Raw genomic sequence first — 141706 nt, 5'->3', positions numbered from 1 at the left:
TAAAAAAAGCACACTCACGAGTCTGCCTCTGTCTTTGACTGGTTTGGGCAGGACAATACCCAGAAGTGAAGAGGGGGTGGAAGAAACTGGGGGGAAGGTGAGGGAAAGAAAGGCACTTGGCTTTCCCTGCCACTACTTTTATTCCAGAAGTTGCTGCTCCTCCTTCATTATTTATTCTCTCCTCCGTGTTCCCAGTCAAGGTTTCCCTCTAGGTTTTTTTAGAAAAGGACATCCCTTCCACAGCTATACACCCTCCTCCCATACCCACCCCATCTTTCTTTATGTAGTAAAAAAAAGCACAGCTGAGGAGAGAGGCTTTCAGCCAGGAGAACTAAAACATAAAGAATGTACTCACACACACACAAGCGTGTGCAAGGAACAAAGAGGGGGAAGTGCACCACTTTGCCCAACTTTCTGAATGCTTTCTTGTTTTGCACTTATGGAGGAAGCTGTTGCAAGTTTTGAGAGAACTGAAAGGGAATATGGTGATATCTTTGATGCTGTTTTTTCTGGTGCCACAAGAAGCAAAAGATGCTCGTAGTGTGCAGGACAAGTCTGCAAAGGTAGCAACTGTGGGAACTAGCAGGAAGCCCAGTACCAACCTCGATTTTGGGGGAATTCTTGCCCATCTGTAGGTCAGAGCTGTGTGACACCCTGGGAACACTAAATTAAGTGCTTTTAACTGGGGAAAAACCCAAAATGTTGTATCTGTGGCCAGCTCTGAAGTCATTTCTTCTTGCACAAACTCCTGCATCTGCAGTTGGTTGCTCTTGTGGGAAGTCAGTCTTGGGAAAGAGCTTCCTTACAATGATTGACGTGCTCTGGCAGTGACTCCATTCCATCAAATTTGCATATTCTGCCACACATAGCCATTCCCCAGCATGTGAGTGATGTTGTGGGAAATTCTGCCATGCAGATGCTCTTCATGACACCCCCCACAGCCACACCTCTTCTAACACTATACACACCAAATGAATGTTATACCAATGGAAACACTGTGATTTCAGTACCAGACCAGTTATGTGCCCCCCTCCACGTAACATCCAACATGATGGAAGAGCTTGGTGGACTCAAAATTAATTGGACATAATTCAAGGACTGGGATTTTTCAAAATAAAAGTGGCAGTTTAACAATTAACCATGTATGCTGACCAACTCCTTCATTTTTATTTATTTTATTTATTTATTAGATTTATTAGTCGCCCATCTGGCTGGTTGTCCAACCACTCTGGCTGACATACAGAATAAAAACATACAAATACATTAAAACATTAAGATCTCAACAGTAGTAATAAACCTAACCCACCCCAAAAGCCTGTCTGAAGAACCAGGTCTTCAAGGCCCAGCGGAAGCTCATCATACATCAACCCAGCGGTTTAAGATGGATTAAGAATTTCTCCTGGCTGCGTGTTTTTCCCAGAGTCCTACACACGTCCTCCTCAGCCAAATGCTAACTAGCCCACAATTATTTTGCCATTGAATCCATCTTTCCCCAATCTGTGGGTATTTCGATAAGGGGGAGGGAGTCTGCACAAATTCACACTTTGCTCAACAGACAACTCCATAATGCGTACTATGACTTCAAATACTCACGGGTGGCTCATGATGTGTGTGATGCTTTGCTGAGTCCCCTCTGCTGACACACGCCTTGTTCATTGCCAGTGTGCTCCCAGATACCACTTGCTGGAAACCACAAGAGGGGAGAGTACTGTTTACACACATGTCCTGCTTGCCAATTTTCCATGGGCAACTGGTTGGCCGCTGTGAGAACAGTTTGTTGGACTAGATGGGCCATTAGCCTGATCCAGCAGGCTCTTCTTATGGTCTTATTTCAGTTAATTTCTTGGGACCGGGAGCTGTGACAAGCAGTCCTTTGGGGTTTCATTACCATCCAGCCTGGAGCAGCATTTTTCAACTATTATTATTATAGTGGGGGATGTGGTGCTGGAAGGCAATAAGTCAAAGTAGGTGTGGGGAACTGTTTTCAGCCTGTGGGCCACACTCCCTTCGGAACTGTTTTCAGCCTGTGGGCCACACTCCCTTTGGAACTGTTTTCAGCCTGCGGGCCACACTCCCTTCGGAACTGTTTTCAGCCTGCGGGCCACACTCCCTTCAGAGCAACCTTCTGGGGCCACATGCAAGTGGTGGGAAGGGCCACAACAAAAAGGAGACAGAGCAACGAAGGTGAATTTTACCTTTGTACAGTAGGATAGTTTCTTTACACGCACACACCCAATAGAGATGACTTAGTAGACCTACGGGAACTCTGGGGAAACGTGACCGTGATACACCTGAGTTCTTGACTTTATAGGAAGCAAAAGCTGAGAGTAGCCATACGGATACCCTAGACTTCAGGAAAGCTGATTTGAATAAACTCAGAACAATAAGTAAGGTTCCATGCAAAGTGATCCCAATGAGAAGTGGAGTCCAAGATGGGGGGGAGTTTCTAAAAAAGGAAATTCTGAAGGCACAATTCCATCAAGGAAAAAAAATGCAAGATAGCAGAAGAAGCCAATGTGGCTTCACAAAAAGCTTAGAGATTACCTGAAAAACAAAAAGGGCACATATAGGAAATGGAAGCAAGGCCAGACCACAAAGGAAGAGTACAGATGGGCAACAAAAAAGCTTTCTTCAGGTACATCCAAGGCCGGTTCTAAAGGGCGGCCAGGTGGGGCACTGGCCTGATGGCCCCTGGAGCTATGGGGGCCCTCAGTCGCCCCTCCGCTCCCTTTCCACGATCTGCAGCCCCCCATGCCCCCACCTACCTGTCTGCTGTCTTTTACCATTGCCCTTAACAAAGATGGCGGCCGCAGTTTCCCGAAGGTACTGAAGCCCCTGCCGCCATCTTAGATGATGCCAGAGATGCGTGTGCATAGCACGCACACGTGCCATCAACAAAGATGGTGGCAGAGGCGTCATCCCCTTAGGGAAACTGCAGCTGCCGTCTTCATTAAGGGCAATATTAAAGAATAGCAGACAGGTAGGTGGGGGGCATGGGGTGTGTGCATGCGTGCGTGTGTGCACACACGTGCACACGCACGCACACATGCCGGGGCCCAGGGCAAGCTGATGCCCAAGGGCCCCGGCATTCCTGAAGCCGGCCCTGGGTACATCCATAGTAAAAGGGCAAAGAAATGGCAGTACAGTGATTCACTGAGGATGGCAATGATAACAGATGACAAAGAAAAGGCAGAATTGCTCAGTTCCTACTTTGGCTCAATCTTTTCCCAAAATAGGGTCTATGACCCTCCAAGCAAATGTGAAGTACAAGCTGAAGAGGCAGGATTGCAGCTTGAGATTGACAGACAAATGGTCAAGGAATTCCTAATCACTTTGAATGAATTCAAATCTCCAGGGCCTGACAAACTGCATCCTAAAGTATTAAAGGAACTGGCAGAAGAACTCTCAGAACCACTGTCTATTATCTTTGTAAAATCGTGGAGGATGGGTGAAGTGCCGGATGACTGGAGGAGAGCTAATGTCCCTATCTTCAAAAAGAGCAAAAAGGAGGAACCTGCGAACTACAGACCAGTCAGCCTGACATAGATCCCTGGGAAAATTCTTCAGCAGGTTATAAAGCAGTCAGTCAGTAAGCACCTTGTAAACAATGCAATGATTATTAAAAGGCAATATGGATTTATCAAGAACAATGCCTTCCAGCCTAATTTTATCTCATTTTTTGATTGGGTAACCTCCCTGGTATACAATATTGTATACAATATTGCATATTGGTTATACAATAGTTATTGTATAGAAATAGATGAGGACAACAGAAAGGGTAGAACAAGAGCCCTATTCCAAAAGACTGGAGAAATCAAAGGGACATTCAAACCAAGAGTAGGGATGCTGAATAATCAACAGGGGAACACACTGACTGACCGAGATGAAATAAAAGAAAGATGGAGGCAATACACTGAAGAACTCTGTAAAAGAGATGTCAGGATGACAGATTCATTCATGGAGGAACTGTATGATGAAGAGCCAGAAATTTTAGAATGTGATGTGAAAGCTGCTCTTAAAACACTTGGAAGAAACAAATCACCAGGAACAGATGGCATACCAATAGAGTTGCTACAATCTACTGAGATTGAATCATTCCAAATTTTGACAAAAATTTGTCAACAAATATGGAAAACTAAACAATGGCCCACAGACTGTAAGCGTTCCATATACATCCCAATTCCAAAGAAAGGGGATCCCAGGGAATGCAGTAATTATCGAACTGTAGCCTTAATATCCCATGCAAGTAAAGTAATGCTCAAGATTCTACAACAAAAGCTCTTACCATATATGGAGCCAGAAATGCTAGACATCCAAGCTGGATTTAGAAAGGGAAGAGGCACCAGAAATTATATCACAAACACGTTGGATAATGGTCCTGATGCACAACCTATACTCTGGACAAGAGGCTACTTTAAGGACAGAATATGGAGAAACCAATTGGTTCCCCATTGGAAAGGGTGTGAGACAAGGGTGTATTTTATCACCCTATTTGTTTAATCTGTATGCAGAATATATCATACAGAAAGCACAATTGGACCAAGATGAAGGAGGTGTGAAAATTGGAGGGAGAAATAACAATAATTTAAGATATGCAGACCACACTACTAGCCGAAACCAGTAATGATTTGAACGAATGCTTTTGAAAGTTAAAGAGGAAAGCACAAAAGCAGGACTACAGCTGAATGTCAAAAAGACTAAAGGAATGACAACAGAAGACTTATGTAACTTTAAAACTGACAATGAGGATATTGAACTTGTCAGGATTATCAATACCTTGGCACAATCATTAACCAAAATGGAGACAATAGTCAAGAAATCAGAAGAAGGCTAGGACTGGGGAGGGCTGCTATGAGAGAACTATAAGTGGTACTCAAATGCAAAGATGTATCACTGAACAGTAAAGTCAGGATCATTCAGATCATGGTATTATCGATCTCTATGTATGGATATGAAAGTTGCACAGTGAAACAAGTGGATAATAGAAAAATCAACTCATTCGAAATGTGGTGTTGGAGGACTGCAAAAAAGACAAATAATTGTGTGTTAGAATAAATTAAATCAGAACTATAACTAGAAGCTAAAATGATGAAACTGAGGTTATCATAATGAGAAGACATGATTCACTAGAAAAGACAATAATGCTGGGAGAAACAGAAGAGAGTAGAAAAAGACCAAACAAGAGATGGATTGATTCCATAAAGGAAGCGACAGACCTGAACTTACAAGATCTGAACAGGGAGGTTCACAACAGACGCTATTGGAGGTTGCTGATTCATAGGGTCGCCATAAGTCGTAATCAACTTGAAGGCACATAACAACAACAACCTCCCTGGTAGATGGTGGGGATGCTGTGGACATAATATATCTCAACTTCAGCAAAGCTTTTGACAAAGTGCCCCGTTGTCAGGCCCAGGATGTGACTCAGGAACCAGACCAACGGCTGTAGTTAATTCGTGTTTTATTAGGGTAATGTCCAAACAAAGACTGCGTTTTCTCATGAAGCAATACAGGGATACAGGTCCTGCGGCATTGGGAGAAAGTTGACAGAGCAAGGGACTTCTTCCCGCCTGTTCTTTAAGAAGGGGCCAAATGGGTGCGCAATCTTTCGCTCCTCCTTAACTGCCCCTCAGGTACTGCCCGCCTTCCCCCCTTCTCTCCTGTCTTTTCAGCTGTCTGCGTGTGCGCGGTGAGGGGGGAAGCATCACCCCCTCCTCTTCTGAAGTTTCCGATTCCAGGATGGGGGATAGGGGAGGGGCTGATGGTAAACTGCCTCCCCGCTTTTCGGCTGTGAGCAGCCCTCCCTCTTTCCCCTCTTGCTCTGAGCCTGAAAGAGGGGGAGGCGTGAGAATGTCCAGGGAGGGCTCAGGCTCCCCGTCGCTAAGCGACCTTATCACTGGCAGTTCCTCTGTTTCGTCTTCGCTCCAAAGGGGGGAAGTTCCTCCCCCTTCCCTCTGGCATCCATCCGAATACTCTTCTCCCAACTCTCCGGGATCCAGCTCCCCGGGATTGGGACCCCAGCTCTGCCTTCCGACACCATCCCCCCTCCCAGGCTGTACCCCCCTCCCCTTGTCTGGCTTGGGACGGTGGGGAAAACGTAGATGGAAAAGTTTTACCAATTCTGGAGCATGCACATCAGCTGCATCTTCCCATGATCTGTCAGCCACCCCATAGCCTTTCCAGTGAATTAAGTACTGCAGCTTGTGGCGTCTGATCCTGGAATCTAAGATCTCCTCAACTTCAAACTCAAGCTGCTCATTTACCAGGAGTGGAGCTCCGGGAGGTTCCTCCGGCCGTAACTCACTGGGAGGGGCAGCTTTCGTTAAGAGGGATCGATGGAACACAGGATGTATTTTAAACGTGTCAGGCAGCTTCAGTCGGTACGCCACGGGATTGATTTGAGTTTCTATTTCGAAAGGACCCACCCTCTTGTCTTGTAATTTTCTACATTTGCCCGGCATCTGGAGGAAGCGGGTGGACAGCCATACCTGGTTTCCCGGTTGAAGGGGGGGCCCTCCTTCCTGTGCAGGTCAGCAACTCGCTTGTACTCCGTTTTGGCTTCGTTTAACTGCTGTTTCAGTGTCTGTTGCGCCGCTTGCAATTCCTTAAGGAAGTTCTCAGCTGCCGGTACCAGCATTCCTTCTGAGCTGCTTGGAAAGACTTTAGGATGGAATCCATAATTAGCGAAGAACGGGGTTTGTTGAGTGCTGGAGTGCAGAGAATTGTTGTAGGCGAACTCTGCAAAATGCAAATATGATACCCAGTCAGTCTGTTGATAGGACACATAACTTCATAAATATCTTTCCAAAACGGCGTTCAAGCGTTCCGTCTGCCCATCTGTCTGGGGGTGATGGGCGGAGGAGAGTTTTAATTCCGTCTGCAACTGTTTCCACATTGCTCTCCAAAATTTGGCTGTGAACTGAGTTCCTCGGTCTGAGACTACGCTGTTTGGCAATCCATGCAGCCGGTAGACTTCTTTTATGAATAACTTGGCCGTTTCTTTAGCCTCTAAGGCCCCTGCACAAGGAAGAAAGTGTGCCATTTTGGTAAGTAGATCCACCACTACTAAGATGGCTGTCATTCCTTGGGACTTGGGTAGATCAGTTATAAAATCCATGGAGAGGTCCTTCCAGGGTTCGTGTGGGACAGGCAATGGTTGTAACAGTCCTGCTGGTGTCCCTGTTTGTGTTTTTGTCCACAGACAGACAGAGCAGGACTTTATCCCGACGCATTTTAGGCCACCAGAAGTCCTTGGCCACGTTCTGAATGGTCTTGTAAATCCCAAAGTGTCCCGCTGTGATGGAATCATGACACTGGCGTAGGATTCTGAGCCTTAATTCCCCTTCTGGCACATATCTGGCGGTTTTGAACCATAACAGTCCATTTCTCCAGTGAAAGGTTACTTCTGAGTCTTGACCTTGTCCCGTCTCCTGCTGATATTTTAGCATGTCTGCATCTTCTTGTTGTGCCTTTTTGAGTTCCTCTTCCCATGAAGGCTGGCATACTCCCAACGTTAATTTCTCTGGCGGGATTACGTACTGAGGCTGGTCCTCGGATTCACTTTCTTTGTATTGTGGCTGTCTGGATAAGGCATCCGCTCTCTGGTTTTTGGCTTGGGCATGGTAAGTAATCTGGAAGTTAAACCTAGTGAAGAACTGGGACCATCTTATCTGTCTCTGGTTCAGCTTTCTGGCTGTTTGGAGGCTTTCAAGATTCTTGTGGTCGGAGCGCACTTCAATTCGATGAGAGGTCCCCTCTAGGTATTGTCTCCAGTTTTCAAAAGAGTCCTTGATGGCCAGCAGCTCCTTCTCCCAAACTGTGTAGTTCTTCTCTGCAGGCTTTAACTTCCGAGAGAAGTACGCACAGGGGTGCAGCTCCTTCCCTTCTTGGTCTAATTGTAGCAGGACCCCCCCCCCGATGGCAAAATCTGAACCATCTGCTTCCACTACGAAAGGGCGGTTCGGATCAGCAAAGCGCAGAATGGGCTCAGTAGCAAACCTTCTCTTCAGCTCCTCAAAGGCCTCGGTGGCGTTCTCTGTCCATTGAAACTTCTTCTCCCCCTTAAACAGTCAGTCAGAGGAGCTGTTAATTTGGAAAACCCTGGAATGAACTTTCTGTAATAATTGGCAAACCCCAAAAACCGTTGTACATCCTTTTTGGTGACAGGTTGGCCCCAGTCCAATATGCAGCTTACTTTCCCTGGGTCCATCTCCACGCCTTCCGCTGAGATTCGATATCCAAGGAAGTCTAGAGACTTGAAGGCGATTTTCTCTCAGTCTCTTCAACACCGTCTTCACATGCTGGTCGTGGTCTTCCTGGTTCTTTGAGAACACCAGGATATCATCTAAGTAACAGATTACATACGTGTCCAACAAGTCTCTAAACATGTCGTTCATGAATTTTTGAAAAATTCCTGGACTTCCACAAAGCCCGAACGGCATGACCAGGTATTCATACTGTCCGTAAGCGGTCAAGAATCCTGTTTTCCATTCATCTCCCTCCTTCATTCTGATCAGATTGTACGCTCCTCTCAAATCCAACTGTGAAGATTTTTGCAGAGTGCAGTTGGTCCAGCAACTCTGAGATCAGGGGCAGCGGGTAGCTGTTGGGGATGGTGATCTGGTTCAATGTGTGATAGTTGTTACAGGGTCTGAGTTCCCCCCCTTCTTTTTCACAAACAATAGTGGCGCTCCAGCAGGGGATTGTGAGGGGCGTATGAATCCTCGCCTCAGGTTTTTATCCAGGAATTCCTTCAGGGCCTCCCTCTCATTCTCTGTGAGAGAGTAGATTCTCCCTGATGGGATGCTGGCTCCTGGCACTAGGTCAATTGCACAGTCATAAGGGCGGTGGGGGGGTAAAGTCTCTGCCTCTTTTTCATCAAACACATCTTTGAATTCTTCATACTTTGGCGGCAGGGTCACTTGCTCGATCTCTTGCACTGCCCCCGCTAGGGTGTTCTTGATTCCTTCAGGTTGACAGTTCTCCTGGCAATACTGTGAGGTGAACCACACCACCGCCTCCTTCCAACTTATTTTGGGTTCATGCTTTGCTAGCCAGGGCATTCCCAGAATCACCTCAAAGTTCGAGAGATCTGACACGTATAGCGAAATGAACTCTTCGTGCCCAGGGATTTGAAGTTTCACTTCCTCCGTGGCTTGTGTCACCCCTCCTGACTTCAGGGGTCTCCCATCGATAGTCTCCACAGCTAGGGGAGCATCCAGTTTCCACCGGGAAATTCCATGACGCTTGACTAACTTTGCATCAATAAAATTTGTGGAGGCTCCACTGTCAATTAAGGCAGTGGAATTAAACACCACTCCTCTGGAAGTTGTAATCCGAATAGGCAAGACCAACACCCCCTTTGAGGGAGGTTGGATCGTTGGGGGGCCTTTATACAACGCTGCCCCCAGTCCACCGGCCTGCACGTGGACTGGGTGTTCTAGTTTCCCGATGGCTCGGCTTTCCCCCCTTTCAGTCCACAGTCTCTGGCCACATGGCCCGGCTTTGAACAATAAAAGCATAAACGTTCCCGCCGTTGTCTTTCCTTTTCTTCTTCCGACAGTCTTGGCCTAGCCCCTCCCTGTCCCTCAGTTGCATTACCTGCCATCCCTGCAGTGGGAAGGGTCTTGTTGCGGGATGCCGAGGCTGAGTATCTCGGGACCTCCTGCTTCCTTTCCAGGCGCCTTCCTTCCATCCGGTGATCTATCTGTAGGCATAGCCGGATGAGCCCTGGTAGGTCAGCGGGGGGGGAGGTCCTGGGCAACTCATCCAGGATTTCAGCATTTAATCCACTCCGGTACATAAACATCAGGGCGGCATCATTGTAACCAGTTTCCTGGGACAGAATTTTAAAAGCGTTAGTGTACTCGGAAACAGTCCCTTTAGCTTGCTTCAGAGCGCCTAGTTGCCGCGCTACTGTTTCAGCCCTTTGCGGGTCTTGAAACATCTCGGTCATCTCCTGTATAAATCCTCTGTACCTTCCTAAGACAGTATCCTTTCTCACGAGATACGGAGTCACCCATTTTGCAGCTTCTCCCTTCTGGAGGCTAATCACGAAAGCTACTTTAGCCCCATCGTCTGGAAATTCCGTGTGCCTGACATCCAGATATAACTCACATTGAGCCACGAAGGTTGCCAACTAATCACTTTGTCCCGCGTATTTTGGGGGCAATCCAATGGGAACCTTTACTACGGCAGGTGGAGGGGCTGTTCGCATCTGGTCTATCGTGGCCTTCAAGGTTTGATTATCCGTCTTCAGCGCCTTGACTGCTGCTAGCAGGGCTTGAACATCCGTCTGCAAATCAGCTACCTTAGTCCTCAAGAGTTCCACTTCTTCTGTCTCAGAAGTGGGGTTCGTCCCCCCCGCTGCTCCCTTTGACATCTTGTCCCAGTCAAGTGAAGAGAGCGTTGAGGGTGATTTAGGTGGCTCTGTCAAGCTGTCAGGCCCAGGATGTGACTCAGGAATCAGACCAACGGCTGTAGTTAATTCGTGTTTTATTAGGGTAATGTCCAAACAAAGACTGCGTTTTCTCATGAAGCAATACAGGGATACAGGTCCTGCGGCATTGGGAGAAAGTTGACAGAGCAAGGGACTTCTTCCCACCTGTTCTTTAAGAAGGGGCCAAACGGGCGTGCAATCTTTCGCTCCTCCTTAACTGCCCCTCAGGTACTGCCCGCCTTCCCCCCCTTCTCTCCTGTCTTTTCAGCTGTCTGCGTGTGCGTGGTGAGGGGGGAAGCATCACCCCCTCCTCTTCTGAAGTTTCCGATTCCAGGATGGGGGATAGGGGAGGAGCTGATGGTAAACTGTACCCGCTTTTCGGCTGTGAGCAGCCCTCCCTCTTTCCCCTCTTGCTCTGAGCCTGAAAGAGGGGGAGACATGAGAATGTCCAGGGAGGGCTCAGGCTCCCCGTTGCTAAGCGACCTTATCACTGGCAGTTCCTCTGTTTTGTCTTCGCTCCAAAGGGGGGAAGTTCCTCCCCCTTCCCTCTGCCATCCATCCGAATACTCTTCTCCCAACTCTCTGGGATCCAGCTCCCCGGGATTGGGACCCCAGCCCTGCCTTCCAACACCCGTGATATTCTGATTAGTAAGCTTGCTATATGTGGGCTGGATGGAACAACTATCAGGTGGATCCACAGTTAGCTACAGAATTGTACTCAAAGAGTGCTTATCAATGGCTCCTTCTCAAACTGGGGGACTATAACAAGCAGGGTACCGCAGGACTCAGTCCTGGGCCCAGTGCTCTTCAAAAATTTTATAAATGACTTGGATGAGGAGGTGCAGGGAGCACTTATCAGATTTGCAGATGATTGGGAGAGAGAGCTCATGCCCTGGAAGACAGAGGAAAAATTCAAGGGGATCTTGATAGACTGGAGCATTGGGCTAAAAACAACAGAATGAAATTTAACAAGGATAAGTGCACAGTTCTACACCTGGGAAAAAGAAACCAAATGCACAGTTATAAGATGGGGGATACTTGGCTCAGCAATACTACATGCGAGAAGGATCCTGGAATTGTTGTTGATCACAAACTGAATATAAGCCAACAGTGTGATGTGGCTGCAAAAAAGGCAAATGCTGTTTTACACTGCATAAACAGAAGTATATTTTCTAAATCAAGTGAAGTATTACTTCCCCTCTGTTTGGTACTGGTTAGGCCTCATCTTGAGTACTGTGTCCAGTTCTGGATGCCACATTTTAAGAAGGATGCAGACAAACTGGAACAGGTTCAGAGGAGAGCAACGAGGATGATCAAGAAACTGGAAACAAAGCCCTATGAAGAGAGACTGAAAGAATTGGACAAGTTTAGCCTTGAAAAGAGAAGACTGAGGGGAGATATGGTGGCACTCTTCAAGTACATGAAAGGTCATCATATAGAGGAGGGCAGGGATCTCTTCTTGATCGTCCTAGAGTGCAGGACACGGAATAATGGGCTCAAGTTGCAGGAAGCCAGATTTCAACTGGACATCAGGAAAAACTTCCTAACTGTTAGAGCCATACGACAATGGAAACAATTACCTAGAGAGGTAGTGGGCTGTCCGACCCTGGAGGCATTCAAGAGGCAGTTGGACAGCCATCTGTCAGGAATACTTTGATTTGGATTCCTGCATTGAGCAAGGGGTTGGACTCAAAGGCTTTATAGGCCCCTTCCAACTCTACAATTCTATGATTTCTTTATGTCCATCACTCAGGAAAGCAAGAAATATTATCAGAGTTGAAGGGCACATTCCAGCTTGGCAAAAACACTTAAAGAGGTTGCAAGCCCCAGCTGGAGAGGGGTGTGCCTCAGGAGGGGTATTGCCTTGTGCCCAAGGACCAGACACAAAGTGTCTGAGGCTCCCAACCCCTTCAATGAGAGGGCTACACACATTCCCTTTCATTAGCTGGGTGTGGAGATAGGATTTGCCTATTGCATCACAGGGGAACCAGGCTAGAAACCCAGCTGAGTCACTGATCTTCTGCTAGGTCAGCAGGGAAGAGAGGACTTATCACAATTTCACCAATGCCCATTTATGTAAATTGAAAAACCTGTCAGTCCAAGCCAAACCACATGTAAACCAAGACAGAGCAGCCAATCTGAGGGACAGGAAGTGGGTGATGTCACAGTAGAGGAAGTTCCCTTGCGGTCCTGACCACAACCAAGTGACAACTGTGAGCCCAGGAGTGCGTTCATCCAGAGTTTCAGTGGCGCCTGACTTCCAATTTCGCTCAAGGGCATTCACTTCTTAAAATGATGTGGCTCTTGGAATTCAGGCCACACCATTGTCAGTAGAACTATGAGGTGGAAAGAACCACTTCTGGCACTCTGAGTCTTCACTGCCAGAGAACAACCAACCCCAGATGGGCTTCAAAAATATGGCTGCTAGCATACAGTGCAATCTGAAGATTTAGTTGAAACTGGTACTGTTAATTGTATTTCATTTGGATACTGTACATATCTCCATAAAAAAAAGGTCTGAGGAGGAATGGCATTGCAGCAAACAATCCATACACACCAGCTGACCTGGGCGGGTGAGCTGGGAGTTTATCTGACCCAACTTTGCCCAGCTGGATACTCAGAGCAACATCAGCACAAGCTATAGATGAGCTGGATGGGTGAAGGGTTGCTGTGGTCCATAGACTTTCCATCTCTCTCACCATGAAACCACTCTGTCTTGGAGCTGGCCATGAGGGCCTGTACTTGGTGTAGGGCCAAGGAGATATTAAACAAGAATTGCTACTGGTGTACCACCCTGCTGCCCGGCAGCTTCTCTGACCGAGCTGGTGGAGGCCATCTCGGCTGTGGTGTTGGAGGAGCCCAGAACTGTTGTCATGGGTGATTTCAATATCCATGCTAAGCAGGACTTCATGGCCTCCATGATGACAATGGGACTGTCTGGAGTTGTCACCGGTCTGACACATAGGTCAGGACACTCCCTCAATATGTTTTTTGCTTGAGATGGAGGAAGGGGAGAACTGGGGGAGGAGATGGGGTAGATGTCTGTGACGCCCTTCCCTGGCTCTCCCTGTCAGGTTCCTACCTGCTTGTGGCTACTGACTTTCACTAGGCACCACCAGGGACTCCACCAGTCCGGACTGTCCTTTTTTATGGTTTCTCTCTCTGCTCTAGCACAGATCTCACTAGATCCCCCTGCTAGGCAGCACCACCAGTCACATTCTATAACCAATGTTCCCAGAGACTTTGTCTGAGCCTCTCTCTGTCTGGTTACTTTTGTGACTCCGTGCTTATGCTGTTCCCAACCCCCTTGTATCAATGTAGATAACTCATATAACTCGGGGTTGCTCTGGATACTTGTAATGTTATTATTCTCCTCTTCACCGCTGCCACCATTTGTTAATGTTTCCCTTCAGCCTTGGTAATTACCTTACCCTCCCTTCTGGTCTGTGAAACCCCAGCCAAGCATCAGGCCTTCGGTAAACCAAAATAGTATTTATTAAATAACAGAGATAACAAGATTACTTTTCTAATGGTACTTAAGCATATGGTTTCATCTATTTCTGTGATACTTGACTTATCATAAACTAGAACTCCCACTCCCTCTTTCTCCACACTCTCCTGACATCCACCACCTAACACCCACCAAACACCTCTCAAACAACCCACCCAGATTCAACTGTCATTCTTCCATTTATACTCTCAGTCATTCAAACGCTCAGCCAATCATCCAGCATTCTACTGCTCATCTACTCCCCCCTCCTCTTTCATTCCACTTACCATGTATCTTCTATACAAACAGCACTTACCATATTTACATTAATACAGGAACATCACAATGTCATCCTATTGTCATGGATAGATCATGTTCAGATTAAGATGATCAGTCCCAGAGAAGAATGGAATCCAATGGTTCCTGAATGCCCTGGGAGGGTTTCCAACAGATAAAGCAAGTGACCCTGTTGAAGCCCTTGTCACATTGTGCAACAATAAGATGCATCGGGCTCTTGGCATCACTGTCCCTGACCACCCTCTGGAGCCCATTTTGCATCTCGTTACACCAGTGAACTAAGGCTTGACAAACATTTGAGCACAACTGGTAAAAGACATACTGTGAAACCAACTAGGCACAAATGAAACTATGTAACTATGGTTCCTGTGTCATGGTGAGAACTGTGAAGAAAGCCCACTTCTCTGCCTCCATTGCATTCTCAAGTAGCCATCCAATGGAGCTTTTTCATATTGTCTGAGATCTGTTAACATCTATTTATTCAGACCCTTTGGAAGCCCACTGTGAATTGTTTGCCAGGCATACTGAGGGTAAAGTTGGTTGCAGTCTTGACACCACATCCGCATTCACTGCAAACTCCAGTTTCAGTTGTTGAGGCCTAATAATATGGACAAGGTCCTTGCAATGACTTATCCAGTAATGTGTCTCCTTGACCATTGACCTTCTTTGTTTATTAAAGCTTGCCGAGGGGTATGACCTAGACTCTAGGGTGTGGTCAATGCATCTCTGCAGCAGGAAGTGGTCCCAGCCATCCTGAAAGAGGCAATGATCCAACCGCTCCTGAAAAAGCCCACTCTGGACCCATTGGTATGTGGCAACTACTGCCTGGTTGCAAATATCCCCTTTTTAGGGAAGGTGAGCAAGAGGATTGTGGCACAAAACTGCAAGTACTCTTGGATGAAACAGATTATCTTGATGCATTCCAATCTGGGTTCAGGCCTGGTTGTGGGACCGAATCAACCTTGGTCGCCCTGATGGATGACCTTTATCAGGAGAAGGACAGGGGGAGTGTGACCCTATTACTAATTAACTTCATTAATTAACTGCAGGCATTTACCCTGTAAGCTGAGAAGGAATCTAGCTAAATAGAATACCTTAACAACATATGCAAATGGACCTATGCAGGAGCTCCAATCAAGAGGGAGAAGCTGGGAAAGGAAAGGACACACAGCAATCTAAAATCACGAGCTATTTCCTACCTACTCATGCTTCAACCCCCCCTCTTTTACATTCTTCAGAAGCACTGAAAACAGCTAGTGCCCTCCCTTATCCGCACGAATGGACATTAGAGCAACCTTTTTCTTTAAAAAATACGTGGCTAATATGGCTACCAAGTGTCTGGCAGAGGAGCTATTAGATGCGGGCTTCAATTGCACAACTAGCACAAAGAATGACGAAACCCCCTCTGAGATAATCACAGTTGATGCATACTGCGAGTCGCAGAGCAGCTCTCCACTGCTCCAAGAAACATACCATGAGTCACACTATTCTCCATCTGTGTACGCTGGTAGCGCAAACCCACCTTGCTCCAGCTGGCAAGAACTTTTATTCAAAGAGATGTCCTTAGTTAAAGTATTCATTGCCGAAACGAATAAGCTACTCACCACTTTGGTAGAATTTATAGCTCCTTTAACTGCACAACTCAGTTCAGGAAATAAAATGGCTGCAACTCTAACTCACAACATCACCTCTCAGACTTTGAATATAGAAGGCGCCGATAAAAGCAAGGATAAGAAAACACCTCCTAGAGGAAAACACTCTAGTCATGGGAGACAGCAGAAATTACTGAAATCCAAGAAAACAAAGAATATTAAAAATTACAAATCTCCCCCCATCAGAAAAATGAACTTTAATCCACTGTTCAGACTTCTGGAACACATCCCCAAAAACCAAAGCAACAAAAAATCCATGCATAGCAATACAGTGCAGCATGATTCTACCCTAAAAACAGGGGACAAACTCCTTAGAAAAGAACTTGACAACAGGGAAAAGGAAAAAAGCTTTTTACCCCAGTCCTCCCATGTAGTCACTGCACTGATAGCACATAAAACGCCACTCCCCCCCTGGAAACTTGTTCTCCAACCTGGGAAATTAGTAGTGTCTTACCATAAGTGGGAATCAGGATACTGGCCCCCTTTCCCTAGCATACAATTTTTAGACAAATGCTTTGCACAATCCCTTCATCCACAACATCGGACCAACTATGTAAAATCCTTGGTGAACATATCCAGCAAGGCAGAACACTGCCGTTTAATTGTCACTTTTCATTCGCCGATCATTGCCAGTCAGATATACTATAAAAGGAAGAATTTTGAAGAAAACGGATTAACTATCCATCGCTATTACATCAATACTGCTCCCCCTTCTCCCCTTTGGACTTATATCCCTCAACCCAACTGGATAAGTTTCTCCGAGACATTGTCAACTGCAACTGATGATACGACGAATCCTCCTTCATCTAGCTTTTCAACGGAATTCTTACCAACGAACTCAAACAGCTGCAATCAAGCCTTCTCCACTCTCACACATGAGTTGGAACCGGAGGAAATCCACTTAATGGAACTATACTCTCAATTTTCAACGCCTGAGCGCTCATTGATCATCAACAAACTCCAACAATTAACGTAGAGCCTAGCGAACATAAAACTGCGTAAGCATACCACGGAAAAACATAAGCCCTCTTCTTCTCCTGTATGCGGCTTCAAATCAGCTAACTTAGAACATCCGAACAACTGTAATGTGGCTAGCAGAAAGTCATCAGGCGCAGTCTTCCTGGACGTATCAGGTGCCCTTAATAAAATCAGTGAGTGTCACTGACACCCCTCTTGTAAACCAACCTCCTTATTCGGGCCGGCACAGGACTTACCTTCTCCACTTTCCTCCCCAAGCAACAACACAACACAGTCAACCCACCTATTACGTATACTTTCGTGGAATATAGCAGGATGGAAGGCCAAACAAAATAACGCAGAACTATCCAACTACCTGAAGCGTCACGACATAATCCTCCTTCAAGAGACATGGCATACCCAAGAGCTGATTCTGGATGGTTATACCTCCTTTACACTCCCAGCTACACCCTTGGTTAACAAGAAAGGAAGAGCAAAAGGTGGGTTGGCAATACTAACCTCCACCTCTCTGTCAGCACACTACATTCAACTTCACTCCTGCAATGACCTAGCTATGGCTGCCCTATTGAAATTCCACGAAACATCACTTCTATTGATCAACGTCTATATGCCCCCTTGCACCGGTAGGGAGGCCACTGAACATCTATGGGACGTACTAGATTCTTACATCACAGAACTGGAGTCGTGGTATCCCAAAGCTTCACTAATCATTATGGGTGATCTCAATGCTAGGATTGGGCCCAACAATGATGCTCTCCAGACATCGAACTTATGGAGGGGAGAGGACAATCAACATCTCCAGTCAAGATTTGACCGAGCCTCCAAGGATTCCAGAATCAACCACTCGGGTATCTGTCTCTCCCGTATAGTCCCGTATATAGATCTCATGAACTTGTCATGCTGAACGGGCTTAACATACTGGATCAACATGCTGAATACACATATATTTCTGTAAGAGGAAGCAGTGTAATAGATTACGCGATAACTTCTCATCACTTGTTACAACAAATAGTGAAATTCAGTGTAGAAGAAAGACAAGATAGTGATCATCTTCCGTTGCTTCTTTCAATGCACCTGAAAGATAAATGTCGAGTAGTAAAGGAGTACAACCCAAAAGCAAACGCAGCATATTTTACACACAGGAGAACAATCTGGTCACCCCAACTAGCTTCAAAACTCGGCATCCTGCTTGCCTCAGTTACAGCTCTGGACATACAAGAACAAATAATGAAAACAGACAATCATCATACGGCCCTTACAGAGTATGACAATTTGATTGAACTTTTAAATCCCATCTTACTTCCAAAAACCTCAGCCCCAAAAAATTCTGTATGCACTGGAACTCCTAGATGGTACAATAAAGAATGTTTGTATTTTAAGAGGCAATTAAGGCAGCTGTATCACCAATATCGACAGGCGAACGCCAGTACCTTGCCCCCAGAATATTATAATCTCAAACGAAATTATAAGTCCCTTATAGCAGCCAAAAAGCGACAGGAAACACAAAAAGGATGGAAGTCTCTGATTCTGGCGTCAAAAACCAAAAACTCTTTAAAAATTTGGTCATTAGTATCAGGTGAAATCAGGCCCATAAATTTGGCTCCATGTTATATTCCTGCTTATATCTGGGAAAAATATTACACAGAAATACAAAAATGTACCTCTGAATGCCCCCAGAAACCACCTTTTGATTTTGATTTCCAAGCCCTACCCAGCTGGCCTCCTGTTACTCCGAACGAAATAACAAAATTAATAGATGACCAAAAAAATGGCAAAGCCCCTGGTTGTGACAACATACCTCCAGAGCTTCTGAAGAACCACCGTGAATGGTGGGCCCCTCTGCTAGCCAATTTATTTACATTGGCTAATAATACTGGCAGCACTCCCGAAGCCTGGCACAAAGCCATAGTAATTCCCATATATAAAAAAGGCCCAAGAGAAGATCCATCAAGCTATAGGCCAATAAGTCTTCTTTCTATAGTAGGGAAATTGTATGCCGCTTACTTGAAAGTTAAACTGAGCGTATGGATGGAGGAGGAGAACATCCTGGGATGTGAGCAGGCTGGCTTTAGGAAAGAGAGATCTGTCATGGAGCACTGCTTAATTTTAAACCACTTGGCAGAAAAATACAAAAACCAATTGGGAAAACCCTTACATGTGGCTTTTGTGGACCTAAAGTCCGCGTTTGATTCTATCCCTAGAGACATTCTATGGGATAAATTAGCCAAAACATCCATGGATAAAAGATTACTCTTTCTAATATATCAGCTCCATCAGGAGACCTGTATGCGAATACGATGCGGATTAAATGGGGGCTTGACCAACTCGATTCCATCCATCAAAGGAGTCAGACAGGGATGTGTACTGGCGCCCCTATTATTTAATCTCTTCCTAAACGATCTAAGGCCCAGGTGCACCTCCCCTAATCTTCACTCGCCCAAATTAGGCGGGTATAGGTGCCCCATTCTGCTTTATGCAGATGATGCCGCTCTTCTAGCATTTTCCAAAATAGGCCTTAAACGCATCTTCCGAGTCTTCATGAATTACTGTTCGGATAACCAGCTCACTATAAACTTTTTAAAGACCAAAATATTAGTCTTTTCAAACCGCTCTGTTGTAGCGGAATGGACAATAAATGGGCAAAAAATTGAGCAGGTTAAAAGCTATAAATACCTAGGTATAATTTTTCATCATTCCCTTTCATGGAACACCCATATCCGAGCGGCGGTTGCAACGGCCCGCTCATCCATGAAACGCATTCTCCGCTACTATTATGTCAAAGGAGGGAAGTTTATCCCAGCTGCCATACAGGTTTTTAGATCAAAGATAATCTCACAACTGTTATATGGTGTCCCAATATGGATTGTTGATTTCAATGCCTCCGTAGAGGCGGTACTATCTGTTTTTGTAAGACAGCTCTTAGGCTTACCAAGGTGTGTGCCAAACGCAGCCCTCAGACTCGAAACCGGCCTAGCCTCGATTGAATGCCTGGCATGGTCCTACGCATTCAACTTTTGGTGTAAGCTATCTTATGGCCCAGTAAGTGTTTTTTTAAATGCAATCTGGAATGATTCATTTATATCTAGCTGGACGAATGCATTTCATTCCAAACTGCCAAAATTAGGGTACTCGTTGGCATACATATCCCAAATAGAACCAGCAATGGCAAAACATATAATTGGAACCAGACTCAGGGATATAGATAGGCAAACCGCAAATGCAGCAGCCACCAAAGTATGCTCTCCGCTTTACCACAATCTAAGCTTTGTTACAAATTCTCACGCTCGTTACCTGGAATTTTTAACTATTCCCAAATTTCAACACGCCTTTACTAAGGCAAGATTTAACTGTCTCAACTCAGCAGTCCTGGATGGAAGATACCGAGGCATCCCCCAAGCCCAACGGATTTGCCCTTGTATACTGGGGGAGATAGAAACACTGTCCCACGTTTTATTTGCATGTCCAATATATCTTATGGAGAGAACCAAATTCTTTCATCCCTTTACTAAACGGTTTCCTAACAGTCCCCTTGAATGGCTGTTGGAACAACTACTGAATGGCTCAAATAGGTATCTCACTCTATCGGTGGCCAAATTTATCCATGTAGCTCAACTCAAACGCGCTAACTTTGTGCCCTGATGTCTGACATCTATAGACTGTTTAGCTATAAACTGTTTAGTCTTTTTTACTTATTTGTCTTTTAATATTTATTTTACTATTTTTACCATTTTCTTCTTGTACTTTATGTTCTGTTCCGGGTCTTTGACCGCAAATAAAGATGTTGTTGTTGTTGTTGTTGTTGACCCTATTATTCTTATTTGATCTCTCAGTTGCTTTTGAGCCGACTTGGTGGGATGGGTATTGGAGGCACTGTTTTAGTGGTTCCAATCCTATCTCCAGACTCAGATAATAGCATTGGGTGACTGTCTTTCAGCCCCCTGGCAGTAGTGCTGTGGAGTGCTGCAGAGTACCATCTTGTGGTCAATGCTGTTATGAAGTCTTATGAAGTGTTATGAAAGCTGTATGAAGTCTCGGAGCAGTCATTTGGAGATTTGGGGCGAGGTGTCAGCAGTACATTGATGATGCCCAGCTTTATTTCTCTGTACTATCTGACTCATAAGAGGCCAGGCAAGCCCTGGAGTCAGTGGTGGGCTGGATGAGGGCCTATAAACTGTCTGAATCTTAGCAAGATGGAGGCACTGTGGGTTGGTGGTTCCCAAATTCAGATAATTGGTCAATTGCCTGCTTTGGATTGGGTCTTACTCCCTTTGAAAGAGCAGATTCATGGTCTGGGGGTGCTCTTGGATCCATCTTTGTTGCTAGAGGCCTAGGTGACCTCACTGGCTAAGAATGCCTTTCAAACAGCTTCAGCTGGTAAGGCAGCTATGGTTATTTCTAGACTGGGATCGCCTGACTGCTGTTGTTCATGCATTGGTAACCTCCAGGCTGGATTACTGCAATGCACCTTATTTGGAGACTGGAGCGGCTGGGAAGCTGAGAGGACGCTGCATATCGAGCTCCCAGATAAAACAGCTAAAACAGTAGGCCTTACTTTATCTGTATAGGGATTAAGGGTTTAATTAAATTGGCAACTTTCTTCACCACCCTATTGTAAATCTATTAGCAACTCCCTACCAGTGCTGGTATGTAAATCTACTGATATTGGCTTATAAACATCGGCTGCAAGACTCCTAACAGCGTATTAGCTTAGCAGATGCCCCAGAGCTGTAAGAGAGAAGGAAAATACAGCTAGCTTCTAGCAAGCCCCAATTAACAGACAAACTATACCAAGACTTGTTTTTTATCTGTGATATTAACATTTTAAGGCCTGGACAAATAAAAGATTTAAGATATAACAGTTTGCGATTTAAAGGAGAAAACTCCACAACAGCCATAATGGTCCTAACAAGGCAGAAATGCAAGGTCTTAGGTATTGTGTTGAACACCGAAGAATTGCTGTCTCATACCAGGAAGAAGCAAGCCAAAATAACGCGTTATTTTAACCCTAACAAAAACGGAATTAAGATAGATTCGGTGACCAAGACAGAAGATATCTTGCAATACGACATTCCAGCAAACAATTGGAGTATAACTTAACCTCCCACTTTGCCCACTAAGCAATGCAGAGACTGGCTTACTAAGTATAGCCCAAGAACTTGCAGAGGCAGAGAAGGGAGGTGATTTATTGCGGTCTGTGCAAGAGATTAATTTATCTGCAATAAGCACAGATAGCTCAATGCCCTTACTTGAATCTTCAGATTGCTACAAATCCCCCATATATACAACTGTGACAAAAGACCCGGCGACTTTTATGCCCAGGACAGCTATAATGGACGAAAGCTGGTGCCAGGCAGTGACTGACTCACTAACCCAAATCTCTAGATTTGTGGCAGAATCAAATATGTTGCTTACAACACTCGCTAAACTCATAGCTGAGAAGGGAACTTACTCCAGGACGGAGATAAAGAAATCAGAGATAGCCACACAGACTTGTCAGACCTTATTGCTGTTAAAACACCCCTCACAGAACAATAAAAGGAAGAAGAACAAATCAAAATCAAATCCCAGCCTATTAAAAAGAGCAAAAATATTAAAACCACTAAATCCCATCGCAGATGTTACATGAGGTTTGATAAACTCTTCAGGCTCTTGGTTACTCGGAAAGTGACAGCCAAGAAAAAGAGCAGAAAGAGAAAGAAGAGTAACTTAAAATCTAAAAAACTCTCAGACCATGATACTCACCATGTAATTCCATCTGAATCTATACAAGATCTAACAACTCTGGACGCCCAAATGGAAGAACACAACTCCAGATCTCAAGACCCGGATACACTCCAAATGCGAAGATTAACAAAGAGTTTAAGCAATACAAGTCCTACACCTCTTGTACAGAAGTCGACAGTTTGGAATTTAGCTCTAAACAATAAAATGCTGGCTATAATAAATTATCCCAAACCGAAAGGACTATTAACGCAGAGAGAAAGGATACACCATTTTATAAACATCGTAAATGAGATATCTCCAGGAGTAATTCGTAAAACAGATATTGCAAGCATTGATTATCTCTTTTATAATTACATCAAAGCAAGAGCCATGGTAACATTCCACGGAGAAGATAAGGCTAAACGTCTCTATAACAAGAGAGAATTATTTGCTGAATACAAATTAGGTATTACACGGCTTTTTGAAAACCAAGGCTCCCCTTTGAGATTAAGAGTATCTATTCCAAGCAGCATGAATGCCCAAGTTGCAGCACAATCTATATTTACTACAAACAACGAAAAGAATGATATAATTACAGAACCTCAACAATCCACCTCGGAAGAGGGTGTTTTCCTATATCCCATGGTTACACAAACTATGGAGACACATCAGATACCTGCATTACACGAAATAGCTGTGATGCCTCCAGAAGCATTAGAACAGGATGTGTGAACCCATCAGAAAGGGCGGGGAATTATTGACCTGTCAATGTTAAGTAAAAACTTCATTCCTGAGGAGCGAATGCTTTTGGAATCGTATGCCTCTTTGACGCCAGAAGCTAAATCCTATATAATGAACAGCCTTGAAAATCTTATGACAGCCATAAACAGTCTAAGTTCCACCGAGGGCCACCCTTTTTTTGACAATGACAGACCGATTATCGCCAATCAAGAAAAGAAAGAGATCATACTTGCAAACACAAACTGACTAATAGCGTCAAAAGCTATCCATCAAGTAAAAATCATCTCTTGGAACATTGCTGGATGGTCCAACAAAGTCCAACTCCCGGCGTTTTTGAATAATCTCTCACAATACGATGTCATCCTACTCCAAGAAACCTGGATGATAGAAGATATATATTTTGATGGCTATTCAACGTTCCAATTGAATGCTGTATTAAGTAAAAGGGGAGGAAGACCCAAAGGGGGTGTTTGTATTTTTATTTTGACAAAAATTAAGGCTAGATTAACTAATTTGAAACCACTACATGATTTGGCTGTGGCAGTATTGCTAAGCTTGCCACAAATCTCTATGCTGGTTATAAATGTTTATATCTCCCCTAGTCGCAACAAAAGTGCTACCATAAAAAAATTTAAAAAATTAGAAGCCTATCTAGATGAGTTAATAAAATGCCACCCGGAAGCCCTGCTAGTGTTAGCTGGAGATTTTAACGCCAGGATGGGTTCATCTGACCAGGCACTGTTTACCAAATTTCAATTGGAGGTTCCATTACTAGATGGCCATATTAACATCCCCTCTAGACAATCTAAAGACAAGGGTATAAATCGAGCGGGGCTGAGTATAATGCAACTAACACTGAAACAAAACCATGTGCTTTTAAATGGTCGTGCGAGAGGTGATTTGGAGGGGGAGCTGACCTACTTAGCGTCCAGGGGAGCCTCTATGATAGACTTGATGTTTGTCTCACAAGAGCTATTCCCTTTGGTCGATTGGTATAAGGTCAAGCTCCGACCCGAAAGTGTCCACTCCCCGATAACCATGATATTTTCTTGGAATAGTGGACCCCTTTTCTTAACACAGCAAGCTTTTGACTCAAATGAGGTAATCATACATCCCGCCCGGGTAAAATGGGTACCTAAACTCGAGAAGGAGATTCAAAACAGCTTAATCTTACCCGAACTATTAGCCAAAAAAACTCAATTGTTGACAACATCTCATGCCACTGAGGTATATAACTGTTTCCACCATATATTGAGCAAAATTCGGGAAATGATGGTCAATAACTCCAATAAATTTAAGACCAATCCAGGCAGTATAGTTTATAAAACAAAGCCATGGTTTGATCAGGAATGCCTAGTTAAGAAAAGACAACTTATGGCCAGCCACTCCACCTATAAAAACGCTAGGTCGCAGCAAAATTTGGATATATTTTGTAAGACAAGACAGCAATTCAAAAGCTTAATAAAAAAGAAAAAACATTTAGCTTTAAAACAATCATGGCAAAGCCTGTTGCAGGCCTCTAAGTTAAAAAAAACCCGACGTTATTTTGGCAACAAATAGCTCAACAATGGCCTAAACCAACGTTTAAGCTCGATTGTGCAATAGCACCCACTGAATGGGAATTTTATTATACTAACTTATTTCAACATTCTAGTACTAGTCTATTGATTTCATCTAATTCTCCAAAGGAAATTCCAGTCTGGCCGCCTGTGACAATCAACGAAGTTTTTGAACTTATAGGCAACCTAAAACCTAATAAGGCCCCTGGCCCAGATTGCATACCTCCAGAAGTCTTTAAGACAAATGCCGAGTGGTGGGCCCCAATTCTTGCCGTATTGTTTACTATGATAAACACTACGATGCAAATCCCTGATGGTTGGGGATCCGCAATTATAATACCTATTTACAAGAAAGGTGCCCACTCGGACCCAGCCAATTATAGACCAATCAGTCTACTCAATATAATAAGTAAATTGTATGCTGGTTATCTCTACGATAAGCTATTAGATTGGACAAATCAAAAAGAAATACTAGCGCCAGAACAAGCAGGTTTTCGATCCAGACGCTCAACTCTTGATCATGCGCTTGTCCTTCAGCATCTGGCATTTAAGTATAGCCGCAAAAAGGGTGGCGCCCTTTATGCTGCTTTCATAGATCTTAAATCAGCATTTGTCCAGACAAGACCGAGACGCTGTTGGTGAGTGCCTTCACTGCCCAGATGGAGGATGTTCATCCTGTTCTTGATGGGGTTACACTCCCCTTGAAGGAACAGGTTCGTAGCTTGGGAGTCCTTTTCGATCCTTCCTTGTCTCTCGAGGCCCAGGTGGCCTCGGTGGCACGGAACACTTTTTACTATCTTCAACTGGTAGCCCAGCTACGTCCCTATCTGGACAGTGATGACCTCGCCTCAGTTGTTCACGCTCTGGTAACTTCTAGGTTGGACTACTGCAATGCGCTCTATGTTGGGCTGCCCTTGAAGATAGTTCGGAAACTACAGCTAGTCCAGAATGCAGCGGCCAGACTACTGACGCGGACCAGAAGGTCCGCTCATATAACACCCGTTCTGGCCCGTCTGCACTGGCTTCCTATTTGTTTCCGGGCTAGATTCAAAGTGCTGGTTTTGACCTATAAAGCCCTACACAGCATGGGACCGCAATACCTGGTGGGGCACCTCTCCCAATACGAACCTACCCGTACACTGCGCTCGACATCTAAGGCCCTCCTCCGAGTGCCATCCCATCGAGAAGCTCGGAGGGTGGTGACCAGAACTAGGGCCTTCTCGGTGGTGGCCCCCGAATTGTGGAATAGTCTCCCCGATGAGGTACGCCTGGCGCCGACGCTGCTATCTTTTCGGCGCCAGGTGAAAACCTTTTTATACTCCCAGGCATTTTAAAATGTATCTTAATAATTGTTTTTATCGTGTATTTTAAACAGTATCTTATTATTGTTATATTTCGATGTTGCTTGGTTGTTGTTTGTTGTATTGACTTTTGATTCTGTTATATTTACTGTATTTATATATTTTGCTTGTTTTATCTTTTATGTACACCGCTCAGAGAGACTTTTTGGCTTAGGGCGGTATATAAATTAAATTAAATAAATAAATAAATAAAATAATTTGCCTAATATCAAGGACTAGACTCTGGTCTAAATTGACTGAATTAGGTATTGACAGTCGCCTATTAAGGCTGATACAGGGGCTTTATGAAAATACATATTTGCAAATTCGTTGCAATAACAAAGGGCACTTAACAAACCCAATACCAACTTTTAAAGGGGTGAAACAAGGATGTATACTCTCACCATTATTATTTAATATATATATAAACACAGTAGTGGAAAGCTTGGCCCTTACTCATTCACATCCCCCTAAATTAGATGGTTTTTCAAGACCTTGCCTCCTTTACGTAGATGATATAGTTCTTCTATCTTTAACTCCTATTGGTATGAAAAGATTGCTGAGGTCATTTGCTTCCTTCTGTGAGAAGGAAAAATTGGTAATCAACTATCAAAAACCAAAAGTCCTGATCTTTACAAGGAAAAGATCAAACCATGTGTGGAGAATTAACAACCACTGCATAGAACAGGTAAAAGTCTTTAGATACCTAGGTATTCTTTTTCAAACATCCGGCTCTCAGTTAATGCATTTTAAACATTCTATTTTAAATGCTAAACGGACAACCAAGGCCCTATTAGCATTTTTTTATAATAAGGGTGGTCAATCTGTCCCACCCATTATAAAAATATTCAAAGCAAAGGTCATCCCCAATTAATGTACGGAATCCAAATAAATACTGATGAGAATGTTTCAATTCTAGAATCTGTTCAGAACTCTTTTTTAAGATCTATACTGGGAGTACCCACATGTATACCTAGCTATATATTGAGATTGGAAGTTGGACTCCAATCCATTGAATCCCTCGCCTGGCAAATGAAAATATCATTGTGGTTGAAGTTATTATTCAACCCGAATGGATTGGCCTCACATGTTTTAACAGATACCCTCCATTCTCCTTGGGTGGACTCTATACTTGACAAAATAGGCACTTTGGGATTCTCCTTACCTTTTATTATACAGATGGGACCTGAATTAGCAGGGTCAACTATTAAACAACGCCTCAAGGACATCGATTTTCAGCACCACCTACTGCAAATTAAAAATCATAGATATAACCCAAAATTTTGTACTCTAATGCCATATCTATCTATTCTAGAATTACCCAAATATAGAAGAGCATTTACTCTACTTAGGTTAAATATCTTGCCTTCCGCTCTCTTAGAGGGCAGATATAATAAAATCCCTTATGCTGAAAGGATGTGCCCCTGTGGAGCGGAGGAGATAGGAACTAACGAACATGTATTATTTCGCTGTGCTTTCTACCGGGATCTAAGACAACATTTAATATTACCCATTTTAAAGACTTTACCTGGCAGGACCGAAAGATTTTATGCAGACTATCTGCTAGGTGATTTTACACCCCAGGTTACCCTAGCTATGGCTAAATTTAGTACCGTGGCAATTTGCCGGAGAAAACTGTGTGTGACTTGACTAGTTGTACTTTTAAAGACTTACCCATATATTTTAAATAGTCAGTTTTGGATATTCTTCTTTTGTATTGTTGTTGTATGATGTTTTTATTTATAACTGGTCATTGACTGTAATAAAATTTTTTTTAAAAAAAATGCACCTTATTTGGGGCTGCTATTGAAATTGGCCTGGAAGCTGCAGTTGGGGCAAAATGTTGTGGCTTAACTGCTCACTGGGGCAGGCTATCACCAACATGTTACGCCACTCCTTGAAGAATTGCACTGGCTGCCCATTTGCTACTGGGCCAAGTTCAAGGTTCTGGTTTTGGTGTACAAAGTCCTATACAGCTTGGGACCAGGATACCTGAAATATCGTCTTACCCCTTATATACCAGTCAATCACTATGCTCTGCAGGTAAGAGCTTCCTGCAGATACCACCTTATCAGGAGGTCTGTTCCACACAACATAGGAAGCGAACCTACCCTTTGGAATTCCCTCCCCCTTAAACAAGCGCCATCTTTTTGGTGCCTTTTAACAAGACTTTTAAGTAGAGATCTTATCCCAGTCTGCATCTGTGTTGGAATTGCTTTTTAAGGTGCTTTTAAGATGCTTTTATTGCTTGTTATTTGCCACCCTGGACCAATGGCATTTGCAAATCCACCCATCCTGCATTAATATGATAGATGATAGGTGGTGGTTGCCCTGTCAAGGCAGGCTGTTTTATGAGGCTTGGATTGGTGGCACCAGCATATACATTTCCATGCGCGCCAAGCAGCTTAGTGATCCTCACACACCAATACTGGCAGAATCTCCCATGCACCCAGCAAGTGATGAGCTCTGTTTCCAGAATAATGCTGGCCATGCGCTGCTCTGCCACCAAGCTAGGCCAGTGGGCAGGGAAGTTCCAGTGCTGGTGAGAAATTCACCAGACACCAACCACGTGTGCACCAAAGTAAGGGCTTCTCAAATGATCTCGGAAAACACGCTATAATGGCCATTGTGTGATTCCATAGCACTGGAGATTAGAGCATGATATGCCCTACACACCTTGCTGGGCCATTATTTCTTTTCCTCCTCCAACTTCCTTTTTTAGAAACAAAATCTAGTTGGGGGTTGGAATGCCACCTCCTATTTTTATTTTATTTTTTTTAAAAACTAAAAAAGGCAAAAGTAGAACAAAGAAGAATACAGAATGGCATGGATTGTAACTGAGCTTTTATTTATTTCTTCTTGCAAATCATTGGCTCCCCACAGCAAGCAATTAAAGGAATTCCCATCTGCTGCATCACTGTGGGAGGGAGGTGCCGCTCATCATTAATTGAACACATCTTGGTTTATAAGCTGCATAGGGTTGCTTTTGCCAACCGCCTCCACCACCCCCCTTTAACAGCTGGTGGTGGTGAGGCCAAAAGGCTTGTAGCCAAAATGCAAAATAAGAGGGAAATATCAGCAGACTTGGGTGGGGCAGAGGAACTCTCAACATTTGTGATTGTACAAAAATCTTTAGAGGGAACAGTCTTACGGGGCAACCACTCCTCGGAACAGCCCAATGAGAACTGAGCATCTTCAGTGGTCACAGACTACTGAGTGTGTTTTGGGGGAGTGTGTGGTGGAAAGGGAGAATGGAATGGAGTCTCCTGAAAGAGAACATGATTGGCATCCTACTGGAACACAGAAGAACAATCTACCCACCAGCAACAGTTTGTTGTCGATCCCACTTGTGAGGTACTAACAGCTGTAATAGGAAGTCACCAACTTTGTCCATGTTCAGGCCAATATATTTCCATGTCAACATTTGCAAAAGGATCAAACTATGGCTCAATGAAGGTAAGGTAGATTATGGACAGATGCTCCTCCCATGGCTGGGTTACTATTGGGTGGGGCACAAAGCTGCAAAAATGTGTAGAATGCAGAAATGTACTTGGCTGTGCCAGAGCTTGGAGAAGTTACTTTTTTGAACTACAACTCCCATCAGCCCAATCCAGTGGCCATGCTGGCTGGGGCTGATGGGAGTTGTAGTTCAAAAAAGTAACTTTTCCAAGCTCTGGGCTGTGCCACCCAACCCTATCTATTAGAGAGCACAGTCCCCTGTGACACAAAACACAACAGCTGAAAGCATCCTGATTGCATCACATAGCAGAAGGAAAGTCTTTGATGGTCTTCTTGTGGGATTCTTGTCATTCACTTCTGCTAACCTGAGTAATGACCAACAAAATTCAATATTTTCACAATTTGTGTTGTATTAGTTCTGCAGCACAACCACTTCCCATTCTTGGAAGCAGGAAGGAAATAACTTGTTTTCATGGCTTTTGCAAGCTACAGGTACGAAAGGGAAGTTCCAGAGATGACCACATCTTCCGCTACAGTCCAGTACATATGCGTGCAGTGCTGGTAGCAGAGACCACTTGACAGCAAGAGGAGCGGATTTGGGGGTTGGAGATCGTTTCTTCTGGAAAGAGACCAGCGTGCACTTTTTGTACAGGTACAACATCTACATTCATGTGCAGGGAGATGCTGTTGAGGAATGTGTCTGGTTTGCAAAGCTGGATCTATGACTAGCTATTTAAACATTGGCCAAGAGGTCCATAGACAGACATCTGGTTGAGGGTTTAATGTGAAAATGAGATTGTTTAGGATTCAACAGCCAGGGTTTCCTCTGAAGTAGAGAAGGAGGAAGAAGCTTGGAAAATGGCTAGTCCAAGAAAGACCCCAAAAACCCAGCTAGTCCAGCATTAGACAAGACAAGCCGGTGTCTCAGTGATCACGTCAAGAAAGGGGCAGAGTAGACCTGCTTATACCTTATCTTTTGTGAGAGCCGTCTCGGCAATCACTCTCGGAAGGCTACGGGGCAGACTATTTGATCAAAATGCGAGGATGAGGTGAGGCTTGTAGATTTCATCAAAAGACCCCATCTTCACCCCAAATTGTGAGCTCTGCTTTCTTAGAATGAACGGCTGGCTTAAACCACTTGGCCAGTTGCCTTGTTTGCCACACATATAATGTCCTTAATCTCAAACCCACAAAAAAAGGAAATTCAGTGTTAATTTTTTTGTGTGGTAATTGCCTGGGTGGAAGGGAACATGGAAGGGTTGCAGCGGCCTGGCCGTCTGCCTTGAGGCTGGAGCTCCAGCCTTGCCTCAGCCTGCCCTGCAAAGACCCTTCTGCTCACTAGGCATATCTACAGATTCAGACATTCCCTCCTCCAAGAAGACTCAGGGAACTGAAATTCAGCGGCTGGATACATAACACATATTTGAAGACATCTATGCACTTGATCTGCCTGCTTTATTTTTGCTGCATGTTTAAGGGTTATCTTGCACACCCCAGAACAAGTTTGTGGAAATCAAAAGAGGGTATAGAGGCAGAAGAATAAGATAAGGACAAGGAGCTGGGAGAGGGGGCAGCATGGGGAGAAGGCCTTCACTCAGCAAATGCTCCAGATTCCCTCAGCCTTCAAAGTGATCAAGGGAACTGCTTGTCTTCAGACAATGACAACCACAGACTAGCTCTTTCTTTTAAAAACTCTCCATGGCAGCTGTCAGAGAATGTATTGGTCATCATGCTCTGAATTTTCTGGGACCATAATGACCATGCAAGCCCATTTTCTGGTGCTATTGATGCCACATATCAGTCAACACAATGTGCACATGGAGCTGGAATCACTTCATTAGCGATTTGGTTTTTGTTAACATCTTGTTCTTTCAGTTATTCAAAACAGCTGCTTCTCTTTTCCCTGCAGGTGTTGCAGTATAAGGTCCATTGCCTGAATTCCTTCCCATTTTCTTCTCCCCAGCTCAAAAGCACTCATGGCCAGAGTTCCTGTGTGCCAAGAGGAGATGATGGACTTTTGCAGGTAACCATTGCAGGGTCACGCTATGAATCTGGGCTGAGTGTTCAGGGACAGATCAGGGCCTGAAACAGCTGCTAATTACTGCACAATGGCTGCAGCCTGCTTGTCAGATCCAGAGACTTCTTGATGATATGGACTATCTTGATCAGCTTCAATTCAGCCTTTGGCCTAGATATGGAACATAAATGACCATGGTTGTCCTGGTAGAAAATAGACAGTAGGACCTGGGCAGGGGGAATGTGCCCCTGTTGCTTCCCTCAACAGCTTTTGATACCACTGCCAATGATCTATTCCAGAAGGTGTTGCTTGGGGCATGTTTGTCCATAGGTTGGCCTATGGTATCCTTGGGGTTCCATCCAGTCCCTCATGGTGTTTATCATAATGTGGAAGAGGTCATCTAGAATTTTGGAGTATCATGCTGCCATTATGTGGAGGGCACTCCCTCTTTCCCTTCCTTGACAGTCCAGGAAAGCTTTTGGGAGTTCAAAGGCATCGTCTGGAGGTGGGAGGTGGACTGGATATGAGCAGACAAACTGAACATGAATCCAGACACGACAAAGATGCTTCTGGTCAGTAAAAATGCTGACTCAGGACCTCTGCCTGTGTCAGATGGGGTGGTGGCACTCCCCTTGGATAGTTTCATAGCCAGGTCTGCCTCTGGACCTGGCCTTAACCATGGGTGCCCAGGGGACAGCGATAGCCTTTGCTCAGCTGAGCCCTCCAGCATGGCACCTACATTCATTCTTGGAGGCTGCAGATCTGGCCATGGGCACTATTCTCGGTGGTAGCCCCCACCCTCTGGAACTCTCTCCCGTATGATCTCCGGCATGCTTCCTCTCTGACAGGTTTCCATAGAGCTTTAAAGACCTGGCTCTTCAGGCGGGCCTATAATCTTGGGGTGGATTAGCTTTCTGTTGTATATATGAGATGTGGTGTTATCAGAGATGTTATATATTGTAATTTATAACTGGATATATTGTTTGTTGTATTTTAATTGTGTTGTAAGTCGCCTAGAGTGTCTGTATAGTCAGACAGATAGGCATCTAACAAATAATTTTATTATTATTATTATTATTATTATTATTATTATTATTATTGTCAGGCTGTAATCCTACACACACTTACCTGGGAGTGAGTCTCATTGAACTCAATAGGACTTACTTCTGAGTAGACATGTATAGGATTGTATGGATCATTACATTTTGTCTGCATTTCTGAAGTATGTTGTACCTGTGGAAAAGTGTCCAAAATCTGGCAGCCATGTCTTTAACTGGAGCTCTTTATAGGAAGCATATGACTCCCTAAACAATGGCTTCCAATTAGTTTCCAGGCCCACTTTAAAGTGCTGGTAATAGGGTTGTCAGGTTCAGGGCCTGAGACTGATCCTGTATCTTTAGGAGAAGAGAAAGTCAGCCAAGTGCAGGTGTTCTTGCAACCCTGTAATGGGAAAAAGCACAAGGTGGAATTCTCCTTTCCCCCTCCACAACTGTTAAAGATACAGAAGACCTCTTGGAGGCTGGGCCTGGCAACCAAGAGGTCTTCTGTATCTTTAAAAGTTGTGCACAGGGAAGGGAGAATTCCACCTTGTGGTTTTTCCCATTACAGTGTTGCAAGAACACCTGCACTTGGCTGACTTTCTTTTCTTCTAAAGATACAGGATCAGTCTCAGGGATTGAACCTGGCAACCCTAGCTGATAATATATTTAAAGCCCTATACCATTAAGTACGAGGGTGTCTGATGGAGTGACTCTCCCCACTTGCCAAAGCCGTCGACAGAGGCCCTTCAGTGACAGATATGTTGCGCTGGGATCAGGAGAAGGCTTTGGGACCCCCTCCCAAGGGAAGTCTGCCTGGCCCCTTCAGATGCCAAGACCTTGGCTTTTAGAAAGGCTTTCTAGAAAATCAGTCAAACGCAGCTGCAATTTTTTAAAAATTGTACTTCTTAGTTACATTTCAAAATATAAATATCTTCCCAAAAGTGGCACATAATAATATAGATAAAAATATTGTAAAACAAACCTTTCAGAAGTGTTTTAAAACACACATCAGCATTCTCAGTTCTAATGACACAGAAAGAGCAGCATGATCGCTCTGTTTCATCTGAAATGCCTGAATCTTGCTGATCCTCCCCACCACACACCATGAAATTTTAAAGACAATGGATTTTACTTTGTAGTGTAACGGAAGGTAAACTATTTCCTGTGTCACGTGGCTAAGCCAGGATTCTTGGCCTAAGCTCACTCTGGAAACTGAAGCAAGCCCACCAATGTGTTCTTCTGATGCAAGCAAATGTATTGATAAATGTAAAATACATGATACTCGTAATGATTATTACTTTTGCGGAACAGTATCTGACCTGCTCTTCTTGCTTATTGGTTACAGTATGAATGACATGCGGTTTTACGAAATGGACCAGCCTTGTCTGACCAAGGTAACGAACTTCGCTGTATTGTTTCTCTTCCAAAAAGATCACAAGCACAAATTAACACCCGAGAATAGCTAGGGCAGCTGGGGAGCAGGCAGCAGCAGACTGGCGCTGCAGGGGTTTCCAGCAGTCACCAAGTTCCTTCCAAGGAGGTCTGTTACTCAGCTCAGGCCAGACAACGGCTCCAAGCTTGACCTGTTTGCCAAAGAGTGGGAAGCCTTAAAGGGGCAGTCCCCTTGCAGGGTGCCTAGTGCTCTGCCGTATCCATGGCCTGTCGCAACAAGCAGGCCCTGGAAAGTGGGAGGGGCTTGATGGAAAGGGGGCTGGTTTCTCAGCTCAGGGCGTGCCATCCCCATAGATCATAGCAACTGAGGAGGCTGCTGACTCAGGCCATTGGTCCACCTTCTATCTCAGTACTGACTGGCTGTCAATGCCTCCCCGGGTTTCATGGGTCACTCCCAGCCCTCTCTGGAGATGCCACCGGGACTGGGCCAGAGACCAAACAGCTGCTCTGCCACTGAGTTGTGGCCCTCCTCCAGGTCAGGGAGCTCTGCTCATGGGGCTGCTGGCTGACTGGCTCAGGGTCATGGCCTGGGTTTAGGTTCAGCACTTTGCGTCTTGTAGAGCTGAGTTTTCTGATCTGGCTGTTGTTGCTTGGGGTCCAGGTTATGACATCCTTTTGTGAGAGAGAAATACTATACTTATCCCACCAACTGCCGTCTATTTCTGTGTGGCCACATCCTTGCATCTCACCTTGTCAAAATAGGGTCATAACCTTCTGATAGGAAGAGGAATAGACACTCTAGGAATTCATCTGGTGCATCATAGTGGAGAGGGTGCCAAAGTCTCCGTACAAGAGGTTGCAAAAATTAAGTGTTGTTTTTCTGACCCACCACTGTGAGTTTATGTCTTCATGGCAGCAAGACACTGCACTCTGCTGAGCAGCCACTTAATGCTCCTGAGGGGGGGCAGTTAAGAGAGATTTCAGGGCCAATAGGCTTGCAAAAACCCATCTGGGATTTTCCTCCTAGATGTGAGAGACTTCTTGTCCCTAGGTGGGCAGAAGGCAACTTTAATACCTCTGATGCTGAGGCTGAGAGCTTATCAGGAGACTGCAGCTGATTTCTCTTTTGCTCCACAGAATTCCTTCCCAGGACTGAACCATCATGCCGGTGAAGTGGGCATTCAAGTGAAGATCAGCAGCAACACTTCCGTCAAGGGCTTCCAGAAAGCGGTGGTTATTGTGGTTGCAATTGAGAAAATGAAGAAGCACTCAAACGCCAGGGGGGTTTTCACGGATGATGATCTGATGGACATCATAAGCTCTGTCTTAGGTACAATCTGGAGTATTGACTGGCTGCCATCTTGGTTCTCTCATCATGGGAGTCCCCAGTGAGGATTCTCGTGTCTCTTCTTGCAGGTGGAGGGCAAAGCGCTTTATCCCAATTATTGGCTTAATTGTCGGCTAAGCTTTGGTTTTAGGGGGAAGCCAGAGGAAGCACAGCCTTTGGCTACAGTGACAAATGTTGTGCTAAGGAGGACAGATAGAAACCAGGGCCCTTCAAAAGTCCCAGTGTTTCCTTTGAGGTGGAGCAGCCCACATAGAGATCTGGCACTAAAAACAATAAACAAAGGAGGTCTAACTTGGTGGGTGGCAGCAGCAGGGAGGGAGATGTGTCTCCTTGAAAGGAGCTTCAAGCAGAACTGCATTTCAAGTGACAAATCTTGACCTGAGATATATTTTTCTTTTTCAGAACCAGTTGATTTTGACACCTGTGAATTCACATACACAGCAGATTCCATCTACCAGTTATCAAGGGCCATCTCCTGTAACATCCAAGATATTGACCACAAGTTCTTTGTCCTGAATGAGCCTGCCCAGCTGGTGGCACTGCACCTACAAGGTCCCAACATCAGCCAGGCAGGTAAAGTGGCCCCACAGTTGCACTTCCTCATCCACCACCACTTAGGGTGGGTCAGCCCTAGCCTACCTGACGCATATCTTGTTATCATTTCCCCGTATTTTTCAGTGAGACTAAAAATGTACGTCTACCGGCCGAAAACTAAGGAAGGCATTGGAAAAATCCCCATTGCACTGAAAATCAAAGGGGAGGAGCTCTACCTGTCTTGTGTGCAGAATGGAGGGCAGCCAGTCCTGCAGCTGGAGGTGAGTCACTCCTTTGATCTGCTGCTGAGGAGAGTGTGTGAGCCAGGCCTGGAGGTGGAAAAGCTCACAGGACTCCATGGCAGATTCAAGGCTCTCTTTTGCCTTCTCCTGCTGGAGGAGGGCGCCTCTGAGGTGCTTCAGGACTGAAAGGCAGGTAGGAAGCTAGCAGGGCGTGGGGTTTTTCCAGTGTATTGCACTCTCATGCTTGTTCGACAGAAATCATGGGTGTGTCCTTGACACAATGAGCTCCTGGCCCCCTGGGAGCAAGTTCATTCACTTGAGGCCAAGAGAAGCTGACAGAGGCAGAGATTTTTGTGGATGAAGCCTTTGGGGATGTTACAACTGTATTCCACTCGCAGGATGACAACTTCCTTGCTGTCATGGAGACTGAGAATCTCGTGGAAGGAGAGTGTCCCTCTGAGGAAGAGGGATACAGTCCCTTGATGGAGACTCATTCCTTGGGGGACAAGCAGTTATTGTATTGTGCAGTGGATACTTCTCCAGGGGAGGTGAAGGGATCCTAGTTATGGGTTATTTGAGCACTATGGACATAGATAGGTGGGTGTGAGATGATCCAGCTGACATAGTGTATTTGGACTTTCAAAAAGCTTTCGATAAACTATCTCACCAAATACTCCTGAGTAAGCTTATCTGTCATGGAATAAGAGGTCCTCTTGTGGATCACGAACTAGGGAGCACAGCGTAGGAACAAACAAGACAGTTCTCACAATGGAGGGATGTAGAAAGTGGAGTCCTGCAAGGATTGGTATTGGGACCTGTGCTTTTTAACTTGTTCATCGTGGTTAGAGTGATGGACTGGGACCTGGGAGACAAGGGTTATGAAGTTCACTGTGTGACCTTGGGTAACCTACCACACAGGGTTGTTGTGAGGATAAAATTGTTTGTATGGTATCTTGAGGTCCTTGGAGAAAAAGTGAGAAATAAATGTAATAAACAAAATAATAAATAGGGGTGAGTAGGAAAGTGTCCAGTTTTGCTGATGATACTAAAATATTTGGTTAAGACAAAGAGGGATTGCGAAGAGCTCCAAAAGAATATTTTCAAACTTAGTGAATGGACAAATGCTATTCAGTGTAAATAAGTGTAAAGTGATGCACTTCAGGGCCAAAATTTAGTTTCATGTATACGCTCATGGGGTCTGACCTGCCGGTGACTGACTAGGAGACCTTGGGGTTGTAGTGGATAGCTCAATGAAGATGTAAGTGTGTGGCAGCTGTGAAAAGGGCAAATTCTAACTGTTGGTATCATAACATTATGCAAATCTATGATGCAACTGCATTTGGAATACTATGTATCATTCTGGTTGCCTCACCTAAAAAAAAAAATTGTAGACTTGGAAAAGGTTCAGAAAAGGGCAACCAAAATGATCAAGGGGATGGAGCAACTTCTCTTTGAGGAAAGGTTGCGGCATTTGGGGCTTTTTAGTTTAGAGAAAAGGCGGGTCAGAGGAGACATGATAGAAGTGTGTGAAATTATGCATGACGTGGAGAGGTGCACAGAGGAAAGTTTATCTCTCTCTCCCCATAACACTAGCGCTGAGGCGCATCCAGTGTTGTAAACTTTAGGACAGATGAAAGAAAATAATTCTTTGCACAGCACATAGTTATGCTTTGAAATTCGCTTCCAGAGGAGGCAGTGATGGCCACTGACTTGGATGGATTTATAAGATTAGACAAATTATTGATAAGACTATCAGTGGTTACTAACCCTGATGGCTCTGTTCTACTTACACCGTCAGAGGCAGGCAGGATGCTTCTGAATACCAGGAACTAGAAACTGCAGGCGGGTAAAATGCTTGTTGCACTCTGGTCCTGCTTTTGGGCTTCCCTCTGGGGCCTCTGCCTGGCCACTGTGAGAACAGGAGGCTGGACTAGATGGGCTCCCTTTGGTCCGATCCCACAGGTTCAGGATGAGTGCAGAAAAAATAGAAGTCGATAGCAGGGTGAGGGAACGCCCTCAATTACTCTTTAAGTGGGCTGTCACTTCTAGAAGATTTTAAAGCACAGCATGTACATTCATTGTATGTGTGTTTTTTTTCCTCAAAATCACCCCAACCATTTTTAATTGAAAAAATTGTTCCAGAGAGACAAGGAGAGGTGGTCTTGTGGTGCAATGGGGAGACAGCCAATCACTGGCTTCAGCAGCAGATGGGAAGAAGGGGCTTCCCCAGAACAGTTGATCTGTCACAGAAGGTTCTACTGTGTGTCTGAATCCACAGCAGGCTCAACTTCTCAAGTTGTGCGTGTCTCTAGACCCAGCACCGGTGCCCACATGTTTGACCTTAGGCCAAACGGAGGAATGCTGAGAGTCTCTTCCTTGCTTCCCCCAATAACATTTTCTTGAAGTAGGTGCATGACGTACAGTTATCACTATCAGCATGCCTCCCATTCAACAACAGAGCGAGAGTGAGCGCAACCAATGGAGTCTGTAATGAGGGACAGGAAAAGGCTGAATGATGCCATGAGTCTGTCTGCTTCAACAAGATGTCAGTGACAGATATTTATTGATTTAATTCATTTATATCCCACCCTTCCTCCCGGAAGGAGCCCGCGGGAAAAACAGGACAGAGTTGCGGGAGGGCAATGGCCAGGTGTCCCAAGTCGCCCCAGCCTGGCCCTTGTCATTGTGGCAGGCGGTGACTTGGTCTGAGGGTCCCCTTCTGCAGCAGCTCTGGAAGGAGACTGGGTGTTGCGGAAGATGGCCACTACCACTCTGATGCTGCTTATGCACAGATTCCTCTGAGTGAAAATGGGTACAGCCACAAGGATGTTTAGTTGTAGCAGCCATGTGAGGAGATCTACCTCCCTTTGTAAGATGTAAAGCTTGAAGAGGAGGGGAACATTTAAAGGGCCAGAAATTGCAGGTTGTCAAGGTTTTGTGTGGTGTTGGGATAGCTAGAATATAGGACTTTGTTGTGGGGTTTGTGCCATGGCTTGGGTGCATGACCAGGTCACCCTACCAAGCCCACACCTCTCACTTAGTAGAGCATATCTCTAAGTGTAATCTCCCTTTTTTCACCTGCAGAAAGCCAACATTCAAGAGAAGCTTGACAAATCTGAGAAGGGCCGCTTCCTTTTCTACAGAGTTGACATTGGAAACCACACCAGGTTTGAATCGGCTGCCTTCCCTCACTGGTACATCTGCACCTCCGCTCAGCCCAATGAAGCAGTTGGCATGACAGACCGGCTGGGAGAAGTCGCTATTGTGGATTATGATCTCATGTAGACAGAATCCTTAGGTGGACAGCGAGCATGTTTCAGCTGTTAATCTGCTCTCCTGTATCTAATGATGGCATATGGTCTTGTCTAGCAATGTCTCAGTATCTCCAAGGCCCATACTATGTAAAGTCTTTCTCAGGAAGGAACTGAGCATCTCCAGGAAAACAGGCGAAAGCACTTGATGATGAGAAAACTCTTTATAAGACCTTTCTTCACTGCCCCTCATGCATCTCTTCTATGTGACAGACAGACAGATGCCTGGCAGACCATGCTGAATGATTCTGCCTTGATTGCAGAAAGTGGGGAGAATGGAATATCATGGGGGGGGTCTAACCAACTCAGAGTAAACCCACTAAAGGACCAAAGTTAGCCATGTTAATCTCACTAAGCTTACTCTGAGTAGCACTACCATTGAATGCAGTATTTTACATTGGAATTACACTCATTAGTGTAAATGAGAAGTTATATTTATTGAAAGTATTTATTAATAATGTAATAATTATTTTTGCCTGATGGTCTCGGTTCCATTTTAATAAATGTTTCAGGCTTCAAGAGTGGCTTATGTTTCCTGTTCATAAATTGTCTCTCTAACATGCTGATGAATGTGCCAAACAAAAGGAAAATGAATTCACCAGCAGCAGACCAAGAAAGCAAGAGGTTGTGTCTCTTTGGTCGTTCACACAGAGCGGCTGCGCCAGAGCCGAGGCACAGCCGGGGGGGGGGGCTAGCTACGTCAACACCCTCACTTGTCCCCTCTGTTTTGCCTTCAGTTTGTCAGAATTTTGTTTGGCTTCCTCTTTTTCTGCTCCCTTCTGTTTTTCCCAGGATTATTATCTTTTCTAGTGAATCACGTCTTCTCATTATGTGTCCAAAGTATGGTAACCTCAGTTTCATCATTTTAGCTTCTAGTGACAGTTTTCTCTTTTTCAAAAGCATTTGTCTCAAATCATTACTGGTTTCTGACAGTTGTATGGTATCATCTGCATATCTTAAATTATTGATATTTCTCCCTCCAGTTTTCATACCTCCTTCATCTTGGTCCAATCCTGCTTTCCGTATGATATGTTCTGCGTATAGATTAAACAAATAGAGTGATAAAATACACCCCTGTCTCACACCCTTTCCGATGAGGAACCAATCGGTTTCTCCATATTCTGTCCTTACAGTGGCCTCGTGTTCAGAGTATAGGTTGTGCATCAGGACAATCAGAAGCTGTGTCCTGACTTAATGCAATATTTCCATAGATGCTATCCAGAGAAGCCTGAGGACTGAGGGGAGGACTTCCACGGGAGGGGGAATGATGACACATGCCCTGTGGGGACCTCTGGCAGAGTGATCAGGAGGAGGAAGAAGAATGGGGGCCTGGGGAGGAGCCCACTGGACTGAATGGGGAGACTGCCCTGCCCAAACCCATTGAAATCAGATGCAGACGCAAAGGTGTGCATTTCTTTAATAGGTTTAATGGAAAATTTCAGTTCAGAGCACTTCATGAATCAATTTACAGATTACACAGGATTCAGCATCTCTACACCACATGACAACACAGAGTGAAGACATTGCTACAGCAGTTAGACACGCCCCCTTACAACCCTTAAGTAAATGCAGGCGCACTCATTCTACTTGCATGAGAAAGGTGCCATGGACGGAAGCATGCGCATACATGACCACTCCTCATCAGTGGGACAGTGGGAGCCCTTTGAGCCTGCTGGCACAGCAGCCTTCGTTTCTAAGGCAAGGGCAGCAGAGGCATCTCAGTGAGGTTCTGTGCTCAGAAAAAAGGGCACATGGCCGCAATGGCAGGGCAAGCGAGGAAGAGGTGTGGAAGGAAGGTGAAGAGGCAGCCCCTCATCAGTTGGAATTGGAGCTATGGGGGCAGAGCTGTCATTGTCGGGAGCACCACTGAAGTCTTTGGCACTCAGAGGGGTCAGTCTCTGGGCTTTCCCCAAGTCCCATTCTGTCTCCTCCTCCTCCTCTTCCTTGTCGCTCCAAGGCCCTTCCACAGGCCTCATGACAGAGGGCTGAAACAGGAGAAGGCTTCAGCCACTGAGACAATGACCATGCCGCCTCTATGATTCCAGTTACAGTGGAAGACGCATTGCCTGACAGTGAGTTGGCCTTCTCCTGCCCCTCAGCTCTGCCTTGGGCCAGAGCAACTCCTCCTGAGCCCTCCTCAGGAGAAGGAAGCAGAGGCTCAACCAGAGGCAGCGTCAGAGGAGGATCTGCCCAAAGTGCTGCCGCCCTCGCCAAGGCCACATGGGCTGATGCACAGGTGCCCGCAGGCAGCGCCAGCTTTGCAACATTTTCGTAGGAGTGCTCAGTTGCTGAAGACATCCTCTGTTATTTGAAGAGCTTGTCCAGTTCAAGTCTCATTTATTTAAAAAAAAGAGAGAAGAAGGAGCCTTGAAGTTGCTCATCAAAACAGCAAACTCCTGGACATCAGGCTTAAGTCACCTGGTCACAGTCTCCCCCCCTGGGGTGAGTGCCTCTTGCTTCCGTTGAAGGAGAGTCTATAAGTGGTGGGTGGATGCAGAGATGAGCCTACCGTACAAACGTCACATTTGCATTTGTTGCTCCGCCCACTTTTGTCTCTGGCCCTGCCCACCACAAGTATGTGGCCCAGAAGGGAATGTGGCCTGTGGGCTTAAAAAGTTTCCCCAGCCATGTTTAACCCTCATCCACCCCAAAACTGCCTCCAGACATCAGCCAGAGTCCCACTACTTATCTGAAGTGCTTCTTGGTTGCAATATTTGTGCTTTGTATTTGAATCTCTCAGGCTTGAGTTTTTCTTCCGGCTCTGCTTGCCCTGCCAGAGAATGGCCCCTCCCTGGCCTGACCCATTTCTTTCTCAGGGGATTGGCACATCAAGAAGGAACTCATACCACTGGGTGTTTGCGCTTGATGGACTTGGGTTCATGTGCGCCTGGAGTGCGCCTGGAGTGCATCTCTGCATGCACTGATTTCATCACTAGCAACAAATATTTATAGTCTTTCTTCAAGGATCTGTTTGTTAACTTCATCATGATGTACTGTGTGACTGCACGTCTCACTGGATTAGCTCAACAAATTGCCCAGCTCAGTCATCTTGTATGCAATGAAGCAATTGGGGTTAAACAAAAAACCTGTATGTTTCCTTTCCCTAAATCAAGCCCTTCTTTCTCTCTCACACGCACAAACTAAGCTGCGGGTTGCCTGGAGACACCCCCCCACCTGTTATGCCACGCTTCCATCTGCAATTTCTGTGTTGAAAGTATCCACACTGAGGGGTCCTCCTTCAACTCTCCCTTCCCTTGCATCTTGCACATGTTTTTCATTTGCACTTCTACAGGGCTTCAGGCTGCAAGTAGAAGAGGAGGCAATCCCCTCGCCACTCCTCCTGAGCCCCCTGCCCCATCCCTTCTGCCGGAGATCAGATCTCTTTGGGTGCCAATGGCCTGGTGCTTCCAAGTAGGCACTTTACATCACAAACAAGTTGCTCTAATCTGATTTTTCTGTGCTACTATTGGCGCACCAGCATCTGTGCACTCCACATTTTAGTCTTGGGTTTTTCATAGGTGTTCTGCTCCCACCAGTCCATATTGTCCATGGGCAATCCTTGATGAAATGTTTCCATGTTGTGTTTTCTGTTCCCTCAATCGCTACCCCACAATCCTCCACTATCTTTTCTCATTCTGGGCATGTGCATGGGTATTGCTGTGTGCATGCACTTTTTATTTCTTTAATTGAAAGTGCTCAAGAGCAAACATTAATGGAGGCTTGCAATTTTTGGGGCGGACAACATCCATTTCCATACAGACATTTTGTACAAAACTGACATATTCCTTCACCAAACTTCTGCACAAGACTTCTCTATTACTTAGTCTCAGTGTATGCACTGTGATTACAATCTCCAAGGCAATCCCCCACATGTATTAAGATCTTGAGAAAACCGCTCTTCCAAACCACTGGAAACAAAATGGCCTGGCTGTCCTTGGGTAAGAAGCAAAGAGTGCTGGGGCATCGCAATTAGGACCATCCAACTAAATTTCACCACACATTACAAACCACCCAGTAAAACAATGTGCTGATGAGCTTCCACACTAGCAATGCCAGCAGATATATACTGAGTTATTTTTACTTAGCAGTAAGAAAAAATCCAGATTAGAAGCACAAAAGTAGAGGCTGGCATTTTGATAACAACGGCAGGTGGATGACGTGAAAAATGTGTGTGCATGAGCAGCACTGATTCCATAATTGCACAATAAACACCCCCTGGAAGCAGCCAGCATCACACACACCCAAACTAGCCAGCTGCAGCAGGAGGAGGAGGAGGAGGGGTCAGATGCCCCACTGCCGGCAATGGGGTGTGATTCAGCAGCTGCCACTCCAGCCAGCCACCTTCAATCTGCACATGGAGTGGGTGTGAGTGTAAGGATGCCGCATCTTTGCCTCAGGCAGCTAAATGCCTTGGACTAGCCCTCCCAGTTCACCCTTTGCCAAGCCCAATGGGGAGCAGTGGGAAGGGGAGGGCGGCTGAGCTCTGGGCCTGCTTGGCGGGGGACGGGGAGGTTTCCCCTCTGTGGTATGTGCTTAGGCCTTCTAAGAGGTATCCAGCCCTGCCTGCCTTGTAGGCTTCATTGAGAAACTTTTGCTGGCATCTGGTGACTGTAGCACATATTCTGATAGTAGTGAGCATTTCATTGTATTATCATTCAGTAGCATCTAAAAAGAACTCCAATATCCAGCAATGTGATGACAAGATTTCCTTGCCCTACAAATTGATGGATAACCTTCGCTGAATTGTTTGGTCATTAAAATGCATTTGCTTGCTGCTGTAAATCATGGCGTCTTCAGGAGCTCTGAGACCATCTGCCTAAGCAGAGAGCGCATTAAGTCTCGGCCACATTTCGAATGACCAGAAATTTTGTTGTTTGGAAACATCACTTCCTGGCTGATGATCATGCTTTGTGTCATCAGGCAATGACATAATATTGGCCCAACAATAGCACAAAGAAGAATGTGTATTTCCTAATAAAGAGTCTGGAGAATCTCAGCAGTTTGTTTATGTGCATGTGTGTTTTAAAACTTTCCTGTGCAGTTTACACTGAAGGCAAAGTGATTCTCCTGCACTTGGCGTTGCCCCTGACAGGGATTCTGTGGAGGAGTCTGCCTGCCCCTTTGGGGATTACTGTTTTGAGAGACTGATTGTGTGCAGTCGTGTAGTGGCAAATTCAGAAGTGCAGGGTCCCTTCACACCACACCCCCTCACAGTGACAGTCCTTCACTTGCTTGCTTGCTCTCCATCATCCTCTCACTCCTCAGTCCATTCTCTGCGTGTCTTCTCCCACAACAAAAGACATCTCTAGAAGCCAATCAGCATGAAAGGGGAGTGTGTTAGCTACTGAGGAGAGCCTTCCCTCTTCTGATTGGCTCCAATCAGCAGGACAGGACAAGGAAGCATGTTAGAAGATCCTTCTCAGTAGCTAACACTAATCCCCCTTTCGTACTGGTTGGGATGCTGCTTCCCAAAAAGTAAAGGGTCTAAGACCCCTTGAAACCTCAGATGACTTCACCCCTGATTATAGGTCCTCTTTGACATGCATAGTGACCTGATCTCTAGTCTGCCCTTCCCATAACTTGTATCCAGAGATCGCTGTGTCCCACTGGCTCTCTCCATTCCATCAGGTTTCCATCATGCCGGCTATATCTATGCTCTCCTCTAAGACTTCAGCTTGCCATCTTAGCTCAGACGTTTCAAACGTGAGCACAGGCAAGGGATCTCTGTCTCAATGGGTTTCATCCTGCGGTGCTTTGGCCTCTTGGAGTTGCTGTCACATGCCTTCGCACTCCCATTTTCTAGCGCGTCCCTGCCCCCCCCCCATTTGGACCATCAGAAACATTGCCATCCTCACTCCTTAGAGATTATTCATTCCCCAGTTCCAATCAGCTTCCCTGTTCCCCCCCCCGCAGGGGAGGGTCAGCCTAAATGTTGCTCTGCTGCTATTTCATATTAAATGCCAGCAATCTGGTTCCATTTTGGTTTAAGTGGCGCCCATTAATTCTGTAAAGTTCTGCCTTATCCCAAAACCTTCCCTGATGCCTAATTCTATCAAGCTCATTTTGCATTTTATTCCTGCCTTCTGTTGTTGTTGTTGTTGTTATGTGCCTTCAAGTCAGCTATGACTTATGGCGACCCTATGAATCAGCGACCTCCAAGAGCATCTGTCATGAACCACCCTGTTCAGATCTTGTAAGTTCAGGTCTGTGGCTTCCTTGATGGAATCGGTCCATCTCTTGTTTGGCCTTCCTCTTTTTCTGCTCCCTTCTGTTTTTCCCAGCATTATTGTCTTTTCTAGTGAATCGGGTCTTCTCAAAGTATGATAACCTCAGTTTCATCGGTTTAGCTTCTAGTGATAGTTCTGGTTTCATTTGTTCTAACACCCAATTATTTGTCTTTTTCGCAGTCCATGGTATCCGCAAAACTCTCCTCCAACACCACATTTCAAATGAGTTGATTTTTCTGCCTTCTAAGGTGCTAGCTATTCCTCCCACGTTCCTGTTATCTGAAAATTAGATAAGGATTTCCTCGACCCTTCATCTAAGCCAGGGGTGGAGAAATGGATCTTGCTGGTGGGCCAGATCCTGATCTCCCCCGCCCTGATGGGCTAACTGAGAGGTGGGTGGGACCATCTACCTAATAATCACCTGACTTCATTAAGATGTCAGATGATTGATACTTGCCAAAGTAATTGATTAAAAAAAGAGCCCTGTGGGATCCCACTCAAAATCTCCTCTAGTTTGAAAAGGAATTATTGATGAGCACTCTTTGAGAACAGTTTTCCAGCCAGTTTTGAATCCACTGGACAGTATTATCATCTGGCAACTCTCTGACCTCCCAGCCTCATCATGGTGATAATCAGGAGCATCCCAGGATGTCATCGAAAGCCAAGCAATGACAGCAGATCTGGTTATTCCTCTGAGTGGACATTGTGGTTTTCTGTCTCCTGATGATGACACAATATATGGGAGTTCCACAGAGGGAAAGTCTGCTTGGAAGGCCAAAAGCAAGCATGTATGCAATTGCATACATGCAATTGTATGGAGCCTTGTGGCTCTGTTAGTTTATCTGCCATTTAAATGCAGGAAGTTTAATATTTTGTACTAAAAAAAGATGGGCAACCTTCGTTATTAGAGCTTGGGGTCCCAACCACTGCAAATGTGAAACTTTTTTTAAAAAAACTAATACATAATTATTAAAACATAAAATAGTTTTTAGAAAAACAATATATTTTAACCTTTTTTAAGATGTCTTCAAAGCTTTTTAAAAATGTTTTAAAGATGTATTGTTTCAATGTATTTTAAAGTATGTTTTTATGATGTTTTAAAGTGTTTTTAGTGCTTTTGTTTGCCACCCTGGGCTCCTGCTGGGAGAAAGATGGAATGAATGAATGAATGAATGAATGAATGAATAAATAAATAAATAAATAAATAAAACCAGACTCATGCCTTGGGGGTCTGACTTTGAGAATTTTGTTCATTCAGTATTGAAACTCAGTAAGAATTCTTTTTTCTTTAATGTTTCCCATTGTAATGAAAAAGCCAAGAGATTATTGTACAGTTCAATATCTAAAGTTAGAATGATGAACTGTTATTTTTCTCTTTTAAAAAACCCCTGCTGATTCCCCAATTATTGTGTGTAATAGAGAGAGAGAGAGAGAGAGTGTCTCTGATAGAGCCTTTGGTGAATTATCATCATTTCACAAGGAAGTGAAAGTTGAGTCACAGGAAGGGCCGGATGCTTATTTGGGAACTTTGCTTAGCGTGACCCAAAGGCCTCTGCTCTCCAGGAGGCATCCTGAGTCCCATGTCTACCAGCCCAGCCCATTGAAGATGGCACCCATTCAGACTGTATCATGGGCAAATGTGCTGGAGGGCGGGAGAGACTGTGACCGCAGGGTAATGGAGAGCAGGCCTGGGGAACCTCGGCCTCGTCACCTTCACCAGGCTCCCAGCTCCCTCCAGCCCCATTCCATAGTGAGACCCCGTGCAGGAAGTTCACTGCATGTCTGTTTTGCTTTCTCAGCAGGGCTGGAGGAAATGAAGCCGCTGGGCAAGCAGGAAGAGGCCCTCTCTGCTGGGTTTTGTAAACTCTGTCTGCTGAGAGGGAGGGCCATCTCTCCGTGCACTGTGAGGCAGCCAAACTGAGCAAGCAAAAGGGGTCAGGCAGGAGAGAGAGAGGGAGGGGGAACGTGTCTGCGTCTTCTTGGCCCCCCGCACCAAGGGGAAATCAGCCCCTTATAGATTGGGTTGAGTGAAGAACCTCAGCAGAGCTTGGCTGCTGCCACTGCTGCTGCTGCTGCTGGATCAGACCAAAGGGAGGGGCATCATCCAGGCCAGGATCTGCTCTCACAGTGGCTGGCCAGATGCCTCTTCTGGGAAATCCAGCAGCAGCAAGACCTCGGCACAGCCGCAGCAGCTGGGCTTCAGCCTCCTAGCAGATGCCTCAGGTCACCCTTTTTCCATTCAAAGAGGGAGCAAGCAAAACATCCCACTTAGCCTCCTGGCCTTGGAAGGATGGCAAAAACCAGAGGGCTGGGGGCAATCAAATTCAGGTTCAACATGGCCATGGCTCCCCTCTCAAGTGCTTCACACCAGGTCACAGGGGTGAGCACTGGCCTTGTCCCAAACCGTTGACATCCAGGAGAGCTGGGAGAGGGGACTGACCCTGGAAGAACAGGTGTGGACACTGCCGTGCCTCCAAGAGGTGGCAGGGAAGTGCCAAACCTCAAAGCAACTTTTGAAAAGACCTACTACTGCTAATTTGTTTATTTATGTATTTGTTCCAGTTTGTGACTTGGCTAATAAAAATATCCTCTAGGCAACAGAGAAACTGTTCATAAAAGTATGCAGCAATTAATGGGGGAGGGGATTGTGTGGGGTCAGGAGTTATATCACTCTTGCCAGAAATGGACCACACCAGTGGCACCAAGCCACCAACATCCTGATCATGTCTTGCGTTTGGGATTCCCTTCGGGGCACCTGGTTGGCCACTGTGAGAACAGGATGCTGGACTAGTGAGGGGGGGGTTGGTCTGAGGCAGCTGCTGCTGCTATGGGACTCTTCTGATATGTAATATACTGCCAGATATGTAAAGCCTACAGCCTCAGTTCTCTGAGCTGTAAAATGAGGGCCCATTCTTCAAGGAACTGTTGACAAGAAGACTAACCAGAGTCTATTTTCTTTGGGTTAGGGTTAGGGTTAGGGCTGAGCTACAAATTGAAAAAAATATATCCTACTCTGGAGAAGCACAGAAGTATTTTGCCTGGGCTGGGATTCTGCAGCTTGGGCTGTTCCAGTAACTAATAATTCAATCATTCCCGCCCACATGAGACACATTAAGAGAAAGAAGACCAAAGGCCAACTATGCAAACTGATCTGCCCATCCCCAAAAGCTAAAACTAGCTGATTTTTCTCATTGGTGGAAACAAGATTGCCCTCCCCTCAAGAGATACATCCCAGCCTTGCAAGGCAAAAGCAGATTGTTGTACACAATTGTGGCATCAGAGTGATGCTGCCTCCAACAAGACAAGTGAAGCAGAGATGGAAATTCCAGGCTCCGAAGCTCCACCTTCCTCTTCTCTGTTATAAATCTGGGGAGGAGGCTTCCAAAATCAGTGAGAACCAGAGAAGCAGTGAGCAACCCGATTGAAAGCCACAGGTAGGGAGATCCCCCCCTCCCTCCCTCCCTCCCTCCCTCCCTCCCTCCCGCTCTACCCATTGCTGTCATCTCTCCTCTCTGATGAGGACTTGGGGGCTTTCCTGAGGAGGAGGAGGAGGAGGAGGAGGAGGAGAGGAGGAGGAGGAGGAGGATGGGGCTATGGCAACCTCCTGAGCCACCGCCTCCTCTGTCCCCCGGGGCAATGGCAAGAGCCTCCAAACAGGTTTCTCTCCCCACAGCTGGAGACACTGAGATCACTTCCCAAGCCAATGGCCACAACATCCAGCTGGCCTCGGCTTCCCAGCTGCTGGCTGTGCTGGTGATTTGCTACCTCCGGCACCAACATGACTTGGGCCAGCTCTGAGCCCTGGCGCTCCTGTCCCCAAATGGCCAGTGGACCTTCCAGGGAGGATTGTGGTGGGCGGGCCCTGACCCGTTTTGATTTTGCCTTTCCAGACACAGCAATGGCCAGAGTCCCGGATGTCCTGCTGCCGGGATGCTTCAGGTAACCTCCATCGCACTCGCCTTCCCATTTGTGTGGCCTCCGTATCCCTGCTGGGCACTTATGCAGCGGTGGTGGCAACAGCAGCAGGTTTCTTCTGGGGAGGGACATGATGGGGGCTCCCTTAGCCATGAACGCACTGGCATGGGTCAGCAGGGCTCTGCTTAAGGTTGACTGTGACGTCCTTCCCTGGTTCTCCCTGTCAGGTTCCTACCTGCTTGTGGCTACTGCCTTTCACTAGGCACCACCAGGGACATCACCAGTCAGGACCGTCCTTTATATGGTTTCTCACTCCGCTCTAGCACAGATCTCACTAGATCCCACTGCTAGGCAGCACCACCAGTCACTTCCTGTAACCAATACTCCCAGAGACTTTTCCTCAGTCTCCCTATGGCTTGTTACTTTGTGTCTGGGTGCCCTTGCTGTCCACAACCCCCTTGTATCTTTGTCTATAAAGCCTACAATCCTGGATTGCTCTGGATACTTGATGATGTTACAATATCTCCCTTCACCACTGCCACCATTAGATACTGTTTCTGTTCAGCCTTGGTAATTACCTTGCCCTCCCTTCTGGTCTGTATATTCCCCCAGCCAAGGATCAGACCTTTGGTAAACCAAATAAGTATTTATTTACTAACAACAGGAAATAACAAGATTGCTTTAGGAAAGTTTCACAAGCGTATGGTTTCATATATGGTCACTCTTTATGTTTCTGTTCATTTATATACTTTCTAAATATCAGCCAAATATAATCCAAACCTCCCTCAGAACTCTGCCAACCAACCCTCACCAAACGACCTCACTCCAACTAACTCAACTTCTCCCCCCATCACTCACAAACCTCCATTTATACCTTCAGCCAGCCAGCCACTCAGCCAATCATCATCCAGCATACTTCAGCTTCTCACCCATGTACTCCCCCTTTCTCCCTCAGTCAGTTACCATACATCACCTAATAGACCTGCACTTACCATATTTACAGATGCTTAACATCACACTGACCCAATGGAGTTGCCTGTCTGAAGCAAAGCACCAGATGCCCCTAGTCCATCCCACGTACAGAAGCCAAAAGGACCAGCAGCTGAGTCTTACCTCAATACAGGCCATGGGACAGAATCTTAAGTTGGAAGGGGCCTATAAGGCCATCAACCCCTGCTCAGTGCAGGAATCCAAATTAAAGCAGACCCAACAGGTGGCTGTCTAGCTGCCTCTTGAATGCCTCCAACGTTGGAGAGCCCACCACCTCCCTAGGTCATGGGTTCCATTGTTGTACCTTCTAACAGTTAGGAAATTTTTCCTGATGTTCAGTCAAAATCTGGCTTCCTGTAAATTGAGCCCATTATTCCATATCCTGCATTCTGGGATGATCAAGAAGAGATCCTGGCCCTCCTCTGTGTGACAACCTTTCATGTACTTGAAAAGTGCTATCATATTTCCCCTCAGTCTTCTCCAGGCTAAACATGCCCAGTTCTTTCAGTCTCTCCTCATAGGGCTTTGTTTCCAGTGCCCTGATCATTCTCGTTGCCCTCCTCTGAACTTGTTCCAATTTGTCTGCATCCTTCTTAAAGTGCAGTGGCCAGAACTGGACGCAGGACTCAAGATGAGGCCTAACCAGTGCCCAACAGAGGGGAACGAGTACTTCACATGATTTGGAAACTAAACTTCTGTTAAATGCAGCTTCACCTTTTTTGCAGCCCCATTACACTATTGGCTATAAGGAGCCATTGATAAGCACTCTTTGAGTACGATTCTGCAGCCAACTGTGGATCGACCTGATAGTTGTTCCACCAGCTCACATTTAGCTAGCTTGCTAATCAGAATATCATGCGGCACTTTGTCAAAAGCTTTGCTGAAGTCGAGATATATTATGCCCACAGCATTCCCACAGTCTACCAGGGAGGTTACCCAATCAAAAATGAGATGATTGGTTTGGTGGGATTTGTTCTTCATAAATCAATGTTGGCTTCTAGTAATCACTGTATTGTTTTCAAAGTGCTTCCAAATTGACCCCTTTCTAGTCTGCTCCAGAATTTTCCCAGGAATTGATGTCAGGCTGACTGGTCTGTAGTTCCCAGTTCCTCCTTTTTGAAGACAGGGATGACATTAGCCCTTCTCCATTCATCTGGCACTTCACCCATCCTCCATGATTTTGCAATGTCCTGCATCCCACCTGAGGGCAACAGGCAGCCGACATAGCTCTGTCCTTCAACAGAGCGATGGGGGGCATGACCAGCCCTGCCATTAGGCAGAGTGAGGTGGCAGCCATCTTGGACAGCAGATGCTGGAGGGCAGAGATGAGCATGTGACACAGCCTCCCTGAGCACCTCCCCCCCTTGTTAGCTTGCTATCCCCAGGTGGAGGCCAGTGCCCCACCACCAGTGTTTACAATTCAGCTGCCACTCCAGTTGGTTTCTGCCTGTGGGATTGTGGTGAGGGTGTGCAGCCCACTTTACTCTTTGCTTCCAGCAGCACAATACCCTGGGCTGACCCTGAGCAGGGTCTTGTGAGGCACAGCCCCCACTGCCTCCCAGCAGTTGCTTCCCTCTGCTAACAGGAGGGCCGGCCCTGGTTCTCTTTCTGCTCTTCCCTTGGCGATGCCTGCACTCTCCACTTAGCTGCCCATCTCGGCATCGGCTGCCTCCCAGCTGAAGATCAACAGAAGAGCCCCCAAAGGGGGCCCATCCAGTCCAGCATCATTACGGGAAGCCCAAGTGAGCAGCGCTCTCCCCTCCTGCATGCCGGTGGTATTCAGAAGCGTGCTGTGAGCCTGCCTGTCTTTGGCCTGCTGTAGGGATGGAAGTAGAAATGTGCATGATTAAGGAGTGTAGACATGTCCTGGATAAATAAACAGAATAACTAAGTAACTGCATGTCAGAGTTTCAAATAGGATGGCTTTGCTTAACCCTTTCCCTGCCGTCCTCTTCAGCTCCAAGTGGCCTCAGCTGGAACTCTCTTCACCTCCCATTCTGGGGTTCCAAAGTCTTACGCAAGAACCAGTGGGGAAAGAGTTGCGAGGGGCGCCAAGCAAGGAGAAGCGGGCGCACAGACACGTTGCTGCTCCTGTGCTCCAAGCTGCTTTCCCCTGAGGGAAAAACTCAACCGTCTTAGGCATGGGAAAGTGGGCCTGGCATGCCCCCGCACCTTTCCTCACTGGGCAGAAGAGGGCAGTGGCTGCTGGCCCGCCTGATACACTGGCTGAACTCCCCTCCCAGCAGGACCACTGGAGGAGTGGGTGCCGCAGCCTCTTTGGCATCTGCCCACTCAGCGTGCAGCAGCAAGACCCCAGGGCAACCTGCCCCCTCGCCCTGCCCTGTTACGGCCAGGGTGGGATTGTCACCTGTTGTCCAGGGGGAGGGGTGGGTGCACTGGACTCCTGTCACTGAGGGTCTGAGATCTTCTGAATCTGAACCATCATAACTCATTTTGTTTTCACCCATAGCGAGGAAGAGGAGGAGGAAGTGACTGAGTTCCGCAGCAGGAACGAGGTAAGACGCCTGAAGCATTGGGGGGGGGTATTGGCAGAGCAGCAAAACTGCACCAGTAGCTGAGCTGTGTGAGTGTGAATCTTACCTGAAGTAGCACCCCTTTTCCCTGGTTATAATCACACTGAGATTCTAGATTAGGAAAATGGTTTATTTCAAGAAATGCATAACTTGATAGAAAAGAGTCTAACTAAGCTGGAGATGCAAAAGCCAGGCTTGGCCTTGATCTCTGCTGCTGGGCAGAGGGACCAAGGGAAGCTGCCTCCTCTCCAAAGGAGGAGGAGGAAACAATAACAAGAGAGCCAGTTCACACCTGGAGGAAGGTCAGCCCCAGGTCAGGTCAGCAAGACAGTATAGGAAGCAGTGAGGTCCCCCTCTCTGTCTCCTGGATCCCCTTGCAGACGCACCAAGCGGAGTTGCCTCCCAAGACTCCCGACAAGGTGAGCCATGTTGCATTGTCCCCAACTGCGTCTTGAGGATGGGGCCGCCTGCAGGGCTGTCGGAGCTGCTGCAAGTGCCCTGGGGGGGGCAAGGCGGGGGGGGGTGCTTCACACAGGAAGTTGCCCTTCCACACAGAGAAAAATATTGGGGCACAATGAACATTATTGATAAGACTCTTAAACACAGTTCCATAGATTTGCCCAAGGGCATTGTTGGGGGCAGGGTGTGAGGGGGGAGAGAGAGCAGCTCTGAGATTTTTCTGCCAGGCCCAGATCCCCTGCCCTTTCCCCAAACGTTGCCGACAGAGTGGATCGGTGCAGCCCTGGGGCAACTCCAGCTGCCCACCATTTTACTTTCCCAGAGGCATCGATAGATATACAGTAGCATATTTATTGATGTATTTATTTATTTATTTATTACATTTTTATACCGGCCCATAGCCAAAGCTCTCTGGGCGGTTTACAGCAATTAAAAACAATAAAAACAAATATACAAATTTTAAAACACAAAAAACAATTTAAAAACACGATTTAAAAATTAAAAAAAAAACAATTTAAATTTTGCACATTTTATACATTTTTGTGCCTGGAGTCCTTTAAGTGACTAGCAACTGGGGTGCAGGGAGGCAGAAAGTGGGAAATGCAATACTAGGAAGCAAAGGGGGCCACCTTGCCTTTTCAGAGCCCCCCTGATAACCTCACAGGGCACACCTCTGAATGCACATCCCTAGCGCAGCCTTCCACCGCTTGTGACCCGCCCACCAGCCCCATGCACCAACCATGGAGGCTTCTGTGGCCAAGGTACACCCCCTTTGATAGCCCTAACAGTCTCACCAGCACCCTTGCGGTTTTGGTTTTGCTGATTCCCTGAGGCTTCACAAACTGTGCCGTAGGTCTGCCTGAGGAGCTGGACATCAGGGCAGAGCATAAGGGCGTGTATAGCTCAGTCACAGGGTGATGTGAGGGCCCCTTGTAGTGAGTGACACAACGCCAAGGGCTGGAACAGCTCCCTGAAGTTTCTGTTCTAGACCAAAGTGCTGATTAGCCTGCAGCCCTCCTGCCAGGAGCCTTGTCACAGCCAGACTGCAAAGTGTTTTGCTTTGACCCAGCAAAGCTTAGTTTGGGAGTAGCCTTTATTTATTTATTTATTTGATTTGTATTCCGCCCTTCCTCCCGGCAGGAGCCCAGGGCGGCAAACAAAAGCACTAAAAACTTGAAAACATCATAAAAACAAACTTCAGACCACATTAAAACAAAAACATATTTAAAAACGTTTCTTAAAAAAGCTTTCAAAACATCTTCTAAGATTAAAAACATTTTTTAAAAGGTTTAAGAACACCTTAAAAAGCAATTCCAACACAGATGCAGACTGGGATAGGTCTCATCTTAAAAGGTCTTCAGTAGGCGCCGCAAAGGTAACTTAATTTCTTGACACTTTGGCCAGGGAGGCTTCAAGGGAGGCCACACTGGCCAGAACAGCGGCTGAGGGAGCTGTGCATATACTGAAGAGACCATTAGCTCATCTCGCTCAGTACTGTCTACACTGACTGGCAGCCGCTGTCTAGGATTTTAGGCAGGAGTCTCTCCCAGCCCTCCCTGGAGATGCCGCTCTCAGGGATTGAACCTGGGGCCTTCCGCATGCCAGGCGGATGCTCTTCCCCTGAGCCACCGTGGCCCTTCCCCAATAAAACCAGCATACGGAGGCACCAAGAGAAGTATCCTGCTCTGGAGCCGCTTGGTGGTGGTTGCTGGATTCTGGGAACCAAACCTTGTCAGCCTTGCTCTGGTTCGCAGCAGTATCTGCCCACTGGCCCCTGTCAGATCCCAAGTCCTGCACTCAGTAGTTCCCAGCACTGAAATCACTGCTCCCCCCCCCGTGACTTGTTCGTGAGGCCATTCTCACAGGAGACAAGGCCCACTCCTCCCTGCTCCCAGGCCCCATGACTCTGCCCCCAGAATTTCCCCCCTTCACCAACCATGGAGGCTTCTGCTGCCAAGATACACACTCTTTGACAGCCCTAAGATTTTTTTTAAAAAAACACCACAGACACATACCTTGCAATGGCTGCAACTGGAAACAAAATGTTAAAGGTGTGCTCAGGTATGCTGCAGTCAGGTATGGTGGCTGGACCTCAACCCCACCTCCCACATAACCGCACACGTCAAAATCAATCTGCTGAAAAGGCCGTGTGTGTGAGTGTCCATCTAGTCCAGCATCCTTTTCTCACAGTGCCCACCCAAAGGCCCCAAAGGGAAGCCTGCAGGCAGGACCTGAGGGCTCTTCCCTCCAGCGGATTCCAGCAACCAGCATTGAGGGACAGAATTCCCTCCAGCAGTGGTGGTACATCCTAGTAGCCATCATGGGGAGAATCCTTAGCTTTAAAGACTGGTGACTGAGTTTGCTCTTTTCCTCTTCCTTATTTTTTTTACTTTGAGTTGCACCTTTTAGATTGTAAGCTTCTGGGGCAAAGACAGATTGCACGTAATTGCACATAACCCGCACTGGGTGCCTTTTGGACCGAAGGTTGTGGGATGCTCAGAGTTGGACGCAGGGTGTTTCTGAATACCAGTCGCTGGAAACCTCAGGCGGGGAGAGTGCGGCTCTCGTGCTCAGATCCTGCCTACATCTGGTGGGCCACTGTGAAACCCGGATGCTGGACTAGATGGGCCCCCTTTGGCCTGATCCAGCCACAGGGCTCTTCTGATGTTTTTAAATACATCAAGAAGGTGGCTCCATAGCTGTCGTGTTGTGCTGCTGTTCCAGTGTTTGCAAAAAAAAAAAAAAAGTTGGATTTTCTGCAATCTAAAAACTGGCCATGGAGAAAACAGGAGGGGAATGATTTGATTAAAATGTCATGTAGATGCCCCATGAAAAATGAGAGGCTCAAGCACGACAGTTCCAGAGAAATGCCTAGCATGGGAGCCCTTTAGGAATATCTAGATTCTAGTCATAGCAGGGGAGCAATAGCCAGGATCCAGCCTGCGGGCAGGAAGAGGGCCTGAGTCTGAGCCTGGTTATCACCCTGTCAGCACACCACCGGCTTCCCTTGCACTTCCTTCCCCTGAAAGCCAGAGAGCCAAATGCATGGCAGGTGCAGCAGCAGGAGCAGGAAGAGGCGGAGGAGAAGGGCAAAGGCAGTAGGGGGCAGGCAGTGGGGGGGGCAGGCTTCATAGGAATACCCAAGAGCCAGGGCAGGGAAGGGTGCCGTCTGGTGGCTGCTCCCTGGAGTCAGCTCAGCCGAATGCAAGCGGGCTCCCCGGGTGCTTGTTGCTTCTGACTTCACAGATGACTGACATGACTGATTCCTCCTATAGGTCTCCTTCTATGACTCTGCCCATCGTCCTGATAACCTTTCCATGCTAAAGAGTGTCAGCCCAGAGCATGCCGCTTCCCTCAAGCCAAGCATGGAGCTACGAAGACAGAGGAGGCACCCGGGCCGCGGCAGGCCATTCGCGGATGCTGATCTGAGCAAGATGCTGAACAGCAACTTGGTGGAAGGTACTGAGCATCCTCGGCGCAGCACGTTTGTGGCCCTGCAGTCTCCGTCTGGGTGGGGAAGGGTCCCCAAGGGCGGCTTACCATGGCAGGGCTGCAGCTGAGAGTGTGCTGCCCCTCCCTGCTCCTCGAGGTGCCCTGATGACAGCCATCATACTCTGAACTGGAAAGAGCAGCAGCAGGAAGGGTGCTCCACAACCCACCGGGGCTCAGCACACAGGAGGCGAAAGAAGGTCCGCAGCCATCAGCTGTGCCTCAGCAGTGCTGCCTGTGGTCACTGCCACAGCCAGTCAGTGGGGAGGTGGACCAGATGGCCGCTCAGGTCCTTTGCCTGACCTGACGTCAGGGAGCCTGAAAGGAGAGCCAGTGGCTGCCACCGGGGCTGCTGATGGAGACGGCCTTGGGCCCTTTATGGAGCGCAGAAGGACTTGTCCAGCTGCTCATGGAAAAAAAGAAGGCGGCCAGAGGTGGGGGGAACCAGAGTGAGTGCAGCGGCTGCTCCACAGCACATGGCAAAGCCACAGATGCCTCCGGACTCTCAGCCAGGGGAAGGATTTGCTTGGGGCTGCAGCCATCCACTCTCAACCCTTTCAAAAACCCCGCTGTCTTCACATCACTGAGGTTCTTAACATGGATTTGTTTGTTTTTTCTAATGCCGGTAGTAGTATCTCGTGAAAGCCAGTGTAGTGGTTAGATTGTCAGACTAAGAGGACCAGAGAGACCCGGGTCCAAGTCCCCACTTGGCCATGAGGCACATTGGGTGACATTAGCCCAATCTCTCTTTCTCAGCCTAGCCCACCTCACAGGGCTGTTGTGAGGATAATGTGGACTGGCAGAGAGCCAGGTGTACTAACCTGAGATCTTGGAGGAAGGGCAGAATGAAGATGGAATAATAATAAGATGGTGGTGCTGATCACGGTTGTAGGAATTGTTCCTGTTGCACTTATTGTTTCCACCAGGAGGAGGTGGGGGGACAGAACTGGTCTGGAGGGGGTGAGGGGTAAACAAGCAGCTGCCACGTCTTACTGACCTAGTACTGATCCTCATTCCCTCTCCATGTGCAGATCTTGCTTCTTTTGCTGAGGCTGGCCGTGTGTCTGCGGGGATAGCGTCTGTGTACACCAATGTGGGAGTTCCACAAAGATACAGATGCATTCAAGACCCGGACAATAAGAGTTTTTACCTGGACCGGCATCAGGGGCAGGCCCAGCTGCTTGCAGTACACTTACCTGCCAGTTACAAGCCAGGTGAGGCATGAATGAGAAAAGTGTCCTTTCTGTTGTTTTTCATAGTTGGCTGAGAACAACGTCTATACCAGGAGTGCCAACATGGCGTCCATGGGCACCATGGCCCCCCAGAAGGGGCCCCAGACTCTGCGTTTTCATTCAAAAAAAGTCTCTAGCCCTCCTAGAAAGAAAGCAAAAGGTGCAGGCACCCTCCTAAGGCATTCCTGTGCAATGAGCCGCCTGGCCAATGTGAGAGGCCAGAGCTGCAGTAGATAAGTGAGTTGGTTGGACACCAGGCAGTAGGAATCCCTGGGTCCTAAAGAGCTTCTGTTTTCTCCGCCCCTTTAGTGCACTTTCCGACTCCTGTGATATTTTCTTGTAGTCCTTGGAAACACTGTAGTTTGCCTTCCTTGTGTCCTAGCAACCAAGGAGCTTCCTTCCTAGGGTGGGTTTGCCTGACATCAGGGACTCCCAGGCATTGACAACTGTTTTGGACAAGTGGGTGCAGCAATGCTGCTTTGAAAGCAGCTCCTCTGCAGGGAAGCCACTTATGAAGCAGCCCCACACAGGATCAAAGTGCTTGAGTGGGGACATCAACCCTGCAGGGTCCAGGGATGCAGCTTATCACAGGGAACAGAAGGACATCAGAAGAGCCTGGCTGTAGCAGATCAGCCAGTGGCCCATCTAGTCCCACATCCTGTCCTCACAGGAGGCAACCAGATGCCCATCATGGGAAGCCCATAAGCAGGCAGGACCTCGGCACAAGAGGAATCCCTCCCTCCCCCCCCCCATGGTTTCCAGCAACTAGCGCTCAGAAGCACGCTGCCTCCAGCCATCAAGACAGAGTACAGCCATTGTGGCTATTGGCCTTTGACACTGTTATCCTCCATGAATTTGTCTAACCCTCTTTTAAAGCCCCCCATCACTGGCCATCCCTGCTTCCTCTGGGAGCAAGTTCCACAGCTTAACTCTGCGCTGCGTGAAGAACTTCCTGTTGTCTGTCCTGAATCTTCCATCATTCAGCTTCATTGGATGTCCAGGCGTTCTAGTGTTATGAGAGAGGGAGAAAAACTTGCCTCTACTCACATTCTCTGTGCCATGCATCATTTTATGCACCTCTATCATGTTGCCTCTGACCCGCCTTTTCTCTGAACGAAAAAGCCCCCAATGGGGACAGAGGAAGCCGCCTTAGGCCGAGTCAGATGGTTGGTCTATCTAGCTCAGCATCCCCTACACTGACGGCAGCAGCAGCTCTCCCGGGTCTTAGACAGGAGCCTCTCACCCCTACTTGGGGACGCCAGGGGTTGACCCTGGGACCTTCTGCCTGCAAGGCAGACGCTCTGCCTTGAGCTACGCCTCCCCCTGCGACCTTTCCACATGCAGGAGTTGCTCGTGCCCTTGATCATCTTGGCTGCCAGTTTCCTCCAGCTCTGCAATATCCTTTTTCCTAAGGATTCCTAGCATGGAATTTGCCTTTGTCACTGCTGGCACACATTGGATCGACATCTTCATCAAACTATTAAACTATCCACTACGATCCCAAGGGCTTGTTCAGACCCTATGAGTGTATATGCGAAATTAAGATTTTTTTGTCTCGACATGCATCACTTTACACTTGCTCACATTAAACTGCATTTGTCATTTTACTGCACATTCACTCAGTTTGGAAAGGTCCTTTTGGAGCTCTTCACAATTTCTTTTTGTATAAACAACCTTGAACAATTTAGTATCATCAGGAAACCTGGCCATCTTACTGCTCTCCCCTAACTCTAGACTGGTTATGAACAAGTTAAAAAGCCCAGGTCCCAATACTGATCCTTGAGGGACTCCACTTTCTACATCCCTCCATTGGGAGAACTGTCCATTTATTCCTGCTCTCTGCTTCCTCCTGCTTAAACAGTTCTTGATCCACAAGGGGACCTCTCCTCTTATTCATAGTATCATAGAATAGTAAAGTTGGAAGGGGCCTATAAGGCCATCGAGTCCAACCCCCTGCTCAATGCAGGAATCCAAATCAAAGTATTCCTGACAGATGGCTGTCCAGCTGCCTCTTGAATGCCTCCAGTGTCGGAGAGCCCACCACCTCTCTAGGTAATCAGTTCCATTGTCGTATGGCTCTAACAGTTAGGAAGTTTTTCCTGATGTTCAGTCGAAAACTGGCTTCCTGCAACTTGAGCCCATTATTCCTCATCCTGCACTCTGGGACGATGGAGAAGAGATCCCGGCCCTCCTCCGTGTGACAACCTTTCATGTACTTGAAGAGTGCTATCATACCTCCCCTCTGTCATCTCTTCTCCAGGCTAAACATACCCAGTTCCTTCAGTCTCTCCTCATAGGGCTTTGTTTCCAGTCCCCTGATCCTCCTCCTCTGAACCTGTTCCAGTTTGTCTGTATCCTTCTTAAAGTGCAGTGGCCAGAACTGGACTCAGTACTCAAGAGGAGGCCTAACCAGTGCCAAGTAGAGGAGAACCAATACTATACATGATTTGGAAACTATAGTTCTGTTAATGCAGCCTAAAATAGCATTTGCCTTTTTTGCAGCCACATCACACTGTTGGCTCATATTCAGTTTGTGATCAACAACAATATCAGGATCCTTCTCGCATGTAGTATTGCTGAGAGCAGTATTCCATGACTGATAAGCTTCCTCAGGAGTCTTTTGGTGACGGAACCCTGTCAAAAGCTTTTTGAAAGTCCCAGTACACTATGTCAACTGGATCGCCTCTATCTATATGCTAGTTGACGCTCTAAAAGAACTCCAATGAGTTGGTGAGGCAAGTCTTACCCTTGCAGAAGCCATCCTGACTCTGCTTCAGCAAGGCTTGTCTTCTGTATGCTTGATTGTTTTATCTTTAACAATACTTTCTACCCATTTTCCCGGGACAGACGTTAAGCTAACTGGACTGTATTTTCTGGGATTTCCCCCCCCCTTGATTCATTTTTAAAAATTGGTGTTACGTTGGCCATTTTCCAGTCCTCCATCTGGACAGGTTGATTTGTCAGTTTTTATTTTGTCTATTAAGCCAGAACTTCATCTCATTTCTCATTTCATTTATTACGGTCAATGACCAGCAGTGTAAAATATAAGAACAGTAAAAGAGTAAAACATACCAATATTATACAGAGGAGAAAAGCAAGGGCTGCAGCCTAAGGTAATATGGTACTACTAGTATTAAAATTAAGAAATCAATGGTCCATCCAAGATTAACTATTATTATTATTATAGCCGTAGCCCAGCATAAAGATGGGCAAGATAAAAACAAAGATAGTTCAATACAACTCATCCCACTTAGCTTACGATCACATTTAAAATCAGTTCCTCAACTTTAGATTAACTGTTAGTTTAACAGAGTTCTTCTGCAGTGCATCGCAGCTGCACAGAAGCTCGCAACCTTTGCTGATATCTGTGGGTTTGATCAGATAAAAGATAATTGACATAAAAAAATCATTTCTACCGGGGATGTTTTTAAAGATTGGAATAATTAACCCTGTTCGAAGATCACGGTAGAGTGAGCAAAATAGTAACACATGTGCCACCGATTCAATTGACCCATCACCACATGGACACAGCCTCTCACCATACGGAGTTTTTTTATATCTACCCTCCAGTAGAGCCAAGGGAAGAGTATTAAACCTGGCGTGAAAGCTATTCTGAATTTGGGAATAGTCAAATATGTTAAATAATGGGCAAGTAAATATGGCCTTGCATTACATCTGGCTTTCATTGTCATCGACATAAGGTTCTGGAAATCAATATCCAGGATTCGTTGAAGGACGTGTTCTTTTGCTTTTGCATAGCCCATGTTTAAGATCATAGGGATGGAGAACCCTAAGCTTAGTAATTTGCTGTTTATCGACACTTTCCATTTAGACTGGAAAGCGTCGGACAGGGTACAAGGTGCCAAACCCACGGGCGCAAATATCATTTTTAACCATAGTTTGATTCTAGCCATCCAAATACGAGATTCTATTAGGGGAAGCCCCACTTCTAAACGTAAGATGCAGTTAGGGACACAACTTGGGATGGCAAGTATAATATTGTACAAATTTAGTTTGAATTATTTCCAGAGGGGAAAAATTTTCATAGGCATAAACCTGAGCACCATACAATAGCTGAGAGAGAACTTTTGTGACAAAAATGCGGATAGCTGCTGGAACACATTGGCCCCCTTTATTGAAATAAAAGGAAAGGAGCGCCTTCGCACTTCTCTGCGCATTGGCAGTGACAGTCCTTACTTGAGATCCGATGAATGGAATGTCATCCCTAAGTATCTAAAAGAGGCTACTTGTTCAATTAGGTGCTCATTTATCCGCCAACGGTACTTTGTCCTTTTACTAGAAAAGACTAAAAATTTTGATTTATCATAGTTAATAGTCAGGCCTTCTGTGCTGCAATAATCGGCAATAATCTCTCGACACTGCTATTTGCCTCAGGTCCTCAGACTCCCTTCCTGCAAAACTTATTTCAGGCACAGGGATTTGCCCTATATCCTCCACTGTGAAGATGCAAAGAATTCATTTAGCTTCTCTGTAATCTCCTTATCCAGCTTTAGAATACCTTTGACTCCCTCATCATCCAAGGGTCTAACCACCTCCTTAGATGGTCTCCTGCTCTGAAAGTATTTAAATAATTTTCTGTTGCTGATTTGTATGTTTTTAGCAATGTGCTCCTCAAATTCTTTTTTAGCATCCCTTTTTGTCTTCATGTATTTATTTTGCCAGAGTTTGTGTTCCTTTTTATTCTCCTCATTTGGAAAAGACTTTCATTTTTTGAAGGAAGACTTCTTGCCTGTAATACCTTCTTTGTCTCTGCTCATTAACCATGCTCGCATCCTCTTGACCCTGGTGACACCTTTCCTGATCTGATACATTCCAGTTGAGCTTCTAATGGTGTGATTTAAACAACTCCCAAGCATTTTGGAATGATTTGACCTCTGGACACTGTCTTTCAACTTTTTTTACTAGTCCCTTCATTTTGGGGAAGTTTTCTCTTTTGAAGTCAAATGTGACCATGTTGAATTTTCTTGGCAATTGGCCATTTACATGCACGTTTATTTTAATAGCACTATGGCCATTGTTCCCAATAAGTTCGACAACACATCTCGCACCAGGTCCCGGGTGCCACTTAAGATTAAGTCCAGGGTCACTGTGTCTCTGGTAGGTTCCATGAGCACCTGTTCTAGGGCACATGCATTTAGGGTGCCTAGAAATTTTACCTCTTTGTTGTGAGTGCATAACCAGGCTATGTCAGGGTAGTTGAAGTCACACATTACTACAACATATCCTAGTTTGGATGCTTCCTTGATTTAATTTTTCATCTCAAGATCTCCCTGAACATTTTGATCAGGAGGACAATAGAATGTCCCCAGTACTAAATTACTTTTCGTGTGCAGTGTCACCACCCACAAGGATTCCCTGGGGGACTCTGCCTCTTTTGCAGACATTGGGCTTTGGACATTGTGGGAAGGCACTTGTGAAGGAGCGCCCTGCAGAACTGACACACACCCCCACTCTCAGATCGGGGGGGGAGCAGATGCCTCCTTCCTGGCCATGTGGTTCATGAGGTGTGTTTTTTTAAAAAAATACTGATTAAACATTAGCCTCCCCCCCCCCAAATAACTAATTTGGGGCAAGGCAGAGCAGAGCAGGTGGCCCCATGTCAGGGCGGCCTGATGGGGGAGGACTGGTTTGGGGGCCCAGGACAGATCATGGGGGCTCTACTGATCATTTCAAAAGTCCAAAATTTTGTATTGTTTTCCTTTGACAACTGGTGGGTGGTTGTTTTTTGCCACGTTGGTCAAGATTTATTTTACTTTAAAAATGTGGGCCAAGAGGGGAGAGGGAAGCCAAGGGACAAGGGCCTTCTGAAACCTGTTGGCGTATGTCACCTGTCCCCTAGGAGGGCCTGGGCCTTGAGCTCATCTGAATGGAAATGTCCCACAGTTGTTCAGCATCCCTGAGGCTGGATTTGCCCTTTTGTCTCCTCCTAGCGATGCTGGATCTGCACATCTATCACTCACCACTGGGCAGTGATGTCAGGCGAGGACGGCCTGTCGCTGTAGACATTGTAGGCAGCGAGTTGTACCTGAGCTGCCTCAAGGATGGAGAAAGATGCCGGCTGCAGCTGCAGGTGAGCTCCCCTGGAAGGGGGGAGGTGTACCCCACTGAAGGGAACAGAGCCAGTCCAAGCCTGGCCTTCATAGCAGCAGAACCAGGAACTCTGGTCACGTCTTGGATCCTGGGTGGTGACCACTAGACTATATTGCTGTCTGTCACAGGCACCTTCCATACCAAATTTGGGTCCCTGAGAGAAGATGGGGGAGAAGTCTAAGAGTCCTGCTGATTCCTTGCTGCCCCAACAGGGGTCTGGATTATTTTACTCTCATTTTAGACTTTGAACTGTGGGTTCTCTCTGAGCGTTTTGTGTATCACCATGAAAACTTAGGGGATTGTGAAACAAGCATTTCTGAGTTCAGGACTATAGGTTTTGTAAGATTTTGTTTTGAAATGACGTTATGGGAAGCAGCAAAATGGCATGGAGGGTATTTTCAATTTAACATGGCAGAAAGTGAAACATCCATACTGGCTATGGTATACAGCCATTCTTGTGGCTGTATAAGTGCATGTTACTTTAATGGTCTTTTGATGTTCCCAAGGAAAGAATTAGGCTGTGTGCTTCAGTGGGGAATTCAACACATCACACATGACCCTTTCCCCCTTTCCTCTAGGAACCAGAGAAGCCCTTGGAGCAAATCTCTGGAAAGGACATGAAGTTTCTCTTTTATTACCAGAACAGCAGCAACAACACAAGCGCCACTTTCGAGTCTGTTGCCCACCCTGGCTGGTATGTTGCCACTTCCAAGCTTGCTCGTGATCTTGTTAGGATGCACAACCACACTGGAGAACAATTCTACACTGACTTTTATTTATTTGAATATCCCTAAACAGCAGTTAGTGGTTACATCCACAGTGGACTTATTTATTTATTTATTTATTTATTATATTTTAGGTGTCCAAAGTTCCCAGGACCAAGCACAAAAGCACCATGCCTTGTACAATTCCTTTACTCACATGTTATACATGTTACATATAGTAAGTTACGCAGAAACACTTTTCTGCTATAGAAGATCTTCTGAAAATCTCCAGCCAAGATGGCAGTTGCTCTTGCACTGGGTTCTTCTCTGCTTTTGAACAGGCACCAGCATTTAATTTTACTGCTTCTCTACAGAAATCAGTAGAAATCTTGGCATGTGTAGTCATCAAAAGATACTCTGATTCCTCCACAGATCAGTCAAGCTGCCCAGTCTGTCAGTCTCAGGCAGGCTCTGATTACTTACTGGCGGAAGGGAGGTATTCTGCACATGCTCAGATGCACTGGGTGGTATTTCATGCTAGTCCTACTCAGAATAGGCCCACTGAAGTTAATAGACATGACGGGTAACAGGTGAATTTTAGTGAGTTTACTCTGAGTAGAACTTAGTTGAATACAACTCACTATACTTCCAATAAAACACACACATGCACAGCACAGCTTCGGGCTGAGCCCTTACTGAGATCCTGGATGTGATATTTACCACTTTCTAATGCAGAGAAGGATCAAGGTACATTTATTTCAATATTCAGCTTCTGTGGAGGAGTTGTAAGTGGTAATTAGGATTGGAACCAATTCAGAATCAAATTAGTGGTTCCTTTTTATTCTTAAGCGAATCCCAAACCTTTTGAGCTACACAGAACCCTTCCAAATCTGCAGTATGGAGAGGCTGACCTACACAGTTGAAAGGATTAGTGAAATGATTACATGAAAAACAAAGTTTCTTTGTTTTTGCTGCAACAGACTAACAAGGCTATATTAATTTCTTTGCATAATATAAATGCATTATGTGTTGCTAGTTGATTGTATTATTAAGTTACATTTGTTACATATGGGGAGATTGTCTGAAATCATCCAGGAAACAGGTTAATTTAATAAAGTTTCCAATTTTCTGTTTGGTTGCTATAGCACTTAAACTGTTCTGCTTGAAGTTAACAAAAGAGCCTTTCTCAAAGTGGTGGGGAACCTCCAGGCCACAGGCCTAATTAATGCCACCAGGTTGTTTTGGGTAAACTGGGCCCTGATATCAGACACTAGAAAGTTCAAAGTTCTTCCTTTGCAAGAAAGGGAGGCAAAGGAACATTTTTCTTTTGCAGCCTTGGCTTGAACATAGCTTGGGTTCAGCTGCAGCTTGAACAGATAGCTTGTATTCAGGTTGTGACTGTAAAGGATGAAAATGAGAATCAGGTGAACATATAGTTCTTACCTTTGAAGCCCTACCCACCTGTCAAAGTGGCCCACCGGGAGTGGAGGATACCAGGATTCAGCCCACTGGCTGGACCCTGCTACCCACCTTTGCTTTTTAGTATTCAGGAAACCAGAAATCTCTGGTCAGGCAGCCTCTGTGTCTTTTGCATTACATAATTCCTGTTTGCTTTCTGCCTTTTCCCCAAGGAATAGGGTCCCCCCCTCCAGTTTATTCTAACTGTGAGATAGGTTAGGCTGAGAATGAAAGAGAATGAGTCTGACCAAGGAGCTTCATGTCTAAGCAGAGATTTGAACCCAGGCCTCAGACAATGCACTTGCTACATCACCCAGCAGCTCTCATAGGTGCTGAGTGGGGCAGATGTGAAACTAAGGATTTTTGTATATCTGCACACTTAAAGACACTAAACCAGATTACTTGCATGAAGACTAATAGGCTAATCCAGTCAACTCAGTGGGACTTACTTGGTTCTAACTCTGTATGTTTGACAAGAGAGCCAGCTTTTAGAGATCATGAGTGTGTGCATTATATGTCTGTATAACATTCAGCTATTTTGAACCATTTTGTTTTTAAGAAACCAATGTATTACTAATTTTTTACAATTCCAGTAAGTGTTAAAGATAAGTTGTCCACATTTTATGTTAAAATGTTAACATTTATTTATTTATTTATTATTACTTAAACATTTTGCTATATTAAGTACTTATTTAATAAAAGCTATTTTTTAATGTCTGTTTGCTGCCTCACCATTCACTTCTCATTAACTCTAATAACTGACTGTGGCTCCACGTACTCTTCCTGGATTTTTAGATAACTCACAAGAAAAGGTGCAGAGATGGAAGTGGCTTCCAGATGGGGGCTTAATGTTACAAATAAGATGTTGCAATATTGCAGTAATTTTTAAAAAACCTGATCAGATTTTCCTGGGAAAGGGAAGAAAAAATATGGACTGTCATTGTGATGCCAGTTATGTCATGTGGGCACTGCAAAAATCTTGCATGCATGAAGAGCGCTGAAAGAAGCACCCAGAGAGGTTGAGAGGGAGACATGATGTGGCCTGGCAGGTTCCTTGGTGTGGTGCAAGGCAGCTGTGGAGGGAGGCCACATGTACGTACCTCTGCTGCAGCAGGCAGGACGCTGAGCCCTGCAGGGCCAACCCTTGGGGCTGCCGCTACGGTCTTAAGAGGCTTAGTGGCAGAGCCCCGGCCCTGCGTGCTGAAAGCCCAGGCTCAGCACCCAGCAGCTGCGACGGGGTGCCTGGAACCTTGGAGACCCGCTGCCGGTCAGAGTAGGCAGCGCTGGGCTGCATAGGCCAACCGGCAGCTGCCCATGTCCTTGTCCGAAACGGCTCGTGGTGCTTGATGGTTCCTGCTTGGTCTACTTCTACTGATAAGATAATGGCTCCTCTTCTCCCAGTTGCTTCCGGGGGGGGGAAGGACTTTCGAATAAACACATCTGGCTGACCGGCTGCCGGGACGCACCCACGCACGCCCCGCCCTCCCATGAAGCGACGTCACCGCTCATGTCGCACCCGCCTCATGGCACGGGCCCGCCCCCGCCCTGTTCTCCGCAGCAATTGGCTAGCCTGAGCCCGCCCCTCGCGTCCCATTGGCCCCTTTGAACAGGGCCGGGCTCAACCGGCTCAGCGGGAACGCGGCGCGGCGGAGCAGTCGGGACAGCCATGGGGGACCAGCGACCGGGCCCGGGGCCCGGAGCGCCGGCCAGACAGCAGGAGGAGGATGCCGCCGCCGCCGCCTCCGCCGCCACCGCCGCCGCCACCGGTAGGTGGATCGGTCGGTGGGTGACGGGCGGCCGTGGCATGGCGGCGTCGGCGCCTGAGGAACGAGCGCGCTTCGGGGCATGTGCAGAGCGCCTCTTGGCTGCGAAGGCCCCGCCTTACACAGCGCCCCCACTCCTCGTGAGGCCGCCAGGATGGAGGGCCCGCTTACCCCCTCGGCTCCGCTTGGCCCGGCCCAGCCCAGCCGCGGAGCCCTTCCTCTGGGCCTGCCGAAGGCGTCTCCCCCAGCCAGGCTGAGAGGAACAGCCTGCCTGGAGCCCTGAAGAACTGCTGCCGGTCAGGGCTGTGGCCATCCAGGGCCTCGAGGGTCTTGGATCCCTTGCTTTTTTGGGAGCAGTGGCCCTATGTCTCCAGCAGCCGATGAGCCAATCAGCGTGAAAGGGGTGTGTGTTAGCCACTGAGAAGAGTCTTCTCACTTGTTTCCTCGTCCTTTTTTGCCGATTGGAGTCAATCAGGGTGAAAGGAGATGAGTCAGCCACTGAGAAGGCTTTTCTCATCAGCTAACATCCCCCCTTCCATGCTTATTGGCTCCTAGGGATGTATGTTACGGGAGTAGGCATTAGCAAGGGATCTAATTCCCAACCCAGCAGAGTGGTGTGCCTGTGACTCTCTTGAAGGGACCCTTAATCTCTGAATTTGCAACTACACTGCTGCTGACAGTCAGTGTAGGCAGTGCGGAGCCGGGTGGACTGCGGAATGAAGCGAGAACACTTGGTGGAGGGGGGAAGGTGCTTCTTCTGCTAGGTCTAGGGTGGGGAACCTTTTTGGCTCCAGGCAGCATCCGCCCGCCTGCCTGCCTGTCATTCACATGACCCTGTTATGGAATTGCGTGATTGGTAGGCGGGGAGTGCGGCAGGCTCTCAAAATCCCTTGCGCTTCCCTGTGGAGGAGGACGGGGGGGGGGGAGCCATGGAAAAAGCTTCTTCCAAGCTCCCTCTGCCTTCAACTCCCAGATCACCAGAAATTAAAAGGGAAATGGGGAGGCTTGGAAAATGCTGTCACAAGGCTCCCGCTTCCCCCTTTTAACTCCCCAATAACAGACAGGAGCAACATGGGGAGTCCTTAGGAAGGGCTTTGAGACGGCCCCCATGTTTGTTCCTGTTTGAGCAGAGGGAAGCGCAGGAGCCGGCTCGAAGCCTTTGTGCAAACCTCTTTGAGGTTGAATGTATGCTGGTTCAGAAGGTGCCTTGGCACAGAGCTTTCATCCCTGATGAGCTGGGATTAAACCCTGCTAGGAACAGGATCTTGCAGCCAAGGCAGGATTAAGCCCGGCCTCCCACCCATTGGGCAGATGGGCCTGCTTGGGGGGGGGGATGGCCTTAGCAACCATATTGGACGCCATGGGGGAGCCATGATTGGCTGAAGGTTCCTCATCCTTGCTGGTAGCTCAACGTGCGGGCCAGTTTAGTGGCCGTTTGCAGCCTATTGGCCCCTGGCTGAAGGGGTGGCCTCTCTTCCCAGAGATGAGGCAATTTGAGAGGCTTCATGTTGCTGGGCCGACTCTTCAAGGGCGATAACTCTCTTTTATTCTCTTGCGGCAGAGCGACGGCGGAAACTACAAGAATATTTAGTTGCCAAAGGAAAGTTGAAACCCGCAAGTGCAAAGTGAGTGTGGATCGAAACATCTGGCAAACTTGCTCTGTGCGTCCTGTGCTGCTCTTTATCCACCTGCTTTGCTCAGTGGGCTAAGGCAGCTGTGAGCATCCTAGAGACGCACCAACACTAGATATAGGCCTTCTCTCAATGTCGTTTTAATCCTTCCTTTTGGCCAAGCAGGCTCTCAAAGCATCCTTGTACTGAAGAAGGTCCTGTGGAGACAGTGGTTTTATGTGGAGAGAGGCTGGCTTCCTTCAGATACCCCGGGTTCAAGCTGTAAAAATGTAAAGGTCTTTATAGACCCCTCCCCACCAAAAAAAGCACATTGAATTGACCTCAGAAACAGACTGTGAGCCAGTGAAGGGCTGTGATGCGTTCATATTTTCCAGTCCTACTAAATGGGCTTACAGACATTGTCTGAACTAACCGTTTCTAGGGTAGCCAAATGGCATCCAGGCCATGGAAAATCTTTCAGGTTGACCCTGGATTGCTCTCAAGATGGGAACTAGGGATGGTCCCAGGTATGTGGCCAACTTGTGGGATGGGGTCACATGCTTTATGTAAATGGGGTAGTGAGCACTATGTTGGATCACATGCTGCCTAAATATGGTGCGAGTGCTTTGGGCCCATATATTTCAAAACTGCAGGCTCAGGCCTTATTTAAAAGTGACATGAGTGCACAGAAAATGTGACTGCATGCCCTTCCATGTGTCTGACAGTGTTTCATTTAAACTGAGGTACTTCATTTGTGCGTGCAGTACTGACGCTGCACAGACTATTCCACATGGATAGTGAAACTTGTTCCTGGTCTGGAGAGGAGGGAGAATAAACCCCATCTGCTCTGCTTTGGGGGTGGGGAGACTTGGACTTCCCACTGATGCTCAGGACCACCTTTAAGCTAGCACCAGATCCTTTGAAACTGGTTGTGTCTGCTGCCACCTTGTGGAAATCTGATACCCACAAAGATCCGTTGGAAGTTGCCTGTTTATATACTCTGATCTTAGAAAATCAGGGAGTAGAACATCTCTAAGTAGCCAGGTAACTAATGAAAATGTTGTCGGTATGTAAGTGCTCATTAGTCAAGGCTGGTGGTTCCAAGAGGCCCCTCCACATTTGCGTTCCCCAGGAGATGCTTTCTCAGAAAATAAATGCACAGTATACAGCCTGATCCTATGCAAGTTTATTCAAGAGTAAGTTATATACAGCTTGGTGGGGCATGCTGCTAAGGAGTTGAGTGCAATTTTGGTCATGTGTTTTGTGCTTTGAAGTAAATTATTTTCAAACTTTTTCCTATGCTTAACAGGCTGTGTTTAAAGGACAAGCGCAATCAGCAGAATCTGGCTCCCTCCAAAGCACAGCTTGTAAGTAGATAAGATGGGATGAACCTCTATATTCTGGTGCAGATCAAGAGTGTCTGGGGCTGTGGATCTCCCTGGAGGCCACCCTGTGCAGATGGATACCCTTGGTTTTAGATCTAATCCCTTTTTCCAGCTTAATCTCTTTTTTCACAATTGCCAATTGGTGTAAGATGGCTGGCTGTTTTGTCATGGCAGTCCAAACCCATTGGAAAGATAGAATCTAAGTAATTTCTGGTTGGTTGTCTTGACAATGAACCTTGCAGAAAAGTCTTGGTTTGGTGCTGGTCCAAATCTCCTGTCACAGAAAGGAAACTGGCTTCCTGTAGTCTCAAATTACCATAAATATGTAGAGTGTAGTTTGTCTCTGTACAAATTTGGTGATGAAAGATACTCTGCAAACACTTAATGTTCTCTAAAGCCATCTTTTCTGTGAGGAACTCTGCACATGCTTTAAAGCTCCACAAGTCAAAGAACTGTAATTAGCAGTGCTAGTCTGACTTTTTGCTTTTGCATGAACGTTGGTGAGATCTTTCTGCCTTCCCTTTTTTATGCTGTGCAAAAACTCCTTTCCAAAATAAACTTTCTTTGTATACATTGACAGGTGACCTCATTAGCTTAAGAAGGGTATTTCTCTAGAACTTCTCTCTGAAATCTTCCCCATGTGATGACTGCCCTAAGGGTATGTCACAAGTTTCTGTATCCTCTGACCTTTGGAAAAGTGAATCTAAATCTTCTCTTTCATTGTAATATTCTAGGACAAAGATGGAGAAGGGGTTCACTTAAAAAATTCTCCAAAATAGCTGAATGGACTAGGTGTTGTTGTTTTTTTCAGGCTAGACCCGAACAGTGATACCCTACCATGAGTTTTTTCTGGGGAACTCTTCCAAAACACTGACTCCGCCAGTAGGGAAAGATTTCTCATCACCTCCTTTGCAGAAAACGATGGGGGCATTAGGAGTCCATTGCAAAAGGGAAAGGCCTTTTATAGGATCATCTTTAACATGCCGTTTTGTGCATGCGTCTCTCATAGCTACACTGGGCTCTTTCATTTTGGTTTTGTAAGACTGCTGTTTGATATGGAAAGCCCTAAACAAATTAGGACCAAAACATTTGATAGAGTGCCTCTCCCCATATAAGCTTGTCCTGGGCTCTGCAATGGGGGATGGGGGTGTTTTGGTCCTGCTGCAAGCCCAGCTGGTGAGTGGTACCCAAGGAAAGAGAGGGCCTTCTCCGTAGTGGCACCCTGATGAGGGAACTCCTTCCCCCAGAGGCAGGAATGGCTACTGCTCTCGTGGGTTTCTGGCACCAGATCAGGCTTTAGGGGGGGGATTGAGGTGCTGTTGTATTAATAGTATCTAATGGCTTAAATGTTTTTTTCTTTTGGATCTAGGCTTTTACCATTTTATTTCACTGTTTTTAAGCACTACTGTGCATAAACTGCTGTCAGAGCTCTATTTGGTAAAGGGTGGTTTAAAAGTTTCACAAATAAAATAGATTATTTTCATTTCCAGACAGTCAGATGCCAGAAAAATGGTATCCCAAGCACAACCAAAAGTGCATCAATAACAGAGGCTAAATGGTCGGCACCTGTCAGCAAAGTTCGTCCAGACAGACCCTCCAGGGCCCTTGTGCCTCAGAAGCCAACGGCTGCACCCCCACACCTTCCAAGGAAGGGGCCCACACTTCCTGTTCCCTCAAAGCCCCCTGCTAAAAGGCACCCTGAGAAGCTGAGCAGCACCTCCGCTGGACATCACTTGGGCCCAGTAAGAGAGTCTGAAAAGTGGGAGTTGTTCGCAACATCCGGGACTGTAAATGGCTGTGCAAAATGGAGCCGTCCCTCAAAGAGCTCTCAAGAAAAAGCAGAACAGGATAAAGAGAACTTTGTCCGACAGGCTCTGAAAAGAGAGACGTCTCGGTTCAGCCTCAAAGCCAAGTCCCAATTTGGGTCAAAGCCACCAAGCAATGCCCTTGAAAAAAGTCAAGCTGTTGAGGCAGAGCTCCAGGAAAAGCGCAGAGGCCCTCCAGGTGATTTCCAGCGGCAAGTCGGTAGCATCTCAGGGGCACGGCCTTCCTCACAACTTGGATGCTTCTCTACTATTAGAAGCCGAGGCCAAAATCCTAGATTCGTAAAGCAATCAGTAGAGACTCGACAGGCTGCAGGTGTGTTTAGAGGATCTGTTGCTGGGAGGGAACAGGCAGGGCAGTCAACACACACAGCCGTGGGCATTCTTCAGAGGGGGCAGTCCATGCAGCAGGCTAATGCTCTGCAGGAGCCGTCTAGCCGCTCGGTGACATTAAGAAGAAAGCTGAGGCCCACGTCTGGGAGGTGCCTTTCAGCAGCATGTGGTGGCATCAGCCAGAACAGGAGCGCAGCGGAGAAGAATTGGAGCAGCACGAAACAAAGGCAAATGCCCAGGACCTTGGAGTCCGGCGCCAGGCTCCTGCTCTCTGAGTGCTGCACAGGAAGGACAGCACCTGGCTCTGTAAGACGGGGAAGAGGCACACCCAAATCGAAGCAGCTGGCTGCAGGGGGAGGCCAAGAGCCGAAGACCCCGGGGACTCAGGACCGGAGGCAAGTTTGGCCCCCAGTGTACCATGGGAGCTGGTCTCATCTGCAGCCCTAAGTTTGCCTGAGAGAACCACTGTGAAATGAAAGCAAAGCGGCTCCTGGGGGGAGGAGCTGGGCTGTTCTTTCTAAGGGTGTGTCCGCACCAGTTCTTGGGAGAGATGTCCCAAGGCGGCCTTCCCCTTGCTGCTTATGCTGGGGAGGGTCCCTGAGTGCCCTTTCTTGGTTTTGTCCCTGGGATGTTTAGCTTCTTATGTACATTGGGTCATGTGGCAGGCACACTGCAGGTTTGCATCTTTTCTGTGTGCGAATTGGACTCTAGGGATAGCCCCCTTGGGGTGGTGCATGACAAAATAGATGCCTAAATCACTCGTGCATCTGACGGTGGGCTCTGATATGCAAAGTAACCTTTAGATCCTCGCTAAGCCGGGGTATTCAGTGTTTCCAGTGTGTTCCACTAATTGTTCAATTAGTCATTTCAAGATGTCAGTTTGGAAATAGCAAGCTAAAGTACCTCTGTGTGAGGAAATGTGCTTGCAAATAGACCTTTTGCATTTGAGCCTGAGCTGCTGCCTCTTGTCCAGTCATTTTGTGTGCAGGGATAGCTGCCCTGATCATTCTGGTCGAAGGGCCTGACACTCAAAATCAATACAGAAGGTGTGGAAAGATCAGCATATGAACAAAGGACATGTGCTGAAGGATGATTAAAAAAGAAATGACCCTGTCGTGGGGGAGGTGTGACCTCAGCTTTGCTCTGGCGTTTAAATATTACTTGGAATGCCTGCAGAGGTGATCAAAAGGGGCAGTGAGACTTTAGCCTGAGAGATGCATCAGAGGCAGAACCAGTGATATTGTTGTGAAGAGTCCTTGCTGTCCCTTAGGAAACTGCTGGAGCAATGGCTGGCTTCCCGAGGAAAACGCTACAAGCGCCCACCAATGACCCTGCCTCCTACAAGGCTGCCAAAGGCGAAGGCGGGTCCAGAGCACTCCTTCTGGGATTGCATGGAGGAGGAGGAGGAGGAGGAGGAGGAATCACAGCAGCAGCAGCAGCTCAGGCTGGCCAACAGGATTGCAGGCACCTTGCGGGAGTGCCTGCAGCTTGCAGAAGAGGTGAGCTTGGGGTCTTCTCTCTGGCTAGAGCGAGTGGCCAAGGGGGCATTTTGAGATGAGCCTGGACTTCTGTAAGTGGCAAAGGAGGGGGGGGTGCCACTTTGGGTTTGATGGTCTTATTCCGCTTGCAGTCCCCTCGTCTCCTTCCTTTGAGAGCGGGGGCCACCAACCTTTTGGGGCCCGTTTATAAACTGGAGAAACTCTCATGTCCATCACACACCCCACCATTAAAGTCTGTTGGCTATGACAGAATGCCTCTGTGGCAGGAAGGGACCCTAGGAGTGCCAGGGAGGATGTGACGCTGGCAACCCCTGTGCTAGAACAGCAGGACTCCAGTTTCAGCCTACAGCAGATTGAGAAGGAGGGTAGCTAAAGAGATGGATGGGGAGAAATCACAGCTATATTGTCTGTGTATCAGGATTTTCAAGGGCTCGTGTGGTGCGTCTGGGCTGCAACTTAACAACAAGATCCAAGAAGTTCTGCTATCAAAAAATGTCATCTCTGGCCTTGTCGGTTATAAGGGGCTGCATTCATTGCTTGCAGATCTGGGGTGCAGGAAGCATCGCCAGTCACTCAGACTGCCTGTTTCTACAACATCAAAGGGAAATGCTGTCAGTTGTGCAGTGAGGAGCAGTGTCATTTGATGGGACAGCATTGTGTTCCTGCACAAATGCAAGGGGGTTATTTTTCAGTCTTATTTATTAAATTATAAATAGACACTGTGACTTAAAAGCAAAACAATTTAAAAAATAAAATATATAATAGTAATCAACATTAAATGTTTTAATTGTTGTAAACCGCCCAGAGAGCTTCAGCTATGGGGCGGTATACAAATGTAATTAATTAAAAGTGCAAAAATCCCCCACGTTTATGGATTTGCAGTCAAGTCAATCAGATTTTTATTGTTTGTAGCCAACGGCCCTTAAAATACAACTCACAAGAAACGAAGAAGACAATGTTAAGCATAAGCTGATACAAACGTTTTCAGAAGAGTAAGTAAATTTGCTTGTTGAGCAGGCATAAAGATGCTCACTTAGCGGCTAGTTAAAGAATGTCCCAGGCAGATGTTCTGTAGGTGTAGTTTGAAATCTGAGCTAAGTAAACACGTCTAAAGGGGGGGGGAATTCCTGCAGGTAAACAGACCTTTTATTGTAAGACTTAATTTTAATGTACTGAACTGAGGATTTAGAGCTCTTCATATACTTAAAAGTCCATTTTGGTATTTCCAACAAAAGTTACATAGTGGGGAAATTGAATAACTCACACCAAACTGTTACAGCATTGTGTCCAGCCTCCTCTCTTCTGCAGGTGTAAAAAAAGAGTTTTACTAAATGTTGGTTTGGCGCTAGGTAGAGTTTTTTCCAGTGTAGAGTCATGGATATATGAATGTACTACAGTAGGGCCCCGCTTTACAGCGATTCGCTAATACAGCGGTCTCAATTAGACGCAATTAGACTAAAGCCCTACTCATACGGTGCTTGTTCCGTTTTTACGGCGGTTTTGGGGCATTGCGCGCCATTCTATTCAATGGGTTCCGCTTTACAGCGGTTTTCGCTTTACAACGGGGGTCTGGAACGTAAGCCACCATATGAGTGGGGCCCTACTGTATTAGAAAAGGGAGGTCTACTTGAGTTCTAAGTAATGTACTAGGTTACTGTGTGGAGCTCCCAGTCGGGCACTTTGGATTGTGCCCAACTCACCTCTACTAGAAGGACCTCCACCTGTTGTACCACATAAACAACCAGGATACTGTTTTGTGGCCTCTAAGAAATAGTATGAATTTGGGCCCTGGTCCATTGATGGATGGGAATGGACACCCACTGTCTCTCACTGGCCAAGGTGAGATCCCCCTCAATGCAAAAAAGACCAAAAGACCACAAGATGTAAGTCTCTTAACCATCAGAGCAGGCAGTTCCAAGCCACACTTGCACACGTGTGGGGAAGATCAGCTCTCTTCCTCTCTCTGTCTCTTGCTCCCACCCCCACTGTCTCAAAATCTTCAGACAATGGCAGCTGATGGCCAGTGACCCTGGTGGCATAGCCAAAGGGGAGGGGTGCTGGATGGGGGCAGTTGTTCTAGTCTTCCCATCCTCCTCCCTTGCAAAGAGACTGTGGACACTACAGTGATGCAGTTCTGCAGCTACTTAGCATCTAATCAAGCTTAGCCCTGAAAGGAAGGTGAGGGTGGGCGTTATCAAATTCTTCCAAGCTACATAGGAAGTGGATTGGACTGTGAAAGACCAACCCAAATGGTGTTTGCATTTTTACAGATTTGTAGGGCAGGACAACATCTCAGAGGAGGTCAAGTCTCCTGCTTCTTTAATGCATTCACTAGAGCTGCCCAATTTTCCTGCTCTTTAAAGTTTGATAGAAATATCTGTTGGCTATAGGAACGTTCTTTAACCACAAGGGTTTTTTTCCTATTAGTGAATTTCTCTGCTTTTTAATCTGGGAGGTAAGAAATGGGATCCTGTGAAAATTTGCTGGGAATTGATTGATCATTTGCATGCTTATTGAGTTCAATGGGATTTCCCCCCCTGCAACCAGGATAGGTGAAATGGACTATGGGGGAGGAGGGAGGGCAGAGGGGAGGGGAGGGGGAGAAGGAAGGCAGGTTTGATCATTTGCATGCTTATTGAGTTCACTGGAATTTACTTCATGCAATCATGTTTAGGATAAGTGAAACTAACCAGAGGGAGAGGGGCTAGGGGGATAGGATTGATCATTTGCATGCTTATATTCAATGGGATTTACTCTTGAGCAATCAGGATAGGTGAAACTGACCGGGGGGGGGGAGAAAGGGTGGTGGTAGGGAAGAAGGGGGAGAGAGGGGCAGAGATTGGGTGGGTGGATACTGGGCAGAGGGAAAGGCCCTTTCCAAACGGAAAACATTTTTAACAGTATCACTATTTTTTGAGGTTTCCCCCACCTTTTTATTCTACAGTAGGCACGTGTAATCTACCCAAATTTAAACCAAAGCTGTCCCTGACTGCATCCATGCCAGATTTTTATTCCACTTTAAAACTGTCATGATTTCCCCCAAAGAATCCTGGGAAGTGTAGTTTGTGAAGGGTCCTGAGAGTTGCTACGAGATGCCCTATTCCCCTCATAGAGCTAAAAATCCCCAGAATTCTCTGGGAAGAGAATTGAATTGGGTTGACTGTTAAACCACTCTGACCACTGGAGTTCTGTCAGTCTCCTAGAGCGGAATAAATGTCCGGTCTGCGTGTGGCCCCCTGATTAGCTATGCTAAACAGACTGGCTTTTAGAGCAGTGACAGCTGGTTCTTATTGAATATGCCTGTGCTATCATAGACTGCAATGTTAATTTTCTTTAAAAATCAGACATGCATTTTGTGTTTTAATTTTTAAACTGCAGAAGATGACAGTCAGAGTGTGGAGCAGGGTCAGTAATAGGATTACAGGAACTCTATGAACATGGCTGATTTTTAATTAATTTGAAAAAATTATGAGAACTGACAGAAAAACGTCCAACAAGGATCTGTTTCCCCCCTCTCTTTTTACACTTTGAACTCTCGATTCTCTCTGACTGTTGTGTGTATTGCCATGAAAACTTAGAGGGTTGTTAAGCACGCGTTTCCGAGTTCTGGACTATAAATTTTATAAGGTTTTGTTTTGAATTGAGCTTATGGGAAGCAGCAGGATGACATGGGGGTATTTTGAATTTAACATGATGGAATGTGAAAACTCCACGCTGGCTATAGTATACAACAGCCACTCTCGTGACTGTATAATATAGTTTTGGACAGAAAACAAACAGTAACTACATTTCTGAGGGAATGGGAGATTTAGGAAGAAAGAGTAATATGGAAGAATGGGCTTGAGTTATGGGTTTATACTCCCTCTAAACTGATCTCAGCTGAACTAAAGAAAAATTATTATAAAATATTGGTTCATGGTTGACTTTCTTTCTGTCCCATAATATTCCCACTCTCAGTTTAGGGGACTTTAATATTCATGTGGATCATCCCTTGGATCCTGTGGCTTTACACTTACCTCTCTTCCTCTTTCGATCTCAGGCTTTGGTCTGTTACGCATTTTGTTGGTCATTGTCTTGATCTGGTTTTTCCCAAAAATTGCCTGTTAGGATATCTCATCAGGGCTCACCTGATTGCTCTCTTTTTGTGCCTCCTTATTGGCTCAGAAGCAAAGGGGCTGTCCTTGCCTAGCACTTTACTAGCCTTTCAATCTTCCCACTCCATTCTTCTCTTTTTAAAAAAATTGAAATTAAAATATAGTGAAATGAGTAAAGACATTCACAACAGCTGCTGATCACTGCTATATGAGGCCTAAACCAGCTGCTGCCTGGCTGTCAAAACTGATGTGCTGCTGCTGCTGCTGCGGCTGCTTTGATAAGATGCTTCCCCAACAAGTGAAAGCACAGACTCGGAAGAGTCCAAACCAGGAGTTACAAATACAGGCATCTGATTGGTTGGGTCAGGCAACTGATCATCCTGCCCAACCCCTGTGGAGATTTTGCTGCATTTCTGGGGGACTCCCGTACAGCGTAAACAGAGGGAACTTGGGGGGTTGGCAGTCCAGGTGCCCAGCCGCAACTCTTAGATTTTCAAGCAGATGGGACCTGCGGCCAGACCGATGGTTGTTATTGGCTGTGCGTTCCACAGAAGACGGGCAGAAAAGAGTCTGAATGAGAGGAAATAGGTGGTGGCATTCCACTGATCTTTGGGAGGGATGGCGTATGGGAAGAATGGCAACAATCTTGAAGCAAGAGAGCCACAGTGACCCGGGGTGTGTGTGTGAGATCCTGGTGTGCACTTGGCCCCTCCTTGGGTAGGCTGCTGGAGCTGGAACGAGGAGCAGAAGGAGTCCCAGGACCACCTGAGATCTTCTGCACCTGCCCAACTTTAGTCAGGAGCTTGGCTCCTCCATCACTACCCTTCCATCACTCTTCATCACTGCCCTTTCTTGCCAGTTGGCCACATGAAAACAGCTGGCCAATAGACAAAGCGTGAAATGCCCCTCGTACGGCGATGGCCAAGCGTGGCCACCATTGGAACTTGTGTCCAGGCTGTCTCGTGTCTAATCTCAGCCTTCTTCTTCCTCTTCTCTTTCAGGGGGGTCCTCCAGCAGAGCTCCTGGCCATGCTTTCCCGCATTCCAGAGGCAGAGAAGTTCCCCCAGTTCTGGGTCTGCAAGGCAAAGCTGCTGGCCCGGCAAGGCCCAGTTGAAGCTGCTGGTGGTCCTGGGGCTGGGGTGAGTGGCTCCCCCTGGCTCTTTGGGTCGTGTCCACTGCGCCAGCCACACAAAAGCAAGTTAATGACCAAGTGCTTTGTTTAGATGCACCAGAGCAGCTTCGAATACTTGAAATGACTTGGTTAGGTATTTAAAAGATAAAAATGACTGCTAATAACTTCTAGGCCCCATAGATGTGTTCAACAAGCTGAGCCAATGATCCTGAGTGACAGCATTTTCATCTGCAATGTTTGCTCACCACTTTTCCTTGCAAAGGGAAGCCCCAAACTCTTGAGCTGGAGGCACCACAGCTCAAAGTACTCAAAGGGAGGAGACTCTTGCCGTAGGCCTTGTTTTGGAAGGCCGCTGCCTAGCGCATGTCTGCGAGTCTTGTGGAAGCAGCTGAGCAGGCCCCTTGTGTCCCAGAAGGACAGGGAAAGTCAAAGGGAGTCGCCTGTGGAGGGAGGGAGGGATGGAAAGCTTCCTTGGACAAAGAAGAGAGGCAGGCTGGGTGAGGCAGGCAGGCAGAAGAGTTGCCAGCCATAGGAGACGGCACATGTGACAGCGAAAGGACTCCTTGGGTTGCAAGGGTGTGTGGGGGGGTGTATGTACACCCCCCCCCTCACCTGGGATTCTAGAAGGAAAGGGTCCTACTTCTATTTCTGCCTGCCCTGATAGCTGGAGTGCAAGATGTTTACAAAGCAACTTAAAATGTTGCTCTGAACAAAAAAATTAAACATTCTCTCCTGATGCTTGAGTCTGTGGCGTATAGCAGTTAACACAGGTGCACCGTCTTCTGGTTTGTGGGTATAAATGCTTCATTTTATTTGCTTTAAACCTTTATTTGCTGATCATCACCATTAATAGAGCACGTTACTTTAAGTTCACTATATATGTCTATAAACATTGACAGCATGAAGCCAAATTGATCTGGGCATTTGTTACCCCGCTTGGAAACAGCTTAAATTCTGAAGCAGAAGCGGGCAGCCAATCTCTCTCTCTATACATATATATGCTGTATATTAGGGTCTGCATTCCACCAGGTGAGAGTGGTGAGGGCCACATACTGTTGGTGGTGGTAGGTGAGAGCCAAAGCCAGAAATGGGTGGGGGTGTCCCTTTGTGCTCTGGTCCTGCTCCCTCCCTTCGCCTTTTCTCTCTCACATCTCCACATGCACACGTTTGCAGAGCTCTCTCTCTCTCACACACACATACACACACACACCCTGGGCTCTGTCTCCTCACAGCCCCTGCAGTCCAGGCCTGTCTTTCCTCCAATGCACGTCCCAGGGACACACTTTGGCACTCTTCCCCTCATGAGGACCTGGGGGGAAGGGAAGGGCTCCCACATTCACTCTCCCCCCTCCATTCCCCCCCCCCCAGCCCTGCCACCCTGCCTCTGGACTCTCCGTCTCCCCCACCACCCGGCCGCCTGCGCTGAGCGTCCAATGGAAACCAAGGAGGCTGGCAGTTGTGGGGCCTGGAGGCACAGCTCCACATGGCTGGGGGGCCTTTCTAAAGGACCCTGTACTGTTCCCGCGGCAGTGCCTGTGGCTGAGCTTCCTCTGGGGACCACAGGAAGGCAAGTGGGGGCCACGCGGCCAGGGCACCCACCTCTGCTGTGATCTATGTGATTGGCCTTCCCAGGTCTGTAGGCTGTATGCTCACTGGGTCCTCCATCCCCCCGCCCCCCCGGCTGTAGCAAAGGGGTGTTTGTGAACAAAATGGTGCAGAGCCGCTCTGGGCATGAAGCTGCTGTCGTTGCTCATCGAGGCTTTCCGCTTGATCTCTTTTCCAGCTGCCTGAAGAGTTGCGGGATGTCACTGTCGATCCTCTGAAGGGTTCAAGCAAGACAGCCGGCGGTAAGCAATGCATGCAGGCCTGGGGCAAATGGAGATGGTTTCTGTGCACCTTGCTCATCGAAGAGGCAGGCAAAGGTAGCCGAGGCCAGCCAGACTGCTGCGGACCTCACAGCCTGAAGTTCCCTCCTGGTTCTTCCCTTTGTCTTCTGACTGCGAGGAAGAGAGAGTCTGCACTTCAGGCCTTGGGAGTGGGGTCTTGGCCTGACCCCGACCCCGCAACCGCACCCCACCCCTGCATACGCACAGACACAGAGCAAGGGGAAATTCTTCTCTTATCTCCCCATCTCCGTTCTAGTAGCCCTTGCTGTTGCTTTAAGCCCAGCTCCCACCAAAAGTTATTTTTTGCTTGAGGCCTCTCAGTAATCTTGCAAGTAAACACAGGAGGCTTTCCACAGATAGTGCCAGAGGAATCGCTGCGCCACTGCCTCGTGTCTGTAGCAGATGATCCTGGTTTTCCAAATGGGTTTGGAGTGACGCCCTGAAGAGATGGACAGGGCTCTTGGGGGTGGGTCAAAGCATCTGTTTTATAGCCCCCTCCTGCCAAAGGCTTCTTCCTGGAGCTTCCTGGCCCCGCCCCCCTCTGGTGCAGTGGCTTCCCTCCTCCTGGGCTGTCTCCTGGCTTTTGCTAAAGCCCCCTTTAGAGCTTAAATAGGGCAAAGAGTTTCCCAGGTGGCCACAACATCTGCAAGCAGAGTTGCAGGGGGACAGCTTCCACCAGCCCGGAAGAAAGTGTGCACCTCCAAGTCAAACACGGTGGGACGACTCTGGTCTGTAAGATCTAGAAAGCCATCGCCTCACCCTGGTGCACGTGGCAGAGAAGGTTGCAGGGCCTTCCTAGGGCTCTGTGGCCCAGGATGGTTCAGACCGGTGTTTGTTCATGATCTGAGTCTGCCTGTTGGTAGCCGCCTTCAGGTTTTTCTTGCAATTTGAATGCAGGCAGAAGTTCTGGTTAGGCCTGGCTACAAGTGAGGAGGAGGCCTTAGCCTTTCCTAACTGAACAGAAGGGAGTTTGAAATTGTTCCTTTAAAAGGTTGGAGCAAACACACGTTTTGCTATAGAGTGGAGCATATCTCTTGCCACCTTTTTACTCATCAGTAGCCCCTACTTTTAAAAACCATCTTGCAATGTGATAGGTTCTCCTAGCAGATTCCCAGCCAGTCAGCTTGGCAACATTTCATGGTCATTCTGTTTCCAGTTCATCCAGTTCTCAAAGTGCAGAGACAGGTGTCATGAGTTGGCTTTCATTGGCTAGGCAAAGAAAATTGCATAGTTGAATAGGATGTGGAATGCCAAAATGACTTGGTTGGACTGGTGCTCCTCTCCCATTAATGGAGGATAGTGGAAATGTTCTGCCTTTGGATCCTGGACTAGGGATCCTTCAGTGAGTTTCACTGACTTGATGACCCAAATATGGTGGCTCCTCTGCAGCCAAGTGAGGTTTAAAACAATCCATTGTTTAACTTTAACTTCTAGAGCTAGAGGGAGCCCCAGCTGACGAAGCGTCAAGGCGAGTTAAGCGGCAGAGCGAGGAGGCCAGGGCCCCCCACTCTGCCCGTCTGTTCCCTAACCTCAACTAAACCGCAGTCTCCAACCCATTGATGTAATAAACCTTAAACAAAACTATGCAGGTAAGAAGCCAGCAGGGGTGTGGGGGCTTTCCAGTGTTTTGCACCACCTGCAGCTTGTACGACTATCTGCCTGTTGGACAGAAGTCATGGGTGTGCTCTCGGTGCAATGAGCTCCTGGCTCTCCGGGAATGACTTCATTTCCTTGAGGCCAAGGTGGCGGACCTGGAAAAGCAGAGAGAGGCAGAGAGGTGTGTGGAGGAGGCCTTCAGGGACGTTATTGCTGTGTCCCACTCCAGCGATGATAGCTCTCCTGCTATCATGGAGAACGATGGTCTCGGGGAAGGAGAGCATCCAGCTGAGGAAGAGGGAAACAATCCCTTAGAAGGGACCCATTCCTTGGGGGATGAGCAGCTATCCTCTCGTGCCGAGGATATATTTCCAGGGGGTGGAGGGATCCTTGTAGTGGGGTGATTCGATCATTAGGAACATAGACAGTGGGGTGTGTGATGGGCGTGTAGACCGCAAGGTGTTTTGCCTGCCTGGTGCGAAGGTTGCGGATATCGCCCATCGTTTAGATAGTTTGGTAGACAGTGCTGGGGAGGAGTCAGTGGTCATGGTGCACGTTGGCACCAATGACATGGGGAAATGCAGCCGTGAGGTCCTGGAAGCAAAATTTAGGTTGCTAGGTAGGATGCTGAAAGCCAGGACCTCCAAGGTGGCTTTCTCTGAAATGCTACCGGTTCCACGCGCAGGACCAGCCAGACAGGCACAGCTTTGCAGTCTCAATGCGTGGATGAGACGATAGTGTCGGGTGGAAGGGTTTGGATTTGTTAGGCACTGGGGAACATTTTGGGACAAGCCGGGCCTGTACAAAAGGGATGGGCTCCACTTGAACCAGAATGGAACCAGACTGCTGGCATTTAAAATTAAAAAGGTAGCAGAGCAGCTTTTAAACTGACTGAGGGGGGAAACCCAACAGGAGCTGAGAAAGGTCCGGTTCGGAATAAACCTCCCCCCTGGGATAAAAACCAAAGAAATGATGAAATTTTAAAAGGGGTAGGCCTAGAAGTAGGCATTGTGAGAGCAGGGGCACAGGATATAAATTCAGAAGAGCAAAATTACCACAGGCCAAACCACAAGTGCCAAAGACACTTGAAGAGAGACACTGATTACAAGTGCCTGTACGCTCATGCTAGGAGCCTCCGAACCAAGATGGGAGAAATGGAATGCTTGGTCTTAGAGGAGAGCATTGATATAGTGAGCATAACGGAGACCTGGTGGAATGGAGAAAACCAGTGGGATACGGTTATCCCTGGATATAAACTATATCGGAAGGACAGAAAGGACGTATTGGTGGCGGAGTCGCTCTATACGTGAAAGAAGGCATTGAATCCAGCAAGCTCGAAACCCCAAAAGAGGCAGACTCCTCCACAGAATCATTGTGGGTGGTGATACCATGCCCCAGGAGGGACTTAATACTGGGAACGATCTATCGTCCCCCTGATCAAAATGCTCAGGGAGACCTGGAGATGAGATATGAAATTGAGGAAGCATCCAAACTAGGAAATGTGGTAGTAATGGGTGACTTCAACTACCCGGACATAGACTGGCCGCATATGTGTTCCAGTCATGACAAAGTTTCTAGATATTCTAAATGACTATTCCCTAGACCAGTTGGTCATGGAACCGACCAGAGGGACGGCAACCCTAGACTTAATCCTCAGTGGGGACCGGGACCTGATGCAAGATGTAAGTGTTGTTGAACTGATTGGGAGCAGTAACCATAGTGCTATTAAATTAAACATACATGTAAATGGCCAATTGCCAAGAAAATCCAACACGGTCACATTTGACTTCAAAAGAGGAAACTTCACAAAAATGAGGGGACTGGTAAAAAGAAAGCTGAAAAACAAAGTCCAAAGGGTCACATCACTCGAAAAAGTTGTTTAAAAACACTATATTAGAAGCTCAACTGGAGTGCATACTGCAGATCAGAAAAGGTACCGCCAGGGCCAAGAAGTTGCCAGCATGGTTAACGAGCAAAGTCAAGGAAGCTCTTAGAGGCAAAAAGTCTTCCTTCAGAAAATGGAAGTCTTGTCCGAATGAAGAAAATAAAAAAGAACAAAAACTCTGGCAAAAGAAATGCAAGAAGACAATAAGGGATGCTAAAAAAGAATTTGAGGAGCACATTGCTAAGAACATAAAAACCAACAACAACAAATTCCATAAATACATTCAAAGCAGGAGACCATCTAGGGAGGCGATTGGACCCTTGGATGATAAGGGAGTCAAAGGTGTACTAAAGAACGATAAGGAGCTTGCAGAGAAGCTAAATGAATTCTTTGCATCTGTCTTCACAGTGGAAGATATAGGGCAGATCCCTGAACCTGAACTAACATTTGCAGGAAGGGATTCTGAGGAACTGAGACAAATAGTGGTAACGAGAGAGGAAGTTCTAAGCTTAATGGACAATATAAAAACTGACAAATCACCGGGCCCGGATGGCATCCACCCAAGAGTTCTCAAAGAACTCAAAGGTGAAATTGCTGATCTGCTAACTAAAATATGTAACTTGTCCCTTGGGTCCTCCTCCGTGCCTGAGGACTGGAAAGTGGCAAATGTAACGCCAATCTTCAAAAAGGGATCCAGAGGGGATCCCGGAAATTACAGGCCAGTTAGCTTAACTTCTGTCCCTGGAAAACTGGTAGAAAGCATTATTAAAGCTAGATTAACTAAGCACATAGAAGAACAAGCCTTGCTGAAGCAGAGCCAGCATGGCTTCTGCAAGGGGAAGTCCTGTCTCAGTAACCTATTAGAATTCTTTGAGAGTGTCAACAAGCATATAGATAGAGGTGATCCAGTGGACATAGTGTACTTAGACTTTCAAAAAGCGTTTGACAAGGTACCTCACCAAAGACCTCTGAGGAAGCTTAGCAGTCATGGAATATGAGGAGAGGTCCTCTTGTGGATAAGGAATTGGTTAAGAAGCAGAAAGCAGAGAGTAGGAATAAACGGACAGTTCTCCCAATGGAGGGCTGTAGAAAGTGGAGTCCCTCAAGGATCGGTATTGGGACCTGTACTTTTCAACTTGTTTGTTAATGACCTAGAATTAGGAGTGAGCAGTGAAGTGGCCAAGTTTGCTGACGACACTAAATTGTTCAGGGTTGTTAAAACAAAAAGGGATTGCGAAGAGCTCCAAAAAGACCTCTCCAAACTGAGTGAATGGGCGGAAAAATGGCAAATGCAATTCAATATAAACAAGTGTAAAATTATGCATATTGGAGCAAAGAATTTCACATATACGCTCATGGGTCTGAACTGGCGGTGACCGACCAGGAGAGAGACCTTGGGGTTGTAGTGGACAGCACGATGAAAATGTCGACCCAGTGTGCGGCAGCTGTGAAAAAGGCAAATTCCATGCTAGCGATAATTAGGAAAGGTATTGAAAATAAAACAGCCGATATCATAATGCCGTTGTATAAATCTATGGTGCGGCCGCATTTGGAATACTGTGTACAGTTCTGGTCGCCTCATCTCAAAAAGGATATTCTAGAGTTGGAAAAGGTTCAGAAGAGGGCAACCAGAATGATCAAGGGGATGGAGCGACTCCCTTACGAGGAAAGGTTGCAGCATTTGGGGCTTTCTAGTTTAGAGAAAAGGCGGGCCAGAGGAGACATGATAGAAGTGTATAAAATTATGCATGGCATTGAGAAAGTGGATAGAGAAAAGTTCTTCTCCCTCTCTCATAATACTAGAACTCGTGGACATTCAAAGAAGCTGAATGTTGGAAGATTCAGGACAGACAAAAGGAAGTACTTCTTTACTGAGTGCATAGTTAAACTATGGAATTTGCTCCCACAAGATGCAGTAATGGCCACCAGCTTGGATGGCTTTAAAAGAAGATTAGACAAATTCATGGAAGACAGGGCTATCAATGGCTACTAGCCGTGATGGCTGTGCTGTGCCACCCTAGTCAGAGGCAGCATGCTCTGAAAACCAGTTGCCGGAAGCCTCAGGAGGGGAGAGTGTTCTTGCACTTGGGTCCTGCTTGCGGGCTTCCCCCAGGCACCTAGTTGGCCACTGTGAGAACAGGATGCTGGACTAGATGGGCCACTGGCCTGATCCAGCAGGCTCTTCTTATGTTCTTAAATGGTAACTTGCTTTAACTTCTTACTCCATTCTTTGGGGGACATTTAGGCGAACCTGTATTCTGCCCTGGGTGATTTCTAAGTGTTCTCATTGGACTGAGAGAGTTCGGAAGTGATTTGAGTAGAAATCAGAAAGCCACAACTCATTACTGTGGAGTGCGTTACCCTACAGACTGATTCTCAGTCTGGTTTCTCTGAAGGCAGACCCCACCCCATTTTGCCTGAAAAGTTGGATAAAAACAATACTAAATAATGGGTCTCACTTCCAAGGAAGCGTGCTTAGGATCACAGCCTTGAAATGTAACCCTGCTGCTCTGAAGCAACTCAAAAAACTGCCACCATCTGCGGGGTTCAGTGAAAAGCACTCCTGTTTATATATAAATATTATGTCATATAATTCAAATAGCACATCACAAATGACACAGTTTAGTCACTTAAGTGCATTGTACCGTAGTCAAGGCAGATCCACCCATAGCTGCCAAGTAGAATTGAGATGGGTGGACTGATGTGCAGCTACGTCGTTGGTCTGACCTTTAGGGCTCCCTTGGCAGCCTGAAGTGTCAAAAGAATCGGGCCCTTCAGCAAGTGGCGTTGGCGCTTCCATCTCTCAGCAATGGCAACACTGTTCAGGTGGAGGCTTTCTTCAATTGCTTTTTTTCGCAATGAAGGTTGTGTGCATTCATTTAGTTGAATTTTATTTTTTAAATAAATTGTGATCTATGCATTTAAGTCTACAGTCATTTTATATTTGGTCAGTGTGCCTGTAAATCTTGTAGCTTACTGTGAATGTCCTTGGACCGACCGGTAATCAGAAACTTCCTAATTTATTTATTTATTTATTTAATTTAATTTGTATACCACCCTAAGCCAAAAAGGCTCTCTGGGCGGTGTACATAAGAGATAAAACAAGCACAATATATAAATACAATAAGTATAACCAATAGGGCATTCAGTGAGCTTCTGACCTGACCTCTTCTTTATCAGTACTGACTTCTGTGGTGATGGAGTGGGGCATGATGCTGGAGATCCTGACACCCACACACCCTGTTCTGATCCAGGCAGGCCTGAGGGCGCTGTAGGTGCTCTGTGCCTGGGCCCTGGGCTGCTGGGAAAGAGAAAGGGACCCCGTTTTCTGTTCCTTGCCTGTTGTGGCAATGAGGGCAAGTGCATGCCCATAGCTCCTCGGAAAGCCGGATCGTCTTCCGCTTGGGAACATGGAGCTGCTTTAGTAAAGGGGGGGGCTCTTGTCCGTCTGAGATGGCGATGAGGCCCCTGCAGCAGTGTCCTTCAGCCTTGGCTCCCCAGACAGCTCCAGCTCCCATCAACCCCAGCCAAGTTAGCCAGTGGCCACAGATGGTGAGAGCTGTAGTCCAACAACGTCTGGGGACTCAAGGCTGAAGAACGGTTCCTGACAGGCTGCTCTGGATGAAGCAAGACCAAGCTCTGCTCTTCCTCTGCACCTTGGGAGTGTTCAGAATCCGCCTGTACTTCACTTGCTGCCCTGCCTTCCACCCCACAGCCGTCCCTGCTGAAGCCTGTTTTCCCAGTCAGGAGCAGACAGAGACCAGTCACCAAAGCGATGTGCAAGCCCTGGCTTGCAAGCCTATCTCTGCAATCAAGCTGCAAGTTCTCTCACTGCACAGGTAAGGGCTGGCTCCGAGCTCTCTCCTGGCATCAGTGACCTTCCTGCCGGGAGGCCTTGTCTCCCTTCTGGAGACTGACTGGCTCAGATTGGAAGCAGCCAAGAGCTTTGGCTTGGTCATAGCTGTGCCAGCTTTCCTGTTTTGCATGACATCTCGTGTTGCAATGGCTGCTGGGTGCTTTTCAGCTTTGGCCCACAGCTTAAAGAAGAGGAGCTGATCCAGAGCTCTCCTCCTCCCTTCTGCCCTTCCCAATTCCAAGCTTCTGTGCTCTGCCTCTCACTCTGTGGCTAGTAGAAAGAACAAAGACACAAAGTGAATGGATGCAACTGTGCAACGGGAAAGACCTGACCCAAATCAAAAGTTCTGCTTTTGGCAGATGTGAAGGAACTGGTCTGTAATATAAAAACATACATCTTGTGTGTAGGTTTGTTTGGGGATTACAGGGCTGACTTGTTAAACCTGACCTGTCCAGGGATTAAGTTGGAAGGTGGTAAATCCATGGAAGGTGAGGTGGATTGCACATAGGCCCTGTCTATAGTTGGGAATTAAGACTTATTGATTTGCTTTGGTATTCGGAACAGGGAGGGTCTCTCACAAAGGGCATCAAGAGTGCCTTACTAACGTTCCTGAAAAGAAGTACTGCAAGTCTGTAGTAAGTTTAGGGCCTGTGTTGAGAGAGAGAGCTGGATGGTGTTTAAGCCTATGTTTATTTGGCTGTACCTTTTGCTCCATTGGAGAGAAATGCTTGTAACTATTCCTATGTCAACCCTTTTTTCTTAAGAACTATCTTTTTATCATTTTAGTAAACATAAAACCTTGTAGTCTCTATTATTTGAAAACCACTCCATATCTAAACCAAGTTCTATGCTACTTTGAGGTCTTCTCAAGGAGACACGAGGGAATTTTTAGGCTGTTTAGTGAAAGGCAGCCTTGTAGAAAAATAAAATCTTTCACCTAGTGGCAGTGAGAGTTTAACAGGAAGGGTGACTTGGCTGGATCTCGCACACAGAGAGCACAGGACCCAGGAAAGCTGAGGTGCCATGATAGCAGAGAAATTCTTTTGTGTGAGAAAAAAGTCTGTTGCTGGTCCTGGGGGAATGGGGTGCAGGCAGTACCCTTAGGGACCGCCTCAACCCTTCCATCCCATCACTGAGATCCTCTGTAGGGTTGTCACTACCTGTTCCCAGAGTTAGTGAGGCTAATTTGGCATCAACATGAAAGGGATTCTTTACTGTCATCAGCCCCGTCCAGTGGATGTTCTCCAATAAAAAAAAATTCAGCAGCTGCCTTCTATACTAATTTTCACACATTTGCTGAAAACCTTTCTTTGCCACCATACTTATGCAGACAATTAAGAAAACATTTTTCTGTAATAGGCAGCTGGTGATGTTTTAATTCTTGTGTTTTCTTTTCTTTATTGTAATTGTTGTAAACTACTTTGATTTTTTTTAGAAATTGTGGTATATAATTATAAATAAAGTAAGTATGCTTGAGGGCTCTCTAAACTCCAATAGGAGTTGGGTAACCATCTTTCTGTTCTGTGCCTTTCCAGAGCAAAACAGCCAAGTGCAAGGCCAGGCATGAAGCTCTTGACTCCAGTGCGGCGTTCCCTACGGATAGAGCGGGCTGCTGCTTGCTACCCACAGATGCTGAAGGACCATGACCCTGTGGTGTCTTCCCTGGATGAAATTATGGCAACAGATAATGGTAGCCAGTTTGTCTTTTGTAAAAACGAAGCTTTACCTGAGGAGGTGGGAATGGATGGCTTTTTGACTGGGCTGCATTGACTCAGGTAAAATTTCACCTCAGTGACAAGAAACGTGCCAACGTCTCTTCTCCTACCCTGGCACTTGGCACTCCCTGTTCCTCTTTCTATTAGAGCTGTGCAAATAGACTGGAAATGTATACTTATTGTATAGAACCTTTTCAGAATATAAGCATCTTTATTCTTTAAACAATTCAACTTATCAATGCAGACTGCTTTAGAAAATGGCAAGAAATATGGTGTCCATCTCCCAGCAAGATTTCTCCATGAGCAAAAGGAATGAGGGGGAATATCCACAGAAAGGCATTGTCTCGTGTCCTTGAGTCCTGCTGTGGTTTCTCTGCTGCCACAATAGATTGAGGGGGGCTTGATGTCCTGCACCTAGCATTGCTAAACCTCCCTGTAGGCCCCTTCCTTAAACTGTCCAACTAACTCCAAGGCATGTGCCCATGATTGGTATGTCACTTGACTTGACATTTTGTGTAGATTTTCTGGGTTTGGGGAACTGTGTGGATTATTCGCTGTTCAGAGTTTTGCACTCTTGAGTGATGATGGCAAACAGGATGCCTTTAATCTCAAAGCTCCCCTTGGCCTTGCATGGCTTTCTTTGTTCCTCATAATTTGAGTTGTTTGTTCATAAGCACCTTTTTAGAGCTGTTGCTGGCTTCTCTACAAGAATCCACTACCTTGCAAGCATGATCCACCTGCTATCTCTCTTTGGCCCTTGGCAGCACTCTTCTTTCTCAGACAATCTATTCCAACTTTGACTTTTGTTAAAGTGAAAGCTGACGGCCTTGTTTGGGGTGCAGGGGCCCAGCGATGAAGCTGCTGTTCCTGCCACCTCCTGGCAAAACACAGAAACGCCTTGCAAAGTAGGTTCCTCCCCACTTTTATTCTTTTGCAACTGCGCCAGCTTCCCCGAATGCTTTGCTGTTCCCTCCCACCTGAGATCCTCTGCTGTGCTAGAGGTGTTTCTGCTGTCACCTGTGCAGCTCCAAGGCTTTGGAAGGTGTAGCCTGTCAGTTCCCATGGCAGGAGCCTTGAGATGCCTTGAGGAATGGAAGCAGAGTCTTGCAGGTGAGCAAAGGAGAGGCTCCACCCCAAGGCAATGGTGGAGGGTCATGCCGGACTTTGCCCTCGCACTCAAGCCCACAGGAGGCACACAAGGTCAGGAGATGGGAACAGTCCCAGAATTTTATTGAGGTCTTCATTCCCTGAGAGCAGAGTGAGAAAGTTTTCCATCAGGAGACTGGCTGACATCCAGTGTGCTTTGCTAACCTCTCTTGGAATAGTTGTGCCAAGACAATCTGCTGCAGCAAGGGATCTTGGGAGCCCTTTTTGAGGTGCTGGAAGGGGCTCAGCTGATTCTTGCCAAAGCTGATGGTTTGGAAAGCTGACAGGTATTTCCTTTCTGCAAAGCAAGGCAACGTGCAGCAGTGGCCATGTGGGTGGTCTAAGAAGTGAACCTCATGTAAGGACCTCTTAGAGCCAGATGGGCTGGAGCTGGGGAGCTGAGCAGACCGCTTGCCTTCTCTTGGAATCAGGGGTGCTTCACCAGGGAGGCCTTACTTTTAATATTGGGGCGTGGGGAGACGTCAGTGCTCTGTTGAAGACCTTTTCTCCCCAACCCTCTGTTGGTAGCTGAAGGCATTTGTCTCGCTCAGATTTCCTGCTGCATCAGAGGTTGGGGTGGAATTCAGTTGTCACCGTCCTCATTGGTGGCTTCCTGGGAGATACTTTGCAGCTTCTACAGGACAGAAAAACAATTATGCAACTTCCAGAGAAATAGCTACGTTACTCTGTTCCATGGACTTGAACCCTACAATTTAGCTATCCGGATCTTTATAGATTTTCCTCATTTTTACAATATCTCTCTCTCTCACACACACACACACAAATCCCCATCGATTCACAGGTCACCTTTCTGTCTGCAGCTCTGCTGGTTTTGCCAGCATATTGTGTCACAATTCCAACAGTCCAGGTTTTTCTGCCATGGCTGCTGGGCAAGCAAGCGCCAGAGCTGCAATCTGCAGCCACCAACTTGGGCTCAAATTTGAGGAGGCCTTTAGGGCAGGGATAGGGGAACCTTTTCCAGCCTGCAGGCTACGTTTCCTCACGGGCAGCTTTCTGGGGGCAGCATGCTAGTGGTGGGCGAGGCCAGGGGCAAAGTGGGAGGAAAAATGCATAGATTTTGTCTCTAACAGTAGGTTACATAGAACACTGATCCTGCTCCAGTTGCACCGGCTGCCTGTGTGTGTCCAAGACCAGTTTTTGACCTCTAAAGCTCTTTGCGGCTCAAGACCCCAAAACCTTCTGGAACGCCTCTCCCAATATGAACCTGCCCAGACCCTTGAATCTCAGTCTGAGTCCCTTCTCTGAGGGAGGCTCGAAGGGTGGCGACAAGGGAGGGGGCCTTTTCCGTTATGGCTCCCATCGGTGGAATGCGCTCTGCAGGGAGGTTGATGTTTTTTGGCACCAGGTAAAGACTTACCTTTTTCCCCAGGCATTTGATAGACTGAGATGATGTTGTCTGTTAATAGTGTGCTGCCAAATGTCCCTGTCCCTGCATGGGGTGTGTGTGTTGTTTTATCTATTACTGTTTTGTTTTTAGAGTGTATTTGTTTTCGTTTTAAATGTTGTAAGTCGCTTTGAGTCCTTTGGGTAACAAGTGACTAATACATCTAATAATAACTACTGCAGCATTTCTACCATGCAGATGTCCAAGGTTTCTACGCATATGCCCATACTCGGGCAGGGAAGAGGCATTACTCCAGTTCAAAGACAAGCCAGCCAGCCAGCCAAAAGCACCGAAGGGCGTTGCCTTAGGGAGAGGCAAGGCGAGTTCCCAAGGGCTGTGGGAGGGGCCTGCAGAGCTGCATTTGGCTTGAGATTCCCCCCTCCTGACTGAGGAAACCCCACATTTAAAAAAGATGGAAATTCATCCATTGTTTTATTCACTAGATCCCACTGGCCTCACCCCCCATAGCAGCTATTTTATGATGGCGCCTGTGTTACTTGTCCCCCAAAGTCTGACTCGATAAATCTCATCTTTAAGGTGCCACAAGCCTCTTTCTTTTGCAGACTACATTGCCTGGTGTGGCGCAGCGCAGAAGGAAGAGGAGTTGTTCTCTAAAGGCAGAACCTCCACCTGTTCTCTTAAGCCCAGGTTACATTCTAGGTCTAGCCCTATTCCTTGTCCTTTGAAAAGCAGTCCACAAAAATCAGCCACTTGGGATTGTGGGAGCGGGGGGGGGGGGAGCACAGGGTTGTGAAGATTCCTGGTGAGCAAAATGTAAGCAAGCAGCTGGGCTTGGCTACTTGGGTGTTCCCTCTTCAAACTGAAGGACTGGCGCTTTCTGCTTCCACAAGGGGAAATATGGCTTGAAGGGCCTCCCACGGCACACATCACCCCTCCTCCTATGACAAATCCCCCAGAAAAGGGAGGGAGTGCACAGGGGATTAGCAGGGACATAAATCTGCACTCCAGCCAGGCCCTGAGGAGGCCAAGAGGGTCTGCCTTCCTGAGGGCCAAAGCTCCCACAACCTGCCGATCTCAGGAGGATACCAGGGAAAGTCACCTTTTCTTTTTCCGGCTGTTTAAAACATGTTCACGTGGGTAAAAGTTGTATTTTGAAATGTAAGATACCTTGAAAACCCATTTTTGGACTCAGCACAGCAAAGGTGTACATTGTATAGATCTCTTTAAACATGCATAACTTTGAATGGGTACATATTCTCTACCAAAAAGACTCAACTGTAAGCAACTGATTGGTCCCTGGAGAAGTTGCATAGGATGTGGGCTTATAGGATCCAGGAGTGTTAATTGTGTTCAGGCACTGGCCTAGGATGGCTGAGAGGTCAAGATCCTTGCTCTACCGTTTGAGTAGGTGTGACTCAGTTGTTTGCCATAGGGTTAAATAGCGGGTAATCCGCTGAAGTGTGCTGTGTGGCAGAGCTCAGCAGAGGGAGGAAGAGCAGAGGAGGTGGCAAGAGAGGAGGAGGGGAAGTGCAGGAGACTGGGCTGCTGCCGCCACCTACTCACCAGCTGCCCGGGCTGGTGCATCTGATGCCCTGCAAAGCAGGCTGCCGCCTCAGTGAGCTCCACCCGCCCGTGCTCCACGGTCGACTCATGGGGCATCTGGTGGGAAAGGGATTGGCACAAGAGGGTCAGTGGGAGCATCAGGCAGCTGCAGAGATGGCCCAAAGCCCCTTGCTTGCTCCGGAGGGGGCTGGACTTCTCCCTGTCTCCTTTTCCACGTAGGAGACGCGTGGGGTCCACTTGCCCCCCCTCTCCCCCAGGGCAGGGTGCCCCACGTACCAGGGTGGGCGGTGCCCGGAACAAGTAGCTGAAAGGGTAATAGAGGAAGTTGAGGAAGGAGGCGGCGTAGAGGTCGGCGTAGCGCATCAGCTGGTTGGCAAAAAGGGTCTGGCGGGAGCCACAGCGGAAAAGGCTGCCCATCTTCCCATAGCACATGTCCATTTCGTGGGTGACTTTCTGCAAGAGGAAGAGAGAGTCACTCGCAGCTCATTCATTCAGCCTGCAAGGGAGGGGAGGCAGCCGAGGCTTGAGCGGGCAGGGGGGCTGTTGTAACTAGGCCCAGTTGTTTTTGTGACGGGGGGTAGGATAGGACCAGCCTTTCTCTTTTGCAGAAACACAGTAGTGTGAGATGTTCCATTTCCAACTGCATATTGTGGACTTTTGCAAATGAAAGCCCTGGTGAAGCAGGCGAGTCTGACGGAAGTCCAAGAAAACATGCATAGGGTGCAGCTTTATGGTGAAAGACCCATCAAACTTGGCATAGGCTTCTCTAGAGTGCATTCCCATATGGGGCAGTTTTACCCAATGACAAGGGGTCCCCAGCATCTGTTGATGCTCCCCCTTTGGGGGCCCAAAGATGTCTCCAGCTCTTTCAACATGTGATCTTTATGTCCCTGGCAAGAGTCAGCATACGTGCTGGGGTGTTTTTTATGTCATTAAGGTTCTGGTGGTTTCTGAAATTGGGGTTTTTCTCTGTTGTGTCCACTCATCTCTGAAGGCAGGGAGTACGTGCCATTAATTTTTTAAGACTGCAGTGGACATTTAAATGTGTATTCTTCCCACTCCCCCCTTCAAACTGCAGAGGCTGCATGCAACAGGACAACATTTAATCTCCGCCGCCCCGCCCCCCGCAATATCCAGATGCCAAAGGAACACACTGGAGTACTTTAAATTATACACAGTACGGGCTACGATATTAGAAACTGGTTTATAAAACCATTTTTAAAGTCTAAAGTTAGTACAAAGAGCACTTACGAAGAATGGCTAAATTTTAACATAGGAAGCAGATAATAAGTCATCTACTTCTAGAACTAAAGAGCCAGTAATTGCACCCCCCTCAGGACGTTGCAAAAGCAGCCGATTACAGCACTTGAGTAGCTAAGAAACACAAACTTTCCTGCATGCTGCTAAACTCCTTGTCCTAATCGATGTTCACCTGTTTCTACCTGAAGAATCTTCGCTGCATGGCCGTCTGCCTCCCCTCTTATTTATTTATTAGATTTATATCCTGCCCTTCCTCGCGGTAGGAGCCCAGGGCTCCTGAAGCGGAGCGGAGGGGTAACTTTTTTTCGGTCAGAGTCTGACCAAAGTGGGCAAGAGGAGAAGTGCAGTTCTCAAGGCTGCCTTCTGAAAGACTAATGCTACTTTAAATCATTCTTAATCATTATTAAATTCAGATTTAATTTTTTTTTAAAGTTAAAATAACATGTAGTGGAATCTTGGGGCAAAAATCTATGGCAAAAAATGCCTCGGGAGTCTAGTTACACTCCACAAAACGAGAAGCAAGACTTTGGTTCTTGTGTTCTCCAATCCAAACCCTCAGTGCATTGTCCTTTCCTGTTACAAGTATATTTTCATATTTGTGGGTCTTATTTGCATCTCATCGCTGCTGCCCAGGACACTACTGAGTAGACTTTGGTAAACCTTTTTTTGAGAAGCAAAGACCCCCCCCCCAATGGCTGCTGCACAGGGAGAAAGGTGGACACAGTTGGCTGGCTGGGAGCGAGCAGACCCAGGGAAGTGCTGGCTGGGGAGGAAAGAGAATGAACTGATAGGTGACAAGTGAAGAGAGGCTGGGATTGAGCAGAGGTCCCAGAGGGAGGGGTGGCTGGATGGAGAGTGGCAGAGTGCATGTGCAAGAGAGGAAGGGGGGAGCGGACACTGGCCTTGCTAACCACCCTCCCCCAAGGGAATGCAACCCTCAACCCCACAAAGGTTGCCCGGCACTGGTTTTCACCACTGGTGGCACCATTTTTGTGGGCACTGCTCCATAGTAAAGCGCAATGTTTTGGGCAATTTATGTATGTATGTATGTATTAAATTTATATCTTGCCCTGCCTGCCAAAAGAACAGGGCCAGGCATGAACACAGCTGATGCTGTTGTCTGGTCTACCAGCAAAAGAGAGAACTGCAACTCGGTCACAGTCAAGTGCATATGATGAGCGAGTTCTCAGTTGGGAGGCAGTCTTTGGGCAAGATGCGTATACTGTGTGTAGAGTCAGAGCCTCCTTGTTCCTGTTTCTCTCCAAGAGCCTGCACTGAGGACACATCAGCTGAATCCCTCTGAGGGACCAACTTCTTGCATTCATGCATACGGGGGTTGCATATTTCCAGGGGAGGCACAAAATGCCATTCATGACACCTAGAGTAGTTCATGCAGTCAGTTTTACTGAATTATGTTACTGGGGTCTGTGAAAAATGATACTAATGTTTTGACAAGTTTACTAGCAGAGTCTGACAAAAACAGCCCCATTGTCATGACTTCTGGGAGGTGGTTTTATTATTTTGTTTTATGGTATGTTTATTTTGATGGTAACAATGGTTTAAGTCACTTAGAGACCTTTAGGAAACAAGTGACGACTAATAATGACGATGATGCTATGGTGATAAATCTAATTTGGTAAATTACCCCCAAACTGAATATGATTTATGTTTATCCAGAAATAGTCTGTATTTGCTGTATTATGGAATAATAATTTCTAATGACAATCAACTTTATGCTCTGTTCACTTTAATTTGAAAGGATTTAATATCTCTCTGTGTCTTATATAAATGTATGTGCTTCATATGAGTTATATGAAAATGATGGCATCAGTGACAGCGTAGCCAAGATTCAGGAAATACAGATGAATATCCCAAGTTTGGATCTCATGAAGATGCAATCCTATGCAAATTTATCCCGCCTCCACAGGCCATAGTGGCTCCATCTGGGCTACGTATCTGAGGATGGCTCCTCACAACCTTCCACTGGCCTGCAGCTTCTACCTGTGCTATTGGGCTGATCTAGCTTGGCATCTCCTACAGGTGGGCTTGGGGTCTGTGACCAAGCGATGCTGCCTGGTGCTCTTTCCATCAGCTAGTCTGCAGCTGGAGAAAGTGAGAGTGAGTCTTCTCAGCTTGGGAGTACTTGGTGAAAACTGCCCTGGGTGCATCCTCCAACCTTCAAAGGCACCTGGTGGAGCCTTGTTTCAATGCCTGCTCTCTCCTCCCAGGCTCCATCTTAAGAGTGCCTCAAGGCAAGCACCATTGCTGCCTCCTCACCACTGCTCAGTTTACCATCTGATAAAGAGAACTTAGAAGCCTTTGCCCAGCCTGTTTGTTGGTTGAAGAAAGGCATTGCCCTCCTGTGGATTTTTTCCTAGGGCCAGCATTAAGGGCCTGCCTTAGCTTTTGGGGAGAAACATGCTCTGAGAGGTGCCAATTCTTCTCCTGTTCTAGTGCCACCTGTTGCTTGTTGCCCTATAGCGGGCTGGATGCACTTTTATACGGCAGCTTCCTATGCAGGGACCAAGCGGAAAACATTTTCGTATATTGTCTGGGAAAGATGGCTGCAGGGCTTGAGAGAAGGTGCCATTTTTTTAGCAAGCTGTGGTGCCCTAAATGGGGGAGTGAGTCAGCTCTGGTGGCACCAAAGGACTTGACAGACAGCCCAAAGCAACGCATGCTGAGATCAGTAGGGGGTGGCTGGCCCTGGCTTGACTGAGAGAGGTCTGGGACCTGTATCCGCTTCTTGATGGAGCTGATGTCTGGCCGCTCGCTACTCCCACTGTCCAGGTGGCTGGAAAAAACAAGGACATCGGCGTTAAGGCTGTCCTACTTGCTTGCTCCCCCCAGACACAGCACTGCCTGCCTGCCTGCTGGTGCCAGCTCGGCTCACCACAGGCCGATATTCACGTGGCTCAGCCACTGCCACAAGCTACCCTTCCTTGTCAGTCAGCCACTGAATGAGCAAACCTTGATTCATTCTACAGCGTGGGACAGGTAGCAGGCCGGGGTGTAGCTCAGTGGCCGACGGTGCCATACATGCAGAAGGTCCTGGGTTAAATCCCAATGACATCTCCAGCTGGCCTGGGAATGCCTGAAACCCCACTGAGCTGCTGCCAGTCAGGGTAGGCAATACTGAGCCAGATGGGCCAATGGCCCGGGTCACTATGAGGCAGATTCCTGTGTTCCCAGGTACAGGCAGGCAAGGAGCCACATGTGGGAGAAACCACAGTAAAGGGCCGGTGGCTGCAGGCTGTCCCACTTGTGGTGTGGAAGAGTCCAAGCTGCACCTGTCTGATGCCGGCCCATCTAGCTCAGTACTGACTATGTCTCCCTGCTGGCAGGAGCCTTTTCCACCAGCCCGATCTGAAGATACATGCTGTGGATTGTGCCAGGGGCACACTGAAGCGAGTGCCTCAAAGCTCAGGAAGGGAGACAACTGAAATTGTTTTCTGATAGGCTGAAAGCATAAACAGTGCAAACACATGGCAGATCTCAGGATAAGCAAAACGCATGTTTGGAATAGTGTTTGAAAGAGCTCTTCACAGTCTTTCAAGAGTTTGGAATCGTTACACCTACGGTGGTGGAGCTGAATATTGGCTTACACTTAAGAGAAGAATGAAAAGCAACAGTCTCACCCTCTTAATTATAGCAACAAATCTTAAAAACAGGTGAAGCTGCTCATAGGAACAGGACAATTCTGGCACCCAGTTCCAGACCATGCACAGATATAATTCTCCCTGGCAATTGGCTCTAAATGCAGAAACTTGGTGGTTGTTTTCAAGTTTATATTCTAGTAATACAAAACAAATTTATTGCAACATTCTCTCTCGCTCACACTCAGAGTCCAGGCCAAGTGCTAATGGAGAGAAGCTCTGACTTACTGGTACAGCTCAGCCAAGAAGACATCCAGACTCCGCAGCTCCTCAAAAAGTTCTGCGAACAGAAGATTAAGCATGACTGCTGGTTTATCTGATTGCGAAAGGTGCATGTGCAAAACCTTAGCCAGCAAAGATTCCTGGGATTTGGAGCATGCTCTTGATTCTTAGCAAGCAGAAAAGCTCCCCAACATGTCTAGGACGGAAGATGCTGTGGGGGTTCTTGCCCTTCATCCACCTGCATGCTTGCTAGCAAAGGGGTTGGGACCCAAGCCTTGGAGACTAGAGGCGATGGGGACTTCTTGGGAGCAAGCTGGTGAACCCACCCACCCTGGGATGAGAGCCTGCAGCGAATGTCTCCTCTGTCCTCTACCCCAGCATTCCTTGTCCTCTCACCACTTTTCTCTGTCCACACGTGCAGCTCCTTGGCCAGTTCTGGCACCACCAGGAAGGTGCGCCACCCTTGCCTCTTCTTGGATTTCAGGATGTCCCCAAAGATGTGGTCTCCAATGTATAGGATATCCTTACCCTTCACTCCCAAGAGGTCACACACCATGTCTGAGGAGCCTAGAGCAACAAGAGGGGACAGGTTCAGGGCCTGCTGAATTCATGCTAATTGTCATGGCTCGGTTCCCGTGGTCTGATCAGAGGGGGAAGGGCAATTCTTAGGCTGTGGTCTACAGCTTGGGGCAGGCCCTGGAGGGGAGATGTAGGGTTTACCTCCAGAGTACACCGCACAGTGTTGAAGGGGTCCTGTGTAGGTGCCAATCCGCAGTTTCCCAGTGTCCTGCACATAAAGACAGCTGTATTGGTCAGGAGAATTGTGAGAGGAGCTGAAGGGGACTTGGAGGCAGGACTTGGCCTGAGGGGCAACCTTGCTTCTTCCCTGCCAACAGTCTCTGATGTAGCACCATCCCAACCTGCTGAGCTGAAGGAGGCCCCAGGGAGCCAGAGGCATCCCGTGGCTGGGGAGATGCCTCAGCTGAGCCAAAAATGACAGTGGAGCCTCCTCCCCTTTTGAGTAATGGCTGTCACCTGCCAATTCCCCTTTCCGCCTCTGAAAGCCACTCTAAACTCGACCATCAGAACCCCCCAGCAAGCAGACAGATTATTTATTTATTTGATTTATATCCTGCCCTTCCTCTCAGCAGGAGCCAGCTGTTTGTTTTAATTATTACATGTATACTTCAATGATAATTTAATATTTGTCACGAGAGGTGCGGGTGTAATCTGTGGCTCAGAGTGCCTTTTACCAGCTTTGTCTGCATCATTGGCTATGGCTGTTCCTCGACAGGGATCGCCTGGCCACTGATGGGGGCACATGGCCGACAACATGTGACACCACTCTTAAAACATCTGCACTGGCTGCCTGTCCACTACTGAGCCAGGTTCAAGGCCCTTGTCTTAATTTACAAAGCCCTGAACAACTTAGATCCAGGGTATCTTAAGGGCCGCCTGAACCCTTATATCCCAGCTTGATCACTAAGATCATTTGCACAAGTGCACAAGCCCCCAAGGCGGTGAGGCTCATTTGCTATCAACATCAAGCCACACCTTTAGTGTTATTGACCCGCTTCTGTGGAATTCTCTTCCAACAGAGATGCAACAGGCAGGGCAACTTCTGAATTTACTTTCAGATGTTTGCTGAAAGCTTCTTTGCTGCTAGGCTTATGCAGACAATTAAGAAAAAAACTTTTCCATAATAGTCAACTCACACACAAATGTGCATGTGTTGTTCTAGAATTGTAAACCACTTTGATTTCTTTTAAATGAAATTGCTATATACAAATGTTTATAAAGGAATTAAATAATCTGTATTGTTTTTAATGGTGTTTTATGTTTAATGGTGCAATGTTCTGATATTTTAAGATATGGCGGTATAGAAATGCTTTTGTAAATAATTGAATGAATAAAGGGACAGGTCCTCTTGTGGATCAGCACCTGGTTAAATTACAAGAAGTAGAGAGCAAATGGACAGCTCTCGCAATGGAGACGGGGAATAAAACATGTCTTTCTCCAAAGATCTGCGTTAAGGTAGTAGCACATTTGTTCCTTCCTTCCTTCCCGCTCTCTCATAAAATATCAGGCAGGGTAGAGTAAAGGATAAATGTTATTCATAATGGATCTTGCATCAGGCAAGCAGTGAAGAGGGTCAGTCTGCAGATAATACCAAATTACTCAACATAGTGAGAACCCAACTAGGGTTCCAAAAAGATCTCTGCTAGATAAACAGGCATCAGAATGACAAAAGACAACAGAGATTAGTGGACAGTGATACACAATTGGGACAAAAAATAACTTCCTACTGCTGGGGCCTGAACGGGTAGGAAGGGGTCTTGGGGTCCTAGTGCAGACGAAACATCAATCCAGTGTGCAGCAGCTGTGGAAAGGGCAACTCCCATGCTAGGAGTTTTTAGGAAAGGGGCAGCAAATATAACTGCTGCTATTGTAATATCTTTATACAAATCTCTGGTGCAATCCCACTTGGAAAATTGGGTGCAGTTCTGGTCGCTTGCACCCCAAAAGGATATTGTAGAGCTTGTGAAGGTTCAGAAAAGGACAAGCAACATTTTCAAAGAGCTGAAAAGGTCACTATTTGGGGGGGGGTTAGTTTGGGGGGGAAGCAAGTAAGGGGGTATATGATAACAGTTATAAATTATGTGTGGTGTGGAGAAAGTAGGCAGAGAAGTAATGGGAGTGATATAAATTTGCAGAAGAGAGGTCTGTGAATAGCTATTAGCCACAGTAGAGCTACAAAAGAGACCTGCTGGTCAGAGGCTGTTTTCTCCAAGGAGTAGTTCCCTTGGGAGATGACTTTTGCCTTCATGCCTTGCCTCTGTCTGGCCACAGTGGGATGCTGAGGTGGATCAGCAGAAACTGATCCTGAGGCTTCTATGAAGTTGGCCTTGCTGGCTAGGCAGTCGGGTAACCTGGAAGCCAGTCTGGCTGACTCAAGGGGTCCAGGCCCCAAATGGCAGCAGAGAGATGTTCTGGCTTTGTTGCCACTTGACTGGTTCCCATCTTCAACAGGGCAATGGACTCTGCTGCCGCCCAGCAACGGAGATCGCTCCTGTTCACTAGCTCTGCTCTGGACCCTCCTCTGAGAGGCTCCCTCAGTCAGACAAGAGATCCTGGCCCATTCTGGCAGGCTGGACAACTTCTGCCTCTCCCTCACATGTTCAGGCTAGGCTCTCCAGCATCACCACCACCTTGGTTCTGAGTGAGAAAGTGCCTCCTCTGCCCCCCTTTGGCACCAAAAATGTACTCACTGTGTTGACCTGCCGAAGGACAGTTCCCTCTGCAAAGAAGAGCGGCTTGCGAGTATCAACGACAATCAGGTCAAAATAGGATCTCCAGGGACGGTGTGGGGATTCCTCCTGCTAGGGAGAAGACAAGTCAGGCCAGCCTCCATCTGGTGTAATGTGTTTTTGTTAAGAAGAGACTGAACCCTGATTCCAGAAGTCCTTAGTTCAAGTCTCGCCTCTGCCACAAACTCACCGGGTGGTTTTAGGCAAGCGACTCTGTTTACTTAGTCCCTCCCCCCAAAATCCCCCAATCTGCAATACTGGGATAATAGTAATAATAACAGCCTACCTTTCAGTATTGTTCAACAAGATAATGTATCTGACATTCAAAAAGAGAATATACCTATGTTGAAAGCTCTTTGGCCTGGCAGCACCAAGCTCACCACTGGCATGAAGCCAACTGTTAACTATTGCTGCAGTTGGTTTCTATGGAGATGGACGCAAGATGGACCTCCAGGCAGTCTTTGTCTCCAGCCATTCTAGGGTCACCTGAACCCCGACTTTGCTTTCTGGGGAGAACATCCCTTGGCCCAGACCATCACAGTCCAACAAAACAGAAGGTGTTTTGTTCAAGTGCTGCTTTGCCTCACGGGAGGCCTGTTGATGAAGGCCTGGGCTACTCTCCCTGGTTAAATTGCCAATGGCCAACTGAACTTATCCTCAGGAAAATTGAGAGAGATTGAGAGATTTTCCTCAAGGTAAACAGTGACTCACCGCATCTCCTTCATTGAAGTCAAATAAGTATGTCATTATTGCCTGAAATGAGATAAACCCATCTGTGGCAGAAGCTCAAATCCAAGCCAGGTTCAACTTCTTGGTTGCCAAAGGGGGTGCCTGAAGGTATGCAGAGCTGGCCACTGCTGCTGCGCCTGCGTCCCCACCTCTTGTAAAGACAGGTCAGCAGCTCCATGTCTCCCCACTCCTGACCCCACCAGCCAATGCTGCCACCACCACCTGCTGTGACATTGAGTGTGGCACTCGGTGGGCAGTGCCGCATGCAAGACCCAAAGAGGGGAGGGAGCGTGCCATGCACCTGCGGCAGTGGGCCGAGAGGTCTCTCTGAGCTGCGCTAGAGATGAAGGGAGGAGGGCAGAGGGGCACAGAGCCTTCACTTTGCCACTTGGAGGGGCCGACTTACATCTGTGTAATTGTAGTCACTGTTGGTTGCAAGAAACACCTTCCCTGCATCCTTCATGCGACTCAGCAGGAGAGGAACACGTGGCTGTGAGGGAGAGCAAGAGAGAAGAACCTCAGAAGAGCATGGCAGCGGTTCAGCAGCCCCAACGGGAAGACCACAACCAGAACAGGAGCACTTCTTGGAAACGGCTTTTAATATTGTATTTTAATTGTTGTAACCCTGGGTCTTAAGGTGACAGGTGGGGAACAAGCTGAATCAATTAAAAATTAAAAAATAACCCTGTTGCGTCCCAGAAACTGGTAGTCAGTGGCCTTTGAAGCTGGAGACAATAGATAGCCATTGTGGCTAGTAGTCATTAGTAGCCTTCTTGTCCCTGACATTGTCTAATCCCCTTCCAAAGCCTCCAAGCTGTGGTAGTAATTACTTTAAGTAAGGTTGAAATACTTTGTTTTGTTTATTTTACTTAAGTAAAGACGTACTTTATTTTCCATGACCTGGATATCCCAGGATTCAGCGTCTTTGATGACCCTGCTGGGTTCTAGTATCGTGAGAGGAGGAGGAGGAAACTGTCTCCCTGTCCACTTTCTCCACACCCGGCATAATTACACGCCTCTATCATGTCCTCCTTGCCCATACTGTATTCTTCTGGGATGTTATTTAAATTGTATTTCCGCATTATGATTGCTTTGTTGTTCTTTAGCTTTACTCTGATTTTTGATACGACCAGTTCATGATCTGTACCGCAGTTTGCTCCTGGTCTTGTTTTTGCAGAAAGTATGGAACTTCTCCATCTTCTGCTACCAATTATATAATCAATTTGATTCCTATATTGATCATTTGGTGAGGTCCATGTGTACAGTCGTCTTTTTGGCTCAAAAAATGTGTTTGCAAGAAACAAATTATTGGCTTCACAGAATTCAATAAGTCTTTCTCCTGCTTCATTTCTGTCTCCTAAGCCCAATTTCCCCACAATTTCTAGTTCTTCTCTGTTCCCTACTTTTACATTCCAGTCCCCCATGATTATCATCATATCTTGTTTTGGTGTGTGATCAATTTCCTCCTGTACTTCTGCGTAAAATCTCTCCAATTCCTCTTCTTCTGCGTTTGACGTTGGAGCGTAGACTTGGATGATGGTTATGTTAATAGGTTTCCTGTTTAATCTCATTGAGATCACTCGCTCAGACCTTGCGTTGTAGCTCCTAATTGCTTTTGCTACATCACTTCTCACTATTAAAGCAACCCCGTTACTTCTTGATTTCTCATTTCCTGCATAAAATATTTTGTAGTTGCCTGATTGAAAATGTCCCATTCCTGTCCATTTTTATTCACTCACGCCAAGTATTGTAATGTAAAGCGATTCACAACCAGAATAAAATACAATAATAAAGATACTTAAAGATTCCAATAAAGTATATTTATTATTGTATTTTATTCTGATTGTGAATTGCTTTGGGAGTTTTTTGTCGTGGGAAGCCATACATAAATTCAATAAACCTAACTTTTGTTCTTCTGCAAAACAATCTTGGGGAGGCTGAGTGGCCTCACACTACAAAGGCACCTTTGGCGACTTCAGGATGGAGGAAGTGGGTTAAGAGCCAGCCAGGGAGTATTCAAGCACCTTCTGCCTATAGCGATACCTACAGTGGTGGCTGGTGCCCATTGGGGCTGGCATGGCGGAAGGCAGGGAGCCCAAACGGTAGGCAGAGCCCAAGCCAGAGCCGGCTCCCAGCTTTGTCTCCATCTCCTCTCTCACTGAGTTCCATGTGGCAATCCTGAAATGGAGACGGAGAAGGAGGACGCAGACAGCCAGGGCCACCAGCCGCTGGGCTGGATGTAGGCAGGCAGCTGGCTGAGGGCAGAATGAAAGTGGTGGACAGCGCCTCATCAGCCCTAATAGACCAGCCTCCACTGAACATCCATCCATTCACATACTTTCCTAGGCCAGCAGGCCATCACTCAGTGTCATGTGGGGATGGGGTGCAGGGCAGCAAGTGAGCGGGGGGCGTGAGGGCAGCAAGGGGGGCTGGGGGGCAGGCAACTGAGCGAGCAGGGAGGCCCGGTGTAGGGCAAGCGAGGCAAGTAGACAGCTGTGGAGTGAGCAGGCAAGTGGCGGGGATGGCCTGGGCGGGGGGTAGGTCAGTGCACCGGGAGGCAGTCTTTGCACACGGCATGGAGCTGCTTGGTGACGACAGGGCAGGGCAAGCGCTGGGGGCAGCGACAGCCCAGGTGAGGAGTGTTAGGCCCTGGCACACGAAAACACCTTGAGGCACTGGGGAGAATTGCGAAGGGAGTGGGGTGTCTTAAGGGCATTTGCGAGTGCCAGAAGGGCACATCTGCGAGTGTGTCAGTCTGCATGTGTGTGTGGGTGTGTATCTGGGGGTGGGGGTGGTGAGTGAAGCAAGTGGGGGGGCAGAGCTCCCCTAGTAATAATTGCAATTTGAATAGTGCTCTTGAGTGTTCAAAGGGCTTTGTATTCATTATCCCGATGTAATTCTTACAACACCCCTGTAGGCGCAAAGGTTAGAATTATTACCACATCTTGCCCACCCTCCAGAGAGTTCATGGCAAAGGTGAGATTCAAACCAGAGATCTCTTGATTTGTAGCTCACCTCTTGGTCATGACTGATTCCTGTCCCATTCTTTTGGGTGAAAATGACCTTGGGGGGGGACATTGAAGCCTGCTGAACCGCTAGTGGACATGTGAAACCTGAACTATTGCACTGCACTGGCGTGGACCACTGCAATTCACAAGCTGGGCACTGTGGCAGGCAGCCCCCCCCGCAGCACCTCTCACCTGCCTCAGCAGGCTTAGTGGGCCTTGTGGGAGGGAGGGAGTTGGCACTGGCTAAGTAGCCTCAAGCCCGCTAGGGCTGTGTTGCAGAGGCATTTGACTTGGAATGGGAGAGTCCAGACTATGGCTTCAAATATGCAAATAATGTGTTGAAATCATTTACATATGCTTAGATTTGCTTAGAAGAAGCTTAAGATTTATTGAAATAGTTCGTAAAGTCTGCTGTATGCAAAAGAGCCAAATAGTAAAACAGGAGTAGTTTGAAACTGCTGCCCTTGTTTCCTCCATTTCCTGACTAAAGCTGTAATTTTCTTGAGAAACAACTGAAGCAGACAAAGCATTACTTTCTCATAACATCGAGTATGGTATCCAGCAACTTCTTTCATACTGATACAAATATTTCTATTTTTCTGTTTCTGCAATGATGGCTAAGGCCACTTAGAATGCATTTTATTAGTTGCTGTGTGAGAGAGATGAATAAATAGCATGTTTTATAAAGGCTGTTCTGCTGTCTGAAGTCTGATTCCCAAACAGAAGATTTCTGGTACCTCCCAAGACTCAAGAAGCCTTGAGCGGGGTCTCCTGTATTCTCCGCCTGTGCTAGATGACTGCTGTTGATAACCTGTGGGCTTAGGTGACCTGACGTTCGACACACACGGACTTTGTGTAGACACGGAGGAAGGGAGAAAGCAAGAACCCTCGACCCTGCACATTCGCTGGCAAGGGGGCTAGTCTTGCCGGTAACACTCCTCCTGACTGGGGATGGGGCTGAACAAGCCAGAGACAGGCGCATGCTGCAGATGGAGGGGGAATGGTGCTCCCCAGGGAAGGAGCCTGGATGTGGCTGTGCTCTGGGGCATCTCAGCCCCAAATACAGCCTGCATGGAGGAGACTCAGAACTCTGGTACGGCAGTTCTCATTCCCAGACTGGGCAACACTCACATCTTTCGCCACATACTTTTCCATGTTCTCCAGCGTCTTCTCCTTCAGGCAGCCCTAGGAGAGCAACACACAGCCAGGCTGTTATCAGAGCCCCTCGCTGAGCCCAGCGCCTTCCCTTGCTGAAGCCACAACCCAAGGCTGACATGGACAACCCCAGCGCATGGAAGTGCCAGCCACAGCACAGCCTTTGACGGACACAGATCAGGCCAGGACGCATCATACATTTGAGTCCAGCGTCTGCTCCAGCCGTGGCTAAGCCAGCTTTCCCCAACCTGGTGCCGTCCAGATGTTATGGATGGCAACTCACCATCAGCCTCCACCCAGCATGCTTCAGTTCCTAAATCCACAAGCAGGGCCTGGAGACAACACTGTCCCATCGCTTTCCTTAACCAGCTTGTGACGCACGAGTGAATTTGTAGGCTGCCTAACTCTTCTTTAGGTGCTCCCAGAGGAGGGACTTGTGTGTTACATTTGGGTCATACAGACCCAGCTTCTCTGTGTGCGTGCCTGGCATGGCAGCTCCCACACAGGTCAGTTTGTTCAGTCATAACATTCGTAACTATTCTGCCACTTGCTGTGCACCCCAGTGGGCAGGGGTTCATTAATGGGATTCGTTGGAGGTCACCTTGTGAAAGCCACATGCACCTCGCACACTCGCTCTCTGTTGGGTGGTAATGACTGCAGCTTAAAGCCCATTGCCACCTAACCTTGCTTTTCTCTCGTTCTCTCCTCCACACACCCATCCATTCCCTCTTGACACCCCCCACACACTTTTTGCTTCTCCCCGCAAGGACTCCCTCCTGCGGCCTCATCCTCTCCTCCCTTTGCTTCGTCTGAGACATGGAGCAGAGCAGCCTCTAATGCAGGTGTGGGGGATCTTTGGCCCTCCAGATGTTGCTGGACTACACATCCCATCAGCCACAGCAAGAAAGCAGGCCGAACGGCCGGGCATGACGACGGGAGTTGTGGCCCAGCAGCACTGAGAGGGCCAACGGCTCTCCACACTTGCTCTATCCAGAGCACCCTTTGGAAAGGTGCTCTGGCCGCCAGACCCCACGGCTGGGCCTGCGAGCTCCACGCCTCCCAGACTTTTCATCAGGAACATGGTAACCTGCTCACCCTCCCACATCATAAAATGCTGACCTATCCCAGCCTTCCCCAACAAGTCTCACCAACCCCAGGCCACCACAGCCATGCTGGGGCAGGTCAGCATTTGGAAAGGTGGATGATGCCCAGGCATGGCTCTTCTTGCCACTCTCCCTGCCCACCCCGTGGTGTCCCTCACTCACGGAGAGGTGCACGTAGTCCATGGCTTCACGGACATCTTGGAACATACTGCAGAAGGACATGAAGAGGTTTCCATGTTTGTAGCCTGTGTCACAGCTGGGCGAGAGGAAAGGACAGAGCAGGGTTAGTGCTGGCAGAGGTGCTGGCAAGGAGGAGCTCCAGCAGACCTTGAACTGGGGAGAAGGTCCTCTAACATTCCAGGCCCCCTTCGGCATCCGATTCCCTGACCCAGGCCAAACGCAGCATACTCACTTCACGTATCTGGAGCAGCTGGTGAAGAAATCCACCAGGCAGGCAAAGAGGTAGGTCTCTGCAGAGGGAAAGGGAGGTCAGTGGGAGCCTACAGAGAGGAGCCCTGTGTGGAAAGCCAATGGGAGGGAGGGAGGGAGGGAAGGAGGGCTTCATGAGAAACCTGGAGGGAGAGGGAGAGTTGCTGTGCAGGGATCCATCCCAGGGCCCAGTGCTGCATGGGCGGGATGGAGGCTCGTTCTCTGGCCCTTCTCCTTAATCGCAAGCAGGATGGCGGGAAAGGCACTTTGCACATGCTCCAAGTAACCTTAAATGTCCTCTTGCTTCATATCTTCCAGATCTGATATTGCAAAGAGGTTCAGGGTCAGAGCCTGACCTCAGATCAAACCTCCTCTCTGAAGAGTGAGGAGTAGCTTCTTTGCCTCAAGCTGCTACATTCCCTGGGCCCCCAACTACCTACAACGGGAGCAGAAGAGCATGCAGCCACTCTGCATCAGGGAAAGCAGCCACGTCGCCATCACTCTGCTGGCTTTCGAGCAGTGAATGTGGTCTATTTATTCTGGATTGTCTTGGGCAGTTTGCTTCTGCTTTAACTTGCTGTTCGCTTCCATTTCAGTCATTTTGCTTACTGGCTTGTTTGTCTTCTATTTTAATTTAGATTGTATGTAAACTGCTTTGTGTATTTCGTGTGAAAATGGTGTACAAGCGGATAAATAATAAATAAAAATTACAGATGTTGGCAGAGGGAGTGCTCAAGCTCAGGTGTCAGGTTTGGGTTCAGGTGACGTCCAGAGGGGTGGCAGGCGTGGTAGTTTTTGCCAGCAAACAACAAAGAGTTTTGTGGCGCTTTGAAGCCCAAGAAGCTTTCACGGACCAGAACTCCGCTTCACCAGATGCCGGGTAATGCTCCGTGCTTCTGGGGAAACAGACTGAAGTCCAAAAAAGCATATCCCATAGTAGACTTGTTAGTCTCAGGTGCCACAGGACTCAGTGTTGTTTTATCAGGTGCCTTGTTAGTCTACAACTGTTGCCTGCTTTCTGCACCCCAGGCTGGCTTTGTTTCTCTGCATTGCTTTCTGCAACTTGCACCGCCACCTTAGGAATGCTAATCGGGCAGGAGGCAAACCACTCAGGACTGTGTCAGGCCGGGCGAGTCCCTTCCAGAGAGCCGGGGCTGCCAGACACTTTCTGGAGAGCAACTGCTGCATGCAGGTCTGAACACGACTCCCCAAGGAAGAGGGGCGAGGGGTTGGGTGTGCATCAGGAGCCTGGGTCAGCGGGGAGCACCCTGGACTGGGGAGGAATAAAAGGCTGTGTGCAGCCCAAGGAGGGTGGCCTGCTGCCGCCCCTGCCTCCTCCTCCTCTTTGCCCTGCTTCCTGCTTTGGGGCATTGAGAGTGTCTTGCCTCCTTCAGCTGCTTGCCTCCACCAAGCCCCCCCTTTGCGCACCTACCTGTCAAGTTGAATAAAGTGTTGAGGATATGGAACCGCTTCGTATCATCCCTCTGGATGAACTTGTTTGGGTAATAATTCCAGATTTCAGCCCTAAAAGGGGGGGATGGGGAACAGCATACAGGCATGAGGTAGGGCTGGGGTGCAATGTATGGGGTGGTGGTTGGGGCACTGGAGAGAAGTGCCAGTCCTGGCCCCTGCCCGCTGCGCCCACCTGAGAAGGCCCCCATAGCCAAAGAGAGACTCGGGCCATTGTAGGGTAAAAGACATGCCCAGACACGCACAGCCCAGGAAGGGCCTGGAAGCCGTGCCAGGAAGCTGGTTCCCGTTCCAGCCAGGTGCCTTCGGGCTGGGCTTGGGACCTTCCAAGACCCCATCGGCCTGGATGCGTCTCAGCCCGTGCACTCTTCGACTCAACCTCTCTCCCTGCACTCTAGTAGGAGAACACAACTTTACAAGACATCCCTTGATCTGGGCCTTTGCCTCCCTCTTCTTTTGCCTGGGGAAACAGACCCAATGCCATCTCCGGGGGGCTGCAGAAGAATGCTGCCCTCTCCCCTGCACACTGAGTCCGGTTTTAGAATCTTTACCAAGTGTAAGGGTGAGTTAGACAATACTGCTAATCTTATATTTTCATGCAACCTTCCGTTTCTCTACTCTTCAGTCATTCAGTATCTTACATTAGACAGGTGGACCCAAAGCATTGATGCTGGGGAGTCTCTGTCCCTCCCTCCCGTGGATTGTTCTGCCTAAGTCCACTTACTGGCAAGACAGAGGATAGCCGGCTTGTCCACCTGCTTTCCCTTTAAGATACCAAGAAGTTTACATTTCCAGTGGTCAGAGAAAGGTATTAAAGTGGTGGTGGCAATATGAGTGGCTGTTTTACAAAAGGTGTACCTGCGTGGTCCCACCCTGCAAGGCAGGCGGACTTACAGTGGTGCATGGAACTAGGAGCAAACCTCCCCTGACTGAATCCAGCCTCAGCACTACAAGCCTGGCCCTACAAGTGTTGGCCCCTCCAAAGACACTCTCCTCCCTGACGACTTCCGGGAAGGGTGACTTAGCCTGTGCCTGCTTTTGAGACGGGCTCCTGCCTCAAAAGAAGCTTATTCAGATATATCAGTCAGTTTTTTCTTTTTTTTTGACTGATTAAACTTCTCCCGGGTAGGGAGAAACGAAGAGATTAACCTCAAAGCCTATTTTTGTTGGGACGACCAGATCTCATTAATTTATGGGACGAGGTCCAGCCGACGAAGGTGGGACGGATTTTCAACATCAAGCTCTATCTGATAAAGCGAACGTTCATCTTATCTTCTAAGAGAGAACGCACTAACAGGCAAGCACCCTTCTTTCTATATTTTTCTTTTACTTGACTTAAATTGTTGCTGTTTAAAAGAGATTTGCCAGATTGATCGGTTTTTGACATCTCACTGGGGAGCCATAACTTCTCTCTGCTACGCACTAATTAATAGCTTATCTCTGTTTTTGTTGCAAAAAGCTGTCCTGGATTTGCATTCTAAAGATATACACAGAAGAGGGATTTCTATTCCAGATTTTTATTTTGGAAAATATTATACTGTTTTGAGACTACTCTCTTTTTGGTCTATTTTATTTTGACGAATCTGTTTCTTGACGATTGCCATTAATTGTTTCGTTCCTGGGAACTGCATTTTGTTTACTTAACTATGGAGAGATAAGGCTGTCTGCTTTGTTTATACTGTGATGTCACCAAGTTTGGAGTATTAACCCAATTGTTGCTGAAATAAGAAGTGGTTTTCCTATATTTTTCTTTTAAAATGGCAATTAAGAAAGTGGCTGAAAATCTGGAAATAACTATGTTTCAGAAAATAATGGATGAGATTGAGATAACGAAAATTGAATTGAGTAAAATGAAGCAGGAGATTAAAGATATAAGGGTCCCTGTGAGAGAGGTGACCCTGGAAGGGGTCCCTGTGAGAGAGGAGACCCCGGAGATTGGAACAGGGGTCCCTGTGAGAGAGGAGACCCTGGAGACTGGAATAGGGGTCCCTGTGAGAGAGGAGACCCTGGAGACTGGAATAGGGGTCCCTGTGAGAGAGGAGATCCCGGAGATTGGAACCAACGTGGAACAGGAACAAGATTTGGAGTCTATGGACTTTAGAAATAAAATTTATTGTTTAGAACTCAATGTTATCTCTGAAGAAATGAATGAAGATTCTAGAGATAAAGTTATCAATGGCATGGATAATCTTCTGGACTGGAATGATGTGATGGAGCCCAATATAGAGAAAATCTATGGAATTAACTGCAGCCATGTGACAATGGAAAAACTTTTAAGAGATGACCCAGTGTATTTTGAAAAAAAGAACAGAGATATGATTTTACAGCAGTATTTCAGCAACCTATTCAGAATGGATGGCAAGAAAATATTTGGGATAGAGGTAATTCCCATCAGACTCTTACTATATGACTATGGCTTTGACAGCAAGATTATTATGGAATACTGATAATGGAAGATTGGATATTGAAATTACTGGACTTAACAAGACTACTGAAGATGGAAGATGGAAAATGGAACTAATAGAGATAATAGAACAATGGCTACTGAAATTATTGAACCTAACAGATTCTGATGTGATGGATTAATTGAAATGTTTATTTTGACTATGGTTATGACAATAAGATTATCATAATTAGTAATGAGATGGATTAATCGATATGCTTATCTGGAAAAAAAAATTGATAGATATATTTCTTAAAGAATTGAAACCTCTCTTTGACTTTTTGTGGAAAGAATAAAGTAATGTTTATGAGATTTGATGATTAAGTAAGATAACTACTGGAGGAAAGTGATTTTATAATATGACTTAAGAGACAGGATTGTTATATATTATAGACTTATAACTGATTTGATCTTTGACAAATGGGAAGTCAATATTTTACTCTTTATTTTTTATTTTTGTTTTTTTTTTCTTTTTTTCTTTTTGTTTAACTATTTTTGATTTTGTTTTTTGTCTTTGAATGTTTTATGATTTTGTCTTGTATGTTTTATGAAAATCTGAATAAAAATTATTGAAAAAAAAAAACAAAGACACTCTCCTCCCTGACAAGAAAGCAACAGAGGCGCCAACCAGGACAGGGACAGCGTTTGGGAGTGCCCTCAGTCCTGAGCTTTCTTATCCTGTCCTTGATGCCTCTTCCCAAAAAAGATGCCCCCAGACTAAGGGGGGGTTGTTGGCAAGTCAGTCTGTCCACTTCTGACAGGCCCAGCCAGAACGTCAGGAAGAGACTTTTGCAGACCCTCAGGAAAACCGGATACCAACGGGAGCTTGAAGACGCCTTCAGACATCATGTAAAAGCATCGTAACAATGTGCGCTTTCCCACATCATGCCAGGCAGCTGCAGTTGGTTGTGGCTCCTTGATGCGAGCACATGAGGGTATGTATGTGACTGCTGAATAAGCTCTTAGCCCTATACCTCCAGGCACGCCGCTGTTTATGCTACAAATTCAAGAATGGGAAACCTGCAGCAAGCGGAGGTGGATCAAGAGGGTGATGATGGCCTAATACTGGCCTGCGGTTGGACAAAAGGGTGGTGCTGGCACTGCCTTTATGGGGGAGTAAGTGCGAATACATTCTATAGCCCTCCATTCCACGTGCGACTGCTGAGGACTACAACTCAGAGATTGAGTAAAAGTCTCTGAATCTCCCCAGTCCTATCCAAACCCCGCTCCCACCATTTCCCTGCTTCTTCGCTTGCACGTTTCGTAGTGCAAAACATGCAGCCAAAACATTCAACCTCTGCACCCCCTTCCCAAAGGTGCAGACAGAGTGCACACATGCTAATGTAATTAGATATGCCTGGTTGCCACAGCCTTTCGGAGTCGGGGGTGTGTCCTTCCCCATTAACTTTCTTCCAGCTGTAAAACGAGCTTTGCTCTCCTCCCCTAATTCATTGGTTTTTTGTTAGAATGAATATAAATCTACTAAATAAAGTGCAGTAAAGGCTCATTGCTGGAACTGAGCCAACAGTTGCCATTGAGGCTCTGCCAAGCCCCTCTGAGCATCCTCTGAGCCCCCGTCCTCTGGTGAAGCTCCTGCAGCCGGGGGGGGGGGGCCTTCAGAAGAAGGTGGAACCACAGAAGGCCAGCTGGCAAGGTCACCCTCCCATCCTCTACCCCATTTCCCTCTGCAGGCTTGAGGTGGCAACCCCACAGGGCAGGCGGCTCTGCAACCGCCCCCAGTGGTGGAAAGCCTCCCTTGATGGGGACTCCATGGGAGCAGCCGGGCTGGGCTGGGCAGGCTCTTTGTGGAAGACGGTGGCAAAAACAGGCTTCTCCTGGTGGTTTCCCAGGCCCATCCATTTCTCTCGGGGCTGCAGACATCCACTGCTGGGCGGGAGAGAGGGACAGGATAAAACCTGATTACCATCCTTGTGGAGGGCGAGACGTACCCCTTGAGGAAGCGGAAGCCGTGGGCACACACCAGGAGGTTCCCGTGGGAGTCCACCTTCAGCAAAGTCCCGTACATGGCGTCAAAGACCAGGCCCCTGAGGAAGGGAAGGAGGTCACTGAGTGTGCCGGGGGCTCTCTTTCCCCCTTCCCCCCATCTCCATGGGGCCTGTCGGACTCCTGGGCTCTGTCCAGGGCCGAAGGTATCGCTGCTGCCTGGCCAGCAGGCCCTCCCTTACCTGGTGGGGAAAGTGGGGTCATACTTGTACTCCAGGATCTCGTGCGGGTAGCCGATGGACACCAGCCGGTCCAGCAGCAGCTCAAAGGCCAGCTCTTCGTAGTCGGGCGACTTGTACACTGCAGAGGCAAAGAGCAGAGTTGGTGCCTGTTCTGGACAATGGCATCTGGACACACTTGTGTTGCCCAAGAAGCAAAACACAGTCAGGAAATCTTTGGCCCCGTCTATCAAATACTGTTGGAATAACTCTTCTGTAACATGAAATCATTAATAAGAATTCAAATATAATTTCAAAAAACCAAACAAATTGAAATACTTATGCAACATGAGCATGGTACTGGGACTGCAGACTCATGTCCGTGGGAGCTCACAAGCAGGACTGGCGTTCCCCTGTTGCTTATCCCCAATATGACACTTTTTTCACCTCCAAAATTGACTCAAAGCAACTTACAAAACAAACATTAAAACCAAGCATAAAAACAAGATTTTAAAGCCATTATGATGCACAGTTGCACTTTTCATGGTCCAGTTTTCTGTTGCAGCAAAGGGAAAATGCATCTGTGCATTTGGTCTGTGTCATCACAGTAGATCCTCTTCATGTTGCTTTAAGCATAATGGTTTGCTTTCACACAAACAAAAACTGATTGGCAAATTATGTTACGTGATTCTGTTATTCATTATCATCACCATATAAGTTAATAAGCCAACAATGACTAACTTTTACGATGTTTGAGATACAAGGGGGTTTTTAGTTCCCAATCTGACTGGTGCCCCCAGTAGTGTAGTGGCAGATTCAGAAATGCAGGGTCCCTTTATGATAATCCCTCCCCCTATTTTTGCTGCTGGGTTGAGAATGAGATCCTTGTTAATGCCTTCTCCCACAAAAATAGACATCCCTAGGAGCCAATCAGCATGAATGGGGAGAGTGTTAGCTACTGAGAAGAATCTTCTCAGTAGCTAACTCACCTCCTTTCACTCTGATTGGCTCCAATCAGCAGAAAAGGACAAGGACGCATGTTGGGAGACTCTTCTCAGGGGCTAACACACTCCCTTTCATGCTAATTGGCTCATATGATTCTGGAGACAGAGGAACTCTGCTGGGACCCTGTTCCCAAAAAAGTAAGGGGTCTAAGACCCCCTGAGACCTGGACAACAACACCCCTGACTGGGAGGGCAGGCTCTTCCACTCTCAAAGAAATGGAGCAAGAGCACCTATTTCACACTGCGCTTATTTCAGACAGCCAAATTCCAATGGACTGGGCTGTGGTTCTCCTTCAGTCACGGAACAGGAGATTCTCTGCTGGATTTTGGAGCCAACTCATTACACAGGCAGCTTGCTTCAGATCTTAAAGCCAGAGCAACCCCACCCCCCGACCTTACTCCAGTTTCCTGAGAAGTCAGAAGGAAAGTTGCTAAGATACCCATTTGGCTCAGAGGGTGGACTGAAGGAGCCACACCTGCCATTTATAGACCATCTCCGGGACCAGGATCTGCAAGGATCTATCTGACTGTTCCTCAAGAGGAGTGATCCACATAAATGAAATGTCCTGCCTATTAACTGCATGCCTCCCTTCAAATGCAGCCCGTGACTCCCAAGGATGCTGCATGTGTGACCTCTTACTTACTTGCTAATGTATAGTCCATATCAAAGCCAAAGCATCTGATCTTCTCCAGTGCCAGACTCCGGTTCACAAAGATCCTGAAAAGGAGAGATGGTGTCAGAAGGTCTCTAAGGACCAGTTCTGCTGCCAGTTTGAGTGGCCCCTCAAAAGGCTGCATTTGGTCTTCAAAGGTCAGCTAGCCTGATCAAGTGGGATTAAATTCTCTTGAAGGTTTTCTACCCAAACCCTCTATTGATATGAAGGGGGGGGGGTCCACACCCTCCCTTCACTACTGGGGTGGGACCTTTTGAAATTGGTCATGCCGAACTGTCTTTCAGTTAATCAAAGCCACACTCGCTCGCTCACCTGTCATTTGGCTGTAGAGAGCCCTGAAATCTGAATGTGAATCCTAGAACCCCTCCCACTTCTGAAGCAGAAAGAAAGGACCAGCCTCTCTCTGGTCAAGAGCACACTGTGAGCACACTGGTCGCCTACAGCAAAGCATCTCTATTGGCCACACCTGGAGGGGGGAAAGGGTTGATCTGCCAATCAGTTGCAAAATCTCTTTGAAGCTGAATTTTTTTAAAAAAAATGCACTCGTGCTGCTCCCACCAGGTTTTACAATAAACGGGTGAGTTTAACTTGCATCATGTACCCCCAAAAGGTGGAGACACACCCTAAGTATAAATGGAAACACACTTACTGTTCTGTCAGTTCTAGCATGGCAGATATTCGCAAATCAACCCTCAAAGGTCCCCCCAAATCAGCTCTGCCGCACTTCATCCATTCAGCCAATCTAAACTATCCCAACAAACCGCTCCAAGTCGGAAGACTCAGTAGCAAAACGTTCATCCATCTATCAAGTTAATTGTCATAGAACTAACCCTCTGGCTTATCCACCCCCTTCCCACCCAGGTTGCAAGAAATATGTTGGTGCCCTGCTAAATTATCTCATTTCAGACTTACTGATGCCCGTGATCATGATGACTTTGGCCCTCCAGATGTTGCTGAATGACAGTTCTCATCATCCCTAGCCACCGGCGATGCTTGCTGGGGCTGATGGGAGTTGCAATTCAGCAACATCTAGAGGGCCATAGGTTCCCCATATGTGCTGTAGACATTGCTGTGAGCCTAACACCAATGCAGGTGACATGTTTAGGGAGGGGGTCCTAAAGTTTGTCAGGATGAGGCAGTTGGGATAACAGCACTTCCAGGTGACCTCTTTATTGAGCATTGATACTGTTTGCAGGGAAGTTAGACAATGATAGCTATTTATTGAGCATTAATTCCAGTTTGTGCAGAAGTTAGACATCAACATTGCATCAGCTTATTAGCATACTTATTAGCCCACACTTTCCTTATCACAAAAAGTCTGATCTTTTGGAGAAGTAGGTTTGTTGCGCAAGACCTCCAAATCAACTTTAACTGCAGAACCTGAGTCTGCTAGTGTGTGATTGAACCCCATTCAAAACCTGCGACAGTCTGGAAGCGCCCTTACCCTTCTCCACTGAACTTGACTTTCCATATTTTAATCCTGAGAGAGAAGATACCTGTTCCTTTGGGACTACTTAAACATCAGGTGCCTTTGATCCAAAACCCTACTTTGGTGGCCTAAAGCAGGGTGGGCAGGAGGTAGATCAGGATCTACTGGTAGATTTGTAGCAGATTGGCAAGGATTTCTGACGCCCCATTGTTTAACAATAGCACCAAAAAAGTGACTTAGGCTGCTGAAATGAAGACAACAAATCAGGAGTTGACTTTTGTGTGAAAGGACAGTGAGATCAGTTCAGTCCTTGCACTGAAAACAAACTGCTAGGTTTTTGAAGCACTTCCTGTCCCTTAATACTAACTATGGTCACTTCTAGAGTGTCACTATTTTCAGGCTACACAATTAAAGCTGATCTGGAGTTCTTGCAAAACAAACCCACTTCCCCAAAAGACTGGGCTTCTTCTTCTGATGAAAGTGGTGGGGAAATGCCCTGGAAAGTATGGGATAGCACTTGGTCCAGGGAATGCTTATCTAATTTGCAGATGATACAAACTTGGGAGAAATAGCTAATACCTTGAAAGACAGAAACAAAATTCAAAGGGATCTTGATAGGCTGGAACATTGGGCTGAAGATAACAGAATGAAATTTAACAGGGATAAGTACAAAGTTCTACACCTGGGAAAAAGAAACCAAATGCACAGTTATAAGATGGGGGATACTTGGCTCAGCAATCCTACATGTGAGAAAGATCTTGGAATTGTTGTTGATCGCAAGCTGAATATGAGCCAACAGTGGGATGTGGCTGCAAAAAGGCATATGCTATTTTAGGCTGCATTAACAGAAGTATAGTTTCCAAATCGCATGAAGTATTAGTTCTCTGTTCAGCACTGGTTAGGCCTCATCTTGAGTACTACGTCCAGTTCTGGACACCACACTTTAAGACGGATACAGATGTGATGTTTCTGTATATTAGTGTATATATGGTAAGTGCTGGTTGTTTAGAGTATACATGGTAAGTAGTGAAAGAGGAGGGGGAGTGAATGGGCAATAGAATGCTTGATGATTGGCTGAGTGTTTAAAATGGCTGACAGTATAAATGAAAGGATGACAGGTAAATCTGGGTGAATGTGAGGTGGTGAATTGTGGAATCTGGGGGGAGAAGAGAAAGAGTGGATTGCTTGGTGGGGTTTGAGAGAGTTGTTTACCAGGAGGGAGGTGGAGTTCGGATTAGTATTGAGTAAAACCATATGCTTATGTGCCTTAAGAAGAAATCCTGTTAATCTTGTTAGCTTTGTTATCTTTAATAAATACTTAATTTGGTTTACCAAAGGCCTGATCCTTGGCTGGGGTTTCACAGACCAGAAGGGAGGGTAAGGTAATGACCAAGGCTGAAGGGGAACTGTAACAAATGGTGGCAGCGGTGAAGAGAATAACAATACCAGTATTCAGAGTCTCTGGGAATACTAGTATTAGGACGTTACTGGTGGTTGCCTAGCAGGGGGATCTGTTGAGATCTGTGCTAGAGCGGGGAGAGAAACCATAAGAGAGTGCGGTCCGGACTGGTGGAGTCCCTGGTGGTGCCTAGAGACAGGCAGTAACCACGAGCAGGTAGGAACCTGACAGGGAGAGCCAGGGAAGGACGCATCACAACAGACAAACTGGAACAGGTTCAGAGGAGGGCAACAAGGATGATCAGGGGACTGGAAACAAAGCCCTGTGAGGAGAGACTGAAAGAACTGAGCATGTTTAGCCTTGAGAAGACAAGACTGAGGGGGGATATGACAGCACTCTTCAAGAGCTTGAAAGGCTGTCACACAGAGGAGGGCCAAGATCTCTTCTTAATCGTCACAGAGTGCAGGACACAGAATAATGGGCTCAAGTTACAGGAAACCAGATTTTGGCCGAGCATCAGGAAAAGCTTCCTAACTATTAGAGTGGAATGACAATCGAACCAATGGCCTAGGGAAGGTGGTAGGCTCTCCAACCCTAGAGGCATTCAAGAGGCAGCTGGACAGCCACCTGTCAGAGATGCTTTAAACTTGGATTCCTGCATTGAGCAGGGTGTTGGACTTGATGGCTTTACAGGTCCCTTCCAACTCTATGATTCTATGGTGGATGCAACATCAGCTAATCTCTTCGCAAGCAAATCAGGCTGCTCATTAAACAGATCATCTGGAAGCAGCCTGTCTGTCTTTTGCCCCTGGGTCTGGTTGGTAGAGCTGGGAATCCTAGTAAAAAAGCAAAGTAGATTGACAAGCCTGAAGTCTTCCCACCTCTGGCCAAAGGCTCATCCTGCAATGCTGGAAGACCAGACCCCCATGTGCACTCCCCCCCCCCCAGTAGACCTCTGGGTTAGCGATCTCAAATGCTGGATCAGTATGCCACAGAGAAAGTCACCTACAATCAGTGGGGCATGCCTGGCACCGTCATTTTTCTATGTGGGTCTGAGCAGTGACTCTGCAGGGGAGGGGTCCTTGGCGTCTTCTGCCCTCCCCTGCTGTGCCCCATTTCTCTTCTTCTGCTAGTTCTTCTAGCCTCAGCCAGTAAGAACATAAGAACATAAGAAGAACCCGCTGGATCAGGCCAGTGGCCCATCTAGTCCAGCATCCTGTTCTCACAGTGGCCAACCAGGTGCCTGGGGGAAGCCCGCAAGCAGGACCCGAGTGCAAGAACACTCTCCCCTCCTGAGGCTTCCGGCAACTGGTTTTCAGAAGCATGCTGCCTCTGACTAGGGTGGCAGAGCACAGCCATCATGGCTAGTAGCCATTGATAGCCCTGTCCTCCGTGAATTTGTCTAATCTTCTTTTAAAGCCATCCAAGCTGGTGGCCATTACTGCATCTTGTGGGAGCAAATTCCATAGTTTAACTATGCGCTGAGTAAAGAAGTACTTCCTTTTGTCAGTCCTGAATCTTCCAACATTCAGCTTCTTTGAATGTCCACGAGTTCTAGTATTATGAGAGAGGGAGAAGAACTTTTCTCTATCCACTTTCTCAATGCCATGCATAATTTTATACACTTCTATCATGTCTCCTCTGACCCGCCTTTTCTCTAAACTAAAAAGCCCCAAATGCTGCAACCTTTCCTCGTAAGGGAGTCGCTCCATCCCCTTGATCATTCTGGTTGCCCTCTTCTGAACCTTTTCCAACTCTATAATATCCTTTTTGAGATGAGGCGACCAGAACTGTACACAGTATTCCAAATGTGGCCGCACCATAGATTTATACAACGGCATTATGATATCGGCTGTTTTATTTTCAATACCTTTCCTAATTATCGCTAGCATGGAATTTGCCTTTTTCACAGCTGCCGCACACTGGGTCGACATTTTCATCATGCTGTCCACTACAACCCCGAGGTCTCTCTCCTGGTCGGTCACCGCCAGTTCAGACCCCATGAGCATATATGTGAAATTAAGATTTTTTGCTCCAATATGCATAATTTTACACTTGTTTATATTGAATTGCATTTGCCATTTTTCTGCCCATTCACTCAGTTTGGAGAGGTCTTTTTGGAGCTCTTCGCAATCCCTTTTTGTTTTAACAACCCTGAACAATTTAGTGTCATCAGCAAACTTGGCCACTTCACTGCTCACTCCTAATTCTAGGTCATTAACGAACAAGTTGAAAAGTACAGGTCCCAATACCGATCCTTGAGGGACTCCACTTTCTACAGCCCTCCATTGGGAGAACTGTCCGTTTATTCCTACTCTCTGCTTTCTGCTTCTTAACCAATTCCTTATCCACAAGAGGACCTCTCCTCTTATTCCATGACTGCTAAGCTTCCTCAGAAGTCTTTGGTGAGGTACCTTGTCAAACGCTTTTTGAAAGTCTAAGTACACTATGTCCACTGGATCACCTCTATCTATATGCTTGTTGACACTCTCAAAGAATTCTAATAGGTTACTGAGACAGGACTTTCCCTTGCAGAAGCCATGCTGGCTCTGCTTCAGCAAGGCTTGTTCTTCTATGTGCTTAGTTAATCTAGCTTTAATAATACTTTCTACCAGTTTTCCAGGGACAGAAGTTAAGCTAACTGGCCTGTAATTTCCGGGATCCCCTCTGGATCCCTTTTTGAAGATTGGCGTTACATTTGCCACTTTCCAGTCCTCAGGCACGGAGGAGGACCCAAGGGACAAGTTACATATTTTAGTTAGCAGATCAGCAATTTCACCTTTGAGTTCTTTGAGAACTCTCGGGTGGATGCCATCCGGGCCCGGTGATTTGTCAGTTTTTATATTGTCCATTAAGCCTAGAACTTCCTCTCTCGTTACCACTATTTGTCTCAGTTCCTCAGAATCCCTTCCTGCAAATGTTAGTTCAGGTTCAGGGATCTGCCCTATATCTTCCACTGTGAAGACAGATGCAAAGAATTCATTTAGCTTCTCTGCAATCTCCTTATCGTTCTTTAGTACACCTTTGACTCCCTTATCATCCAAGGGTCCAATCGCCTCCCTAGATGGTCTCCTGCTTTGAATATATTTATAGAATTTGTTGTTGTTGGTTTTTATGTTCTTAGCAATGTGCTCCTCAAATTTTTTTTAGCATCCCTTATTGTCTTCTTGCATTTCTTTTGTCAGAGTTTGTGTTCCTTTTTATTTTCTTCATTCGGACAAACTTCCATTTTCTGAAGGAAGACTTTTTGCCTCTAAGAGCTTCCTTGACTTTGCTCGTTAACCATGCTGGCATCTTCTTGGCCCTGGTGGTACCTTTTCTGATGTGTGGTATGCACTCCAGTTGAGCTTCTAATATAGTGTTTTTAAACAACTTCCAAGCATTTTCGAGTGATGTGACCCTCTGGACTTTGTTTTTCAGCTTTCTTTTTACCAATCCCCTCATTTTTGTGAAGTTTCCTCTTTTGAAGTCAAATGTGACCGTGTTGGATTTTCTTGGCAATTGGCCAGTTACATGTATGTTTAATTTAATAGCACTGTGGTCACTGCTCCCAATCGGTTCAACAACACTTACATCTCACACCAGGTCCCAGTCCCCACTGAGGATTAAGTCCAGGGTTGCCGTCCCTCTGGTCGGTTCCATGACCAACTGGTCTAGGGAATAGTCATTTAGAATATCTAGAAACTTTGCTTCTTTGTCATGACTGGAACACATATGCAGCCAGTCTATGTCCGGGTAGTTGAAGTCACCCATTACTACCACATTTCCTAGTTTGGATGCTTCCTCAATTTCATATCTCATCTCAAGGTCTCCCTGAGCATTTTGATCAGGGGGACGATAGACCGTTCCCAGTATTAAGTCCCTCCTGGGGCATGGTATCACCACCCACAACAATTCTGTGGAGGAGTCTGCCTCTTTTGGGGTTTCGAGCTTGCTGGATTCAATGCCTTCTTTCACATATAGAGCGACTCCGCCACCAATATGTCCTTCCCTGTCCTTCCGATATAGTTTATATCCAGGGACAACCGTATCCCACTGGTTTTCTCCATTCCACCAGGTCTCCGTTATGCTCACTATATCAATGCTCTCCTCTAAGACCAAGCACTCCAGTTCTCCCATCTTGGTTCGGAGGCTCCTAGCATTAGCGTACAGGCACTTATAAGCAGTGTCTCTCTTCAAGTGTCTTTGGCACTTGTGGTTTGGCCTGTGGTAATTTTGCTCTTCTGAATTTATATCCTGCGCCCCTGCTCTCACAATGCCTACTTCTAGGCCTACCCCTTTTAAAATTTCATCATTTCTTTGGTTTTTATCCCAGGGGGGAGGTTTATTCCGAACCGGACCTTTCTCAGCTCCTGTCGGGTTTCCCCCCTCAGTCAGTTTAAAAGCTGCTCTGCTACCTTTTTAATTTTAAGTGCCAGCAGTCTGGTTCCATTCTGGTTCAAGTGGAGCCCGTCCCTTTTGTACAGGCCCGGCTTGTCCCAAAATGTTCCCCAGTGCCTAACAAATCCAAACCCTTCCACCCGACACCATCCTCTCATCCACGCATTGAGACTGCGAAGCTGGGCCTGTCTGGCTGGTCCTGCGCGTGGAACTGGTAGCATTTCAGAGAAAGCCACCTTGGAGGTCCTGGCTTTCAGCATCCTACCTAGCAACCTAAATTTTGCTTCCAGGAACTCACGGCTGCATTTCCCCATGTCGTTGGTGCCAACGTGCACCACGACCACTGACTCCTCCCCAGCACTGTCTACCAAACTATCTAAACGATGGGCGATATCCGCAACCTTCGCACCAGGCAGGCAAAACACCGTGCGGTCTACACGCCCATCACACACCCCACTGTCTATGTTCCTCATGATCGATGTTCCTAATGTACTTCCTTCTTTTCTCTTACTACCCACACTAACCAGTTCGCTACACAAAAATGTAGTTTTTCATGCTCGTCCTCAGCATGCTGGTTCCAACTGAGATTTATTCTAGATCCTGCGGCCCACAAGGCTGGCCATGCTCACTTGATACATGCTTGAACCCCAACACACACACACCCCACTGAAGCTGTCCATGGTTCTTCCTCCCTGCACCTTCCCCAGCTGAATGAAGGAGGAAGCGGCGATGGCAGTCTTGGTTACATGCCCTCCTGCTACTTCTTTGGGCAGGTACAGATACACACACGCACCACGCCCTTGCCGGAACACCTCCATCTCTTTTTCAAACAGACACACTGCGGAGTAATGCAGAATCAATCTGCAATGAGCTTTTATTTTCAGAATGAATCCAGTTTCTCAAGAAGCACGTTTCAGGGGCAAATGATATGTGCCAGATCTAGATTGTGTGTGTACGCAAGTCTCCCTTGATTCTAGAACAAAATGTCTGCCTACTTCTTCCGACAGCCCTTGGCTTTAATTTTCTTTTGCTCTAACAGATGGATAGTGTAGAGAGGGAGGTAATCTGGGCCACCTCTTCTCATTTGATTGTTTCTGTGGGCAGAGACACACTTGCAGTTGTGCTAGCTTCAGCGCTTCACCACCTCTGTTTTCTAGACGCTAAGTTAAACTCCGTCCCTTTTGACTCCAGTCCAAAACCTGCAGTGCATTTCTCCATGCCATCAGCTTGAGGCTGAAGTCAGGTCAACTTGTTGCCACTCTGTGGTGTGTCCGATGAAAATGCTTTGCTGTAGGTTGGGCAGAGGCAGTGACTGGCCCAGCGCTTTGGTCTGAGATCCCTATCGGGGAAGGGAGGTGTGTCCAGCCAGGGACAAGCACGGTTTAAACCAAAGCCAGAGAAAAGGGTAGTGTGTCTGATGCCAATCTTTGCTAAGACAAAGCTAATGGATGAAAAATATATATCTATTTAAAAATCCAGCCAATCTTCCCAGTAGACACCTTCCACCTTGTCCCCTTTCTTCAGGTTTCCATTTGTCAATACACAGATTTTACCCACATGCACATTCATCCTGAGTATTAACTGCTGGGGGAGGGAAAGAAGGGGAGTACTGTGCATTATCATTGTGCCAGGGCAAGCTGTGTCGCCAACAGGTTGCCCATTACAGGGATTCATTAGCTATGAAATGCACCCTTCCCTGTTCCACCCCATGTGAATCTAATATTCACTAAAAGCTTTCTCAGTGACAGATCTGAGATCCAGCCTAGCTTACAAAGATGGCTTTAATGCATAGTTCAGCCCATATGCCCTAGGATCTGTCACACACACACACACACCGCACAAGGACAGGCAGGCTTCAACCCCGCCCACAGCCTCTGACGGAATGATGATCCCAGCGGGCTCTACTACAGGCATCCCAGGCATTTTCTATTACGTTTTATGATCCTAAGAATCATTACTGGGACTCTGCAGTTACCAACTGTCGCTTTGCAAATGCACGTACACAAATGCCCTGCGGAAGAGGAGGAAATGGGCTCCTGGAGCTGCTTTCCAGAGGCTGTAGAAATGGGCTGCTTCTTGCGCTCAGGAGGAGGCCAAGGGCTGCATCAACATTTCATTCTGCAGGGGGAGTCTCCTCCCTTCCAGCCAGTGAGAACACAGACTGGGATTCACAGGCTGGAGGGCAGGAACTACACACAGCTGCCAGGATCTGCATATGACTCTCCCAGCTCAGCCAGCCAGCTCTCACGGTCCAAGCAGGAACGCCAGGCCTTGGGGCAGCCCCTTCTTAGTACTCAAAAGGGCTTCCTGCTAACTCAGCAGATCCAGCCCAAGCGGAAGGAGAGGACAAGGAGGTTTCCAGTAGGGCAGTGGCCCTCTGTCCTCCAATCCACACAGCACCGCTACACAGGGGCAGCCTGACACACACATACACACCAGTGTGGCTGCAGAACGACAGACATCTCCAAATGGAAAAGGTCTCTGCTGATCCCAATACTTGCCAGCACGCAATAAATCTCAGGCACGTTTGTTTATGATTAGGTGGTGTTGCGCCTTATAGGTAAAGTCACAAGATGAACCTCCTACCAAGTGAACGCAACTGGAAGCTACCTTGGGGGAAAGTGACAGTGTATATCTTGGAATTCATGACAGGAAGGGATGTGAAACCTAAGTGTGGCCAGATGTATCTCCCATACTTTAGAAATGACGATTTGAAAGAGCTGAGAGAAAAGTTGGGGAGGATCCCATGGCTATATCCCACCCTTCCTCCCAAATGAGCCCAGGTGTCAAGTTCAAGAGAGATGGGAGATTCTGAAAAGTGGAATGTTGAAGGCCAATTGCAAACTACTCCAATGAGAAGGAAAACTAGGAGGCACCTGTTCTGGCTGCATCAGGAGGTCTCTCAGGAGTCTTAGAAATAACATGCACAAGAGATGCAAGGAGGAACATAGGATGAAGACAGCAGAGTAGTCCAGGCCTATAAGGATGGTGCCAGGAAGTCAAAGGCCCAGAATGAGTTGGGACTGTTGAGGGATGGAAAATACAACTGGAAGGGGTTCTTTGACTACTTTTGGAGCAAGAAGATAAAGGGACAGGTCCTCTGCTTGGCGAAGTAAGGGAAGCATTAACAGCTGGCAGAGAGAAAGAGGCAGAAATACTCCGTAGGATATAATTGGGAGGGATGGCCAACACCACAGAAGACGGCAACAAGATGAAGGCATCCGTGTCAACTCTTGCATGTAGCTGCAAAAATCGCAGGGACAAGTTGGGGATGGGGGGGGAACTACTGGGAGGAAGGGTGGGCTATAAATATTATCATCATCATCAACAACAACAACAACAACAGCACGTGAAAAGAGTCTAGGCGCCTTAGTTAACCCCAGGCTGAACATGAGCTATGAGTGCAAACTTAGTTAGGGGGCAGCAACAGAGGCAGAGGGTCCAGATCACAGGAAGGAAAAGTTCCACTCAATGCCAGAGGTGCTTGCCCAGTGCTGCTGCAGCCTACCAGAAGGGGCAAGGAAGCAGCGAGGTTGGCGTGGTGTGGGCACACACAGACTGGCTCCCCACCACCTCCCATCTCCCACCACCCATCTGCAAGAAGCTGGACCTGCAGTCACGTGTCCTGCCAGGGAAGCCACTTCTGCTGCTGCCACCTCTGAGAGAATGACCAAGTGAATTGTGTTCCAAGGAGAGCAAGCAGGATGGTGAGGGAGCTGGAAGCTGTCTCCTGCAATGGACAGCTGAAAGAACTGTGCTCTGCAGGCAAGGGCCTCCTGCGGATGCCATCTCATCAGGAGGCCCATTCCAAACAACATAGGAAGTGGACCTTTACTGTAGTGGCAGACTCCTTGGGATTTCCTCCCCTTAAATATTAGACAGGCACCATCTCTCTTATCTTTTTGGCATTTTTAAAGATGTTTTGTTTTAATATATTTTGAAGTCTTTTGTTTTTAACATGTTTTAGAAAGTTTTTAGTGTTTTTGTTTGCTGCCCTGGGCTCCTTCTAGGAGGAAGGGTGGGATATAGATTTAATAAATAAATAAGGTGAAGGGGTCTTCAAATATCTGAAGGGATGCCATGCAGAAGAAGGAGAAGATGTGTCATTCTTCCACCAGAGGGCAGGACAAAACATCTGAAGAAACTAAGAGCTGTTGAACCAATGGAAGCAGGCAGTAGCACAGTGGCAAATTCAAAAGTGCAGGGTCCTTTCATGATAGTCAAACCCCCTTCTAATATTATACAACCTTCTAAGATGACAGGCTTGAATACTGCTTTCTGCTTCTCTGACACAGTCACCATTTGATTATCCTTCCTCACCAAGATATATTGCTTGAATTACAGAATTCAGTGTCTACATGATTTCCTGCTGCTATCCAACTGCTTGTTGATGTAGATGGGATGCTATCATCAGGATTCACTATGTCTTCTGCAGTTACAGTCATTCAGACCATGGTATTTCCAATCTCTATGTATGGATATGAAAGTTGGACAGTGAAAAAAGCAGGTAAGAGAAAAATCAACTCCTTTGAAATGTGGTGTTGGAGGAGAGCTTTGTGGATACCGTGGACTGCGAAAAAGGCAAATAATTGGGTGTTAGAACAAATGAAACCAGAACTATCACTAGAAGCTAAAATGATGAAACTGAGGTTATCATACTTTGGACATGATTCATTAGAAAAGATAATAATGCTGGGAAAAACAGAAGGGAGTAGAAAAAGAGGAAGGCCAGACAACAGATGGATTGATTCCATAAAGGAAGCCACAAACCTGAACTTACAAGATCTGAACAGGGTGGTTCATGACAGATGCTCTTGGAGGTCTGTGAGGCGTCCTTCCCTGGCTCTCCCTGTCAGGTTCCTACCTGCTCGTGGTTATTGCCTGTCTCTAGGCACCACCAGGGACTCCACCAGTCCGGACCGTTCTCTCTTATGATTTCTCTCCCCGCTCTAGCACAGATCTCAACAGATCCCCCTGCTAGGCAACCACCAGTAACGTCCCAATACTAGTATTCCCAGAGACTCTGAATACTGGTATTGTTATTCTCTTCACCGCTGCCACCATTTGTTACAGTTCCCCTTCAGCCTTGGTCATTACCTTACCCTCCCTTCTGGTCTGTGAAACCCCAGCCAAGGATCAGGCCTTTGGTAAACCAAATTAAGTATTTATTAAAGATAACAAAGCTAACAAGATTAACAAGATTTCTTCTTAAGGCACATAAGCATATGGTTTTACTCAATACTAATCCGAACTCCACCTCCCTCCTGGTAAACAACTCTCTAAACCCCACCAAGCAATCCACTCTTTCTCTTCTCCCCCCAGATTCCACAATTCACCACCTCACATTCACCCAGATTTACCTGTCATCCTTTCATTTATACTGTCAGCCATTTTAAACACTCAGCCAATCATCAAGCATTCTATTGCCCATTCACTCCCCCTCCTCTTTCACTACTTACCATGTATACTCTAAAACAACAACACTTACCATATATACATTAATATAGGAACATCACAAGGTCACTGATTCATAGGGTCACCATAAGCCGCAGTCGACTTGGAGGCACATAACAACACTCTCCACAAATTATCTTGGTTTTTTGGAGTACGAATGAAGGCTGGCTTGCAATTGACACTCATTGGGACCCTTCTCAGTGGTTAACACACTCCCCTTTCATTCTGATTGGCTTGTAGGACTCTGAAGACATAGGGGATCCCCTGGGACCCTGAACGACTATGCTCCCTGGAGCAGACATGAAGTGGAGCTACAAAGCAGAGGCTGCTGAGCACCTCTCTGTCATGGTTGCTGTAGATCAACGGGGGGGGGGGCTTCTGTGTAGTTCACTGCCCCAAGAAGTGTGGGGGAGTGGCTCAGGAAAGGGCCTTCTCTGTGGCAGCCCCTCCCCACAGAGCTGCATCTGGCAACTTAACTGTACAGCTTCCATCATATGCTGAAGACACACCAATTCACCATGGCCTTTAACACTCAGGACCCTCTCTAGTTGTGAGCGCAATTGTTTTAAACTGTTTTTAATATTGTGTTTTATATCGTGGTGACTGCCATGGGCCCTCTGGTTGCAGGGTGGGAGATGACGAAGACAATAACAACAACAAGAAGAATTATTATAATAATAATAAAGAAAGAAGAAAGTCCTGCACTGAGCAGGGAGTGGGACGCAATGACCTCCAAGCTCCTGTCCAATTCTGCCTCCAAGATTCTTTTGGCTGTGCCCAGATCACCTGCCGCAGAGCTCCTCTCTACCTGAAAACTCCTTGTCATCCTCCACAGGACTCTCCGCTGTACCTGACAAGCAAACCTCATGCCAGCTTTCCATCCCAAAGCGCCTCCACACTACAACAGCAGCCGGAGACATGTTTTTCTGGCACAAAGAACTCAGATCCCTGTTTCCGGAGCCTGTTTCTTCCCCCTGGAAACTTCAAAGCCAGCCATGTGTCAGTCTTAATCCTGTTTGTGTAGGACCACATATTCCAGTGCTGAGGGCAATCCTCACATTGCATCTGCCTGCCTGTGAAAGATGAAGTGTTGTACCTTGGGGAATGTAAAGGCCATATTGCCTTGTTAATCAAGGACTGGAGTTAGCTGAAACCAAGTGAGGAGGTGAGTTTTATCTTGATTTGGATAATGTAATTCTGATTATTTGTTTATTTATTATGCAAAGCATTCATATACCCCTTTTCATGTGGACCTCACAAAGCAGTTTACATGATTTATTTATAAATATGTATATACCACTATTCATTAAAAAAAGAAAAAATCAACAGTTTACAACATATACAAACACACAACAAAACCATATAATTTTTTTTAATTGTGTTTTAAAAATTTTTTTGTGTTTTAAAATTTGTATATTTGATTTTATTGTTTTTAATTGCTGTCAACCGCCCAGAAAGCTTCGGCTATGGGGCGGTATATAAATGTAATAAATAAATAAATAAATATAAAAATTTAAAATAAAAAATCAATCAACTCATTACTGCAGAAATATACTGTCTCCAATGCCGGCATAAGCCTGGGGACAAAGGCGAGTTTTCAGCAGGCATTTAAAAGTCAGAACGCAAGATGCTGGCCAGATCTGTATTGGTGGAACATTCCACAGGACTGGGCTGGTGAAGCTGAAGGCTCAGTTTCTTGTTCTTAGATGAGTCTCACCGACTCGGGGAATGATCAATGATATCCCAGCAAATGGTATTACAGCAGCTCAGTGATGGATCTGGGATATAAGGGTTTAGGTGGTCCCTAAGGTACCCTGGACCCAAGTTGTTCAGGGCTTTGTAAATTAACGCAAGGACCTTGAACCTGACTCAGTAGTGGACAGGCAGCCAGTGCAGATGTTTTAAGAATGGTGTCACATGTTGTTGGCCATGTGTCCACATTAGCATTCTGGCTGCTGCATTTTGCACCAGCTTCTGAACCAGGCCCAAGGTCAGCCCCCTATTGTGTGATATTCTGTTGCTGCTATCAATAAAATTATGTAGGTTCACCTTTTTGAATCTTGCCTTGGAGCCAGGATCCTCAGGTGACCCACAGATTATTCTCCCCAGAGGGTGCCTTTCACAGGAATGCAAGGCTTCCAAGGAAGGCACACTCTCAAGGCTACTGTCTGGGTTCTCTGAGGGATGCTCTGCAGGTCACTTGCCAGCCTCTGTAACCAAAAGGAGGAGCAAGCAGTGGCCCTTGGTCTCCAGTTGGAATCGTGTGAAGGGCACTTGGCTTCTGCCATGGCCAAACTTAGGCAATACTGAACGCAGAGGATGGTGGCTCACTCAGAAAAGGTTGCATCCTATGAGGCACTTCCATTCTGTCACTATGTTGGGGTGGAATCATTCACATACCAGCAAATTCAAGATGCACAGTTAAAGCTGATTTCAATCTCATGTGCAACAAACCCACTTCCCCAAAAGATCAGACTTTTTTTTACAATAAGGAAAATGATGGAGAAATGTACTGGAGAGGGAGAAGAACACTTGCTTTGATACATCATCATCTAATCTCCCTGCAAAACAAATCAAAATGTATGCTAATTAAATGGCAAACATCCTCTAATCTCCCTGCAAAGAAATCAGGGTGAATGCTCAATAAACAGTTCATCTGGAAGCACCCATGATCTGTTCAGACACTGTGGTGCTGCAGGTGGCTGAGCTGATGTTTCCAAGTGGGGCCAAGATCATTTTCTTGAATGGAAAAAGCCCATTCATCAGCATTCACCTTGGTGAGAGCATTCACTGCAGCCATTTGGATTCTGCCTCCTCTGTTCTTTTGAGGCTATGATTTTTCTCTCCCTTCATAAACTGAAACCATCCATGTCTTTGGGGCCTTTCTGCTATCACCATAAGGTCTAGAAAGAGGTGCTCCTTATTAACAAAAGAAACAAAAGCCCAAGGAAATCTCACAGTCTCATCATTTCACAGGCACTTCCAGGCTCTGTGCCCAATAAACACATCCCACCATACAGATTCTGGGAGGCTGCCTCTATGGAGATGCAGGCACTTCGCGCCCCCAGCCAAATCCCAGTCCTACAGGCTGACAGAAAGCCCCGTCACTAGCCATAACGTGCTCTTGAGCAGCAGCCCCTGGGAGTCAGTGCTTTGTCCTCTCCACATGCACAGCACTGTTCTGCCCAAGGCCTCCCCATCTCTGACCCAGTGGGGTGCTGGCAGCTGGCTCTGAGGACCCCAGCAAAGACCTGCAGAAAGGCCTTGAGCTGAGGAAGTGTCCTAACCTCAGACCAGAGGCCGTGCGTCAGAGCATTTCATCAGTGCCTGAAATCCTCTGGAACGGGCTGGTGCTTTACTTTGGTGACCAGCATTGAACACTGTCCTATGGCCACTTTCCCAACTTCAGGCTGGTGTGACGGCCTCCCACAGCCAGGCAGTGTCCATGCAGGAACATGAACCTCCCTCCTCTCCCACCAGTGTTTGGCTGGGCCCAAATGGCAGCAGATGCCAGATGGGAGGCGTGTTTCCAGGAGCCGCCCCGGTAGGCTCAGCAGAGGAGAGGCGGCGCCAGCAAAAAGAGAAGGCCGTGTTTGCTTTTAGCAGCTGCCAACAGCGCTGGCTCCTGATGACGGCACTGTGTTGCATGCTGCCTCCAGAACTGACCCTGGAATTTGCGTTGCTCACATTTGCAAGTGCGACCTGCAATTGAAGGTCACTGACATCTCCTCACCTTCTAACAGGGCTCAGGAGCCTATTCGGGATTCCAGTTAGCTGGCTGACTTCCATGGCTACTGATCACGCTCACTCCTCACTGGGCCATTTGGGGGGTTCTTTTCCCCCCCATCAGATTTTTTTAAAATAAACATTTATTTTTACTTTTGCAACCTTCAGCAACTCCTTATGGGCTCCAGCCCTGCCAGCACTGGCCACATGTGCCTCTTTGGAAGAGTGACATCTGACAGAGCCTGTGTGCACAAGTCTCTAAGAAGGCTTTCTCCTGCTGAATCACCTGCATCAAATAGATTTTGGCAAAAGAAACTGCTTCATACCAAGTCAGACCATTGGTCCAGCTAGCTCAGTACTGTCTGCACTGACTGCCAGAATCTCTCAAGGTTTTCAGACGGGGTCTCTCCCAGCCTGACTTGAAGATGCTGGGGACTGAACCTGGGCCTGCACACAAGCAGAAACTCCACCACTGAGCTACAGTCCTCCCCATTTCACTGTTTCCTCATTATGCATAATAATCTCAATACAGTTCAATGAGTTCCTGCTCTAAAGAGTATACTACACAAGAAAGCAATGTGGCTGGATCAGGCCAAAGGGGGTCCATCTAGTCCAGCCATTCTGTTTCCTGATCCTAACTGAGCAGAGCAGAGGGAGTTTCCTCAGCTGGTCCAGAGGAGATACAAGCAAGCCAACTCTCAGAGAGCGAGCGAACAGAGCGAGAGAACAGGGAGAGCTAACAGGAGTTTGGCAGGGGAGGTTGACAGGGGAGGTCCAAGGGGAGGTCCCCCCCAATTTTATTGTCTTGTATGGTGTACCACATACCGGTAGGACTCTTCTGTTTACCCTGAAGGAGGACAGGACAAAGCACAGGCCGTTCCAACACTAGTAGAAAGAAAGAAGCAAAAGGCAGTAGAGACGATGGATGGGAAGGACACTCCAGTGGTGGTGACCTGCAAGGTGTGTGCAGTGTTTGTTTTCTTGCCTGAGAACAGCATGGCACACGTGCAACAAGTGCAAACTAGTGGCGCTGTTGGAAGAAAAAGTGAAGGGCCTGGAATGGTGGGTGGCCACACTGAACAGTATAAGAGAAGATGAAGAGTTCTTAGACAGAACGCTGGAACAGCAGCAGCAAAGAGAAGTACAGGAGGTGGAAGAATAACAGCAAGTTGAAGCAGAAGAGGAGACTGTTGTGGAGAGCAGCAACAACAAAGTGGAAGAAACTCCACGGAAAAGGGTGACAGTTAGGAGCAGAACAGCGAGAAGACACCCTTCACCGGTGGAACTCTGGAAGCTCTTGCAGGCACTTGAGGATGAGACTGAAGACAGCCTGCAGGGGAGGAATTACAGGAGACCCCATGCGACAGCGAGCAAACTCAGCCAAGCAGAGGCAATGAAACCACACCCCACAACAAGAACAGAAGAGTAGTAGTGGTGGGAGACTCCCTACTGCGTGGAACTGAAACCCAAGTATGCCGAGAAGATCCATGCATTCACCAGATATGCTGCCTCCCTGGAGGACGGATTAGAGATGTGACAGAAGGGTTGCCATCGCTCATAAAGCCCACTGACATGTATCACATCTGTGTGGGAACGAATTATACTGCCAAGTGGAGTTACGAAGAAATCACATCAGACTTTGAAGCTCTGGGAAGGAAACTCAAGGACATTGGGGCCCAGATAGTTTTCTTGTCCATCCCTCTGGTACTGCGTAGGAGTTTCTAAAAGAGGAAATTCTAAAGGCGCACTGGCAAACAATTCTGTTAAGGAAAAAAGACAGCAGATGGCAAGACAGCAGAAGAAGCCAATGTAGCTTCATAGAAAGCTTGGAGATGGCATGAAAACAAAAAAAGACACATACAGGAAGTGGAAGGAAGGCCAGGCCACAAAGGAAGAGTACAGGCAGGTAGCATGGAATTGCAGGGATGGCATCAGGAAGGCTAAAGCTGAGAATGCGCTGAGGTTAGCGAGAGATGCCAAAAGCAACAAAAAAGCTTTCTTTAGGTACATCCATAGTAAAAGGCAGAGAAAAGAAATGGTGTTTCAGCTACTAAATGAGGATGGCAAAATGATAACAGATGACACATAAAAGGCAGAACTGCTCAATTCCTACTTTGGCTCAGTCTTCTCCCAAAAGAGGGTCTATGACCCTCCTGGGAAACATGAAGTGGAAGGGGCAAGATTGCAGCTTGAGATTGATAGACAAATGGTCAAGGAATACCTAATCACTTTGAATGAATTCAGATCTGCAGGGCCCGATAAACTGCATCCTAGAGTGCTGAAGGAACTTGCTGAAGAACTCTCGGAACCACTGTCTATTATCTTTCCGAAATCGTGGAGGACTGGTGAAGTGCCGGATGACTGGAGGAGGGCTAATGTCTACCTCCAAAAAGGGCAAAAAGGAAGAATCTGGGAACTACAGACCAGTCAGCCTGACATCAATCCCTGGGATAATTCTGGAGCAGATTATAAAACACTCAATCTGTAAGCACCTTGAAAACAATGCAGCGATTACTAGAAGCCAACATGGATTTATCAAGAACAAATCCTGCCAGACTCATCTCATGTTTTGATCGGGTAACCTCCTTGGCAGACTGTCGGAATGCTGTGGACATAATATATCTCAGCTTCAGCAAAGCTTTTGACAAAGTGCCCCATGATATTCTGATTAGCAAACTAGCTACCTGTGGGCTAGATGCAACAACTATCAGGTCGATCCACAGTTAGCTACAGAACTGTACTCAAAAAGAGCTTATCAATGGTTCCTTCTTAAAGTGGGAGGAGGTAACAAGTGGGGTACCGCAGGGCTCGGTCCGGGCCCCAGTGCTCTTCAACATTTATATTACTGACTTGGATAAGGAGGTGCAGGGAATGCTTATCAAATTTGTAGATGATACAAAATTGGGAGGGATAGCTAATACCCTGGAAAACAGAAACAAAATTCAAAGGGATCTTGATAGGCTAGAACATTGGGCTGAAAACAACAGAATGCCATTTAACACAGGTAAGTGCAAAGTTCTACACCTAGGAAAAAGAAACCAACTGCACAGTTATAAGATGGGGGACACTTGGCTCAGCAATACTACATGTGAGAAGGATCCTGGGATTGTTGTTGATCACAAGCTGAATATGAGCCAACAGCGTGATGTGCCTGCAAAAAAGGCAAATGCTATTTTAGGCTGCATTAACAGAAGTATAGTTTCCAAATCACGTGAAGTATTGGTTCCCCTATGTTCAGCACTTGTTAGGCCTCATCTTGAGTACTGTGTCCAATTCTGGTCACCGCCCTTTAAGAAGGATGCAGACAAACTGGAACAGGTTCAGAGAAGGGCAATGAGAATAATCAGGAGACTAGAAACAAAGCCCTATGAAGACAGACTGAAAGAACTGGGCATGTTTAGCCTTGAGAAGACTGAGGGGAGATATGATAGCAGTCTTTGAGTCCCTGAAAGGTTGTCTCTATTGTCCCAGAGTGCAGGACACAGAATAATGGACTCAAGTTACAGGAAGCCAGATTTTGGCTGAATATCAGGAAAAGCTTCCTAACTGTCAGAGTGATACGACAATGGAACCCATGACCCAGGGAGGTGGTGGGCTCTCCGACACTGGAGGCCTTCAAGAGGCAGCTGGACAGCCACCTGTCAGAGATGCTTTGAACCTGGATTCCTGCGTTGAGCAGAGGGTTGGACTCGATGGCCTTCCATCTCTGCTGTTCTAGGAGTCTATGATAATCTTGTGCAGCCAAAGGTAATCATGCTCAGGTAAGAAACTGGGTGAATGGGGGATGCTGTGGGGGCCATTGTGGGGTGCCTCTGTGCTTCTTGTGCCATTCCTATATTCTATGGCCACTAAACAGTAAATATCTACCACCGCTTCAGCATAATAGGCAGTCTGACGTGCACCCAGGCCAGCCCACTGATGGGATACTGAGATGGGACAGCCAGCAGTGGCGGCTGGTGCCCAGTGGGACCGGCAGGGCAGGAGTGGAGCCAGACAGGCAGGGCCAACTATTTCTAGGTTTGCCCCATCTGTCTCCCCCCTGCTCTGAGAGGGCAAAACAGAGGAGGAGGAGGAGGGAGGAAGGGGACTGCTGGGGCCCCCACCCCTGGACTGGTTGTAAGTGAGGAGGCAGGCAGGGGCTGGCTGAGGATGGTGGGGCAGCGCCCCATTCACCCTAACGGACTGGCCACCATCCACATGCCAGGCAGCCACAGGTGCAGTTGGGAAGCGAGGCAAGCCATGAGCGGACACGCCTCCACTCTGGCCAACAGACTGGGAGTGGAATCAGAAGGAAGCGGGGGATGAGCAGCCACGTCCCCCAGTGCCACGGACCCAGGCCTGAGCCCCCCCCCCCCGGTGCGTGCTGATGAGGCTGAAGTGGACTCCCGGCTCCTCCTCCCTCACTGGCAGTCCTTATGCAAGTGGACTTTGCCGCAGAGGCACCAGGGCGTCTTCAGCACAGAAGGTCTCCCTAGGGAGCTTGACAGCCCCAGTCTGGTGCTTCCATCTGAACTTGAAGGGGAGGGGAGCCTGACCAGGGAAACACCTTCAGTCACACCGAGGAGAGCAGGGGGACGGGCTGGGTTTCAAAGCAGACTGCTGGGAGGTTTGCATGGGGGCAGGCGCTCTGCCACCCAGCTACAGTGGCCCTCTCAGATATTAGAGCAGAAATCAGCCCCAAAGTGTGTTGGAAGTGGGGCAAGAGCAACTCCTGCTTTGTTCTTTTGTTCATGTTCCAGAAGGGAGATAGGGTCTGGGTCCTCCAGATGGATAGGCTTGTTTACCTGTGATGCTCTGACTGACTTCCTTCTGTCGCTAGACTGATATGCTTAGGGAAGCTTATCTGCCTCTCCTCCTTCCGGCCTTTTCTCTCTTCCCTTCTTGGACTGTCCGAGAGAGAGGAGACATCTTTGTCTCTGCTCTCCCTCCTGAGCCATGAGGGCAACTCCCACGTCTGGGCGTTGCGCCTCCAACTTAGTTAATTAGGACTAGGCCTGCCTTTCTATCTACTATATATTTCTATAAATAAAGGAGCTTTTCTTATTTTCTCTTAGGTCCTCCGATAATTCTCTCCTTAGGATACCCCCCTCCACCCAAGTTCATCTGGCAGGAACCAGAGATAGGGCGTTCTCAGTTATCGCCCCTAGACTCTGGAACGCTCTGCCTATAGAGGCACGGTTGACCTCCTCGCTTCCGGCATTCCGTCGCCAGGTTAAGACATTTCTTTTTCGTCTCGCTTTTAATCTGGACTAAGGATTAGGAAATCTTTTACTCCAAGAGATGACCGTCTAACGACTAGGATCATTTTATTGTATAGGGTTTTACTATTTAACTTTGTTTTAATTTAGTATTCATAGTTGTTACGGTTCGTTTTACATTGTATTTTGTCTATGTTTATTACAGTATTGTTCGCCGCTCTGAGCTTCCTGGAAGATAGAGCGGCATAGAAATGTTTTAAATAAATAAATAAATAAATTTTACTGAGTCTTAAGTCTCAGTGATCTCAATGCAGGGTAAAAGCTTGCTCTCTTAGGTAAACACACAGACTGGCACACAGGCAGCTCAGACGGTTGACTCTGGGGCAAGGGCAAGCACGCCACTGCAAGTGGCGTCAAAGAGGTGTTCCTCCTAATAAATGCAAAATGCACCAGCTTTTTCCATGTGTCTCGGGTGTGTGTGTGTGTGTGAGTGGATGATAACTCAAAATCAGCACAGACGGGGGTGTTAACCCTTCTCTCGCTGCTGCCCCCTGCAGGAAGGAGCAGAGCAGGCTGCTGTGCATAGCCCCAGGGAGTGGAAGGAGACCCTCAGCAAGGAGACCGCATGATCCAGCGCCCTGGGCTCCTTCCTGGAGGAAGCGCGGGACAGAAATCTATTAAGCCAACAAATAAGCCGCCGCCGCCACCATCATCAATAACAATGCCCAGCCTTCTGTTTCAGCAGGGGATTTCCCTCGGGATCACCAAAGGGACCCAAGGGCTAAATCGCCCACAGCAGCCTCCCCACCCTCTGCCAGCATCCCCTCCTGGAAACCTCGGGAGGGCTCTAGGTTGGCGAAGGCTGCCCAGCGGCAGCGGGCTTGGTACTCTCCGTCGCAGGCCCGCGTGGCGCGCCAAAGACCTCGGGGAGCCCGAAAGACTCCAGCGGCGCCCGGGCAGCTGCTGCAGCCGGGGAGACGCCGCTGAACTTGCTCCCCGGCCCTGCCCGGCCCCGAGCAGCCGCCAACTTCGCCCACCCTCTGTGCCTGCCAGTTACCAGGTCTCCCGCCAGAGGCGCCACCGGCATTTGCTGAGACCGCGTGCCGGCCTCCCGCCCCGTCGCGAGGAGCTGCCCCAGCCCGGCGCCCGAGCTACAGCCGAAGCCACCAGGCCCGCCCTGCTTCCCCGGCCCTGCCCCGCCTCCAAGGGGGCGAGAGGCGATTGCAGCAGCGCCGTCCTCGAGGGACGCGCCGGGGGAGCCCTGTTCCCCGAGGGGCGCCTCTCCGCCTCGCTCACAGCTCGGGCCTCCTCGGGGCAGGAGGAGCGGCCCTTGGAGACGCCGGGGGCGTCCCCGGCTCCTCGGGAGGCGTGCCATCCGCGGCCATTGGCGACCCCCCCGGCGGGCTTGCGGCCCCTTACCGACGATGGTAGTCCCTCTTGACCGGTGCCCGGGCTTCGCTGTGCCCCAGTTCCTTGGGGTCCTGCTGGGAGCTGGGCTCCATGGCCACGGCAGGCTCTCGGGCGAGACTGCCCATCCTCGGGCTCGCGGGAGGACGGGGCGGCGGCTGCCTGCGCGCTCCCCTTTGCCCGGGAGATAGGCTATCAGCCCTGCCCAGGCGGCGGCTCCCTCCCTCGGCCCCTGCAGAAGCCTCCTCCTCCCCCGGGCCAGCCCCTCGCCTCACCCCGCCAAGCCCGCCAGCCAGGCCCACTGCTCGCGCTGGCCTTGGAGGGCTGCCCCGCTCAGCTCCCCCGGCCGCCAGGCAGCCCCCTCGCCCTTGGCCCCGGGGACTTTGCTCCTCCGGCCCGCCCGGCGGCGTATCTTGGCAGCGGCGACTCTCCCTTCCTTGCGCCCAGCGGCAGAGGCCTCCCTCGCCGGCTCCATCCGAAAAGGTGCCGGGGAGGAGCCCCTTTTGCATAGCTTGTGCAGAACAGTGCTTCAGACTGTTCCGAGAATGACACCGAGCGAGGCGGGGGAGCCTCCGGGCAGCTGACCAGGTTGCCCCGGGGGCGCTGAAGGGGCCCCGAGCGATGAAGGGCTGACCGTGACCCCTTGACGTGCCTCCAGGGCCCGAGCTCTGAATCGCACGTGGTCGACTGGTCGGTCTTCGAGCAGAACTATCGTTGCCGAGCCTTCCTTCCCCCCTTTGGATAGCTGGGGGGGGCGCAGGGGCGGTTGGATTCCTTT

The 141706-nt window shown here is 47.4% G+C and overlaps 4 protein-coding genes and 1 non-coding gene across 9 annotated transcripts; 3 read left to right on the top strand and 2 right to left on the bottom strand.

Moving 5' to 3' along the window:
* The first annotated feature begins 21291 nt into the window (after window positions 1-21291).
* Window positions 21292-40060, top strand: LOC133368377 (interleukin-1 beta-like). 2 transcript variants are annotated; one of them, XM_061592549.1, is made up of 8 exons: window positions 21292-21396; window positions 30144-30309; window positions 31567-31680; window positions 34060-34108; window positions 35244-35436; window positions 35857-36027; window positions 36133-36269; window positions 39315-40060. In XM_061592549.1, exons 3-8 carry the CDS (start codon window positions 31634-31636, stop codon window positions 39513-39515), a joined length of 798 nt encoding a protein of 265 aa, XP_061448533.1. In that variant the 5' UTR covers window positions 21292-21396; window positions 30144-30309; window positions 31567-31633; the 3' UTR covers window positions 39516-40060. The 2 variants fall into 2 exon arrangements, with proteins under 2 accessions (XP_061448533.1, XP_061448535.1); XM_061592551.1 differs by having other exon boundaries at window positions 21317-21396; window positions 30150-30309.
* An 8999-nt stretch (window positions 40061-49059) lies between these two features.
* On the top strand, window positions 49060-67271 carry LOC133368423 (interleukin-1 beta-like). Its single transcript, XM_061592647.1, has 7 exons — window positions 49060-49202; window positions 49659-49707; window positions 53144-53189; window positions 56942-57125; window positions 58187-58369; window positions 64339-64478; window positions 65077-67271. The coding sequence occupies exons 2-7, from the start codon at window positions 49667-49669 to the stop codon at window positions 65290-65292; spliced, it is 810 nt and encodes a 269-aa protein (XP_061448631.1). The 5' UTR covers window positions 49060-49202; window positions 49659-49666; the 3' UTR covers window positions 65293-67271.
* On the bottom strand, window positions 55230-55301 carry TRNAA-GGC (transfer RNA alanine (anticodon GGC)). Its single transcript has one exon. It is a non-coding gene; the product is annotated as a tRNA-Ala (tRNA).
* Window positions 67272-68253: 982 nt separating the features above from the next.
* LOC133368713 (cytoskeleton-associated protein 2-like) lies at window positions 68254-92218 on the top strand. Of its 2 annotated transcripts, XM_061593288.1 has the most exons (9): window positions 68254-68426; window positions 69985-70048; window positions 71343-71400; window positions 72909-73969; window positions 74845-75073; window positions 80169-80306; window positions 82083-82146; window positions 89382-89505; window positions 91058-92218. In XM_061593288.1, exons 1-9 carry the CDS (start codon window positions 68327-68329, stop codon window positions 91290-91292), a joined length of 2073 nt encoding a protein of 690 aa, XP_061449272.1. In that variant the 5' UTR covers window positions 68254-68326; the 3' UTR covers window positions 91293-92218. The 2 variants fall into 2 exon arrangements, with proteins under 2 accessions (XP_061449272.1, XP_061449273.1); XM_061593289.1 differs by lacking the exons at window positions 89382-89505; window positions 91058-92218 and having other exon boundaries at window positions 80169-80361; window positions 82083-82120.
* Window positions 91298-141244, bottom strand: LOC133368714 (cytosolic purine 5'-nucleotidase-like). Of its 3 annotated transcripts, none has more exons than XM_061593291.1 (18): window positions 140941-141244; window positions 117906-117979; window positions 116282-116399; window positions 116045-116140; window positions 111615-111706; window positions 110166-110223; window positions 109916-110009; window positions 108627-108680; window positions 104894-104977; window positions 104470-104511; window positions 103720-103830; window positions 101171-101237; window positions 100847-101017; window positions 100457-100508; window positions 99306-99366; window positions 95589-95765; window positions 95313-95408; window positions 91298-93017 (listed from the first exon to the last, which is right to left on the bottom strand). In XM_061593291.1, the coding sequence occupies exons 1-18, from the start codon at window positions 141054-141056 to the stop codon at window positions 92967-92969; spliced, it is 1614 nt and encodes a 537-aa protein (XP_061449275.1). In that variant the 5' UTR covers window positions 141057-141244; the 3' UTR covers window positions 91298-92966. The 3 variants fall into 3 exon arrangements, with proteins under 3 accessions (XP_061449275.1, XP_061449276.1, XP_061449277.1); XM_061593292.1 differs by having other exon boundaries at window positions 103720-103827; XM_061593293.1 differs by lacking the exon at window positions 95313-95408.
* Window positions 141245-141706: the final 462 nt, after the last annotated feature.

The sequence above is a fragment of the Rhineura floridana genome, chromosome 12 (assembly GCF_030035675.1).
Source record: "Rhineura floridana isolate rRhiFlo1 chromosome 12, rRhiFlo1.hap2, whole genome shotgun sequence".
NCBI lineage: Eukaryota > Metazoa > Chordata > Lepidosauria > Squamata > Rhineuridae > Rhineura > Rhineura floridana.
This window is presented reverse-complemented; position numbering and strand designations above follow the sequence as displayed.

What these genes read in the sequence shown, in the direction of transcription:
- LOC133368377 (XM_061592549.1), top strand. Translation starts at nt 31,634, where the DNA reads ATGGCCAGAGTTCCTGTGTGCCAAGAGGAGATGATGGACTTTTGCAG. An exon ending in CATCATAAGCTCTGTCTTAG is followed by an intron (nt 35,437 to 35,856) that starts GTACAATCTGGA and finishes TTTCTTTTTCAG; the next exon opens with AACCAGTTGATTTTGACACC. An exon ending in AGCCAGTCCTGCAGCTGGAG is followed by an intron (nt 36,270 to 39,314) that starts GTGAGTCACTCC and finishes TTTCACCTGCAG; the next exon opens with AAAGCCAACATTCAAGAGAA.
- LOC133368714 (XM_061593291.1), bottom strand. Translation starts at nt 141,056, where the DNA reads ATGGGCAGTCTCGCCCGAGAGCCTGCCGTGGCCATGGAGCCCAGCTCC. An exon ending in GTGACTACAATTACACAGAT is followed by an intron (nt 104,512 to 104,893) that starts GTAAGTCGGCCC and finishes ATCTCATTTCAG; the next exon opens with GCAATAATGACATACTTATT. An exon ending in ACTTCAATGAAGGAGATGCG is followed by an intron (nt 103,831 to 104,469) that starts GTGAGTCACTGT and finishes TCTTCTCCCTAG; the next exon opens with CAGGAGGAATCCCCACACCG.
- LOC133368423 (XM_061592647.1), top strand. Translation starts at nt 49,667, where the DNA reads ATGGCCAGAGTCCCGGATGTCCTGCTGCCGGGATGCTTCAG. An exon ending in CTGCTGCCGGGATGCTTCAG is followed by an intron (nt 49,708 to 53,143) that starts GTAACCTCCATC and finishes TTTCACCCATAG; the next exon opens with CGAGGAAGAGGAGGAGGAAG. An exon ending in ACCTGCCAGTTACAAGCCAG is followed by an intron (nt 58,370 to 64,338) that starts GTGAGGCATGAA and finishes GTCTCCTCCTAG; the next exon opens with CGATGCTGGATCTGCACATC.
- LOC133368713 (XM_061593288.1), top strand. Translation starts at nt 68,327, where the DNA reads ATGGGGGACCAGCGACCGGGCCCGGGGCCCGGAGCGCCGGCCAGACAG. An exon ending in CTCCCTCCAAAGCACAGCTT is followed by an intron (nt 71,401 to 72,908) that starts GTAAGTAGATAA and finishes TTTCATTTCCAG; the next exon opens with ACAGTCAGATGCCAGAAAAA. An exon ending in CTGGTGGTCCTGGGGCTGGG is followed by an intron (nt 80,307 to 82,082) that starts GTGAGTGGCTCC and finishes TCTCTTTTCCAG; the next exon opens with CTGCCTGAAGAGTTGCGGGA.